This window comes from Podarcis raffonei, chromosome 2 (assembly GCF_027172205.1).
Source record: "Podarcis raffonei isolate rPodRaf1 chromosome 2, rPodRaf1.pri, whole genome shotgun sequence".
NCBI lineage: Eukaryota > Metazoa > Chordata > Lepidosauria > Squamata > Lacertidae > Podarcis > Podarcis raffonei.
In genome coordinates, this window is record NC_070603.1 from 118630389 (window position 1) to 118770253 (window position 139865).

Consider the following 139865-nt stretch of genomic DNA (forward strand, 5'->3'; position numbering starts at 1 on the left):
GTGGCTCCGTTTGTGGAAAGCTCTCCACAGAGAGCTTTGGCTGGCACCTTCATTATGCGCCTTTAGGTCCTGAGCGAAAACATTCTTCTTCAGCCAGGACTTTGGCTGAATAAAGGACAGTATAACAAATAATAAATGAAATATACAAATGTTTGTAGTAATAAAAAACACATCTTTCTGGGGAGAAACTCTCCTGCACAAAACTGCTGCATTAAAAATAAAAATAAAATTTGCTATTGCATGTACAGAAAGTGGGGAAGGGGAAGGAAGCAGCCTTTTATGCGAGTGATTCCAAATCCTTGCATGACTTGCAGGCAACACAAACATTTTTTTAAAAAGTTGACTGCCCTTTCGGGCAAATCTGGTACATCACAAAACATGTATTTCACAAATTCGTTTTCTAATATGGTGTGTTTCCAGGCTTAGAGCAGCACACATGATGTGGAAATTCATGAAGGAGTTCCTGACCAGAGATCCAAATAAAACCAGGTAACGGAATCAAAAAATATTTATTGTGCACACAGAGGATTTATTATCCTCTTCTCACAGGATTTTTCCCCACGAACAAAAATATAGCTGGGACTATAAAACAATGGTCCTGAAAGACCTACATTGACTCCTACAATTCCAAGTGTTAGTGCTGACCTTTAAAGCCCTAAACGGCCTCGGCCCAGTATACCTGAAGGAGGGTCTCCACCCCCCATCGGTCCTCCTCCAAGGGCCTTCTGGTGGTTCCCTCACTGCAAGTTAGGATACAGGGAACCAGGCAGAGGGCCTTTTCGGTAGTGGCGCCCGTCCTATGGAACGTCCTCCCTTCAGATTCCAAGGAAATAATAAATTGATGTTTTATTGTGTTTTTAATATTCTGTTGGGAGCCGTCCAGAGTGGCTGGGGAGGCCCAGCCAGATGAGTGGGGTATAAGTAATAAATTATTATTATTATTATTATTATTATTATTACTACTACTACTACTACTACTATAGGATTCTGCGGCAGTAACCAATCAGCTTCTAACATGTTAAGGCATGAGAAATACTATTTTCTTGTTACTTACTTTTGCCTATACAGTCCATCTATCTGTACGTAAGTGTATCTGCAAAAGCCTACAAGCTGTATATGTTTATTGTTTGAACCATTATGGTCATATGAAATATATACATAAATATGGCATTAAAATACAGTATCAGTCTATATTACACACACACACACACACAAATAAGATTTTATGTGTCATTCCCAATTAAATCTTTACAGTCCACCATATTCTCCTCAATGAACATTCTCAATTTTTGGGCAGCAACTGCAAGTCTCACAACTTTGTCACAGATTTCTCAAATGAGACAACAAATATGTGACTTTCAGTTGATCATCCGCATCAGGTATCTTACATAACAAATCAAGGATAAACTTGGTTCAGAATAGAGAGAGCATATTGGTAGAAATCTACCGCTTAGTTACGGCATACACAAAGATGCTGTTTTGCAATAATTTTTTATAACGTCACTCTAAATATTCTGAGCTCATAGTCTGAAGATGAAAGTCAGAAATGCTTACCGAAAAGAACAGATTGGTAAATCATATGAGAAAATTCTCAAGTTCATGTCTTATTTTAAATAAATACCAGTGTGGGGGCAGTGTTCAAAATTAGCCAGACGCCAGACACATTTTGCACCTGGCTACTGGCAACTGATCACTAGACAGATGGATATACATACTCCCAAAACTGTTTTACTGAGCCTGAACCTTTGCAACAGTAAAGTATTTGGTCCTTATGCTGCTTCCTTGCTGTACTGGAAAAGCCCTCGTGCATGGATGAAGGTGAAGAATTGCACATCGTCAAAAGAGTGAGCTACGAACTCCCTACTAGGAAACACTGGTCTGCGAGCGCTCCAACTGAAGAACAGCTTTTACCACTGTAACGGAAGCTCTTTCCACACATCAGCTTTCATAGGGTTAGTCTCCTGAATGTGTTATCATGTGTCGAGAAAGGTGGTTACGGCGGTGGTAGCCCTTTCCACAGTGCAAACATTTATATGGTTTGTCCCCTGTGTGAATTCTCCTATGTGCATGAAGGGTGCTAGGGTCACTGAAGCTCTTTCCACACTCCATGCATTTATAAGGTTTTTCACCTGTATGAGTTCGTCGATGCACATTAAGGGAGGCACTCTGATTGAAGCTCTTTCCACACTCCATGCATTTATATGGTTTGTCCCCTGTGTGAGTTCTTTGATGTTTAGTAAGGGTACTACTGTCAAAGAAACTCTTTCCACATTCCCAGCATTTATAAGGTTTCTCCCCTGTATGAGTTCTTTGATGCAAAGGAAGGTAGCAACTGGATCTGAAGCTCTTTCCACACTCCATGCATTCATAAGGTTTCTCCCCTGTATGAGTTATCTGATGCACATTAAGGTAGCCACTGTTTCTGAATCTCTTTCCACACTCCATGCATTTATATGGTTTTTCCCCTGTGTGAGTTCTTTGATGTTTAATAAGGGCTGAACGACTACAGAATCTCTTTCCGCACACAGTACATTCATGTTTTTTCTCCACCCTGTGAAGTTGATTTTCATCTTCTTGGGAAACACTGTGTTCATCCCCTGGCTTCACTGTTTCTCTCCCCTCTTGTTTGTTGGCTCCATCTTGAACCCCCAACTTCCTTTCCTTCTCTTGCTCCTCAGCTCTTTCTGGCCAGACGTCTGATGGTTCCTCCTCATCCAGGACCCCCCAAACATCTCCTGATGGAATAAAAATTTTAAAATAAAGGTTGATACAGCTGTTTCCTTATCAAAACTCAAGGCCTGGCACTATGTTAAAGGTGTTTTACATAAAAATTAATGGTGTGATACCTGGCTTTAATAAAATATCACCATTTAATCAAGGGTTATTTGTATCAGAAAAGTTCTGGTGAGCAGTCCCTAAGATTAACCAAGCCATAAATAACACAATTTAAACCAGCAAGCAATAACATCAACAGAGCCTGCCTGCCTATGGGCCTGTGTGAAGCGGCTGCCTCAGGTGTCACCCCCAAAGGGGCGTCACTTCTCAGCTTTGCTGCTAGTCTCCCTGGCCTCCAGGGGCGAAGTGGGATGGGCAGCAAAGCTCTGTGAGTCCTCTCCCCTCCAGCCAAGTCCCGAAAAGGATCCTCCCCCAACAAGGGCAAGTCCACAAGAGGGCAGACATTCCACCACTCAGCTTTGTCAGGATCTGAAAAGGCTCTTTGCCAGTGGATGGGGGGGGGGGCTCTGCACTCCTTGCAGGTCTGGTGGGGTGAGGGGGGGACATGCAACAAAAAAACCAATACATCAATAGAAACCAATAACACTAACAAGATACTCAAGTAGTCTACAAATTAGGGTCCCCCACATAGAAGATTTTTAGTATGCTTTTTCTACCATTCTCCACGCTAGATTGCCACAATGCATTATACTTCAGGCTGCTTTAGAAGACCGTTCAGAAACTATAGAGTGCTGACTGGTGCAAGATGCTCTGAGCACATAAAACCTTTTTTGGGTTGCTGTCTTCAATTCAAGGTGCTGATTTTGACCTATGTAACTCAAGGACTGAAGGGACGCAGGTGGCGCTGTGGGTTAAACCACAGAGCCTGGAACTTGCCGATCAGAAGGTTGGCGGTTCAAATCCCTGCGACGGGGTGAGCTCCCGTTGCTCGGTCCCTGCTCCTGCCAACCTAGCAGTTCGAAAGCACGTCAAAGTGCAAGTAGATAAATAGGTACCGCTCTGGCGAGAAGGTAAACGGCATTTCCGTGCACTGCTCTGGTTCGCCAGAAGCGGCTTAGTCATGCTGGCCACATGACCCGGAAGCTGTACGCCGGCTCCCTCAGCCAATAAAGCGAGATGAGCACCGCAACCCCAGAGTCGGTCACGACTGGACCTAATGGTCAGGGGTCCCTTTACCTTTACCTTTAACTCAAGGACTGCTTTTCATGAATCCACCTAGAGCCTGCACTCATCACCTGAGGTCCTTCTCACAGTGCCCTCTCCAACTGAGGTGCAAAGAGAGGCAATACGGAATGCGTCTTTCAGTGCTGGCTCCCTACCTAAAGAATGCTCTTCCACAGGGAGGCAACCCAGAAGCCATCACTGGCTAATTGTAGCAGAGAAACAAGAATATTTATTCTCAGCCAGGCTTCTGGCCTTTAACTTGGGAGAAATACAAACACTGTGACCTCCTTTAGCGGAGCTGAAGGAAGGCACTCCGAGCCACTGAGGAAGCCATACCTATTATAATATTAATGAAGGCGAAAAGGATCCTTACCCTGAGAGGTCACCATCTCACAAACCTCCACCATGACGTCCTTGTACAGAGCTCTCTGCAGGGCCCAGTTGTCGTCAGCGAAATGCAAGGACACCTGTCAAAGCTCACTGATCCCTGGAAGGACAGAACCATTCCCTTCCTTATAGACCCTCCAAGGCAAGGTGTGGAAACCATCTCCCCTCAGCTCCCCCTCCGATGATAGATGGGGCAACTGGAGATTTTACCTTCAGTGTTTGTTTGTTTTTTAATAAGATGTGAAAATCTGGATAACTAAATTTAAGACTGGGGGAAATGAGTGTTTTGTCCCACCCCATACTCCCTCTTCCTCCCCTTCCTCAGGTGTGTAAAGACCAAATATGCTGCCCAGCAGACAAAATGGGAAGTGGAGAGGGATGATTTTTTCAATGATGTCTTTATGCATAAAGGTAAAGGGACCCCTGACCATTAGGTCCAGTCGTGGCCAACTCTGGGGTTGCGGTGCTCATCTCGCTTTACTGGCCGAGGGAGCCTGCGTACAGCTTCCGGGTCATGTGGCCAGCATGACTAAGGCGCTTCTGGCGAACCAGAGCAGCGCATGGAAACGCCGTTTACCTTCTCGCCAGAGCGGTACCTATTTATCTACTTGCACTTTGACGTGCTTTCGAACTGCTAGGTTGGCAGGAGCAGGGACAGAGCAACGGGAGCTCACCCCGTCGCGGGGATTCAAACTGCCGACCTTCCGATCGGCAAGCCGAAGGCTCTGTAGTTTAACCCACAGTGCCACCCACATCCCGAGCTTTATGCATACTGGTTTCTAAACTGTTTTGTGAATTTTAGTTGTGTTCTAGCTACCATTGGATCACTGCGCCACTTGAAGGACCTTTTGGATCAGGTGTTTAGAAATCTTGAAAATAAGATAAAATTTCTACAGCTGCAGATGGCCAGTTATATCCCCAGGGGCCCACCTTTTTAAAGCCCAAAACAATCTTGGCCCAGTATACCTGAAGAAGCATCTCCACCCCCATCGTTCAGCCCGGACACTGAGATCCAGTTCCGAGGGCCTTCTTGGTAGTGGCCCCCACCCTGTGGAAAGCCCTCTCAACAGATGTCAAGGAAATAAACAACTATCTGACTTTTAGAAGACATCTGAAGACAGCCCTGTTGAGGAAAGCTTTTAAGGTTTGATCTTTTATTGTGCTTTTAATTTTCTGTTGGGAGCCACCCAGAGTGGCTGGGGAAACCCAGCTAAATGGGCGGGGTATGAATGAATAAAATAATCATAATTATTCCTCCTGCTCCTCCCTGGCTGGCAGGAGACTCTCCTGACTCCCTGTTTACTCCCTGCCATTCCTCCCCATTCCCTGCCCTGCGGCCTTTGCTGGGCGCTCCTTCTGCTTTCTCTGGACAGAGGAGCGGGAGAAAAGGCTGCAGGATGAGGCCAGAGGCCGGTCAAGGCCAGCGAGGAGCGTCGCTTCGGCCTCCCGCTTCCCCTCCCAGGAGAGGACGACCTTTCCCCGTCGACCCTTAGGTCCCCCCAGGCGGGAAGGGGCTCCCTCCCTCTCGCCCCCCAATTCCGCCCCTGCATCGGCCCACTCCCCCCAGTTACCCGCCTCCAGGAAGGACAGCATCAACTCGGGGAAGCGGAACAGGAAGCGGAAGCGCCTCCTCTCTCCCAGTCTTCCCTTCCGCTCTAGGAATAGAAGCTCTGTCGCCGCTGTTAACCCTTGCGGAGCCGCGGGGTAGGAGCCTCTTGGCTGCTCCGGGCAGAGAGGGAGCCCGGCTGGTCTGCGGCTCTGAAGCAGGAGGGGGAAGCCCTGCAGGATCAGGCCAGCGGCGCCCCCAGGACAGAATCCCTCCTCCGCAGGTGCTCCAAGCAAGATCCGAGTTCAAGAGCAGCTTTAGCCTCACCTTTAGTATTATACTTATTTATATCCCGCCTTTCTCCCAGACCGAGAGCCAAGGCGGCTTACAAAGGGGTTGCCATAGTTATAAATTCTATTTTGTGAAATCAGCTGAGAAGTCCAGCGGCTGTAAAAAGATGTGTGCTTTAAATATTTTCGAATGACAGAATACCTGACAGAATCTTGAGTTTGGATTGGCTATTTCAGATCAAACTGAGTCCTTTCCAAGTGTGCCTCCAAAATGGTGAATGTACACAGGGAAACAAACCCCCACGAGGAACCTTTGTTTCCTGGCTTAGAATAGCACACATGATGTGGAAATTCATGAAGGAGGTCCTGACCGGAGATCAAAATAAAACTAGGTAACGGAATAAAAAAAATATTTATTGTGCACACAGGTAGGGCTCGTGTCACACGATTTCCCCCCCATGCACAAAAATATAGCTGGGACTGGCCACTGAGACCACATAGCACCATTCCTGAAAGACCTACATTGGCCCCCACTACATTTCCAAGCACAATTAAAAGTGTTGGTGCTGACCTTTAAAGCCCTAAATGGTCTCGGCCCACTATACCTGAAGGAGCGTCTCCACCCCCATCGTTCAGCCCAGACACTGAGGGCCTCCTGGCTGTTCCCTCACTGCAAAAAGTGAGGATACAGCGAACCAGGCAGAGGGCCTTCTTGGTAGAATCATAGAGTTGGAAGAGGCCACAAGGGCCATCGAGTCCAACCCCCTGCCAAGCAGGAAACACCATCAGAGCACTCCTGACATATGGTTGTCAAGCCTCTGCTTAAAGACCTCCAAAGAAGGAGACTCCACCACACTCCTTGGCAGCAAATTCCACTGTCAAACAGCTCTTACTGTCAGGAAGTTCTTCCTAATGTTTAGGTGGAATCTTCTTTCTTGTAGCACCTGCCCTGCGGAACACCCTCCCACCAGATGTCAAGGAAATAAACAAATATCTGACTTTCAGAAGACACCTGAAGGCAGCAAAGTTTAAGGAAGTTTTTAACATTTGATGTTTTATTGTGTTTTTAATACTCTGTTGGGAGCCGCCCAGATTGGCTGGGGAGGCCCAGCCAGATGGGAGGTATATAAATTATTATTATTATTATTATTATTATTATTATTATTACACAAGTGTCATAGCTCCTCTGCTGTAAAAGCCTAGAAGCTGTACATGTTTATTGTTGACTGAACCATTATGGTCATATGCAATATATACATAAATACAGTGGTACCTCGGGTTACAGACGCTTCAGGTTACAGACTCCGCTAACCCAGAAATAGTACCTCGGGTTAAGAATTTTGCTTCAGGATGAGAACAGAAATCGCGTAGCAGCGGTGCTCACAACTTTGTCGCAGATTTCTCAAACCAGACAACAAATATGTGACTTTCAGTAATAATCACAATTATTTATTATTTATACCCCACCCATCTGTGTGGGTTTCCCCAGCCACTCGGCGGCTTCCAACAAAATATTAAAATACAACAGTTTGTCAGACATTAAAAGCTTCCCTAAACAGGGCTGCCTTCAGATGTCTTCTATAAGTCTGGTAGTTGTTTTTCTCTTTGACATCTGGTGGGAGGGCATTCCACAGGACAGGTGCCACTACAGTGGTGCCTCGCAAGACGAAATTAATTCGTTCCGCAAGTTTTTTCTTCTTGCGAGTTTTTCGTCTTGCAAAGCACGGTTTCCCATAGGAATGCATTGAAAATTAATCAATGCGTTCCTATGGAGACTGTCCGGGGACAGAGGGGAAGCGCCGCGCGCCTTCGCCTCTGTCCCCGGACCTGTTTAAAGCAAGGGCGGCGGGGAGAAGATCGCTTCCCCCCGTTGCCGCCCCTTGGTTCAAAAGGGGTCCGGGGACAGCGGGGAAGACGCGCTACGCTTCCCCGCTATCCCCGGAGCTTGCGGGGCAAGCTTCGTTTTGCGAAGCAAGCCCATAGGGAAATGCGTCTTGCGAAGCGGCTAAGAAAACGAAAAACTCCTTCGTCTAGCGAGTTTTCCGTCTTCCGAGGTGTTCATCTTGCGGGGTACCACTGTACCGAGAAGGCCCTCTACCTGGTTCCCTGTAATTTGGCTTCTTGCAGCAAGGGAACTGCAAAGGTCCTCAACGCTGGACCTCAGTGTCCAGGCTTAACGATGGGAGTGGAGACACTCCTTCAGGTATACAGGGCTGAGGCCATTTAGGGCTTTAAAGGTCAGCACCAACACTTTGAATTGTGCTCGGAAATGTGCTGGGAGCCAATCTAGGTCTTTCAAGACTGGTGTTATGTGGTCTTGGCAGCCACTCCCAGTCACCGGTCTAGCTGCCGCATTCTGGATTAGCACCTCTGATGAGACAGTCCCCAGGCAAGTAAGGTCTCAGCCTGTGTACCAGATGAAGTTGGTAAACAGCTGCCCTGGACACAAGTGTCATAGCTCCTCTGCTGCAAAAAACTGCAAAATCATTACAGGAGATCATGTGGCCCGTACTGGGCCCCGATGGAGCAGGTGGTTCCGCAAAATTGCGCACCACCTGAAAGTGTCTCCTGCTGCTGTTTTCTGCAGATGCAATAAAGGCGGTGGTCTTCTTCGCCGTCACTATCGCCACTTGGAAGGCTTGACACTGAGCTCTAACCCATGTGCGGTCAGATGCAGAATGAGTCATCCACCACCGGCACTCTAGCCATCTCAGTGATTGTTTCATTGCCCTTAGACCGGTGGAAAACCATGGAGCTGCCCAGGCTCCATGCAATCAGAGAGGGCGCTTCAGAGCCAAACAGTCAATAGCCCTGGTTAACTCCACATTACAGTGGGCCACCAGGGAATCAGCTAAAAGGCCATCAACATGGGATAAAGCATCCCCTACCACTCTCTGGCCCCTTCATGGATCACTGCCTTGCCGTGGCGAAGGGGCTTGAAGAACTCAGAGAAGCTATGAACTACGCCGAGCAGGGCACACAAGATGAACAGGTCATAGTGGAGAGTTTTGACCAAACGTGATCCACCTGGAGGAGGAACCGGCAAGCCACTCCAGTATCCTTGCCAAGAAAACTCCATGGACAAAGACAACAGGCATATAAAAGTTATGACGCTGGAAGATGAGCCCCTCAGGTCGGAAGGCGTCCAACATGCTACTGGGGAAGAGCGGAGGGCAAGTACAAGGAGATCCAGAGCTGATGAAGTGGCTGGGCCAAAGCCGAAAGGATGCTCAGTTGCGGATATGCCTGGAAGCGAAAGGAAAGTCCAATGCTGTAAAGAAAATATTGCATAGGAACCTGGAATGTAAGAATCATGAACCTGGGTAAGTTGGAGGTGGTCAAAAATGAGATGGCAAGAATAAATATTGACATCCTGGGCATCAGTGAACTAAAATGGACGGGAATGGGCGAATTCAGTTCGGATGACCATCACATCTACTACTGTGGGCAAGAAACCCGTAAAAGAAATGGAGTGGCCCTCATAGTCAACAAAAGAGTGGCGAAAGCTGTACTGGGATGCAATCTCAAAAATGATAGAATGATCTCGATACGAATCCAAGGCAGACCTTTTAACATCACAGTAATCCAAGTTTATGCACCAACTACTGGTGCTGAAGAAACTGAAATTGACAAATTCTATGAAGACTTACAACACCTTATAGAAGTGACACCAAAGAAGGATGTTCTTCTCATTATAGGGGATTGGAATGCTAAAGTAGGGAGGCAAGAGATAAAAGGAACAACTGGCAAGTTTGGCCTTGGAGATCAAAACGAAGCAGGGCAAAGGCTAATAAAGTTCTGTCAAGAGAACAAGCTGGTCATCACAAACACTCTTTTCCAACAACACAAGAGACGACTCTACACATGGACATCACCAGATGGGCAGCATCGAAATCAGATTGATTATATTCTCTGCAGCCAAAGATGGAGAAGCTCTATACAGTCAGCAAAAACAAGACCTGGAGCGGACTGTGGCTCAGATCATCAGCTTCTTATAGCAAAATTCAAGCTTAAACTGAAGAAAGTAGGAAAAACGACTGGGCCGGTAAGATACAATCTAAGTCAAATTCCTTATGAATACACAGTGGAAGTGAGGAACAGGTTTAAGGATTTAGATTTGGTGGACAGAGTGCCTGAAGAACTATGGATGGAGGCTTGTAACATTGTACAGGAGGCAGCAACGAAAATCATCCCAATGAAAAGGAAATGCAAGAAAGCAAAGTGGCTGTCCAATGAGGCCTTACAAATAGCGGGGGAGAGAAGGCAAGAAAAATGCGAGGGATAGTGAAAGATACTGGAAATTGAATGCAGATTTCCAAAGAATAGCAAGGAGAGATAAGAAGGCCTTCTTAAACGAGCAATGCAAAGAAATAGAGGAAAACAACAGAATGGGAAGAACCAGAGATCTGTTCAAGAAAATTGGAGATATGAAAGGAACATTTCGTACAAAGATTACCATAATAAAGGACAAAAGTGGTAAGGACCTAACAGAAGCAGAAGACATCAAGAAGAGGTGGCAAGAATACACAGAGGAATTATACCAGAAAGATACGGATGTCTCGTACATCCCAGGTAATGTGGTTGCTGACCTTGAGCCAGACATCCTGGAAAGTGAAGTCAAATGGGCCTTAGAAAGCACTGTAAATAACAAGGCCAGTGGAAGTGATGGTATTCCAACTGAACTATTTAAAATTTTAAAAGATGATGCTGTTAAGGTGCTACACTCAATATGCCAGCAAATTTGGAAAACTCAGCAGTGGCCAGAAGATTGGAGAAGATCAGTCTACATCCCAATCCCAAAGAAGGGCAGTGCCAAAGAATGCTCCAACTACCGCACAATTGCACTCATTTCACACGCTAGCAAGGTTATGCTTAAAATTCTACAAGGAAGGCTCAAGCAGTATGTGGATTGAGAACTCCCAGAAGTGCAAGCTGGATTTAGAAGAGGCAGAGGAACCAGAGACCAAATTGCAAACATGCGTTGGATTATGGAGAAAGCTAGAGAGTTCCAGAAAGACATCTACTTCTGCTTCATTGACTATGCAAAAGCCTTTGACTGTGTCGACCACAGCAAACTATGGCAAGTTCTTAAAGAAATGGGAGTGCCTGATCACCTCATCTGTCTCCTGAGAAATCTCTATGTGGGACAAGAAGCTACAGTTAGAACTGGATATGGAACAACTGATTGGTTCAAAATTGGGAAAGGAGTACGACAAGGCTGTATTTTGTCTCCCTGCTTATTTAATTTATATGCAGAATACATCATGCGAAAGGCTGGGCTGGATGAATCCCAAGCTGGAATTACGATTGCTGGAAGAAATATCAACAACCTCAGATATGCAGATGACACAACCTTGATGGCAGAAAGTGAGGAGGAATTAAAGAACCTTTTAATGAGGGTGAAAGAGGAGAGCGCAAAATATGGTCTGAAGCTCAACATCAAAAAAACGAAGATCATGGCCACTGGTCCCATCACCTCCTGGCAAATAGAAGGGGAAGAAATGGAGGCAGTGAGAGATTTTACTTTCTTGGGCTCCATGATCACTGCAGATGGTGACAGCAGCCACGAAATTAAAAGACGCCTGCTTCTTGGGAGAAGGGCAATGACAGGCCTAGACAGCATCTTGAGAAGTAGAGACGTCACCTTGCCAACAAAGGTCCGTATAGTTAAAGCCATGGTTTTCCCAGTAGTGATGTATGGAAGTGAGAGCTGGACCATAAAGAAGGCTGATCGCCGAAGAATTGATGCTTTTGAATTATGGTGCTGGAGAAGACTCTTGAGAGTCCCATGGACTGCTGGAAGATCAAACGCATTCATTCTTAAGGAAATCACCCCTGAGTGCTCACTGGAAGGACAGATCGTGAAGCTGAGGCTCCAGTACTTCGGCCACCTCATGAGAAGAGAAGACTCCTTGGAAGACACTGATGCTGGGAAAGATTGAGGGCCCAAGGAGAAGGGGACGACAGAGGACGAGATGGTTGGATAGTGTTTTCGAGGTTACCAGCACGAGTTTGACCAAACTGCGGGAGGTAGTGGAGGACAGAGGTGCCTGGCGTGCTCTGGTCCATGGGGTCACGAAGAGTCGGACACGACTAAACGACTAAACAACAGCACCACTCTCTGGAAACCATTTAGATTCATTAAGTGGCGGGGGCGGACCATCCGAATCGGTCCCACCCCCTGCAGAGGGGAAGGGTCACGGAGAAGTCCAGTTGCACTAGGAAGTGATCTGACTATGGCACTTCCTTTGTTTCGCTTTTATTAGTGTCAGATCACCAACATCCATAGAGGTCAAAGGCTATGAGCTGGGCCAGGCTTATTCAGGGGCAGTGCTATGGAGGCCATAGTTTCCACGAAGTCCCAAGAGGTCCCTTGCAAGGTTGTGTTGGCGTGGATGTTAAAATCCCCTAGGACAACCAAACTAGGTGTCTCCAAGAGAACATCCACCACAAACTGAAGCAGCTCGGGCAGGGAATCCTTGGTGCAGTGGGAAGGTCAGTACACCAAAAGGAATCCTGTACTGCCCCTATTGCCCAGCTTCTAGGACATGCACTCAGAGAACTGGGTCTTCCCAATAGGATGCCTGGTGCAGACTAATGGCTTCCTAAAAATCACTGCAACGCCCCCTCCCCACCCACATGACCTGGGTTGCTGTGCATATATGAGTTTGTCGATGCACATTAAGGGAGGCAGTCTGAATGAAGCTCTTTCCACACTCCAGGCATTTATATGGTTTTTCCCGTGTGAGTTCTTTGATGTTTAGTAAGGTAGCCACTGGATCTGAAGCTCTTTCCACACTCCATGCATTCATAAGTTTTCTCCCCTGTATGAGTTATTTTATGCACATTAAGGGAGGAACTCCGACTGAAGCTCTTTCCACACTCCAGGCATTTATATGGTTTTTCCCCTGTATGAGTTTTTTGATGTCTAATAAGGATGCTTCTGGCACTGAAGCTCTTTCCACACTCCATGCATTTATATGGATTTATATGGTTTTCCTGTGTGTGAATTATATGATGCATTTTAACAGACTTGCTGCAACTGAAGCTCTTTCCACACTCCATGCATTTATAAGGTTTTTCACCTGTATGAGATCTTCGATGCACATTAAGGGAGGCACTCTGATTGAAGCTCTTTCCACACTCCATGCATTTATATGGTTTTTCCCCTGTGTGAGTTCTTTGATGTTTAGTAAGGGTACTACTGTCAAAGAAACTCTTTCCACATTCCCAGCATTTATAAGGTTTCTCCCCTGTATGAGTTCTTTGATGCACATTAAGGTAGCAACTGGATCTGAAGCTCTTTCCACACTCCATGCATTCATAAGGTTTCTCCCCTGTATGAGTTATCTGATGCACATTAAGGTAGCCACTGTTTCTGAATCTCTTTCCACACTCCATGCATTTATATGGTTTTTCCCCTGTGTGAGTTCTTTGATGTTTAGTAAGGGCTGAACGACTACAGAATCTCTTTCCGCACACAGTACATTCATGTTTTTTCTCCACCCTGTGAAGTTGATTTTCATCTTCTTGGGAAACACTGTGTTCATCCCCTGGCTTCACTGTTTCTCTCCCCTCTTGTTTGTTGGCTCCATCTTGAACCCCCAACTTCCTTTCCTTCTCTTGCTCCTCAGCTCTTTCTGGCCAGACGTCTGATGGTTCCTCCTCATCCAGGACCCCCCAAACATCTCCTGATGGAATAAAAATTTTAAAATAAAGGTTGATACAGCTGTTTCCTTATCAAAACTCAAGGCCTGGCACTATGTTAAAGGTGTTTTACATAAAAATTAATGGTGTGATACCTGGCTTTAATAAAATATCACCATTTAATCAAGGGTTATTTGTATCAGAAATGTTCTGGTGAGCAGTCCCTAAGATTAACCAAGCCATAAATAACACAATTTAAACCAGCAGGCAATAACATCAACAGAGCCTGCCTGCCTATGGGCCTGTGTGAGGCGGCTGCCTCAGGTGTCACCCCCAAAGGGGCGTCACTTCTCAGCTTTGCTGCTAGTCTCCCCGGCCTCCAGGGGCGAAGTGGGATGGGCAGCAAAGCTCTGTGAGTCCTCTCCCCTCCAGCCAAGTCCCGAAAAGGATCCTCCCCCAACAAGGGCAAGTCCACAAGAGGGCAGACATTCCACCACTCAGCTTTGTCAGGATCTGAAAAGGCTCTTTGCCAGTGGATGGGGGGGGGGCTCTGCACTCCTTGCAGGTCTGGTGGGGTGAGGGGGGGACATGCAACAAAAAAACCAATACATCAATAGAAACCAATAACACTAACAAGATACTCAAGTAGTCTACAAATTAGGGTCCCCCACATAGAAGATTTTTAGTATGCTTTTTCTACCATTCTCCACGCTAGATTGCCACAATGCATTATACTTCAGGCTGCTTTAGAAGACCGTTCAGAAACTATAGAGTGCTGACTGGTGCAAGATGCTCTGAGCACATAAAACCTTTTTTGGGTTGCTGTCTTCAATTCAAGGTGCTGATTTTGACCTACGTAACTCAAGGACTGAAGGGACGCAGGTGGCGCTGTGGGTTAAACCACAGAGCCTGGAACTTGCCGATCAGAAGGTTGGCGGTTCGAATCCCTGCGACGGGGTGAGCTCCCGTTGCTCGGTCCCAGCTCCTGCCAACCTAGCAGTTCGAAAGCATGTCAACAGTGCAAGTAGATAAATAAGTACCGCTCCGGCGGGAAGGTAAACGGCATTTCCGTGCACTGCTCTGGTTCGCCAGAAGCGGCTTAGTCATGCTGGCCACATGACCCGGAAGCTGTATGCCGGCTCCCTCAGCCAATAAAGCGAGATTAGCGCCGCAACCCCAGAGTCGGTCACGACTGGACCTAATGGTCAGGGGTCCCTTTACCTTTACCTTTAACTCAAGGACTGCTTTTCATGAATCCACCTAGAGCCTGCACTCATCATCTGAGGTCCTTCTCACAGTGCCCTCTCCAACTGAGGTGCAAAGAGAGGCAATACGGAATGCGTCTTTCAGTGCTGGCTCCCTACCTAAAGAATGCTCTTCCACAGGGAGGCAACCCAGAAGCCATCACTGGCTAATTGTAGCAGAGAAGCAAGAATATTTATTCTCAGCCAGGCTTCTGGCCTTTAACTTGGGAGAAAAACAAACACTGTGACCTCCTTTAGCGGAGCTGAAGGAAGGCACTCCGAGCCACTGAGGAAGCCATACCTATTATAACTATTAATGAAGGCGAAAAGGATCCTTACCCTGAGAGGTCACCATCTCACGAACCTCCACCATGACGTCCTTGTACAGAGCTCTCTGCAGGGCCCAGTTGTCGTCAGCGAAATGCAAGGACACCTGTCAAAGCTCACTGATCCCTGGAAGGACAGAACCATTCCCTTCCTTATAGACCCTCCAAGGCAAGGTGTGGAAACCATCTCCCCTCAGCTCCCCCTCCGATGATAGATGGGGCAACTGGAGATTTTACCTTCAGTGTTTGTTTGTTTTTTAATAAGATGTGAAAATCTGGATAACTAAATTTAAGACTGGGGGAAATGAGTGTTTTGTCCCACCCCATACTCCCTCTTCCTCCCCTTCCTCCCGCTTCCCCTCCCAGGAGAAGACGACCTTTCCCCGTCGACCCTTAGGTCCCCCCAGGCGGGAAGGGGCTCCCTCCCTCTCGCCCCCCAATTCCGCCCCTGCATCGGCCCACTCCCCCCAGTTACCCGCCTCCAGGAAGGACAGCATCAACCCGGGGAAGCGGAACAGGAAGCGGAAGCGCCTCCTCTCTTCCAGTCTTCCCTTCCGCTCTAGGAACAGAAGCTCTGTCGCCGCTGTTAACCCTTGCGGAGCCGCGGGGTAGGAGCCTCTTGGCTGCTCCGGGCAGAGAGGGAGCCCGGCTGGTCTCCGGCTCTGAAGCAGGAGGGGGAAGCCCTGCAGGATCAGGCCAGCGGCGCCCCCAGGACAGAATCCCTCCTCCGCAGGTGCTCCAAGCAAGATCCGAGTTCAAGAGCAGCTTTAGCCTCACCTTTAGTATTATACTTATTTATATCCCGCCTTTTTCCCAGACCGAGAGCCAAGGCGGCTTACAAAGGGGTTGCCATAGTTATAAATTCTAAAAGGCAGGCAGCATTAAGAGAGAAGGAATTGCAAATGTTTCAAAGATCCTGGTTGAAATCAGAATTAGAAAAAAATTAAAGATGCACATCTTTTGTGAAATCAGCTGAGAAGAGAGGTCCAGCGGCTGTAAAAAGATGAGTGCTTTAAATATTTTCGAATGACAGAATACCTGACAGAATCTTGAGTTTGGATTGGCTATTTCAGATCAAACTGAGTCCTTTCCAAGTGTGCCTCTAAAATGGTGCATGTACACAGGGAAACAAACCCCCACGAGGGACCTTTGTTTCCTGCCTTAGAATAGCACACATGATGTGGAAATTCATGAAGGAGGTCCTGACCGGAGATCAAAATAAAACTAGGTAACGGAATAAAAAAAATATTTATTGTGCACACAGGTAGGGCTCGTGTCACATGATTTTTTCCCCACGAACCAAAATATAGTTGGGACTGGCCACTGAGACCACATAACACCTGTCCTGAAAGACCTAGATTGGCTCCCACTACGTTTCCAAGCACAATTCAAAGTGTTGGTGCTGACCTTTAAAGCCCTAAATGGCCTCAGCCCAGTATACCTGAAGGAGCGTCTCCACCCCCATTGTTCAGCCCAGACACTGAGGTCCAGCGCTGAGGGCCTTCTGGCAGTTCCCTCGCTGCAAAAAGTGAGGCTACAGGGAACCAGGCAGAGGGTCTTCTTGGTAGTAGCACCCGCCCTGTGGAACGGCCTCTCATAAGATGTCAAGTAAATAAACAACTATCTGACTTTTAGAAGACAGCTGAAGGCAGCCAAGTTTAAGGAAGTTTTTAACATTTGATGTTTTATCGTGTTTTTAATATTCTGTTGGGAGCCGCCCAGAGTGGCTGGGGAGCCCCCCAGATGGGCGGTGTATAAATTATTATTATTGCTACACAAATGTCATAGCTCCTCTGCTGTTTGGGGGTACACAGCCAAATGCAGCATTTTGTGGCAGTAAACAATCAGCTTCTAACATGTTAAGGCATGAGAAATACTATTTTCTTGTTACTGACTTTTGCCTATACAGTGCATCTATCTGAACATAACTGTATCTGCAAAAGCCTACAAGCTGTACATGTTTATTGTTGACTGAACCATTATGGCCATATGCAATATATACATAAATACAGTGGTACCTCGGGTTACAGATGCTACAGGTTACAGACTCCACTAACCCAGAAATAGTACCTTGGGTTAAGAACTTTGCTTCAGGATGAGAACAGAAATTGCGGTGCGGCGGCAGCGGGAGGCCCCATTAGCTAAAGTGGTGCTTCAGGTTAAGAACAGTTTCAGGTTAAGAACAGACCCCAAGAACGAATTAAGTTTTTAACCCGAGGTACCACTGTACAGCTTTAAAATACAGTATCAGCATATATTACTTACACACACACACACACACAGACACAAATAAGTTTTTAGATTTCATTCCCAATTAAATATTTACAGTCCACCATGTTTTCCTCAATGAACTTTCTCAGTCTGGGGGCAGCAACTCACAACTTTGTCACAGATTTCTCAAACCAGACAACAAATATGTGACTTTCAGTAATAATAATAATAATTTATTATTTATACCCCACCCATCTGTGTGGGTTTTCTCAGCCACTCAGGGCGGCTTCCAACAAAATATTAAAATACAATAGTCCATCAAACATTAAAAGCTTCCCTAAACAGGGCTGCCTTCAGATGTCTTCTATAAGTCTGGTAATAATAATAATAATAATAATTTATTATTTGTACCCCACCCTTCTGGCTGGGTTTCCCCAGCCACTCTGGGCGGCTTCCATAGAAACCAAAAAACACTAAAATATCATACATTAAAAACTTCCCTGAACAGGGCTGCCTTAAGATGTCTTCTGAATGTCAGGTAGTTGTTTATCGTTTTGACATCTGATGGGAGGGCGTTCCACAGGGCGGGCGCCACTACCAAAAAGGCCCTCTGCCTGGTTCCCTGTAGCTTTGCTTCTCGCAATGAGGGAACCGCCAGAAGGCCCTCGGCGCTGGACCTCAGCATCTGGGCAGAACGATGGGGGTGGAGACGCTCCTTCAGGTATACTGGGCCGAGGCCGTTTAGGGCTTTAAAGGTCAACACCAACACTTTGAATTGTGCTCGGAAACGTACTGGGAGCCAATGTAGGTCTTTCAGGACCGGTGTTATGTGGTCTCGGCAGCCGCCCCCAGTCACCAGTCTAGCTGCCGCATTCTGGATTAGCTGTAGTTTCCGAGTCACCTTCAAAGGTAGCCCCACGTAGAGCGCATTGCAGTAGTCCAAGCGGGAGATAACTAGAGCATGCACCACTCTGGCGAGACAGTCCGCGGGCAGGTAGGGTCTCAGCCTGCGTACCAGGTGGAGTTGGTAGACAGCTGCCCTGGATACAGAATTGACCTGCGCCTCCATGGACAGCTGTGAGTCCAAAATGGCTCCCAGGCTACGCACCTGGTCCTTCAGGGGCACAGTTACCCTATTCAGGACCAGGGAGTCCTCCACACCAGCCCGCCCCCTGTCTCCCAAAAACAGTACTTCTATCTTGTCAGGATTCAACTTCAATCCATTAGCCGCCATCCATCCTCCAAACGCCTCCAGGCACTCACACAGGACCTTCACCGCCTTCACTGGTTCTGATTTGAAAGAGAGGTAGAGCTGGGTATCATCTGCATATTGATGGACACCCAGTCCAAACCCCCTGATGATCTCTCCCAGCGGCTTCATATAGATGTTAAAAAGCATGGGGGAGAGGACAGAACCCTGAGGCACCCCACAAGTGAGGGCCCAAGGGTCTGAACACTCATCCCCCACCACCACTTTCTGAACACGGGAGGAAGGAGCGAAACCACTGTATAACAGTGCCCCCAGCTCCCAACCCCTCTAGACGGTCCAGAAGGATGTTATGGTCGATTGTATCAAAGGCCGCTGAGAGATCCAGCAGAACCAGGAAACAACTCTCACCTTTGTCCCTAGCTCGCCGGAGATCATCAACCAGTGCGACCAAGGCAGTTTCAGTCCCATGATGAGGCCTGAAACCTGATTGGAAGGGATCCAAATGGTCCGCATCCTCCAGGCGTGCCTGGAGTTGTTCAGCAACCACACGCTCAATCACCTTGCCCAAGAATGGAAGATTTGAGACTGGGCGATAGTTGGCCATACTGGCCGGGTCTAAAGATGTTTTTTTAAGAAGCGGTTTAATGACTGCCTCTTTCAGCGGATCTGGGAATGTTCCCTCACTGAGGGAAGCATTCACCACCCCACAGAGCCCATCGCCCAGCCTTTCCCGGCTTGCTTTTATTAGCCAGGATGGGCAAGGATCAAGGAGACAGGTGGTTGGTTTCACGCGTCCAAGCAGCCTGTCCACATCCTCGGGGGTAACGGATTGAAATTGATTCCATGCAACTTGACCAGACAGGGCTCTAGCACTCTCCCGCCCCAGCCCTGCTCCCACGGTGGTGTCTAGCTCCTTCCGAATATGAGTGATTTTATCTGCAAAAAACTTTGCAAAATCGTTGCAGGAGATCTTGGGGTCTTTACAAGGCCCCGGTGGTAAAGGTGGTTCCGTTAAATTGCGGACCACCTGAAAGAGTCTCCTGCTACTATTTTCTGCAGATGCAATAGAGGCGGTGAAGAAAGTCTTCTTCGCCGTCGCTATTGCCACTTGGTAGGCTCGACGTTGAGCTCTAACCTGTGTCCGGTCAGATTCGGAGTGAGTTTTCTGCCACCGACGCTCTAGCCGTCTCAGTGATTGTTTCATCGCCCTCAGCTCCGAAGAAAACCACGGGGCTGTCCGGGCTCCATGCAATCGGAGAGGGCACTTCGGAGCCAGACAGTCAATAGCCCTGGTTAACTCCGCATTCCAGCGGGCCACCAGGAAATCAGCTGAAAGGCCATCAACATGGGATAAAGCATCCCCTACCACTCTCTGGCCCCTTCATGGATCACTGCCTTGCCGTGGCGAAGGGGCTTGAAGAACTCAGAGAAGCTATGAACTACGCCGAGCAGGGCACACAAGATGAACAGGTCATAGTGGAGAGTTTTGACCAAACGTGATCCACCTGGAGGAGGAACCGGCAAGCCACTCAAGTATCCTTGCCAAGAAAACTCCATGGACAAAGTCAACAGGCATATAAAAGTTATGATGCTGGAAGATGAGCCCCTCAGGTCGGAAGGCGTCCAACATGCTACTGGGGAAGAGTGGAGTAGATCCAGAGCTGATGAAGCGGCTGGCCCAAAGCCGAAAGGATGCTCAGTTGCGGATATGCCTGGAAGCGAAAGGAAAGTCCAATGCTGTAAAGAAAATATTGCATAGGAACCTGGAATGTAAGAATCATGAACCTGGGTAAGTTGGAGGTGGTCAAAAATGAGATGGCAAGAATAAATATTGACATCCTGGGCATCAGTGAACTAAAATGGACGGGAATGGGCGCATTCAGTTCGGATGACCATCACATCTACTACTGTGGGCAAGAAACCCGTAAAAGAAATGGAGTGGCCCTCATAGTCAACAAAAGAGTGGCGAAAGCTGTACTGGGATGCAATCTCAAAAATGATAGAATGATCTCGATACGAATCCAAGGCAGACCTTTTAACATCACAGTAATCCAAGTTTATGCACCAACTACTGGTGCTGAAGAAACTGAAATTGACAAATTCTATGAAGACTTACAACACCTTATAGAAGTGACACCAAAGAAGGATGTTCTTCTCATTATAGGGGATTGGAATGCTAAAGTAGGGAGGCAAGAGATAAAAGGAACAACTGGCAAGTTTGGCCTTGGAGATCAAAACGAAGCAGGGCAAAGGCTAATAGAGTTCTGCCAAGAGAACAAGATGGTCATCACAAACACTCTTTTCCAACAACACAAGAGACGACTCTACACATGGACATCACCAGATGGGCAGCATCGAAATCAGATTGATTATATTCTCTGCAGCCAAAGATGGAGAAGCTCTATACAGTCAGCAAAAACAAGACCTGGAGCTGACTGTGGCTCAGATCATCAGCTTCTTATAGCAAAATTCAAGCTTAAACTGAAGAAAGTAGGAAAAACGACGGGGCCGGTAAGATACAATCTAAGTCAAATTCCTTATGAACACACAGTGGAAGTGAGGAACAGGTTTAAGGATTTAGATTTGGTGGACAGAGTGCCTGAAGAACTATGGATGGAGGCTCGTAACATTGTACAGGAGGCAGCAACGAAAATCATCCCAATGAAAAGGAAATGCAAGAAAGCAAAGTGGCTGTCCAATGAGGCCTTACAGATAGCGGGGGAGAGAAGGCAAGCAAAATGAGAGGGAGATAGTGAAAGATACAGGAAATTGAATGCAGATTTCCAAAAAATAGCAAGGAGACACAAGAAGGCCTTCTTAAACGAGCAATGCAAACAAATAGAGGAAAACAACAGAATGGGAAGAACCAGAGATCTGTTCAAGAAAATTGGAGATATGAAAGGAACATTTCGTACAAAGATTACCATAATAAAGGACCAAAGTGGTAAGGACCTAACAGAAGCAGAAGACATCAAGAAGAGGTGGCAAGAATACACAGAGGAATTATACCAGAAAGATATGGATGTCTCGTACATCCCAGGTAATGTGGTTGCTGACCTTGAGCCAGACATCCTGGAAAGTGAAGTCAAATGGGCCTTAGAAAGCACTGCAAATAACAAGGCCAGTGGAAGTGATGGTATTCCAACTGAACTATTTAAAATTTTAAAAGATGATGCCGTTAAGATGCTACACTCAATATGCCAGCAAATTTGGAAAACTCAGCAGTGGCCAGAAGATTGGAGAAGATCAGTCTACATCCCAATCCCAAAGAAGGGCACTGCCAAAGAATGCTCCAACTACCGCACAATTGCACTCATTTCACACGCTAGCAAGGTTATGCTTAAAATTCTACAAGGAAGGCTCAAGCAGTATGTGGATCGAGAACTCCCAGAAGTGCAAGCTGGATTTAGAAGAGGCAGAGGAACCAGAGACCAAATTGCAAACATGCGCTGGATTATGGAGAAAGCTAGAGAGTTCCAGAAAGACATCTACTTCTGCTTCATTGACTATGCAAAAGCCTTTGACTGTGTCGACCACAGCAAACTATGGCAAGTTCTTAAAGAAATGGGAGTGCCTGATCACCTCATCTGTCTCCTGAGAAATCTCTATGTGGGACAAGAAGCTACAGTTAGAACTGGATATGGAACAACTGATTGGTTCAAAATTGGGAAAGGCAGTGAGAGATTTTACTTTCTTGGGCTCCATGATCAATGCAGATGTTGACAGCAGCCACGAAATTAAAAGACGCCTGCTTCTTGGGAGAAGGGCAATGACAGGCCTAGACAGCATCTTGAGAAGTAGAGACGTCACCTTGCCTACAAAGGTCCGTATAGTTAAAGCCATGGTTTTCCCAGTAGTGATGTATGGAAGTGAGAGCTGGACCATAAAGAAGGCTGATCGCCGAAGAATTGATGCTTTTGAATTATGGTGCTGGAGAAGACTCTTGAGAGTCCCATGGACTGCAAGAAGATCAAACGCATCCATTCTTAAGGAAATCAGCCCTGAGTGCTCACTGGAAGGACAGATCGTGAAGCTGAGGCTCCAGTACTTTGGCCACCTCATGAGAAGAGAAGACTCCTTGGAAGACACTGATGCTGGGAAAGATGGAGGGCACAAGGAGAAGGGGACGACAGAGGACGAGATGGTTGGATAGTATTTTCGAGGTTACCAGCATGAGTTTGACCAAACTGCGGGAGGTAGTGGAGGACAGAGGTGCCTGGCGTGCTCTGGTCCATGGGGTCACGAAGAGTCGGACACGACTAAACGACTAAACAACAGCACCACTCTCTGGAAACCATTTAGATTCATTAAGTGGCGGGGACGGACCATCCGAATCGGTCCCACCCCCTGCAGAGGGGAAGGGTCACGGAGAAGTCCAGTTGCACTAGGAAGTGATCTGACTATGGCACTTCGTTTGTTTCGCTTTTATTAGTGTCAGATCACTAACATCCATAGAGGTCAAAGGCTATGAGCTGGGCCAGGCTTATTCAGGGGCAGTGCTATGGAGGCCACAGTTTCCACGAAGTCCCGAGAGGTCCCTTGCAAGGTTGTGTTGGCGTGGATGTTAAAATCCCCTAGGACAACCAAACTAGGTGTCTCCAAGAGAACATCCACCACAAACTGAAGCAGCTCGGGCAGGGAATCCTTGGTGCAGTGGGTAGGTCAGTACACCAAAAGGAATCCTGTACTGCCCCTATTGCCCAGCTTCTAGGACATGCACTCAGAGAACTGGGTCTTCCCAATAGGATGCCTGGTACAGACTAATGGCTTCCTAAAAATCACTGCAACGCCCCCTCCCCACCCACATGACCTGGGTTGCTGTGCATAAGAGAAGTCAAGTGGACAAGCAGCGGCAAGGACAGGCCCATCTGCTTCATCCAACCATGTCTCTGTTACATATGCTAGGTCAAGCCCTCCATCCACGATCAAGTCATGGATGGCAGTGGTCTTACGAATCATTGACCTGGCATTGCACAGCAGCACCTTCAGGTCATGTAGGTATCCCTTGCTGATTCCAGTATCTGTCCAATCAAGACCAGACCCGAAGGCAGTGATAGTCCTCAAACAATGACTAAACCTGCCTCCTCGGTAATGACATGGTCTGGTATTAGCGTAACTGCTCCTACCCGTGATCACTAAGATCGGTTGTCCCAGTGCATCCCTCTCTGTGGAACTTGCCCCAGCCATTTTGTTGGCTGGGACCCACACCCAGGCAGCCCTGACCTCCTCCCCTTAAGAACAAAATAAAACCTATTAAAAAAACAATAAAGCAATAAAAACCAAAAACAGTAAGTTACGAACATACCATAATTAGACAAATTTCCAAACACGACTAAACGTCCATCCCCCACGCCAGAAATAATTTTAAAGGTAAAAAATAAAAATTTAAAATGTTTTAAAAATAACTGTGTGCTGTTCTGAGTTCTCCTGGGGAGAGACAGCAGCAGCCTCAGCTGTCCTTATGAGGCCTGCCAGGCCCTGCCCTGGCCAGGTGGTGAGTGGCAGGAACGGGACCCTCAGGCAAGGGAGTCCTCGTGGGCAGTTGATTACATGCATCGGGTATCTTACATAACAAGGATAAACTTGGTTCAGAATAGAGCATATTGGTAGCGATCTACTGCTTAGTTACAGCATATACAAAGAAGCTCTTCTGGAAGAATTTTTTATAGCGTCCCTTTAAATATTCTGAGCACATAGTCTGAAAACAAAAGTCAGAAATGCTTGCCTAAAGGAACAGATTGGTAAATCAGAGGGGAAATTCTCAAGTTCATGTCTTATTTTAATTAAATACCAATGTGGGGCAGTGTTCAAAATTAGCCAGGCGCCAGACACATTTTGCACCTGGCTACTGGCAACTTATCATTAGACAGCTGTTGCAACTAAAGCTCTTTCCACACCCCAAAAATGTATGTTGTTTGTCCCCTGTACGAGTTCTTTCATGCACAGTAAAGAAACTACTATAACTGAAGCTCTTTCCACACATAGGGTTAGTCCCCTGAAGGAGTTCTCCAGTGTCGAGAAAGGTGGTTACTGCAGCGGTAGCTCTTTCCACATTCCAAATATTTGTATGGTTTGTCCCCTGTGTGCATGAAGGATGTTAGAGTCACTGAAGCTTTTTCTACATTTCAAACATTTATACGGTTTCTCCCCTATATGAGTTTGTCGATGCACATTAAGGGAGGCAGTCTGAATGAAGCTCTTTCCACACTCCAGGCATTTATATGGTTTTTCCCATGTGAGTTCTTTGATGTTTAGTAAGGTAGCCACTGGATCTGAAGCTCTTTCCACACTCCATGCATTCATAAGTTTTCTCCCCTGTATGAGTTATTTTATGCACATTAAGGGAGGAACTCCGACTGAAGCTCTTTCCACACTCCAGGCATTTATATGGTTTTTCCCCTGTATGAGTTTTTTGATGTCTAATAAGGATGCTTCTGGCACTGAAGCTCTTTCCACACTCTATGCATTTATATGGATTTATATGGTTTTCCTGTGTGTGAATTATATGATGCATTTTAACAGACTTGCTGCAACTGAAGCTCTTTCCACACTCCATGCATTTATAAGGTTTTTCACCTGTATGAGATCTTCGATGCACATTAAGGGAGGCACTCTGATTGAAGCTCTTTCCACACTCCATGCATTTATATGGTTTTTCCCGTGTGAGTTCTTTGATGTTTAGTAAGGGTACTACTGTCAAAGAAACTCTTTCCACATTCCCAGCATTTATAAGGTTTCTCCCCTGTATGAGTTCTTTGATGTACATTAAGGTGGCCACTGTTTCTGAATCTCTTTCCACACTCCATGCATTCATAAGGCTTCTCCCCTGTATGAGTTATTTGATGTACATTAAGGTGGCCACTGTTTCTGAAGCTCTTTCCACACTCCATGCATTCATAAGGCTTCTCCCCTGTATGAGTTTTTTGATGTCTAATAAGGATGCTTCTGGCACTGAAGCTCTTTCCACACTCCATGCATTCATAAGGCTTCTCCCCTGTATGAGTTTTTTGATGTCTAATAAGGATGCTTCTGGCACTGAAGCTCTTTCCACACTCCATGCATTCATAAGGCTTCTCCCCTGTATGAGTTATCTGATGCACATTAAGTTGGCTACTGGATTTGAAGCCCTTTCCACACTCCATGCATTCATAAGGTTTTTCACCTGAGTGTACTCTTTGATGTATAGTAAGGGCTGCGCGACTACAGAATCTCTTTCCGCACACAGTACATTCATGTTTTTTCTCCACTCTGTTAATCTGATTTTCATCTTCTTGGGAAACACTGTGTTCATGCCTTGGCTTCACTGTTTCTCTCCCCTCTTGTTTGTTGTCTCCATCTTGAACCCCCAATTTCCTTTCCTTCTCTTGCTCCTCACCTCTTTCTGGCCAGACTTCTGATGGCTCCTCCTCATCCAGGACCCCCCAAACATCTCCTGATGGAATAAAAATTTTAAAAGAAAGGTTGATACAGCTGCTTCCTTATCAAAACTCAAGGCCTGGCACTATGTTAAAGGCGTTTTACATAAAAACAAATGGTGTGATACCTGGCTTTAATAAAATATCACCATTTAATCAAGGGTTATTTGTATCAGAAAAGTTCTGGTGAGCAGTCCCTAAGATTAACCAAGCCATAAATAACACAATTTAAATCAGCAGGCAATAACATCAACAGAGCCTGCCTGCCTATGGGCCTGTGTGGGGCGGCTGCCTCAGGTGTCACCCCCAAAGGGGCGTCACTGCTCAGCTTTGCTGCTAGTCTCCCCGGCCTCTCAACTTTGTCCGGATCTGAAAAGGCTCTTTCCAAGTGGGTTGTCACGGCTAAAAATTGGCCGCTGTTTCTTTAATGCTTAAAAAGCTGGGTCAGCATGAGTCAGCGGCCTGCACCGGGTTGTATATATGGAGTGAGAAATGTTAGTTTGTGGTTGGGTTTGGTTGGTTGGTTAGTGAAAGCTGGTAGTGTTGATGTGTGTACAGTTGGTCAGCCGCTTTTGCAGAAAGACTTTTAAGAATAAAAGCAGAAAGTACTCTGCAAGGATACTTTTCTCGTGGACTCTTTTATGCCAACAAGAGTCCGAGGACCAGGCTGAGGCGACAAAGGGAGGTCAGAACTTTTTATATATATACAAACAATGACATGGATGGGGGGAGGCGTCTGCACCCCTTGGAGGTCTGGTGGGGTGAGGGGGGACCACCCGACCCAACTTGCAGGGGTACGCTCCTTATGGATTTTGAGCCCCCATTGTGGAGGCAGAAGTAAGGCCGCCCCTGAGCATTGATAATACAGCACTGCATCTCAGAGCAGCTTGAAACGTCTAGCTCTGCAGAGCTTGTTGAAAAACCAAAATGAATAATAACAATAATAGCATTTATTTTTTTATATCCCAAGCGTCTGGCTGGGTTTCCCAAGCCACTCTGGGTGGCTTACAGCATATATAAAAATGCAATCAAACCTCATATATTAAGAAACAGAATATTCTATATATGCAACAAACAAACCAATACATCAATAGAAACCAATAACAAGATACTCGAGTATTCTACAAATTAGGGTCCCCCACATAGAAGATTTTTAGTATGCTTTTTCTACCATTATCCACGCTAGATTGCCACAATGCATTATACTTCAGGCTGCTTTAGAAGACCGTTCAGAAACTACAGAGTGCTGACCAGTGCAAGAGGCTCTGAGCACATAAAACCGTTTCTGGGTTGCTGTCTTCAAGTCAAGGTGCTGATTTTGACCTATGTAGCTCAATGGCTGCTTCTCATGAATCCACCTAGAGCCTGCACTCATCATCTGAGGTCCTTCTCACAGTGCCCTCTCCAATTGAGGTGCAAAGGGATGCAAGCTCCACGCCCCAGTCGTTCTTAGACTTCTTATTGGGTGAGCAACACAGCCAAGCAACACAGTTGGAGCCTCCCTCCTCCCTGGCCGGCAGGGAGGGAGGGAGAGGAGCTGCTTCCTTTGAAATTTAAGGGACATCATTTAAGGGACATTTAAGGGACATCCATCAATAAGGGACAGCAGCGGGACATTGTGCTGGAATAAGGGGGCTGTCCCTTCAAATAAGGGACACTTGACAGCTATGCCCGGAAGCTGTACGCTGGCTCCCTCGGCCAATAAAGCGAGATGAGCGCCGCAACCCCAGAGTCGGTCACGATTGGACCTAATGGTCAGGGGTCCCTTTACCTTTACCTTTAACTCAAGGACTGCTTCTCATGAATCCACCTAGAGCCTGCACTCATCGTCTGAGGTCCTTCTCACAGTGCCCTCTCCAATTGAGGTGCAAAGAGAGGCAATACGGAATGCGTCTTTCAGTGCTGGCTCCCTACCTAAAGAATGCTCTTCCACAGGGAGGCAACCCAGAAGCCATCACTGGCTAATTGTAGCAGAGAAACAAGAATATTTATTCTCAGCCAGGCTTCTGGCCTTTAACTTGGGAGAAAAACAAACACTGTGACCTCCTTTAGCGGAGCTGAAGGAAGGCACTCTGAGCCACTGAGGAACCCATACCTATTATAACTATTATTGAAGGCGAAAAGGATCCTTACCCTGAGAGGTCACCATCTCACAAACCTCCACCATGACGTCCTTGTACAGAGCTCTCTGTAGGGCCCAGTTGTCGTCAGCGAAATGCAAGGACACCTGTCAAAGCTCACTGATCCCTGGAAGGACAGAACAATTCCCTTCCTTATAGACACTCCAAGGCAAGGTGTGGAAACCATCTCCCCTCAGATCCCCCTCCGATGATAGATGGTGAAACTGGAGATTTTACCTTCAATGTGTGTTTGTGAAAATCTGGATAACTAAATTTAAGACTGGGTGAAATGAGTGTTTTTCCCCACCCCATACTCCCTCCTTCCTCCCCTTCCTCAGGTGTGTAAAGTCCAAACAAGTGGAGAGGGATGATTTTTTCAATGATGGCTTTATGCATACTGGTTTCTAAATTGGTTTGTGAATTTTAGTTGTGTTCTAGCTACCATTGGATCACTGCGCCACTTGAAGGACCTTTTGGATCAGGTGTTTAGAAATCTTGAAAATAAGATAAAATTACTACAGCTGCAGATGGCCAGTTATATCCCCAGGGGCCCACCTTTTTAAAGCCTTAAACAATCTTGGCCCAGTATACCTGAAGAAGCATCTCCACCCCCATCCTTCAGCCGGACACTGAGATCCAGTTCCGAGGGCCTTCTGGTGGCTCCCTCACTGCAAAATGTGAGGTTACAGGGAACCGGGCAGAGGGCCTTCTTGGTAGTGGCACCCGCCCTGTGGAACACCCTCGAATCAGATGTCAAGGAAATAAACAACTATCTGACTTTTAGAAGACACCTGAAGGCAGCCCTGTTGAGGAAAGCTTTTAAGGTTTGATCTTTTATTGTGCTTTTAATGTTCTGTTGGGAGCCGCCCAGAGTAGCTGGGGAAGCCCAGCTAAATGGGCGGGGTATGAATGAATAAAATAATAATAATTATTCCTCCTGCTCCTCTCTGGCTGGCAGGAGACTCTCCTGACTCCCTGTTTACTCCCTGCCATTCCTCCCCATTTCCTGCCCTGCGGCCTTTGCTGGGCGCTCCTTCTGCTTTCTCTGGACAGAGGAGCGGGAGAAAAGGCTGCAGGATGAGGCCAGAGGCCGGTCAAGGCCAGCGAGGAGCGTCGCTTCGGCCTCCCGCTTCCCCTCCCAGGAGAGGACGACCTTTCCCCGTCGCCCCTTAGTTCCCCCCAGGAGGGACGCGGCTCCCTCCCTCTCGCCCCCCAATTCCGCCCCGGGATCGGCCCACTCCCCCCACTTACCCGCCTCCTGGGCGGACAGCCTCCGCCCCGCCCAGCATCTCCCCGGGGAAGCGGAACAGGAAGCGGAAGCGCCTCCTTTCTCGCCAGTCTTCCCTTCCGCTCTAGGAATCGAAGCTCTGTCGCCGCTGTTAACCCTTGCGGAGCCGCGGGGTAGGAGCCTCTTGGCTGCTCTGGGCAGAGAGGGAGGAGGGGCGCCCGGCTGGTCTCCGGCTCTGAAGCAGGAAGGGGAAACCCGGCTGCAGGATCAGGCCAGCGATGCCCCCAGTTGCTCCAAGCAGGATCTGAGTACAAAAGCAGCTTTGTCCTCACCGTTAGTATTATATTATGTTATATATTGTATATAACATATATTGTATTGTATATGCCCCTGTAATCTCACTGTATAAAAGTTGTACAAGTGACAATAATGTATTTCAATTTCAATATTTATTTATATCCCGCCTTTCTCCCAGACCGAGAGCCAAGGCGGCTTACAAAGGGGTTGCCATAGTTATAAATTCTAAAAGGCAGGCGGCATTAAGAGGCAAGGAACTGCAAATGTTTCAAAGATCCTGGTTGAAATCAGAATTAGGAAAAAATTAAAGATGCACTTTTTTGTGAAATCAGCTGAGAAGAGAGGTCCAGCGGCTGTAAAAAGATGTGTGCTTTAAATATTTTCAAATGACATAATACCTGACAGAATCTCGAGTTTGGATTGGCTATTTCGGATCAAACCGAGTCCTTTCCAAGTGTGCATTTTTGACCTCTCAAGAGGCATGGGGAACATGTGACTCTCTCATCAGCTGCAGCCAGTATAGTCAAGACATAGATAATTTTTTATTGATTTTACTCGATAGACAGACGTTTATCTATGAAATCACAAGATAACAAAGGAATACACATATTTGAATCGTCCAAATTAATCAGGGAAGGAAGAAGAAGGGGATACACAGATATCGGAGTCCATTCTAACTGTTGTTATTTTTCACAGAGTTCATCTAAAGCGGCTGGTAGTTCCAAAAGTATTGCAGCCTCTTTCAGTTACATATTGCTCCATGTACTTGGACCCGGACCTTGCAACAGTCATCTAAGGCCCAAAGCGGGGCCCTGAACTCGAAGCATGGGAAGCCCCAACAACAAATTTATAATTTGGCAGAATATTTAGATTATTTCATATGTATATGTATAATTTGGAATATTTAATGTGATTTGATTGGATTGTTAAAATGGAAAATTTAATAAAGAATTATTAAAAAAATCAAATCAAGTGGTGCTTGTGGAATCCTCTCCCCAGGGACGCTTGCCTGGGACCACCTTTACCTATTTTAGGCGCCCATTTTACCTAGGGTTATGACCCTCAATCTGAAGGGCTTTTAAGTACTTGTGGCCTCTTCTAGCGAGGCAGGTTCCTTGTATTCGTACAGATATCTTTCGTACGTTCAGCATCGGTTTGATTGTCGTAACTGGTATTGATGTTTATGCAGTGTTCTAAGTCGCCTTGGAAATCATTCTTAAGGAAATCAGCCCTGAGTGCTCACTGGAAGGACAGATCGTGAAGCTGAGGCTCCAATACTTTGGCCACCTCATGAGAAGAGAAGACTCCCTGGAAAAGACCCTGATGTTGGGAAAGATGGAGGGCACAAGGAGAAGGGGACGACAGAGGACGAGATGGTTGGATGGTGTTCTTGAAGCTACAAACATGAGTCTGACCAAACTGCGGGAGGCAGTGGAAGACAGGAGTGCCTGGCGTGCTCTGGTCCAGGGGGTCACGAAGAGTTGGACACGACTAAACGACTAAACAACAACAACAAGTCGCCTTGGATCGCTTTTATGAGTGAAGTGACTAATTAATATGAATAATGATGATGGTGATAATCCCTCGCTGGGGTTGCTGAGGGAAGATTACGGGAGCAACAACCGGAGGGCCGTTGTTTCCCCATCCCTGAATTAGGAGAAGAAGTGAAAGGCCTCTGGACCAGGGATGATGAACCTGTGGCTCTCCAGATATTCTTGGACTGCAGCTTCCACCATCCCTGACCCATTCCCCACACTGGCTGAGGCTGATGTGGGTTGAAGTCCAAGAACCCTGGTGGGCCATGGGCTACCCAGACCTGCTGCAGCCCACAGACAACCCCCCTTTCCTAGGCCCCCATGTCTTCCTTGCCCAGCTGCTGCCTCTTTCCCCCTAGTTCACCTCCTCTTTCTCCCTAGATGTTTCTTCCTTCGTCTCTCTCTTCCACCCCTCAGCAGAGTGACTTAATCGCATTTATACTGGGTAAAACCTCAGCACCTAGGACTTGCCGATCGTATGGTCGGCGGTTCGAATCCCCGCGGCGGGGTGAGCTCCCGTCTTTCGGTCCCAGCGCCTGCCCACCTAGCAGTTCGAAAGCACCCCTAAGTGCAAGTAGATAAATAGGTGCCGCTTTATAGCGGGAAGGTAAACAGCGTTTCCGTGTGCTGCGCTGATGCTGGCTCACCAGAGCAGCTTCGTCACGCTGGCCACGTGACCCGGAAGTGTCTCCGGACAGCGCTGGCCCCTGGCCTCTTAAGTGAGATGGGCGCACAACCCTAGAGTTGGACACGACTGGCCCGTACGGGCAGGGGTACCTTTACCTTTTCCCACCCTATCACGCAATAAGCACCCATCTGTAACACGTGCACCAATCAAGTGAAATCTAACAAGGAGCATCTTCAGAACAGAGGCTTTCCCATGCTTGGGCCAACATTACAACTTTTCCCTTTTCCCTTCCGGGGGTTGGGCCCTTCTACGTTTCCTCAGAGCCTGAAGGGGGGCCGTTCCCCCGATAGGAACCCTATAGGGTCTCTCGCTTTTACGGGCTCCTTCGTGAGCAGCGACACAGGAGCTGCCGCCCAGGTTCGTTGCGCGGGCTGCCCGGTTGTGCGCCGTCTTCTCCCCTGTGTGAGTTCTCTCGTGCTCCGTCCGGTTGTAGCTCTGGCTGAAGCTCCGCCAGCAGTACGAACACTGGTACGGCCTCTCCCCGGTATGCAGCCGCCGGTGCCTGGTGAGCTTTGACTTGCTGAGGAATTTCTTCCCGCAGTCGGGGCACTCGTAGAGCTTCTCTCCGGTGTGGAGCCTCTGGTGGGTGTTGAGGTTTCGCTGGTGTATGAAGCTCTTCCCGCACTCGGCGCAGTGGAAGGGCATCTCCGCCGTGTGTAGCCGCTCATGCCTGCAGCGGCCTGGCGCACCAAGCTTGAAAGCTCTCTCAGGAAGCGCGGCAAACGTCTTTCGTTTGGGCCGTGGCAGAGTTTTGCCGGGTGCCTTTTCCTCTGCCCCACAGGTAGTGGATTGGCCTGTCCTTCTCTTCAGGGCATTTCCTTCCTGACACTTCCTGTGCTGACCCTCAGAGACCTCCCCACTTTTTTCAGCCCGAGCCACGGTGTTCTCCGTCGCCATTCTTGAAATGACTGCTATCGCTTCAGGTTGCTCCAAAACGCCTCGGTGATTCTCTTCGTTCTCGCTCTCGGGCCAGTAACCTGTTAAGGTTGAAAGAAAGGGGTGGAGTCAGATGGCGCTGCTAAACACATGGAAAGGGAGATGAGGAGAGCCCTGCAGGGCCAGACCAAAGTCCTATCTAGCCCAGCTTCCTGTTTCCCATGATGCTCAGCTCACAAGGAGGGCATGAGGAAAACAGCCCTTCCTCCTGCTGTATGTCCCCAAGAGCTGGTTGTTAAGTTGTGGGTGAACATATCAGACGACACAGCGATTCTTCAAACAGCTCTTGTTTATTCAGAGGCCAGAACATAACTGAACTGAAGGGCTCAGTCAGCCTGCTTATATAGAGCTCCAGTACGACGTTACTGTAGGAACTTTCTAAAACTATCCAATAACTGAACGTCACTTTCGATCCTTCATTTGCATAACTATCTACAGTATCCCCCTGCTGGCCCAGGGTGAGAACTTGAGTACATAACACTGGTATTTAGAGGTATACTGACTCTGAGACTGGAGGTTCTACTGCACTGTTGTGGCTAATAGATACTGAGAGACCTCTCACTGGTAATTTTATCTCACCCTCTGGACCCGGAGGTGAGGAACCCTTGTCAACCCAAGGTCTACAATCTCCTCTGGGCAACCTTCCATGTCCCACATGCCATTGGTGGGTGGGGCCAAAGGCAGAAGTGGGTGGAGCAATGGATGCAAAATTTATTTTTTATGGGAGGCGAAGTTTCTACGTGCGCTCTCACACACCCCTGTCCTCCGTCCAGACAAGCAAGCGGGCATCCTTATCAGGGTTCGAGGGCCCATCTACGCAAAAATGTCTGAGTGTATAAAACAAGGCTGGAAAGGGGTGAGGCCTGTGGAAGGTCCCAAGGGCGAGACAGAGGTGCTTGCAGGGCTGCATTTGCCCTCCAACCCTGAGTCACAGGGAGGGGTGTGTATGTGGCCTGTCTAGTTCAGCATTCTGATCCACAGAAGTATAGTGTCCAGGTAGAATCATAGAATCATAGAATCATAGAGTTGGAAGAGACCACAAGGGCCATCGAGTCCAACCCCCTGCCAAGCAGGAAACACCATCAGAGCACTCCTGACATATGGTTGTCAAGCCTCTGCTTAAAGACCTCCAAAGAAGGAGACTCCACCACACTCCTTGGCAGCAAATTCCACTGTCGAACAGCTCTTACTGTCAGGAAGTTCTTCCTAATGTTTAGGTGGAATCTTCTTTCTTGTAGTTTGGATCCATTGCTCCGTGTCCGCTTCTCTGGAGCAGCAGAAAACAACCTTTCTCCCTCCTCTATGTGACATCCTTTTATATATTTGAACATGGCTATCATATCACCCCTTAACCTCCTCTTCTCCAGGCTAAACATGCCCAGCTCCCTTAGCCGTTCCTCATAAGGCATCGTTTCCAGGCCTTTGACCATTTTGGTTGCCCTCCTCTGGACACGTTCCAGTTTGTCAGTGTCCTTCTTGAACTGTGGTGCCCAGAACTGGACACAGTACTCCAGGTGAGGTCTGACCAGAGCAGAATACAGTGGCACTATTACTTCCCTTGATCTAGATGCTATACTCCTATTTATGCAGCCCAGAATTGCATTGGCTTTTTTAGCTGCCGCGTCACACTGTTGGCTCATGTCAAGTTTGTGGTCAACCAAGACTCCTAGATCCTTTTCACATGTACTGCTCTCAAGCCAGGTGTCACCCATCTTGTATTTGTGCCTCTCATTTTTTTTGCCCAAGTGCAATACTTTACATTTCTCCCTGTTAAAGTTCATCTTGTTTGTTTTGGCCCAGTTCTCTAATCTGTCAAGGTCGTTTTGAAGTGTGATCCTGTCCTCTGGGGTGTTAGCCACCCCTCCCAGTTTGGTGTCATCTGCAAATTTGATCAGGATGCCCTTGAGTCCATCATCCAAGTCGTTGATAAAGATGTTGAATAAGACCGGGCCCAAGACAGAACCCTGTGGCACCCCACTAGTCACTCTTCTCCAGGATGAAGAGGAACCATTGATGAGCACCCTTTGGGTTCGGTCAGTCAGCCAGTTACAAATCCACTGAGTGGTAGCATAGTCAAGACCGCATTTTACCAGCTTCTTTACAAGAATATCATGGGGCACCTTGTCAAATGCCTTGCTGAAATCAAGGTAGGCTACATCCACTGCGTTCCCTTCATCTACCAGGCTTGTAATTCTGTCAAAAAACGAGATCAGGTTCGTCTGACATGACTTATTTTTCAGAAATCCATGCTGACTATTGGTGATCACAGCATTCCTTTCTAGGTGCTCACAGACTCACAGGTAAAGGGACATAATAGTACCACTCTATTCTGTCTTGGTCAGACCACACCTGGAATACTGTGTCCAGTTCTGGGCACCACCATTTACGAAGGAAGTTGACAAGCTGCAACGTGTGCAGAGGAGGGGAACCAAGATGATCAAGGGTCTGGAAACCAAGCCTTACGAGGAGCACTTGAAGGAATTGGGTATGTTTAGCCTGGAAAAGAGGAGACTGAGAGGAGATGTGATAGCCATCTTCAAATACCTTAAGGGCTGTCACATGGAATATGGTGCAAGCTTGTTTTCTCCTGCTCCAGAGGGCAGGACTTGAACCAATGGCTTCAAGTTACAAGAAAGGAGATTCCAACTAAACATATGGAAAAACTTTCTGACGGTAAGAGCTGTTCAACAGTGGAATCGTCTCTCTCGGGAGGTTGTGGACTCTCCTTCTATGTGGATTCTCTGATGACAGTTGAGATTCGACCTGCGGCCGAACCTCTGCCTGTAATGCAAGCAGCTGTACGGCTTTTCTCCTGTGTGTATTCTCTAATGTTCAGTGAAGTTAGACCCGTGACTGAAGCTTCTCCAGCAAACTCTGCAGGCATTTTGTCTCTTACCGGTCTGCGTCGCCTGGTGGTCTGGGGCTTGGAGGAGCTCCTTGTAGCCTTCTGCACATGGAATGGATCCGACTGCTCCTGCTCCAGGGAGGCTGTTCTGCTGCCACCAAGGCCTACGCTGACTCTCTGAGGCCTTTTCGCGAAGCGGAGGAACGTCTTCTCCTCTCCCGGCAGACTCTCTCTCGCGTGGCCTTATTTGGGTGGAATTTTCTGGTCCACATTTCTCCACCTCCTTGATAGACACCCCTCTTTCACCTGTGGAGAAATGAAAAAATGAAATAGAGAAACTCATTCCCTGGGCACATGGGATGCTTTCCCCCAAAATATTTTCCACCATGAACCTGAGTTTTATTTCCTGGAAGGGTCCAGGAGTTTTGAAAAAAAACTACAAGAAGCAGCCTTACACCTTTCGGCCCAACTAGGCTAGAATTACTTAGGCAACTAGCAGCTGCCCAGGGGCCAAATTCAGCTTTCCAGGCCTCTCTGTCTAGAACTCTCCCAAGGCCACAACCTCTCACTAGCCTGGCATGGCCCCCTGGATAAGGTTCATGAAGTGCTTTGAACCCTAGAAGTGGCTATAAACATGTTGAGAACATGAGGAGAGCCTACAGCCAGATGAAGTCAAAGCCATTTAGTCTAGCATCCTGTCATCACCATGGCCAACCAGATAGATGTCCCAACAGAAAACCCAGAAGTATGTTTACATATTTCCTTTCATTTGCAAAGACAAGAAGTCAGTTGTTATTGGATCAACCAAAAGATACAGGGGATAGGAGGAGATAGAGAGAAAAACAGCGGAAATAATATTTGCTGTTCTTTTTTTGGTTATACTGCCATTTATACGGCCTCCACTGAGGGCCGGCAGGAGTCGGGCTGCCCACTCTTCCTTGGGCCACCGGCAGGCTTCCGCCACTTTCTCAAAGGAGGCCAGGAATGATTTTGTGTCATCCCATGGGGCCGGCTCCTCCGGCAATGGTGCCTTTCCCCATTGAGATTGTTCGGACTCCACCATCTTCAAGAAGTCCTGCCACTGAGATTCCCACTGCTGGTGCAGCACATCTCCTGGCTCCTGTTTAACCTGTGGCGCTGGTGCCCTTTGAAGAAATCCCCTGATTCTCCCTTCAGAGAGCACTGTCGAGGACTTTCCTGCTCCTCCTCCCTCCTTGTCCCCTGCTTTGGGGATTGCTGGGCCATGCTCCTGAATTTCAAACCCCGGCTGCATCCACTTCTCCAGGGCTGCCCCGTGTCCCAGTGCAGAGATGGGCTCCTGTTTGCAGCAAATGGCGCTTCTTGGATTGCGAAGTGGCTTTCTGCTCTTTTGTCGGTCTCCAGGAGAGGGCTAGAGTGCTCGAGACTGGCGTTAAGGGGCTTCAAAAGAGAAAACAGGGTTTCAGGAACCGAGAAAGAAAATGCACTGTGGTTGGGAACCTGTGGCCATCCTGATGCCACTAGGCCACAAGTGCCATCACCATGCTCATAGCTGCCCACTTTCAGATTTGAAAATAAGGGATCAGCAGCCTCACCTGTCCCGGGGACAGTCTACGGGATATCTAACAATCCGGGATAGCAGCAGGAGGCAGCGGGAAACGGCACTGGAATAAGGGAATTCCCCGCAAAAAAAGGGAAGGTTGACAGCTATGGCCATGCTGGCTGGAGCTGATGGGAGTTCGACTCTCCCAAAACACATGGCCACACACAGCAGGTTCCCCATCCCGGAAATACACAAATCCAAAGGCCCTACCATTGGGTTTCTTAATTCATTTGTGATCATATTGTTTGGACGGTAACAAATCCTGTAAGCGGCTTGAATATTCCAAAAATAAAAGCAAACATGCGGGATTTGAACTCGCTTCTCTGACACCAGATACCCAGAGCAGGGAAAGCGCAGAGCCTTGCGTGGGGAGTGGCCATCCTGAGATTTAAATCCTTTCCCTGGAGAGCCAGTGTGGTGTGTGGTGTGGTTAAATGTCTGGACTAGGACCTCATTAACCCGGGTTTGAATTTCCACTCTGCCATGAAGCTCACTATGGTGACCTTGGGTCAGTCACTGCCTCACAGGGTTGTTGTGAGGATAAAATGGGGAGGAGGATAAAATTAGGTGTGGCACCTTCAGCTCCTTGGGGAAATATAACTAATCAACAACAACAATATAGTAAGTCAAACATGAAACCTGGTAAACATTTCTCTCTCTGCACTTTTTCCAAATCAGGAAAACGACAACAACCCAGGCTCTTATGATGCCCCATTCCCGACACTCATACACGCATTTACTGGGGGAAAGACGCTGGGATTGCAGTCAATGGGCTTACTCCCATCCCATGCAAGCATACAAGGGAATTGAAAGCTATGGGGTCTCCCCCCCCACCCAAAAAAACCTGATCTCCCTCCCAGCAACCTGACATTCACCTGAACTGCCCAGGAGGACTCTGCAGCTGCAAAACGACCACTTTTTGTCCAGGAGAGAGGATGCATGCATACATATATATTTATACTGTATATATTGAAAGCTGTCTCCGTGGGCGGGATCAGAGCAGGAAGGGGCTTGCCTACATTATTTGCATAAGCATTAAAAAAAAAAAAAAAAACCCGAACACCCCCTCGTCTCTGAGATTACTTGTGCTCTGTTTTGTTTGTTTTACCTTTCTGACGTTCAGATTCACCTGTGCAAAAAGGGCTTTTCTTTTTCTCCGCCCGCCCCCGATTCCTATTTTCTACATACCGGTAAATTTGCATGCGCAGGTGGTGCTTAGATCCGTTATCATCTTCTTCTTTTTTAGTCTCGCAAAGGCTCCTGGGAAATGTAGTCCTCTTCTAAGAAGAAACTTCCTGGCAGTGATGGGATGGGGATGGGGAAATAGTTTTTAGGGGTGGGGGGAATGCACACACACACGCACAGCTGTGATCTAGCTTCCCTTCCCGAGAAATGGCAGGAGCTCTTCAACGCTTGCCTTACTCAGAGTAGACCCATTGAAGTGAAAGGGCACACCACTAACTTAGGTCCGTTGATTTCAATGGGTCTACCCTGCTCTGGACTTTTTGATGAATGCCAACCCAGTGTGCTTCTGGGAGCATATTTTTATTTGTTTCTTGGAATACTGTGTACTGTTCTGGTCGCCTCAAGTCAAAAAGGATATTGCACAGCTGAGAAAAAACAGGCAGCTCCCATGTGAGGAAAAGGCTGCAACGTTTGGGGCTTTTTAGTTTAGAGAAAAGGCAAGCAAAGGAGGACACAATAAGAGGCTTGGCAGTGGCCACGGCGCGGATAAGAAAAGCTCTGCTGTTGTAGCATTAATGGCAAAGTAGGATGAACTGCAAACATGAAAGTTCTGTGTTCAAATCTTGCCATGAACTCGCCAGGCAGCCTTGGGCAAGCCACTCTCCTTCAAGCCTCAGGCCCCGCATCTCTTAACATGGGGATAGCCACGCTGCCCCACCTTTCAGGGTTATTGCCAAGGGCTGCAACAAACATTATGTGCCTGGAAGCCCATACAGAGTGAGTGTTGACAGGCAAAGGGCCTTCTCGGTAGTGGCACCCACCCTGTGCAACGCCCTCCCATCAGATGCCAAGATGAGTACCGTATTTTTTGCTCTATAAGACTCACTTTTCCCCTCCTAAAAGGTAAGGGGAAATGTGTGTGCGTCTTATGGAGCAAATGCAGGCTGCACAGCTATCCCAGAAGCCAGAACAGCAAGAGGGATTGCTGTTTTCACTGCGCAGCGATCCCTCTTGCTGTTCTGGCTTCTGAGATTCAGAATATTTTTCTTCTTGTTTTCCTCCTCTGAAAACTAGGTGCGTCTTGTGGTCTGGTGCGTCTTATAGAGCGAAAAATACGGTAACTACATAACCTTTAGAAGACATCTGAAGGCAGCCCTGTATAGCGAAGACTTTTAATGTGTAATGCTTCATCATGTTTTTATGGATGTTGGAAGCTGGCCAGAGCGGCTGGGGCAACCCAGACAGGTAAGCCGGGTAATAAAATCATTATTGTTATTGTTATTAGTAAAGCGACAACGCCTGTAACTGCTTGGGGGTGGGAATGATAAGCAGAAAAGCAAACTTTTCTTCTTTCCAGAGTCCTTTCTGAGAACTTACCTATAAATCATATTTTTCTCCCCTCAGGTGTTCCTTCCTTCCTGCTTCTTGTTTTGTATTCATGCTGTTTAACCACATTACTCTTTGTCATGGCCAAATGTATTCCTGCTCTCAGAATGGTTTTGTATGCTAAGTTCTTTTATTCTTTCAAGCAGCAGTCTTGCCAGGCTATTTGCTTCTGCACTCCACTCTATATATATTGCATATATATATGCAAGCACCCATGTGCCATCCATTTTGAAGTAGACAAAATCATGTGAGGACAGCATGGAGCAGGTAATCTGCTTTAGGGCTCTATAGATAAACACTTTACTTACCGGTAGCTGTGCTGCCCCGGGTTCATCTGGAAGCAGGGGCAGGATATAAATTCAATAAAAATAACATTTGCATGTTGGATTTTCAAATTTATCTGCTGCATTTATATTCCAGATCACTTCCAAGGGAGACAATCCTGCATGCTGAGTTTTCCTCTTCCTCATTTTATCAGAACAACCCTGTGAGGTAGGCTAGGCTGAGAGGCTAGGCTGAGAGGCAGCGACAGGCCCAAGGTCGCCATTGTGAGCTTCGTGGATGTGAACCCTGGTCTCCCAGGTCCCAGCCCAATGCTCTCAACCACTAACCCAGATTGCCTTGAGATGCATAGAGAATCATAAAACCATAGAATTGTTGAGCTGAAAGTGATTCACAAATTGACAGAAGTACTGTTTTTGGGGGACAGGAGGCGGGCAGGTGTGGAGGATTCCCTGGTCCTGAATGGGGTAATTGTGCCCCTGAAGGACCAGGTGCGCAGCCTGGGAGTCATTTTGGACTCACAGCTGTCCATGGAGGCACAGGTCAATTCTGTGTCCAGGGCAGCTGTTTACCAGCTCCATCTGGTACGTAGACTGAGACCCTATCTGCCTGCGGACTGTCTCGCCAGAGTGGTGCATGCTCTGGTTATCTCCCGCTTGGACTACTGCAATGCACTCTACGTGGGGCTACCTTTGAAGGTGACTCGGAAACTACAACTAATCCAGAATGCGGCAGCTAGACTGGTGACTGGGAGTGGCCGCCAGGACCACATAACACCGGTCCTGAGAGCTCCCAGTACGTTTCCGAGCACAATTCAAAGTGTTGGTGCTGACCTTTAAAGCCCTAAACGGCCTCGGTCCAGTATACCTGAAGGAGCGTCTCCACCCCCATCATTCTGCCCGGACGCTGAGGTCCAGCGCCGAGGGCCTTCTGGCGGTTCCCTCATTGCAAGAAGCAAAGCTACAGGGAACCAGGCAGAGGGCCTTCTCGGTAGTGGTGCCCGCCCTGTGGAACGCCCTTCCAGCAGATGTCAAAGCGATAAACAACTACCTGACATTCAGAAGACATCTTAAGGCAGCCCTGTTCAGGGAAGTTTTTAACGTGTGATATTTTACTGTATTTTTGGTTTTTATGGAAGCCGCCCAGAGTGGCTGGGGAGGCCCAGCCAGATGGGCGGGGTATAAATAATAAATTATTAGTAGTAGTAGTATTATGGTGCTGGTCAAATTTATTTGGTTCACAGATTATTAAATCACCAGCCCTTTTGGAATTGTACCAAGTACACCACGTGCCGAAGAGCACCTACACATTGGCACCTATAATAATAAAAAAATTGCGGTGCAGTGTGGGGATGGTTTGCCAGCCAGCCACCCCCTTTCCCAGGAGACTCCATTCCGCCCTATACTGCATCCCGGTTTCCATTCCACACACCCCTGCCCATTTGTTCAACAGCGTTTCGTGTGCGCTGCCCTTGCTGACTCGTTGATGTTTGAGGTTTCCCCTCAGACTTTAACCTTTCCACCCTACAGATTTCTTTTTCTATTTTTGGAACTTCAGTAAATAATTTTCCACATCTACCTTCTTGAACACACATCTTTGTGGCCATCTCCTGAACCAACTTCAGGTTTTTGAGACTGTTCAAAGGTAGAGTGCTTTACATGTCATGAATGAAGCAAAGACCAGGGTCTGGACCTCATCATCCATGAATTTGGCTAATTCCTTTCAACGCTGCTGAGGTTGGTATTCTATCAAGGCTTTTAGCTTTGCCTTTCCCCCCCCCCCAAACAAACTTTGTGTGGAATTTATGCCATAACTGAGAAGTGATCTACTGTGATTGTAGGCAAAGGCAGATTTTTGAAATCCACAGTGGCTTTCCTCCCATCGAAGTATAAAAAAGGAGTACAGTGGTACCTCGGGTTACATACGGTTCAGGTTACAGACTCCGCTAACCCAGAAATATTACCTCGGGTAAAGATCTTTGCTTCAGGATGAGAACAGCAATCCTGCAGCGGCAGCAGGAGGCCCCATTAGCTAAAGTGGTGCTTCAGGTTAAGAACAGTTTCAGGTTAAGAACAGACCTCCAGAACGAATTAAGTTCTTAACCCGAGGTACCACTGTATCTGTGGCCTGCCATAAGAGGCTAGCTTGACAGTTTTATACTTTCAATTTTATTTATTTATTTATTTATTTAAAATATGCTCAGTTCTGCAGCTGATATACGATCCCAGGTTCCCTTGCTTGTATGGAATTGTGGCCTGTATGCATGCACAACCCAGTCTGTAGCTTGAGCAAACTGTGCTTGTAGCTTGCGCACCTACAGTGGCTGGTTCAGGCACACATGGAAGAGCTTGGACGCTTTGCTTCCGGTTTTCATTAGCCATAGTTTGTCCAAACGCAAGACAGGTTGTGCTGCAACTGAACTCTGGTTCGTAGGAACAGGTCAGCTCTGAGACACAGTTTAAGAATCTGACTTGCTTTCCCTATCAAACCACAATTTTAGGGTTCAGATGACACACTTAAGCGGCAGTTAATCTGAAATATAAATGGAAGTTTCTGATCAGAAGCGGGCTTGTTTCCCGAGTTAAGATTTAACCACAGTTTAGGGCTCAGGTGACACACTAAACTGTGGTTAGGTTGAAATGGAAATGGAAGCACACCAGAGGAGGAGAGTGAAGGGGGTTACTCCATGAGCCTAGGGGGGTGATAGATTCATTCACACGACACTATAGTTTAGGCTTGTGTCAAATGAAGTCACTATGGCTCTCTTCTGTGTTCTTCTGCAAAGCTAGCAAGGAGAATGGCTACTATTTGGCTCCAGAGTGGCTGCTCTGTAGCCCGAGTTGGAATGTGTCCTGACTGAAGATTTCACCATGGTCCGCATATTTGTCTAGTCTCTCTAGTAAGTGACCACTGTGGGGCTCTTTAATCATAGAATCATAGAGTTGGAAGAGACCACAAGGGCCATCGAATCCAACCCCCTGCCAAGCAGGAAACACCATCAGAGCACTCCTGACATATGGTTGTCAAGCCTCTGCTTAAAAACCTCCAAAGAAGGAGACTCCACCACACTCCTTGGCAGCAAATTCCACTGTCAAACAGCTGTTACTGTCAGGAAGTTCTTCCTAATGTTTAGGTGGAATCTTCTTTCTTGTAGTTTGGATCCATTGCTCCGTGTCCGCTTCTCTGGAGCAGCAGAAAACAACCTTTCTCCCTCCTCTATGTGACATCCTTTTATATATTTGAACATGGCTATCATATCACCCCTTAACCTCCTTTTCTCCAGGCTAAACATGCCCAGCTCCCTTAGCCGTTCCTCATAAGGCATCGTTTCCAGGCCTTTGACCATTTTGGTTGCCCTCCTCTGGACACGTTCCAGTTTGTCAGTGTCCTTCTTGAACTGTGGCGCCCAGAACTGGACACAGTACTCCAGGTGAGGTCTGACCAGAGCAGAATACAGTGGCACTATTACATCCCTTGATCTAGATGCTATACTCCTATTGATGCAGCCCAGAATTGCATTGGCTTTTTTAGCTGCCACGTCACACTGTTGGCTCATGTCAAGTTTGTGGTCAACCAAGACTCCTAGATCCTTTTCACATGTAGTGCTCTCAAGCCAGGTGTCACCCATCTTGTATTTGTGCCTCTCATTTTTTTTGCCCAAGTGCAATACTTTACATTTTTCCCTGTTAAAATTCATCTTGTTTGTTTTGGCCCAGTTCTCCAATCTGTCAAGGTCGTTTTGAAGTGTGATCCTGTCCTCTGGGGTGTTAGCCACCCCTCCCAGTTTGGTGTCATCTGCAAATTTGATCAGGATGCCCTTGAGTCCCTTTAATGTTTGATTTATCATGGAAACTCCCCCTATGGTCTGAGCACGGGTACAGTATCTCTCCTGTATGCATTTTCCGATGTCTAGTAAGACTCGAGCTCTGACTAAAGCTTTCCCCGCAGTCTAGACATTTGTACGGCTTCTCCCCTGTGTGGATCCTCTGATGCCGAATACGGCTGGACTTATCGCGAAAGCTGACACCACAGTCTGAGCATTTGTACCGTTTCTCCCCGGTGTGGATCCTCTGGTGCCTGATTAGGGTGGAGTTCACACTGAAGCTCTTCCCGCATGTGAAACATTTGTAGAATTTCTCCCCTGTGTGGATTCTCTGATGAACAATGAGGCTCGCTCTCTGAGTGAATCTCTCCCCACAGTGCGAGCATTTATGTGGGTTCTCCCCTGTGTGGGTTATCTGATGTCGAGTAAGGCTAGATTTGCAAGGAAAACTTTTGAGACACACACTGCATGGATACCCGCCCTTTCCTTCATGTAGCCTCTGCTTGGCTGTAAATTCAGGGCCTTCCCCCCTGGGACATACAACAGACCTCTCCTTCCACTTCTCAGTGCCGTTTCCACGTTTCTTCCTCGGTCCTTCTTTGCCCCCGACATTTTCTTCCATATCCCCGATTCTTTCCAGCAACACCACACACGGCTCCCCACCATTTTCTCTCTGCCAGCCATCATCTAACAGAACAAAAGATGAACAATCCTGATTAGAGCATCACAGACAAAAAACAATAAACGAAAAACAGTGAACCAAAATGATCAAGGGGATAGAGCAAGTGTCCCATGAGGAAATGTTACATTTACAGAATTTGTTCTACTTAGGAGAAAAGGCAAGTAAGAGGGAAGAAGAAGAAGAAGAAGAAGAAGAAGAAGAAGAAGAAGAAGAAGAAGAAGAAGAGGTGTTTGGATTTGATATCCCGCTTTATCACTACCCAAAGGAGTCTCAAAGTGGTTAACAATCTCCTTTCCCTTCCTCCCCCACAACAAACACTCTGTGAGGTGAGTGGGGCTGAGAGACTTCAGTGAAGTGTGACTGGCCCAAGGTCACCCAGCAGCTGCATGTGGAGGAGCGGGGAAGCGAACCCGGTTCCCCAGATTACGAGTCCACCGCTCTTAACCGCTACACCACACTGGGAGGACATGATAAAAAGGTAAAGGGACCCCTGACCATTAGGTCCAGTCGTGACCGACTCTGGGGTTGCGGCACTCATCTCTCTTTATTGGCTGAGGGAGCCAGCGTACAGCTTCCGGGTCATGTGGCCAGCATGACTAAGCTGCTTCTGGCAAACCAGAGCAGCACACGGAAACGCCGTTTCCCTTCCCGCCAGAGCAGTACCTATTTATCTACATGCACTTTGACGTGCTTTCGAACTGCTAGGTTGGCAGGAGCAGGGACCGAGCAACGGGTGCTCACCCCGTTGCAGGGATTCGAACCGCCGACCTTCTGATTGGCAAGTCCTAGGCTCTGTGGTTTAACCTACAGCGCTACCCGCATCCCTCGGGAGGACATGATAGAGGTGTCTAAAAGTACACATGGGATGCCCCTCATCTAGGAAAAGGGAAACTCTGATCCTAAACCTCTGCTGCCTTGTGGGATATCTTCAGGAGAAGAAAAGAGTAAACCCTACACAAATCCGGATCAGAGTTCCTAAGACTGTTGGATGGCATAATGTACGCCTCCTTCTGGCAACTCCTGCAGCCAAGCTAGCACCAAATGTCTCGGCTTTCCTTTGGAGCACATCAGCGAGGCCAAGAGGGGGGTGAGTCTTGTCTTCTGGGCTGCCCAGAACCTTTGGGCTAGGTTTGAACCCAAAGGAGGTCACTTCAGTGCTGCAAACACATCATCATCATCATCATTTATTATTTATACCCCACCCATCTGGCTGGGTTTCTCCAGCCACTCTGGGCGGCTTCCAACAAAATATTAAAATACAGTAGTCCGTCAAACGTTAAAAACTTCCCTAAACAGGGCTGCCTTCAGATGTCTTCTAAAAGTCTGGTATTTTAATATTTTGTTGGAAGCCACCCAGAGTGGCTGGGAAAGCCCAGCCAGATGGGCAGGCTATAAATAATAAATAATAATTATTATAGTAGTTGTTCTCTTTGACATCTGGTGGGAGGGTGTTCCTCAGGGCGGGCACCACTACTGAGAAGGCCCTCTGCCTGGTTCCCTGTAACCTCACTTTTCACAGGGAGGGAACCGCCAGAAGGCCCTCGGAACTGGACCTCAGTGTCTGGGCTGAATGATGGGGGTGGAGACGCTCCTTCAGGTATACTGGGACAAGGCTGTTTAGGGCTTTAAAGGTCAGCACCAACACTTTGAATTGTGCTCAGAAATGTACTGGCTTCACCCCTGGAAGCGTACACTACTGTCTTTCGATTGACCAAATGCTTATTGAAAAGTTAACGTGAACTCTGAGTCCTATGAGGTGTTTCTAGGTCTGGTGAATTCAGTGTAACCCTTCGTAATGAGAGTAGATAAACTGTGGCTCTCCAGCTGCTAAAAACTAAAGCTTCCCTCATTCCCAGAACACCAGGAGGGCCACAGGTTCCCCGTCCCTGGGATCGGCAAAAGGAAACTTTTGGCACCCAACACAGAGGCATCCCCATCGCTCTCCCGTTTGATATCTCCACCAGCGCTCCTCTCCCCAGCATCTGGCGAAGCCTGGTCCGCTTCAGAGAAACTTGCAGCGGCCTCTGCAAGAGATCCCGGCACCTGGAACAACAACCAAAGTCCCATTCAGCATAGGAGGAAGTAAGGAGATCCAGCTCTGAGGGCCTTCTGGCAGTTCCCTCACTGCGAAATGGAAGGTACAGGGAACTAGGCAGAGGGCCTTCTTGGTAGTGGCACCCACCCTGTGGAAAACTCTCCCTTCAGATGTCTAGGAGATGAGTAACCTTTATAAGACATCTGAAGGTAGCCTGGTACAGTTGTACCTTGGTTGACAAACAGAGTGTGTTCCGGGAGTCTGTTTGACTCCCGGAACCATTAAAAAACCAAGGTGTAGCTTCTGATTGGCTGCAGCAGCTTCCTGCAGCCAATCAGAAGACGTGGAAAACGTGCTGGGCATTCGGCTTCCAAAAATAGTTCAAAAACCGGAACATTCACTTCCGGGTTTCGATTGTTTGGGAACCAAAGTGTATGGCAACTAAGCCGTTTGTCAACCAAGGTACAACTGTATAGGGAACCCTTTAAATGTGTAATGTTTTATTATATTTTTATATATGTTGGAAGCCGGTTAATAAAATTTATTTTTTTAAAAAAAGAAACTGTAAAAAGCAGAGACATCACCTTGTCAACAAAGGTCCGTATAGTTAAAGCTATGGTTTTCCCAGTAGTGATGTATGGAAGTGAGAGCTGGACCATAAAGAAGGCTGATCACCGAAGAATTGATGCTTTTGAATTATGGTGCTGGAGGAGACTCTTGAGAGTCCCATGGACTGCAAGAAGATCAAACGCATCCATTCTTAAGGAAATCAGCAGTGAGTGTTCACTGGAAGGACAGATCCTGAAGCTGAGGCTCCATGACTTTGGCCACCTTATGAGAAGAGAAGACTCCCTGGAAAAGACCCTGATGTTGGGAAAGATGGAGGGCACAAGGAGAAGGGGACGACAGAGGATGAGATGGTTGGATGGTGTTCTTGAAGCTACCAGCATGAGTTTGATCAAACTGCGGGAGGCAGTGGAGGACAGAAGTGCCTGGCGTGCTCTGGTCCATGGGGTCACGAAGAGTCGGACACAACTAAACAACAACATCCCGCTGATAATATGGGTGACAAGGAAAGAAGACACTTCCCTACCTCCCACGTGGCTTCCCCAGCCTCTCGCTGCCTCCGCAGGAAATCCTCGGCCAGGGCCACCGCCTGGGTGCAGGTCTCGGCCCCTCGGCCCCTGACCCAGTCCTGGATTTCCGGTGGCAGGACAGCCATGAACTGCTCCAGAGTCACCAGCTCCAGGATCTGCTCCTTGGTGTGCCTCTCCGGCTTCAGCCACTGGTGGCAAAGGAACCACAGCTGGCTGCAAACCTCCCGGGGCCCCTTGGCTTCCAAGTAGGGGAACTGCCGGAAGTGCCGCCGTTGTGCCTCTGACCCGGAAGCTTCCTCGCTGGGATTCTCCCGCTTTGCCCCTCCGCAAGTTCTGGTTTCGGGGGATCCCAGGGCTTGGAGCCCTCTGGACCCAGGGCTCGGGGGCAGCCCTGCCTGCCCTTTTGGCTGCTCAGGGACCTCCGCTGCCCCCTCAGGGTTGGTCCTGCCCTCTTGGTTATCCTCCATCACCGCTGACTATGCCCAGTCAGCCTGAGGCATCTGCACGGCCTTCAAGAACGCCTGCCACTGGCCTTCCCAGGCTGCCTCATCCGGCTCCACACCCTCCAGCCTCTCTTGCCTTGGCAAAGCATCGCCCCAAACCAGGAGTCCCGACTGTGAACAACGGAGAGCCCCTTTCCGGGTCTTTCCATCCCCTCACTCCCAAGGACTGTGGGCTCCTGCTCCTCCATTTTGATTACAGGACACATAGGGTTATTGGCAGCAGCCTCAAGATGGAGACCCTTGGTTGCCTCAGCATCCCTGGCACCAGCCATGTCGGGGGAGACCGACGGCAGCAACCCAGTTGTGTACAGTTGCTCCTCTTTCCGGAGTTGGGAAAAATCTCTGCCACCCTTCCACTGATCGGAGATAAGAGTGGGATCTTCAGTCGACGGAGTAAACCTCAGGAGATTCAGAAATGGAGCAGGAATCTCTTCAGTGATGAAAGGGCTTCTCCTGGAAGGAAGGAAGGAAGGAAGGAAGGAAGGAAGGAAGGAAGGAAGGGAGGAAGGGAGGGAGGGAGGGAGGGAAAGGCACACAAGAGGCAGGTGGTCTCTGAGGATACATTCAAAGAAGCCCCAAGGGTGATTTTTCCTACATTTCAGAATTCAGCAGCTTGTGAATTAACCACAGAAGAAAATACAGTGGTACCTCGGGTTACAGACGCTTCAGATTACAGACGCTTCAGGTTACAGACTCCGCTAACCTAGAAATAGTACCTTGGGTTAAATAAGGATGAGGAGAACCATGTTGAGCTCCTTGGAGAAAAAAGGTGGGATACAAAATAAAATAAACCATAAAAGTGAAACACAAATATAGTCAGTTTAAAAAGAGTATATTATTAATATAACAGAGAGAGCGTGGACCTATTATTTGGTCCTGGTCCCCTGGAAATCAAAGGTTCACTGCCTCTGCCCCTATGTTTTGCAACTCTCATTATGCTTTTCCTGTTTTTGTTTGTTTGCTTTCACACTAACTATAAAAAGGGGGGGGGTGATGCAATGCAAAAATTCCCCTTTCTTAATCGTCTTCCCTGATTTAAGCCTCTCCAGCATACACCAAGCCGCACTCTTTCTTTCGAATGTGTGCCTTGGTTATTTTTGTTGTATCGATTCGTTTGATTTGCTTCAAGTAATTTTTAAAAAAATTATTTTAAAATTAAAAAGGAGGGGATGGTAGACTGCCTTGGGAAGGGGAGTCTCTGTTTTCACTTAGCATGCCTAGAAGCCACTGATGCCTGAAATGAGGCTGCATTTTAATGTTGTATTTTAATCTTGTTTTTAAGACGTATTTCAACCAATGGTTTTTATACCTGGTGTTAGCTGCCCTGAGCCCAATCTTGGCTGGGGAGGGCAGGGTATAAATAAAAATTATTATTATTATTATTATTATTATTATTATTATTATTATTATTATTATTATTCCAACTTCTCCCTCCTTTAGGTGCGAGCTTCTTGGATCAGACCCCAAAGCCAGCAGAAGTGGGGCACAAAGGGGGAGGGGCTTGCCACCCCCATTTCCCTCTTTTTGACCCACCCCCCAGTAATTCCCCCCTCCCATTTTCCATATTACCCTGCTGCCCACTACTTGGGCAATTTTTTTAAAAAGGAACTTACTGCTACTTCCACGTGCTGCCTCCACCAGCAGAAGTTGAGTCTGCAAAAAACCAAGTTAAGGCATTCAAAAGGAACCCCTCCTCTCCCCCATTCCCCCTCCTCTTCCTCCTCCAGACCTTCACCCATTCATTCCCAGGCCTTTCCAGGCATCGCTTAACCCCTTAAGCGGCCAGTTTCCTAACTCCCAGTTTCAAGTTGTTGTTGTTTAGTCGTTTAGTCGTGTCCGACTCTTCGTGACCCCATGGACCAGAGCACACCAGGCACTTCTGTCCTCCACTGCCTCCCGCAGTTTGGTCAGACTCATGCTGGTAGCTTCGAAAACACTGTCCAACCATCTTGCCCTCTGTCGTCCCCTTCTCCTTGTGCCCTCCATCTTTCCCAACATCAGGGTCTTTTCCAGGGAGTCTTCTCTTCTCATGAGGTGGCCAAAGTCTTGGAGCCTCAGCTTCAGGATCTGTCCTTCCAGTGAGCACTCAGGGCTGATTTCCTTCAGAATGGAGAGGTTTGATCTTCTTGCAGTCCATGGGACTCTCAAGAGTCTCCTCCAGCACCATAATTCAAAAGCATCAATTCTTCAGCGATCAGCCTTCTTGATGGTCCAGCTCTCACTTCCATACATCACTACTGGGAAAACCATAGCTTTTACCATAGGGACCTTTGTTGGCAAGGTGATGTCTCTTCTTTTTACAGTTTCAAGTACACCCGGGCTTTGCGTTTTGCAAAGGCGGGTCTGGCTAAGCTCCGTAGTGCCGACACGGGCTGGCAGCGGCTGTCCCAAGTTTCAAGTGGAGGGTGGGCATTCCCAGGACTTCTGAAACTTTTATTTTAAATTTTATTTATGCTTTTCAGATATATACATTTCACTGATTTTACAATCATTTTGACATTTTAAAGCTTTATTTCCTTCCCCCTCTTTCTGAGGTTCCTCAAATTTATTTTCAATATCCTCTGCATATCCATATTAACTAAAATTACTCATTTATTTATCTTCTTTAAATATATACTCTTATGCAGCCGCAGGTTGTTACAGTAATCCTGCCAGAGTTTTTATCTGTTTACAATTTATCTGTAAATATTCAATAAACCATTTCCATTCTTTTATAAAAAGTTTGTTATCTTGATTTCTTACTCTTCCGGTAAGTTTTGCCATTCCTGCATATTCCATAAATTTTTGTATCCACTCTTTCCTTTGCTGGGACTTCTGCTTGTTTGCCGCTGTAGTCACATACATACATACATACATACATGAATAAAGTTCTATACAATTTAGGTAGCTCTATCCCTATAATTAGGGGACGCGGGTGGCGCTGTGGGTTAAACCACAGAGCCTAGGACTTGCCGATCAGAAGGTCAGTGGTTCGAATCCCCATGGTGGGGTGAGCTCCCATTGTTAGGTCCCTGCTCCTGCCAACCTAGCAGTTCAAAAACACGTCAAAGTACAAGTAGATAAATAGGTACCGCTCCGGCGGGAAGGTAAACGCCGTTTCCATGCGCTGCTCTGGTTTGCCAGAAGCGGCTCAGTCATTCTGGCCACATGACCCAGAAGCTGTACGCCGGCTCCCTCAGCCAATAAAGCAAGATGAGTGCCGCAACCCCAAGAGTCGGTCACGACTGGACCTAATGGTCAGGGGTCCCTTTACCTTTATCCCTATAATTTCCAAGAGAAAGGCTTCTGGGTTGTTGTTTTTTACAAACATTATTTTAAACAAGTTTTTCAATTCATTGTATATCATTTCCCAGTAAGCCTTAACCTTATTACAAGACGACCACATATGATAAAAAGAACCTTCTTTCTCTTTGCATTTCCAACGCTTATTTGATTTAGTTTTATAAGACTTCTGAAACTTTTATGGGGGTGTCTCTCCTGAAATAAAAAAAAAAGGTCTTATGTATAAGGAAATCAGCCCTGAGTGCTCACTGGAAGGACAGATCGTGAAGCTGAGGCTCCAATACTTTGGCCACCTCATGAGAAGAGAAGACTCCCTGGAAAAGACCCTGATGTTGGGAAAGATGGAGGGCACAAGGAGAAGGGGACGACAGAGGATGAGAGGGTTAGACAGTGTTCTCGAAGCTACCAGCATCAGTCTGACCAAACTGCGGGAGGCAGTGGAAGACAGGAGTGCCTGGCGTGCTCTGGTCCATGGGGTCACGAAGAGTCGGACACGACTAAACAACAACAACAACAATATAATAAAGGTTCATAAATGTACCAAGCAAACATGTACATAGATATATAAACCACATGTCTGAAGCAGAACAGGAGAACAGCCATGAAGCCATTTTGACTCTCAAACTGACCAGGTGTTTTCTCTGCAAAGTCAAATGGAAACGCCTCCCCATTGTCTTTTCGTTCACAAATCCTGTCTGAAGGGTATGTCTGTGTATGAATAGGGTGAGCCCGTGACCTGGCTCAGGAACTACGTATTTATTATTACAAAAGACTGGCCAGGCTCCCCAGGTAATCCAGTCAGGTGACCATTAACAGGTAACCTGCCAGACAGGAGATAAACAACGCACTCAGATTTCTGTTGTAGACCGCCTTTTCTGTGATGTATGGATGATGTTTCTGGGAGTGGGCTTGGACTCCAGGGCTGGCAATTTAAAATGTCTATTTAAGGGCGGGCACACCTTTGTTCAGGGTCCTCCTCCTTCTCCTGCGTGTGAAGGGGGCACCCTGTTGCAACAGTGCTGCTTTGCTTCTCAATATTCTCTAGTTGGCCTCTGTACATTGCCCTTCATCTGAAGATCTCTGGGTGGTTCACAGAATAAAGCCCCAAAGCTCAGCTTATGCCTTGCAGAGAACCGCATTCCCTTTGGTGCATCCTTTTGGGGGCTGCATGCCAGCAGTGGGCGGTGCCAAATGGGGGGGGGAATGCAGGTAATGTTTGCTCTTGCCCAGTAGAATCTTCAACGCAGATTCACAGACTCCGCTCTCCATCCAGGCCAGCGGCAAGCAAAAAGTGTGGTCGGAGTTCAGGGGTGCATTTGAGACAGGCGGAAACCACACAAGGAGGGTGCGAAGCCAGGCCACTGACAGGGAGAGTTTTGGGGGCCAGACCAAAAAAAAAGAGGATTAAATGTAAGGTATTGGTTGGGTTTAGAATAGATTTATGAAAGATTTAGAAAACATTGATTAGAATATTTGTGTGAGATTGAATGGGAAAAATACAGAATAACAGATACAATCTTGCTTAAAATGTATATAGGAAGTGCAGTGTAAGCGATGAAAGTCCATCAATGAAGTTTTATTATTGAGATATTTGTAGAATAAACTTGGAAGAAATTCTTCCAACTTTTCTTCTTTTCTCTTTATTTTTTCTTCTTTCTTCCTCTTTTGTTGCTTTTGCATATACATGTGCTTATTTGAAATATGTATGTATGTATTTGCAATATTTTGCTTATACTGTATTTTGTAACAATTATGTTAAATAAATTAAAAATTGTTTTTTAAAAAAAGAAAAGGGCCAGAAGGCTGCTTTCAAATCGCAGCCCTTAGGGACCCCACTATCCTGACCCAGGTTTTCTCAGCTTGGCTGGTACAAACCAGGGTTTGAAGCTGCCAACCTGGACAGCTTCGAGAGAGGACCGGGCAAGTTCACGGAGGGGGCAGCGGTTTCAGTGGCTACTAGCCAGGACAGCCCTGCCCTGCCACCATTCTTCTAAATACCAGTTGCTGGGAACCAAAGGAGGGGAAAGGGCTATTGTGCCAGACCAAATGAGCCTTTGGTCTGATCCAGAAGACTTCTCTTATGTTCTTAAGTGATGACATAATCAAAATAAAATAAAATAAAAATTTCATACCCTGCCCATCTGGCCAGGCCTCCCCAGCCACTCTGGGCAGCTACGAACATGATATTAAAAACACGATAAATCATCAAACATTAAAAACTTCCCTAAACAGGGCTGCCTTCAGATGTCTTCTAAAAGTCAGGTACAGTGGACGCTCGGGTTGCGAATGTGATCTGTGCAGGAAGCATGTTCACAACACACAGCGTTCGCAACCTGCAATGCTGCGTCTGCGCACACGCAAGTCGTGATTTGGCACTTCTGCGCAAGAGCCGGAACCTGGAAGTAACCCCTCCCGGGTTTGGCGTGGTGCACAACCCAAAGTGTCTGTAACCCGAGGTATGACTGTAGTTGTTTATTTCCTTGACATCTGATAGGAGGGAGTTTCACAGGGCGGGTGCCACTATCGAGAAGGCCCTCTGCCTGGTTCCCTGTAACCTCACTTTTCGCAGGGAGGGAACCGCCAGAAGGCCCTCAGCCCTTATGTGTGGGCTCAGCAAATAAGCTATACGGTATTTGCCCAGTATACCCGAAGGAGCGTCTCCATCCCCATCGTTCAGCCTGGACACTGGCTCCGAGGGCTTTCTGGTGGTTCCCTCAACACCAGGAGTGAAGTTGTAGGAAGCCAGCTGGAAGGCCTTCTCGGTAGTGGCACCCACCCTGTGGGATGCCCTCCCGTCCATCTAGCTACCAATCTTGCCAATGGTGTGGTGGTTCATGGCGGGCGGCAGCTGTGGAAGCTCAGCCTCCATGGCCTGAATCTGGACAAAGAGACAGCCAAGATGGCCTCTGGCCTCTTCATCCTCAGCCTTTGTAGCTGGAGTCAGTCAGGGCCCTGCTCTCCTAAGCCAGGTGGGGAAAGTATTGCAAGGCAGGCAGCAGGTCTTCCAAGACTCACAGCAGAGTCCTTTCCAAATTCACTATTCTGTGATTCTCTGAAAATGTTTTGTACTAAAATGCTTTGTTTGTCTTCATATGCCTCCACAAGAGCCCTGGAGGGTGGCGACAAAAAAACAGGTCCTTTTCTGCAGTGGCTCCCCGTTTGTGGACTGCTCTGCCAAGGGAGGTTCTCCTGGCGTTTCATTAGCTATCTTTAGGCGCCAGGCAAAAAGATTCCTCTTCTCCCAGGCTTTTTAAACCATGGTGGTGGGGATTATTGGTTTATTACTATGTTTTGTATTCTTATATGTAAAACACCCTGTGATCCTGAGATGAAATTTGATGAAGTAATAGATATGCAATAATGCCTGCTACAAAAACAAACCATTTTCCTTACAAAAGAGCAATTTATTTAAATCTATCACTATATGTTGCAGAAACATGCTGGTCATTGAGGTAGTCCCTAAGGTGGTTACATTCTCCATTTGTGGGATTTGTGACAACCATTGCGGGTTTGCTTTTATCTTATTTATAAAAAATATATTTTATTAAAATGCCCTCTAGATCTGATATTCAAGTGTGTACGTGCCAATGCCTTCATAGCCCAAATGGAACGGCAAACCCTCAAGATGAAAGAAGTATCAGCAGGCCTGGAAGGAAATTCAAAAATACAGAAAAAAAGTTTGGAGAAAAACTGCAGAGCCCAATGAGGACTATTGGGGAATGGTGGGGGGGGGAGAGATAATTGGTTGGAGGGCCTTGAATCTTGAACAGCTACTCTTCACTCTGTAACAATTTGTTACACACAAAACACGGCACTTTCCATATGCTATTGGACTCCAATTCCCATCAGCACCCGAGGGCCAGCATGCCCAATAGTCATAGGGGATGATGGGAATTGGAGTCCAGCAACTTCCAGAAGACCCCCCCCCAAGTTCCCCCTATACCTGCTCTAAAGTTGGGTGGGGGGACACACACATCCTTGCTTAACATTTTCCATGCTGACATTTCAGCTTCCACACAAACCCTGTAAATATGGCCACACATGTTACTAGTCAACAAACACAGCCCGATCCTGTGCACAATGGCTTCCAATTTCTCATTGAAATACCAGGTTTATATACCTTCAATTTCCCACTCAGTCAGAAGAGAAAGAGAGAAATTACTAAACTGGTCATGAGGGAATACTCCAAATCCACGATTGCAAAGAATCAAGGGCAGGCGAAACGATCCCCATTCCAGCTCAAAGCTTTTCATTATCGTATCCTAACTGAAACTGATTAGAGATGCTTAATGCGGCTTTCACCTTGCCAAAAAAGGTCCGTATAGTTTAAAGCTATGGTTTTCCCAGTAGTGATGTATGGAAGTGAGAGCTGGACCATAAAGAAGGCTGATCGCCAAAGATGCTTTTGAATTATGGTGCTGGAGGAGACTCTTGAGAGTCCCATGGACTGCAAGAAGATCAAACCTATCCATTCTTAAGGAAATCAGCCCTGAGTGCTCACTGGAAGGACAGATCCTGAAGATGAGACTCCAATACTTTGGCCACCTTGTGAGAAGAGAAGACTCCCTGGAAAAGACCCTGATGTTGGGAAAGATGGAGGGCACAAGGAGAAGGGGACGACAGAGGGCGAGATGGTTGGACAGTGTTCTTGTAGCTACCAGTATGAGTTTGACCAAACTGCGGGAGGCAGTGGAAGACAAGAGTGCCTGGCGTACTCTGGTCCAGGGGGTCACGAAGAGTCGGACACGACTAAACAACTAAACAACAACAATGTGGCTTTGAACTGGGCTGAAAATACTTTTGTTTGCTTGCTTTCAAAATACTGATAATCTCTGGAACATTTATAGCCTGAAAAACAGGGGGCGGAGAGAGCGCATGCTATCTGTTGCTGTTCTTTATCGCTCTCTTACCTGAGTGCCTGAAAAATGGTCTCCCTCGCCACAGGTGATCAGTCTTAGCTGGCACATTCAGCTTCAGGGATGGGGAACAGATATTAATAGACTACAACCCCCACCATCCTTGACTTTGGGTCACATTGGCTGATGGCAGCTGGAGTCCAGCAATAATATAGCAAGAACCAAGCGTTTGGCACTCCTGCTTCATGGCTCTGAAAATACAAAGCTATCTTCAAATGCCCCAGACTGTTGTTTCATTGAGCTCGCCAGCGTTGTCTTCTCCCAGAGAATCCTGGGAAGTGTAGTTTGTTAAAGGTGCTGAGCATTGTTAGGTGACCCCATATTCTCCCGCCCGGAGCGACAGTTCTCAGTGTGGTTAAACAATCAATCCATCCATCTTCACAGGGGAACTCTGGGAACTGCAGCTCTGTGAGGGGAACAGGGGCCTCCTAACAGCCCTCAGCACACTTAACAAACTACATTTCCCAGGATTCTTCGGAAGGTGAAACCACGAGTGTTCCAAGCAGTATGATAACACAGCCCGGATGAGTCCAGAACTTTCATTACAGTCGTACCTTGAAAGTCAAACGGAATCCGTTCTGCAAGTCCGTTCGGTTTCCAAAACATTCGAGAACCAAATCACGGCTTCTGATTGGCTGCAGGAAGCTCCTACAGCCAATCAGAAGCCGTGGAAGCCCCATCAGATGTTTGGCTTCCAAAAACATTTCGCAAAGTGGAACAATTGCTTCCAGGTTTGTGGCATTTGGGAGCCAAGACGTTTGACTTGCAAGGCGTTTGGGATCCAAGGTACAACTGTACTACGTACGATCCAGACCACGACACGCCTTGTGCTGATGTGAATCACGTTTGCCATTTTATCCATCACACAGAGCAACTGATGGATGCACAGCTTGTCGTCTAAAACCCCTGGAACGTCCTCATGTGGATGTGAAACCCATTTTTAGCTGGGGACTTTTACTGTGGAGCACACACAAGCGGTGTGGCTTCAAGCTTTGGGATCTTCTGTTTTATTAACACACAGCACACACAACCTCTCTTGTGTCTCCTGCCATTTAGACACACACAGTTCTGAAGATCCTCCCGGCCCTCAGAAATGTGGCGTCTTCTCTCCATGCGTCTTCTCGTGCCTGACGAGATGCGCGGACTGGCGGAACTTCCTCCCGCAGATGGGGCACAGATATGGTTTCTCTCCCGTGTGGATTCTCTGGTGTCTAAGAAGGAGCGACGGAGAGATGGATTTGTGGCTGCACTCCAAACCCCTGAACCGTTTTGTCCTCTCGCAGACGCTCTTGCCGCCATTAAGGCTCAGCTTGGGACGGCTGCCCCCCTCACACTTCACACACTCATACGTTTTCCTCCCTGCGTCTGCCATCTTTGCCTTGGGCTTCCAACGTTCCGACACCGCCGGGCTGAACTTCTTCCCACAATCCGAACACTTGTGAAGCCTCTCTCCCGTGTGGGCTTTCATGTGTCTAGTAAGGGTGGTTCTGCGAGTGAAGCTTTTCCCGCAGACGGAACACACTGCCCTTCCCGCCGCTCCTTGCTGTCCCGCTTGTGGGATTGTGACTTTGAAGTAAAGCTATTCTGCACCGGGCTTTCCCCGCTGCATGCCTGACCACGCTGTGGATTCCAGATCTTGCCTTGAACCGGTGAAACCAGCCTCTGCTTGCCTTGAAGACTTCTGGCTCGCCTGAGGTTCCCGGCTGTTGCCGGACGAGGTCTGCGTGCAAGGCCATGGCCATCTCACAAATGACGGCCTCAGTCACTGTGTCCCCTGCACGCTGCTTCTCTTCTAACCAGATGAGCAGCAACTTCTCCACCTCCTCCAGAACAGCTGGGCGGTTCTTCACGATCCTGGTGACTCCCTTGGCTACATCAGTCGCAAGGATCTTCTCCCTCATCTTCAGGATGGTCCCGATGGTCGATGGATTCCTCCCGTACTCCCTGGCGAGGTCTGTCACACGCATTCCACCGTCGTGCTTCCGGATGATCTCCTTCTTCAATTCCAGCGTAACCTTCTCCTTCTTCCTCTCACCGGCCTCTGCAGCAGCAGTCTTCTTGGGCCCCATGGCAGCGTCAACCAATGGTTGCAGAGCAACTCCAACTGGCAAAAGAAAACAAAAAAAATGTTTTAAAGTGTAACTTACCAAAAGGCTGCAGTTTTTATACAGCACAGTCCCCCAAAGTCTGCAGACTAACTGCAAAGAAATCCAAGAAAACACACCAAACCTTCAAAAACAATTCCCTGACCCCCCCAGCCACCCATCACACAGAAATCCAAACCCAGAAATCTTTTTTTTTAACAACAGCAGAGTGCCCCAAAGGTCACAAAAAATCATAAAAATGCAGAAAAAAACACACAAGCTTCCAGATTCTTGCAAACCCCTCCCCAACACCAAGTCCTTGAATTCCAAACACCCCAACCCAAAATCCAAAAACCCCCAAAAAAGTTTTAAAAGTTTAACTTACCAAATGGCTGCAAAAGAAGTTTTGGAAAAGCTTCAAAAATCACCAAAGGAATTAAGAGAGAGAGGTTCCAGAAGGAGACAGGATTAACACTAGTTAAGTGAAATACTTAGGGGTCAATATGACAGCCAAGAATGTGAATTTATTTAAGGATAATTATGAAAAATGTTGGATGGAAGTGAAAAAGGACTTAGAAATATGGTCAAATTTGAAGTTATCAATGCTAGGCCGAATTGCTGCGATAAAAATGAACGTATCGCCCAGGATGCTGTTTTTGTTTCAAGCATTGCAAATTCTTGACAAAATGGATTGCTTCAAGAAGTGGCAGAGAGATATTTTCAGATTTGTCTGGCAGGGCAAGAAACCTCGAATAAAATTTAAGATATTAACAGATGCTAAAGAAAGAGGTGGATTTGCCCTGCCAGACCTTAAACTTTATTATGAATCAGCCGCCTTTTGCTGGCTGAGAGAATGGTTGCTTCTTGAAAACACTGACGTGCTGAATCTAGGAGGTTTCAATAATGTATTTGGGTGGCATGCATATCTGTGGTATGATAAGGTCAAAGCACATAAAGCATTTAAAAACCATATTGTCAGAAAAGCATTGTTTAATGTTTGGATAAAAGGATTTGCTCGAAAATAAAACCCCAAGGTGGTTGTCTCCAATGGAAGCGAAGGCTCAGAAAAAGCTCAATATGGAGGCCAAATGGCCGAAATATTGGGAAATCAACGATATGGTTAACTGTTTGTCATCTCCGGACTTCCACGCCCCCAAACTGGCTGACAAAGCAATATCAGTGCTTTTGTACGCTGACGATGCGATACTCCTATCCCGAACAAGAATAGGCTTAAATAGGCTCATAGGTGAATTCTCAGCATACTGCAGGAGAGAGCAACTTGCAATAAACTATCAGAAAACCAAAACTATGGTTTTTGCAAGGAAACACAGACAGTATAGCTGGAGGATGGATAACCAGACAATTGAACAAGTCAAAGCCTTCAAATATCTGGGTATCGTTTTCCAGTCGACTGGGTCCTGGGATGTCCATCAAAAATGTGCCAAAGAAAAAGCAGCTCAAAGTATCAAGATGCTGTCCCGCTTCTTCTACACGAAGGGGGGCAGATACATCCCAGCAGCCCTTGAAGTTTATCAAGCAAAACCTCTGGCGCAGTTACTGTATGGGGCCCAAATCTGGACGGGGAACCACTGCTCCAGTCTTGAGTCTGTCCAGTCTAAATTTCTAAGGCAGATTCTCGGTGTCCCCCCCTGTGTTCCCAACGCAGCATTAAGACTCGAGGCCTGCCTTCCATCTGTGGAAACTCGGACTTGGCAGAGAACATTCAACTATTGGCTTCGTCTTAATCTGAATCCACCTGGTCTACTGCCTTTAGTAATGCAAGACTCTCACAAAAGCAAGTGGTTCAAAACCGTGCATCAAAAACTCCTTACATGCGGTCTGCACTCACAGTCCCTATTATCAATGGGCCTCATCAAAGCAAAGAGTCTAATAGGCCAGCGCCTGAAAGACATCGAACGACAAAACAACCTGACCATCTTAAAGAAACTGTGCCCATGGTATACCTACTTTCCCCCTTCTCATTTTGACTCTCCAGCTTCATACTTGTCTAAACTAACCATCCCGAAATACAGACGTGCCTTTACATTGGCTAGATGGGATGTTCTTCCCTCTGCTGTACTCGAAGGTCGTTACCAAAAGACTCCATTTGAAAAACGACTCTGCCCATGTGGAGATGGTAACACGGAAACAGTGTCTCACGTCCTTCTTTCTTGCCCCCTCTACAAAGACCTAAGGAATGAGATTATTACTCCACTCATTCTCTCCAACCCCGGCCGTTCATCAGACATTACACTGTATTTTCTATTATCTGATACGGAAAGTCAGATAACAGAGAAGGTCGCGAGGTACATCGAGAGAGCTGCGAAATTGAGGGCCACCATCTGAGTGACAGACTTGTTCATCCGACGGACCATCTTTTGCCTGTTCTTTTCCTCCTTTTATCTCTATTTTTATTTTTAACTCTTGTACAGCTGTGGCCTGTTGGCTTTGCTAATAAAGTTTTGTTGTTGTTTGGAACAAGAGGGAGATAGATTGAAACTACAGAGTTTTGAAAAACTAAAAAATAAAGTGTGTGATTGGCTCCATTATCAAATAATGGAGGCATATAATTTGGACAAAAAAATTGGCTTCCAGGTGGAAAAATCAAAATTGGAAACACAGCTGCTAGACTCCAAGAGTAAGAATTTGTCAAGAATGTATAACTTGCTGTTGAAATGGAACACTCAGGATGAAACGGTGAAATCAGCCATGATTAAATGGGCACAAGATGTTGGACATAATATTATGATGGCTGACTGGGAACAGTTATGGACCACAGGTATCAAATTCACGGCATGTAATGCCTTAGGAGAGAATATAATGAAAATGATTTATAGGTGGTACATGACACCAGTCAAGCTTGCAAAAATTTACCATTTGCCTGATAATAAATGTTGGAAATGTAAAGAGACTGAAGGTACATTCTTTCAGCTTTGGTGGACATGCCCAAGGATCAAGACCTTCTGGGAAATGATCTATAATGAAATAAAACAGGTATTTAAATATACTTTTCTGAAGAAACCAGAGGCCTTCCTCCTGGGCATGGTCGGCCAATTGGTGCCAAAGAAGGATAGAACTTTCTTTATGTACACTACAACAGCAGCAAGAATACTTATTGCAAAGTATTGGAAGACACAAGATCTACCCACCCGGGAAGAATGGCAGATGAAGGTGATGGACCTCATGGAATTGGCGAAAATGACTGGCAGAATCCGAGACCAGGGAGAAGAGTCGGTGGAAGAAGATTGGAAGAAATTTAAAGTTTATTTACAGAAATATTGTAAAATTAAGGAATGTTAGAAGGAGGCTGGAATGAAGCTATGTGGCTTTAGCAGAACTAGTATAAAGGATTAAGTAAAATTAGAATGTTAATGGAGGAAAGGAGGAAAGGTAAAGCTATATTACGTTAAGATAAATTAATGGATAAAAATTGGGAAAGATGGAAAGGATTTGCTGAAATAGCTAATTGAAGTAGAATACAAAAAAGGGAGGTGTGAGGAGGTCAAGGAAACAAGTAAATGAAAGTTAAGTTATGGAAGGTTCATTGTATTTTTTGTTTAATTGTTTCTATTTTTCTGTTTATTATTTGTTTTTTCTTTTGTCTTTTTTGTTGTATTGTTTAAAACTTCAATAAATATTATTTTTTTTAAAAAATCACCAAAGTCTTCAAAAACCTCAAAAAAGGCTACCACACCGCGTGCTATGAGTTGCTCCTCGAAGTCAAGTCGCAACCGCACCTCTTCAAGCAATGCACCCTGGGTATTAATGGTTTTAAGAAAAAGGAAACAGACTTGCAAGACGTTTTCATCTTGCGAAGCAAGCCCATAGGGTAATTCATCTTGTGAAGCAACTCAAAAAACGAAAAACTCTTTCGTCTTGTGAGGTACCACTGTAACCTGAAGCGTATGTAACCTGAGGTACCACTGTATATCATTTGGTTTGATTGGAACTTTTTAAATAAATATTATTTAAAAACAGAAAGAGAAAAGAAAGACAGATGATCACAGAATTACCTCCTGCAATGCAGGAATTTTTAACCCAACACGGGGCTCAAACCCACGACCCTGGGATTAAGAGCCTCATGATCTGAGATGAGGAATTATGCAGACAATTACGCAGACAATCCCCATGCATAGCTGTCAACTTTTCCCTTTTCTTGCGAGGAATCCTATTTGGAATAAGAGAATATCGCTTTTAAAAAATGGAAAAGTTGACAGCTATGTTCCCACGCTTAGACGAAATTAATGGCTTTTTAGGTCTCCTCCACTTGAATAGGAGTTCACTTTTTGAATAATAGGAATTATATGTCATTGGGGGGGTGGGCATCAGGATTTTAGAGATGCTTAGGTGGGGCATGGCCAAAAAAAGGTTGGGAACCACTGACTTAAAAAAAGAAAAGTCACTTGAGCCAGGGACAGTCCACATATATATTGGCCTATTCTGACCTGTTTTTCTTAAAACAGACTGCACAGAAAAAGCAATTTGGTTCCACAAAATTCATTTCAATTGCACAGATAGAAGATAACAGATAGAATTCTACAGGATGGGGTGCTGGCGTGTGAAAACGGTCCAGATCCAAGGATCTCCAGACGGCGCCATCCTGGCTTCCAGGCCTCTTCGCTTTGGTCACAAGTGGTTGAAAGCAAAATACACCTGGCTAATTTTGAACACTGTTGCAAACTGACCAGTGGCAGGGCAGAAAGGGTTCAGTATTACTAGGCTCACATTTGCGATCCAGTTCTCCACACCTGCTTCAAATTTACACACCTGCTGTTGTGATTCCGGGAGACTTTGCGGCTATTTCCCCCGCTTGGCCTCTTCGTCCAGCCGTCACCCTCTCTTTGTGAACTTTCTGGTGACTCACGAGCTTCTCCTTCCGAGCGAACCTCTGCCCGCAAACCGGACACCAGTGGCACTTCTGTCCCGTGTGGATCTTCTGATGCCAGAAGAGATTCAATCTCCGCGTGAAGCTACGTCCGCAGACTGTGCAGATGTAGAGCTCGGGCTCCGTGGGTGTTCTCTGGTTCTCAACGCCTTGCCACCAGGTCCCGCTCCTCCTGGAGAATGCGCTCCTCCTCTCCTGTGTCCCCACAGGTGGGACTGAGAGCTCAGGGAGCTGTTCACAAGCCTCCGCCGCCACGGATCTCTCCTGCCAGCTTTCGTCATGCTGTTCCGCTATACCTAGAACCCTGACGTTGACCTCCATCTCCTCTCTTCCCACATTGTTCTCGCTCGTCAGCTCATTGGTTCCTGGAACGGAGAGGGATTGGGGTAAGCAGGGGAAATGGGTGGGGGAAACCGCGCCCCAAATGTTGTTGTCATCTGTCTGTCTCGAGACAATGGAGTGCGTCTCCGGGGGTGAAGTAAAACGTTTCCGAGCACAATTCAAAGTGTTGGTGCTGACCTTTAAAGCCCTAAACAGCCACGGTCCAGTCTACCTGAAGGAGCGTCTCCACCCCCATCATTCTGCCCGGACACTGAGGTCCAGCGCCGAGGGCCTTCTGGCGGTTCCCTCACTGTGAGAGGCAAAGCTACAGGGAACCAGGCAGAGGGCCTTCTCGGTAGTGGCACCCGCCCTGTGGAACACCCGTCAGATATAAAGGAAATGCGTATCTGACTTTTAGAAGACATCTGAAGGCAGCCATGTTTAGGGAAGCTTTTAATGTTTGATGGACGATTGTATTTTAATATTTTGTTGGAAGCCACCCAGTGGCTGGGGAAACCCAGCCAGATGGGTGACGTATAAATAATAAATTATTATTATTATTACTGAAAGTCACATATTTGTTGTCTGGTTTGAGAAATTTGGGACAAAGTTGTGAAATCTGCAGTTGCACATTTTTAATGTTGTTAATGTTTGATGTTTTATCACATTATTATTAATATTAATATTCTGTTTGGAGCCGCCCAGATTGGCTGGGGAAACACAGCCAGATGGGCGGGGTATAAATAATAAATTATTATTATTACTTTGCACCAGCAGCACTGAAGTGACCCCCTCGGGGTGCAAGCCTGGGCAGTGTGTACGGGGGTCCGGAGCTGCCCAGAGAACAAGCCTCGCTGAGGATAGCAGAGCAATACTTTTGGCACCACACCAGCCTGACTGCAGAAGTGGCTGGAAGGAAGCATAGAAGGCGCCACCCAACCATCTTAGAGAATCCACTCTGGATTTGTGTAGGATTTACTCCATAGCCTTTTATTATCCTTGGTCTCATCTGCTGAAATCACTGGAGCCTGTCTTCGTATTCAGGAGAAGTCCCTGTTGGGATACTGCCAGGGAGATAAAGTCCATCTGAGCCCCCAAGCTCGTTGCCGGACGATCCATCGACCTCCCGTAGTCACGCAGTACCAGCAATTTAGCGACACGAAGCCTCAGGCTTGTGCACACTCTATCAGCAGAATTCACACAGCAAAAGTTGCACAGCAGGACAGCATATTTACAGTTTATTCAGCGTAGGTCAGAACAAAAGAAGACATGACCGTCTGCTCCGACTGCTCAGGCAAACAGCAGAAAAACGAAAGGAACAGACAACAGAAACATCCTGTGAGACAGGAAATGCGCAGGCTGTGACACAAACATCCTGCTCCCTTTTAAGGTGGAACGGAAATATCCTGAGTCCCTAACTCAACGAGGGTTTGAGACCCATCGGCTCCCCATACCTGGTTTAGCCAGCCAGTCGAATCCATTTCCTGGGATTGTGGCCGCTGTCACATGGTGACAGCTTCTAGGAGCAACAGGTGAGATTGAGCCGAGTGCAGGTAGGGAACAAAGGGGGGCAAACTACCCCAGATGGAGCCGGTTATCTAATGGAGCTCAACGCTGCTCATTTCAAGAGCTCTTGCTACGGGATTGCTCCCTTGATCTCTGCTGCTCCAATTGGCAGACTACTAGGAATGGTGGAAATTGCAAGGAGGCAGCTTTAGGCTCAATGTTTTCTGCTTGAAGGTGGAGCAGAAAGCTATGGTGGTGTGCAGGTGGGGCCCTCCTTCTCTGGAGGTCTAGATGCTGGGCTAGGATTTGTCAGGGATGCTGTGGCCGCATCCTGCATTACACAGGCAGGGGGTTAGACTGGATGGGCTCCGTGAGCTCCCACTCCCTGCTCTTATTCTGCCACTTGACAAAACCTTTCTACTGAAGCAAGCATTTTAAGGCAGCTTTTGCTTTTTGGATGAAGTTCCGTTGCTTCAATCAAACTAATTTCTAACCATTGCATAAATATATACAGTGGTACCTCTGGTTAAGTACTTAATTCGTTCCGGAGGTCCGTTCTTAACCTGAAACTGTTCTTAACCTGAAGCACCACTTTAGCTAATGGGGCCTCCTGCTGCTGCCACGCCGCCGGAGCACGATTTCTGTTCTTATGCTGAAGCAAAGTTCTTAACCTGAAGCACTATTTCTGGGTTAACGGAGTCTGTAACCTGAAGCATATGTAACCTGAGGTACCACTGTATACAGATTTTTAAAAATAGCTGGCACAATTGCATACAGTACAGTCATACCTCGGGTTGAAGTAGCTTCAAGTTACCGTATTTTTCGCACCATAACACTCACTTTTTTCCTCCTAGAAAGTAAGGGGAAATGTCTGTGCGTGTTATGGAGCGAATGCCTACGGATGGCGGGGGGATCTGCTGCAGCCGTGAGCAGAGGATCCATGGTTCCCCTTCCTTCCCTCCTCCGTGGCTCATTTTGAAACAGCAAAGCGGGAGAAGAGCCGCTGAGTGGGGAGGAGAGAGAGACAGAGAGCCTGCTTGCTTTAAAGGAGCAAAGCAGGAGAGGAGAGGAGCCGCTTACACGAGTGTAAGCAGCTCCTGTCCGGTTGGCTCCTTTAAAGCAAGCAGGCTCTCTGTCCCTCTCTGCTCCCCACTCGCTAAATAACAGCAAAGATTTTTCAAGCAGGCTCTCTGTCTCTCTCTCCTCCCCACTCCTCTTGTAAGAGCCTTCTCCTCTTATACCCCTCTTCTGCATTATTAACAGCATCCTTCTCCACCCACCCCACGCGTGTTCCTTGTCCTTTGAGTGCTTTTCCTTCCCTCCCCACTTAAAACATGGTTACAAAGCACAGATCCACACGGATCCTCAGGATTTTTGCACTGGGTCACCCCAAATTCACCATCAGATCACATAGCATGTCCATGGCTACAGCTTGCACCAAAAAAATCACGCACCCACTGTTGCCTGGGGCTGCAGTGGTGCAAAAACGTGGTTACAAAGCACAGATCCACATGGATCCTCAGGATTTTTGCATTGGGCTACCCCAAACTCACCGTCAGATCACATGTCTGTGGCCACAGCATGAACCACAAAAATCATACATCCACTGTTTTGTTTAGAATATTTTTTTTTCTTGTTTTCCTCCTCTAAAAATTATGTGCGTGTTATGGTTGGGAGCGTGTTATAGAGCGAAAAATACGGGTAAGTATTTTTGGGTTGCGCTCTGCGGCGACCCGGAAGTAACGGAGGTGTTACTTCCGGGTTTTGCCGCTCGCGCATGCGCAGACGCTCAAAATGACATCACGCGCATGTGCAGAAGCGACGAAACGCAACCCGCGCATGCGCGTCTTACATTTACTTCAGGATGTGAATGGGACTCCAAAATGGATCCTGTTCGTATCCAGAGGTACCACTGTATATGAAAACCAGTCGTAAGGTAAGGAACGGCACCCACTGCCTCAGCATTGGAAATAGAGGGAGCTATTACATACCTAGAAAGCCAGCATCCTGGCTGCTCTCTTGCTTCATCTCCTTGCAGAATTCTGGAGCAGCCTCATCCCCTTCAGAGAGGCTCACAACCACTTCTGCCAAAGTTCCTAGAGCCTAGAACAGAGTGGAAAGAGAGTAGAGGCGAGGAGCTCAAAGGATGTGTTCCAGGATCTCGTTCCTCCATCCATGTACTATTGCTGATTCTGCATCCTGCCAAACCTTTTAGGAGAGAGGTGGGGAGCCTTCCATGCCTGGTGGGCCTGATCTTTAACTGCCCATGCCGGGCAGGCGAAACCTGGAGGGTCAATCCCCTGCCATCACTGTGCACAGCCCCACACCGCTCTTTTAACCTCAAAAATCCAGAAGCCTAACAGCCCTGCATGGCTCTTTGCAAAAGGGCTTTTAAACAGCCCTGTGTGAATTTTTGAACCTCCCATTTTCAATGGCTCAAAAAGTAGCACAGGGACGGAGGAGCGTTTTCCACGGAAATGAGAATAACCCCCTCCATTCTAACACACGTCCTACCACCCATCATGGGAGCACTTCTTGCTCCAGCAAATGAACAATTGGGTGTTTGCCTTAAAGTTTCCAATTGTTCCTTTGAAGCCCCTCCATTATACATGGCATCAAGTAGAGGGTGGGTGGGTTTGGCTCGCCCAAAATGGCCTTGCAGGCCAAATGGGGATGACCAGTGGTTCCCCAGCTCCTTTGCCTCACCTGTCCTCCCCATCCTTCAGCCTTTTGCTGTCTCATCAGGAAATCCTCAGCCAGGACCACAGCCTGGAAGCAGGTTGCCGGACTCCCATCTCGGACCCAGCTCTGCATTGCCGGTGGCAAGACCGCCAAGAACTGCTCCAGGATCACCAGCTCCAGCATCTGCTCCTTGGTGCGCCTCTCTGGCTTCAGCCACTCACGGCACAGCGCATGCAGTCGGTTGCAGGCCTCTCGGGGCCCCTCAGCCTCCTGGTAGCAGAAAAGCCGGAAGCGCTGGCGCTCTGTCTCTGTCACAGCGGCACCCTTGCTTGAGATCTCTTTGCCCACTTTGACGCCGTCTCCCCTTTCACCAGAGTCCAGATCAGCTGAGGTTTGGGGAGCTCCTCCTTTGAGGCCTGGCGAAAGACCGGTTGCCACCTCTCCGCAAGGTCCCAAATCATCTACCGTTTCGGAAGGGACCAGGGAGGATTTGGTCACTTCCCAGCGCATGGTCTTTGGAGACTCTGGGCTCTCCCGGTCAGGGCTGTGCACCGCCTTCAGGAACTCCTGCCATTGGACTTCCCAGCTGTGGGCCAATCCCTCCTCAGCTTCCAGCCGCCCTGGTCTCGGCATGGCCCAGCTCGCAAACTCTCCAATCGTCCCAACCTGGGCAATGCAGGGAGTCTTTGCTTCTCTCTTCATTGCTTCCAGATCCCCAGGATTGACCATGTCCACCTCAGCTGCTGCCCATTCTCCTGACATCTTTACCGCAGACAAATCTTGAAAACAGTTCCTAAGCGAATAATAATTATTTTTTTTAAAAAAGGAAAAAACTGAAGGCAAGAAGCAAGCAAGGGATGCCTAGGCTTTGTGCTGGACTTCGTCCATTTCAGCTGGCCGATCTAGAAAGAAAAAGGTGTGCAGAAAAATTAGGGGTTTGCACAGGAGCTACTAATAGTTTGCTCCTCTTGCAAACTTTACTTCTCCCTAAAGGAAAACAACAACAACAACAACAACAACAACAACAACAACAACAACAACAATAATGATTTATACCCCGCCCTCCCCAGCCAAGACCGGGCTCAGGGCAGCTAACAACCAATAATTAAAAACAAGTTGCCTAAAATACAATTTAAAAAACAAGATTAAAATATATTAAAACATTAGGATGCAGCCCCTTCAGAGGAGGAGAAAGGAAAAAGAAAGAGGGGGAGGGAATCAAACTGATTCTAAGCCAAAGGCCAGGTGGAACAGCTCTGTCTTACAGGCCCTGTGGAAAAAAATCAGATCCCGCAGGCCTCTGGTCTCATGAGGCAGAGCGTTCCACCAGGCCAGAGCCAGTGTTGAGAAGGCCCTGGCTCTGGTTGAGGCTAATCTGACTTCCTTAGGAAGTTGAACTGTGAATCTGATCACATGCTTTCTGAACTATCCCCCTGAAGAATCCTGAAAACTATAGTGTGTTAAGGGTGCTGGGAACTTTACTTCTCTGGGGTGGGGTATACTAAGTTGCCACAATTCTTTGACGGGGTGTGTGTGTTATTTTAAAGGTATGGTGCGCATGCAGCCACTGAATCACAGCTGGTAAGGCAATCTTCCTGCTCCTCTTGTAAAGAACTGGAGGAGGCTGGAGTTAATAGATACTTAGATCCATAAAAGCCCACCTAGTAAATTCAGAGCAGAGGTAGCATTCGAACTCGGGACCTTCCGGGATTCCACCCCCATCCCCACGTGCCCTCCTAGTTCATCACCTCCGATTCACAGGCTGTTAAACCTGTTTAAAATAAAATAAAAATAAAAGACAAACACCCCCGACAGAAGCTGGGATTAGCAGCTTCTTGCAAACAAATGGTGTGTGTCTAAACGCTGAATTAAATAAATAAGTTACAGATAGGTAGCCGTGTTGGTCTGCCATAGTCAAAACAAAAAAATTTTTTCCTTCCAGTAGCACCTTAAAGACCAACTAAATGGGAGTGCCTGATCACCTCATCTGTCTCCTGAGAAATCTCTATGTGGGACAAGAAGCTAAAGTTAGAACTGGATATGGAACAACTGATTGGTTCAAAATTGGAAAAGGAGTACGACAAGGCTGTATTTTGTCTCCCTGCTTATTTAACTTATATGCAGAATTCATCATGCGAAAGGCTGGGCTGCATGAATCCCTAGCCGGAATTAAGATTGCCGGAAGAAATATCAACAACCTCAGATATGCAGATGACACAACCTTGATGGCAGAAAGTGAGGAGGAATTAAAGAACCTTTTAATGAGGGTGAAAGAGGAGAGCGCAAAATATGGTCTGAAGCTCAACATCAAAAAAACGAAGATCATGGCCACTGGTCCCATCACCTCCTGGCAAATAGAAGGGGAAGAAATGGAGGCAGTGAGAGATTTTACTTTCTTGGGCTCCATGATCACTGCAGATGGTGACAGCAGTCACGAAATTAAAAGACGCCTGCTTCTTGGGAGAAGGGCAATGACAGGCCTAGACAGCATCTTGAGAAGTAGAGACATCACCTTGCCAACAAAGGTCCGTATATTTAAAGCCATGCTTTTCCCAGTAGTGATGTATGGAAGTGAGAGCTGGACCATAAAGAAGGCTGATCGCCGAAGAATTGATGCTTTTGAATTATGGTGCTGGAGGAGACTCTTGAGAGTCCCATGGACTGCAAGAAGATCAAACCTCTCCATTCTGAAGGAAATCAGCCCTGAGTGCTCACTGGAAGGACAGATTGTGAAGCTGAGGCTCCAGTACTTTGGCCAACTCATGAGAAGAGAAGACTCCCTGGAAAAGACCCTGATGTTGGGAAAGATGGAGGGCCCAAGGAGAAGGGGGCGACAGAGGACAAGATGGTTGGATAGTGTTTTTGAGGTTACCAGCATGAGTTTGACCAAACTGCGGGAGGCAGTGGAGGACAGAGGTGCCTGGCGTGCTCTGGTCCATGGGGTCACGAAGAGACGGACACGACTAAACGACTAAACAACAACAACAACAAGTTAGTTCTTGGTATGAGCTTTCGTGTGCATGCACACTTCTTCAGATACACTGAAACAGAAGTTGCCAGATCCTTCTCATACCAAGAACTAACTTAGTTGGTCTTTAAGGTGCTACTGGAAGGAAAAAAAATTTAAATAAATAAGTAAGTCTTACAAATTCCACCCGCTTTTTCGCTCCAAGAACACAAAACACACACACATCCCAAGATATTTCCCCTCCGGCTTCTCAATACCTGCTCACCTTCTCCTTCCACAAAATCTGATTTCCCTGCAAAGGAGCCTCTTCTTTGCACTTACTCGCTTCCCACGTGGCTGATGCCGACCAAAACAATGATGAAGAAACAGTCCATGCGGCAGGGAAAGGGGCGGAGCCTGCGGGGGGCGTGTCACGTCTGCGCGCGCGCGCCCGGAACCTGGGAGGACCGGTGACGTACTTGCAAAAATCATCAGCCCCGCCCACCCAACCCCGCGCGGCCTCTCTAGGAATCCAAGGCTCTCGCAGCTTAACCCCTGGGTGCCCGGAACGTGAGCTACGCTTTGCGGAAACGAGGGGGGGGTGGATTTTCCGCCCCCTTTCCTGCAAGGCGAGGGGCGGAGATCTAAAACAGGAGTGGAATTTTTTTTTTGGGGGGGGGGTTACTGCAGCCCTCCATGTTGGCCAATGGGGGTGGGGTAGTGGGACCTGGAGATCTGCAACGTCTGGAATCAAAGCCCCATCAAGAGTTGCTAAATGGTCAGAAGACTTAAATCTAGGAAAAGCTGCTTTCGGCAGCTGGCGCCAAGAGGAGAAATATTTGGAATTGTTTGCATGAAGTGCATGTGCAGCGGGCTCTGTCGGAACCCATTCCCTTCCCCCTCCAGCTCCCCCCCCCCTTTAAGTTTTGAATGTACAGTATTTATTTTCACTGCAAAAAAATGAATGTAAAAAAAAATTGTAAAAATAAAAACCACATCTGGAGAGCTACAAGTTCCCCCATCCCTGTGATCAAGGGACTTGATCTATTCCCCTATGAGGATTATATTATTATTATTATTATTATTATTATTATTATCTGTAGGGTTAGAAGGGACCGCTATGGTCAGCTAGTCCAGCCCCATGCAATGCAGGAATTGCAGCAAAATGATCCCTAGCAGATGCCCTGTTTAGGGAAGTTTTGAATGTTTGATGTTTTATTGTGGACGGGGTATAAGTAATAAATTTAATAATAATGATGATGATGTTGCTTTTGTTGTTTATTAAGTTTATAAACCACCCTTCATGAAAAGATCTCAGGGCGGTTCACAGAATAAAATGCAATGTAAAAACACAGGTAAATAATTAAAACGAAAACAGCAAAACAGTAAACCCTCCCCCTTCCCACATTTAAAAGGCTGTAGAATATTAATATTCTTACCCTATTGTTTTTACAAAACGTCTTGATCCCACTGAGGTCACAGTTGTTACCGGAAAAATCCGAGGGCTCCCTTGGACAAAAACAAAGACACTAACCAGGATAAATTGGAGCAAAACAGCAGCCTGTAGGCTTGGCCTTTATTGAACTGTTGCAACAGGGTATTCCCCTCACTTGCAGGCGAGAGGAAAGACACAGAAAAATGGTGTGCAAGGTCTTATAAAAACTTTCGAAATTCCCATCCTCTAGGTCAAGCCCACCCCCAGAAACATCATGCATACATTACAGAAAGGAGGGGTTGAGGGAGGAGTTGGTGGTAACCTGAGTGTCTTGTCACCTGGCTGGTTCCCTTCTCCCCCCCCCCCCAGTCATTTTCTGAAGACAAAAGGTAGTCACAGTTTCCTACCCCCTGAGGGAAGATCTGATCATTGTCCTTTGTTCCACTCCATGCTGAATCCACTCCCATATGGAAGGTCTTTGTGATCTTGATGGTCTTCTGTCTAGGACCATCAGGGTTGGCATAGCAACTGGGCAGGGCTCTTGTGGATTTGCTGGGATGATGAAGGGATTATGGGGCCCTGTATCAAACATTCCCCATTTTGTAGCCTTTCCTTCATGGAGTAAAATAAAAGTGGAACAGTGCAAATCCGATGTATGGTTGATTTTTCTATAAATTTATCACAGAAGCGTGGCATATGTAGTGTGTGAGTGTGTGTGAAGTTTGTACAAACTGACTGATTGGGGTGGGGGATTCCTGCTACACAGTCATCAATGCCATGATTTAAAGCATACTTTAATAGTCATGGAGAATCCTGGGAACTGCAATTTGTTGAAGGTGCTAGGAATTGTTTCTTTGTGAAGCCAGCAGACCATTTAATGATTTATCAATTATATTCTCATTATGACTTTAGTTTCTTACACAGTATTTTATTGCATTGCAATTTTGAATTCAAAAATCCTAATACAAGACAAGAAATAAAGGGATAAAAGTAGAATTAAAAACCTGTAGGAATATTTAATACAATGCTGGAGACTGCCTAAAGGAAGCTTGTGGCTTGCACTATGGGACGCGGGTGGCGCTGTGGGTTAAACCACAGAGCCTAGGACTTGCCAATCAGAAGGTCGGCAGTTCAAATCCCCGCGACGGGGTGAGCTCCCGTTGTTCGGTCCCTGCTCCTGCCAACCTAGCAGTTCGAAAGCAACTCAAAGTGCAAGTAGATAAATAGGTACCGCTCCAGAGGGAAGGTAAATGGCGTTTCCGTGTGCTGCTCTGGTTTGCCAGAAGCGGCTTAGTCATGCTGGCCACATGACCCGGAAGCTGTACGCCGGCTCCCTCGGCCAGTAAAGCGAGATGAGCGCCGCAACCCCAGAGTCGGCCATGACTGGACCTAATGGTCAGGGGTCCCTTTACCTTTTACTTCTGAGTAGACATGGTTAGGCTTGCACACTGCAAGCATGCGCAGTGGGCGAGGAATTGAACCCCTGTGGACAATGGAAACCCAGAGGCGGGGAATGGAATGGATATCTTGGAACAATGGGTGCGGTATAAATAATAAAATTATTATTATTATTATTATTATTCTTAGATGCCTGACACCCTGAGCAGGAGCAGTCCACGCACGGCCACATTCTGTCTCCATTATAATCACATCTCTGGGCGTGTTTTAATAATAAGCCCTCTTGGGAGCTAAAGAGGATAAAATCAAACCTCTGGAGATCTGGAACCCAATTAGGAGGCTGATGTTACGTTTCACTGTTTATTTCATGAGAATTTCACAGGCTGTCTCTCCTACATAGAAATCCCTCAAGGTGTTTCGCACCTTCCCAGGCAGAGAGAGAGAGAAAACACTAGCAAACATTGTGACAGAAAACTTCTGATAAGATCCAAGTGAAGCAATTTGTGAACACTTTCCAGTAAGTCATTTTCATGTGCCTCCTAATGCATTCTTTTTTTTAACAAGCACTCCATAAATTAAGCAATTTTGCTTCAGGCTGCAATCAGCCCCATTGAACTCAGTGAGACTTACATCTCTGTAAACCTGCCCTGTAAATTGTAATCTCTGCGCCATAACTGTTTGAAAGCACAACACCAACAATATACGGATGGCTATTTATCCATCTGCTTTCACCATGGACAAAGACGTGAAATTTACTGCAGGGTGGCACTGTGAAGATCTGCACCATCCATTTAAAGCACATGGCTTTCCCAACAGAATTGTGGGAACTGTAGTTCCCCACCACCAGGGAGCTACAATTCCCTGCACCTTTAACAAGCTACAAAGGACGCGGGTGGCGCTGTGGGTTAAACCACAGAGCCTAGGACTTGCCGATCAGAAGGTCGGCGGTTCGAATCCCCGCGACGGGGTGAGCTCCCGTTGCTCGGTCCCTGCTCCTGCCAACCTAGCAGTTCGAAAGCACATCAAAGTGCAAGTAGATATATAGGTACCGCTCTGGCGGGAAGGTAAACGGCATTTCCGTGCGCTGCTCTGGTTCGCCAGAAGCGGCTTAGTCATGCTGGCCACATGACCCGGAAGCTGTCTGCGGACAAACGCCTGCTCCCTCGGCCTATAGAGCGAGATGAGCGCACAACCCCAGAGTCGGTCACGACTGGACCTAATGGTCAGGGGTCCCTTTACCTTTACCTTAACAAGCTACAGTTTGAGGGATCATTTGGGGGAAGTGATGTGCTCTAAATGTGCGTCGGTTGTGCTTTAAATGGGTGGCGCGGCTCTGCCCAGTATATAACATACCCTTCCCCAACCAGGTGCCTCCCCCGATGTTTTGAACTACGACTCCCACCGGCGCCAGCCGCAAGAATCAAAACATCTGGAAGTCCACCAAGAACAGGAAAGACTAACCCCAGAGGGGATTTTTGGAAAGCTGCCCTAACTTGTCCTCAAAGGGAACACACGAAGTTTGCTTCACACCAAGTCAGCTAGCCGATCTAGTGATATCTTTAAAGGGACAGTTCTTTTACTGCTTGAAAGGTGTACAATTTTGCAAGGTATGGTTAAAAATTATTTCCCAGCCTATATTATTTTTTACATAAATTGCAAACCGCTTTAATTATTGTAGTAGAAAAGCGGGATGCAGATAATAAACTAACTAAAGTATTACTTTGATACAAAATACTATTTTATTCTTTAAAAAAAATGCTCCAAGGCTTATTGTTGCACCCGAGATACTTCTTTAAGGGGCGACGCTGGGGGTGGGGGACTGAACTGCCTGCCTGCCTGCATACATTTCATACACGAGTTAAACTTTAATAAAAAATTCTACACAGCACCCTCGCTACCCAAAAGACTAGGGCTGCAATCCTAGAACTACTTAAGGGGAGTAATGGTCAGTGGCTGTGGTGGGGCGGAAGGAAGGGAGCCCAACAGCAGGTGGCGCCAGAGCCAACGAGAGAATCATAGAGTTGGACTAGGTGGAGCCAACTAATTCTGCTTTTGTCCCCACCCTCCTGCTGAGTTCTACAAGGGCAGAAACGGACTGAGGGCTGCGTGGGACACTCCTCTGAGCTATCTGTAAGATGGCAGTGTTCTCCTTGCAGAGCAGGGAGAATAGGGGGAAACTAGAACTAGGCTGGCTCTGCCTGTCGTCGGCTCTCCGCCTCCCAGCCTTCTGCCCTGCCAGACCCAATAAGCAGCTGCCCTAATGAATCAACCACCCACTGCTACGTACACCCAGAGGTGAGCCCCACCTGCGAGGCTCAAAGCCCCAGTTACCAAAACTTTGCAGCGGAGACATATTCCGACGTCAGGTTACTAAAACACACAGAAACTATATAGGACTAGTTGCATGTTGCAAGTTGTCCATGACCAGTTAACGCAGAGAAAACTGTCACCATATTCCTCGTGCCCCATCCATTCCGAATATAGAGAAATCATTGATGGGGGTGGAGGATGGAATTGCAACAAGTTCTTCATAGCCCAAAGAGCTATATTCCCTCTGCGCATCCCCAGATGTCCACCAACCAACATTTATTGGCACAGCAGCAACCTAACCATATACAGAGGTGGATGTCTAGCAACCGAAAAGCTTCGGTGTTAATTATCGCTGCAGTTCCCATACTGGGCATCAGGGTACGCTAGTGAGCAGGGGCAGGACTCGCAAGCGATTTGCTGCAGAGGTTTTCCCTCTTTCCGATCGGCCTCCACGAGACGGCAACAAATGCTGCCCATCCGGACGCTAAGCGCGATTGCTCAAATCACCTCCGATATAGCGGCACAGTCAAATTCCCTCAGAGGAGTGTGCCTGTTGTGACTCTGCTTGAGTACACTGGCCTGGGATTTTTCTCTTTCCAAGAAAGAGGCATGTCCAGTCCCAAAAAGTAAGGAGCGGATCCTGAACGGGCGGGGATTCTTACACCTAAACAAACTACGCTAAGACTGCAGTCTGCTCTTGTATCTTAGTCCGGGAGGCTGGAGGGGACGTGCGCCTCAGCTCTCGGACGGCTGAGAGACGTAGGACGAGGGTTTCTCCCCCTTGTGCTTCCTCACAATGTGCTTGATCACGTGTGCCCGCTGGCTGAAGCTCTTGCGGCAGACCAGGCAGGTGTACGGCTTCTCTCCCGTGTGCATCCTCTGGTGCACCTGGAGGCCCGACGAGTGCCGGAAGCTCTTCCCGCAGTCGGAACACTGGTACGGCTTCTCCTCGGTGTGGATAACCTCGTGGGTGAGCAGGCTGGTCTTCTGGTTGAAGCTCTTCCCGCAGTAGGAACACTTGTAGGGCTTCTCCCCCGTGTGGATCCTCTGGTGCCGGTTGACGCTCGACTGGGTGGCGAAGACCTTGCCGCACACGGGGCAGGGGCTCATCCGCTTCCCCTTGTACAGCTTCGCCGGGGTCTTGATGAAGCAAAGGTCGCCGCCCGGAACGATCACCGACTCGATCGTCCCCACGGACACGTCCTTCCCCAGATCGATCTCGGGTTCGTTCTGGTGCTCGGGGATGTTCTCCTCCTTCTCGGGGCCTGGCGCGTCCGAGGGCTGCGCCTGGATCTCCTTCCCTTGCTCGTTCAGCAGCCGCCAGCTCATCACGCTGCCCGTCTGCCGGAGGTTCTTCTTGCACGACAAGCACTTGTAGACCTTCTCCCCCGTGGGATCCACCTGGTAGGGGGCAATGCCCCATTTCGGCTTGAAGCTCTCCCCGCACTCCGAGCACTGGTAGGACTTCTCTTCGGTGTGGACGGCCTCGTGAGCCATCAGGTTGGTCCTGCGGTTGAAGCCCTTCCCGCAGTCGAGGCATCTGTAGGGCTTCTCTCCCGAGTGGATTATCAGGTGTCGGTTGAGGCTCGATTTGCGAGTGAACGCTCTCTCGCAAACGGGGCACACGTGTCTGCCCATGCCCTCCTGCAAGCTCTGGGGCCCCGTGATCTTCCAGACTTGGATTTCGTTTGCCATGTGCCCCTCTGCTCCACCCAGATCGCCAAAGCTCCCTTCTTCCATCTCACATTCTTCCTCTTCCATATCGGACTCCGATTCTTCGGCGGACACAAGCCGCGCTTCCTTTCCGCTTTCATCCAACAATATTTCACGTCCTGGAGCAGAAGAGAACAGCGTTTTATTGCGGCAGTCCACGTCAGAACGGAACACCGTGCAAGCCGGCACAAACTTCTATAAAGGTGCAGAAACTGCAATAGAACTTAGTACATGGAAATGAATTGCGTATAGAGCAGGATTCAACGTGGAATTAAATTGCTTGCGGAGCACCATGTTCCCCCGTCTCCTGCCCTGCAAATCCCCTACACCTGTTCTAGGCACAGGGCCTTCTCGGTAGTGGCGCCCACCCTCCCATCAGATGTCAGAGAAATAAACAACTATCTGACTTTTAGAAAACATCTGAAGGCAGCCCTATTTATGGAAGTTTTTAATACAGTATCTGTTGTTTTATCACTTAAAAAATAATAATATTATCATTAATTCTGTGGAGAGCTGCCCAGAGTGGCTGGGGAACCCGGGCCAAATGGACGGGGTAGAAATAATAAATTATTATTGTTATTATAGGGGTTCCCCCAGCCCTCCAGAGCAGAATTGGAGTGGGGGTAGAAGGAGGGAAAGTCCCATTGCTTCCACTTGTGCAACACCCTAAGTGAATCCCACCCGATGTATAACACCTTCCAAGATAACAATGCTTTGCTTATTGAACACCACTAAAACAACAAGATGGTTTGTAGCAAAGGAGGGGGCTTAGGGCCCTCGTATTTACGGGACCACCTCTCCTGGTCTGCCCCGCAGAGGACCTTAAGGTCCATGAATAATCATAGTTTAGAGGTCCTGGGCCCTAAGGAAGCCAGACTATCCTCCACCAGGGCCAGGGCCTTCTCAGTGATGGCTCCGACCTGCTGGAATGCTCTATCCCATGAGACCAGGGCCCTGCAGAATTTAACTTCCTTCCACAGGGCCTGTAAGACAGCTATTCCGCCTGGCTTTCAATTTGAACTTAGCTTGATCTTTTATTCCCCTTCCTTCCCTCCCCCTCCCCTTACCCACTCTGGGATTCCACAGCTAATTCTCCCCTGGTCTCCTTGCTGGCCCAAATAGGACTAATTTAGCCAGCTAGCCCTGGGGATTATCTAATGTTTATTGGATGGATTTCCTCCTAAATTGATTTTTGAATTCTGAATTTATTGTTATTCACGTTTTATACTGTATTTTATGCTGTTTTTTGTTGCATCCATTAAGAATTTGTTGTTGGCCGCCCTGAGCCCGGTTTTCTGAACCAGGAAGGGCAGGGTATAAATAAAAAATTATTTATATGATTTATTTATTATTTCAGATCATTTAGGACTTTAAACACTAATATTTCCATTATGCGTTATGTCCTTCCGACAGCCATGAGCAAAAATAATGAAGAGAGGAGGACGGCCCATGCTCAAGGGATTTCTGCAGGGATACCATGAACCCAAGTCACAATGGTTACATTCTCCTGCCACAGTCAGAGATGGGAAATGCCTTTGGATACAACCTTTGCTGTCCCTTGAGGCTCAGGTGACCTCAGTGGCCCGGAGTGCCTTCCATCAGCTTCGGCTGGTGGCCCAGCTATGCCCCTATCTGGACAAGGATAGCCTAACTACCATTGTCTATGCTCTGGTAACCTCAAGGTTAGATTACTGCAATGCATTATACGTAGGGCTGCCTCTGAAGACAGTTCGGAAACTTCAGCTAGTGCAGAATTCAGCGGCCAGGTTGCTCACCAAAGCAAGACGCTTTGAGCATATTATACCGATCCTGATCCGATTGCACTGGCTACCAATTAGTTTCTGGGCCCAATTATTATTATTTCTTTTGATAACATTTTATTAATTTTCCAAAAGTAACAACAAAAATAAAAACAAAAATAGCAACAATAATGCAGAAAGAGAAAGAAAACACCATAAACAAATTTTTAAACCATACTTTTTGCTTGACTTCCCTCCACTCCCCCCCTCTTGGTTCCATTGTTTAGTATTCGTTCACGCACATCCTTTAAACCTCATATTCTTAATAATCCAATTTTAAACCTAAAACAATTTTAAACTTGTTACAAGTGACTTTTAGAACTTAGACTAATGTAAAAATCTATACACAATGCTTAAAAGATATGCATTAAACAATTGCCCCTTTTTATAAAATTCAAAGTCCTCTTTATTTTCTTGGGGTTCAAGTTAACTGACTTGTCCTGCATAGTTCAAGAGTTTATTTTGCCAATCGTCTTCATCTTCTCTGGCAGAGGAGTCTTCCTTGTGTAGGAGCTGGCTGGTCTTGGCCTGGCGTCCACTCTTAAGTACAGGAACAAAGTATTTCGTTCAATAAGTCCATCAAGACCTGTACATCTCAATATCTTTAATTTTTTTTTAACAACAATCGTTTTCCACATTCCTTTCCAATCTTTATATGTCTTTTCCCAGGCCTTTTAAATTTTACATTGCCACCAACTTTTATCCTTTTTACCCTCCCTTCCTGTTTCCTCCTTATCACAGTCAAAGCCTCCCAGATCATTTCACACAGGGGATCATTTGTATCTGTCAAAGCCTCCCATTTCCGGGCCCAATTCAAAGTGCTGGCTTTGGCTTATAAAGCCTTAAATGGCTCAGGACCGCAATGCCTCTTTCCATATGAACCTTCCCAGACCCTGAGAACATCCTCTGAGGACCTTATTTGTGTGCCTCCTCCATGAGAGGTCCAGAGGGTGGCAAGGCAAGAACAGGGCCTTCTCTGCAGTGGCTCCCTGTCTGTGGAATGCTCTCCCCAGGGACGTTCGCCTGGCTCCTTCATTATACACCTTTAGGCGCTGTCAAAAATGTTCCTTTTTAACCAGGCCTTTGGTTGACCTGATGACATCCTATACTCTTTTAAAATGTGCCTCTTTTGGGGAGGGGGTATTATTGGGTTGTTGTTTTTATTTTGAATATATATATTGTGGTTTTTATTCAATAAAACAACAACAACAGATGTAAACCACAGAGGAAGAGTTCTGTTGCCTTTGGGTGCTGCTTGTGGGCTCCCCTGCTTGACCAGTGGGAGATGAGGATCCTGAACAGGGTGGGGCTGTCAAAGGACCTGTTGATGGCATTCTACCATTGTACTGTGGAGAGTGTATTAACTTATGGTCTGTGTGTGGTTTGGAAGCTGCACGGTCAGGGGAAAAACAATGCTGTCCAGGGTTGTAAAGACTGCGGAGAGAATAATTGGGTGCACTCTTCCCACCTTGGATCAAATCTATGCTTCCAGGTGCCATAAGAAAGCTGCAGAGATAGTGCAGGATAGTGCGCACCCTGGAAATGATCTCTTTCAGCTTCTGCCTTCTGGAAGAAGGTACAGAGTTAGAAAGACTAGGACTAGCCGCCTGAGAAACAGTTTCTACCCAAATGCGATTTTGGTTTTAAACGCATTGTAAGGTGTCTGTAGGGACGCGGGTGGCGCTGTGGGTTAAACCACAGAGCCTAGGACTTGCCGATCAGAAGGTCGGCGGTTCGAATCCCCGCGACGGGGTGAGCTCCCGTTGCTCGGTCCCTGCTCCTGCCAACCTAGCAGTTTGAAAGCACCTCAAAGTGCAAGTAGATAAATAGGTACCGCTCCGGTGGGAAGGTAAACAGCGTTTCCATGCACTGCTCTGGTTCGCCAGAAGCGGCTTAGTCATGCTGGCCACATGACCCGGAAGCTGTACGCCGGCTTCCTCGGCCAATAAAGCAAGATGAGCGCCGCAACCCCAGAGTCGGTCACAACTGGACCTAATGGTCAGGGGTCCCTTTACCTTTACGGAGTCTGTAGGGGAGTATATTGTATTCAATTATGGGGTATCAGAGTTTTTAGGGGGCTAACCAGGTTGGGATACCTGGGATAGCAGGCTTATTGGGTTTTGAATGTCTTATGTAGATTTTTTCAAATTTCAAGATTATCGTATCCTATCTGGCCTGACATAGCAGCCAGGCTCTTTTCAACCAAAGCTACCTTCGGAAAGCACAGAACTGAAGAGGCAAAAAAGCCTTACCTGGTGAGGTGGGGCTGTCGACCTCTTCCTTCACCTCGGTCTCCATCAAAGCCTGGTCTCCATCCGACAGGCCCACAACCACTTCGTCGTACGTGTCCAGATCCTAAAACAGCCAAATGCGACCCCCGTTATTAAGACACAACAGCAGGCTGTCCATTTCAAACTCTGGCCTATGCCCCCCGCAGACCACAACTGTCGTATTGAGTACCAGGTGCCACCAGAATAGGACCCGGCAGACCAGAGTTCAAATGGAAGCTCACTGGGTGACCTCAGGCCAGTCACTGCCTCTAGGGCTAACCTACCTCGCAGGGTTGTTGTGGAGATGAAATGAGGAGGGGAAGATGCCATGTGCAGCACCCCGAGCTCCTTGGAGAAGGTGGTGGGATATACCGTATTTTTTGCTCTATAGGACGCACCCGACCATAGGACGCACCTTGTTTTAGAGGGGGAGAACAAGAAAAAAAAATCTTCCCCTCTCTGCTCAGCGTCCCTTCAGCGAAGCGGCAGGAGAAACGGAGACCCTTCTATTTCTCCTCCCGCTTCGCTGAAGGGGCGCTGCGCAGCTCTCCCTCTCTGCTGAAGCCGGGAGAGTCTTGCTCTCCCGGCTTCAGCAAAAGGAACCCAAAGCCTTCGGAGCGCAGCGCGAGTTCCTGTTGCGCTCCAGAGGCTTCAGGCGGCTATCCCTGAAGCCTGGAGAGTGAGAGGGGTCGGTGCGCACCGACCCCTCTCGCTCTCCAGGCTTCAGCGAAAGCAACGCGAAGCCTCCAGAGCGCGGGGGGAGTTCTCCCTCTGCGCTCCGTAGGCTTCGCGTTGCTATCGCTGAAGCCAAGGAGCCTGCATTCGCTCCACAGGACGCACACACATTTCCCCTTAATTTTTGGAGGGGAAAAAGTGTGTCCTATAGAGCGAAAAATACAGTAAATGGAGAAAAAACAAATCCCTCCACAGTCCAAGGCAGGGGTGAGCAACTCCCCTCGTAGCCTCCGCTTCTCTCTCCTTCCATGATGTGTTCTTGAACTCTGATCATGTCTGGATTAGAGAGGGTGGGGGTGAGTTTGCGCGGAAACTAGGCCACCATCCTATATAAAAATAAATTTCGAATCCATTGTTCCTCTCACTTCTGCCTCTGGCACGTGGCCCTCAGAAGGGCATGTGGCCCTCAAGAAGGAAAACACAGCCCCACCCCCTAGCTTCAGGTAGAAGCATAGCTGCCAACTTTTCCCTTTTCTTGTGAGGAATTCTATTCGGAATAAGGGAATTTCCCTTAAAAAAAGGGAAACGTTGACAGCTATGGGTAGAAGTCTTGACCAACCGTTTCAGTCAAGAATGAGATGTGGGTTTGTGGATCCTGCCTCAGAATTGGGAGCCTGAATGAATCAAAAGAGAGACCGGCCGTGCTCACTTTTTGTCTAAATTTAAAAAGCCCTCAAATGCTGCGGCTCTCTTCAGATATTGTTGTTCCCTCGACCCTGCCTGCCTGCCAACATCTAGCAGGCCAGGATTATGACAAGAGAAAAAACTTCTCTCTATCCACTTTCCTCTCACAACACACCATTGTTTTTTTCCCCGCCAGTAAGAATGAATGGGTGTTTTGTGAGGAATGGAGAGCAGGTCTAAACAAAGACTTCCCTAAAAGTATCATGGGGAGTGTACTTGCCCTGCCCCCCCCCCACAACTACAATTCCCAGCACCCTCAACAGCCAACAAGCCTCAGGATTATTTGGGGAGAAGCCGGGTGCTTTTAAATGTGAGCTGGATGCGTTTTGATTTTATTGTGTGGATCTGACCAGAAAGGGAGAGAGACTGAGCAATTGATGAATGGGTTCTCAAACCTTCATCCTAAGGTCCCAGGGCAGATCACAACAATTTAAAACCCAGTACAGCGTAACTGTTGAGAGAGTCTTGAAAGACACCCGTCTTGAAAGACCTACACTGGCTCCCAGTACGTTTCCGAGCACAATTCAAAGTGTTGGTGCTCATCTTTAAAGCCCTAAACGGCCTCGGCCCAGTATACCTGAAGGAGCATCTCCACCCCCATCGTTCTGCCCGGACACTGAGGTCCAGCGCTGAGGGCCTTCTGGTGGTTCCCTCACTGCAAGAAGCCAAGTTACAGGGAACCAGGCAGAGAGCCTTCTCAGTAGTGGCGCTTGCCCTGTGGAATGCCCTCCCACCAGATGTCAAGGAGAATAACTACCAGACTTTTAGAAGACATCTGAAGGCATCCCTGTTTAAAGGTAAAGGTAAAGGGACCCCTGACCATTAGGTCAAGTCATGACCAACTCTGGGGTTGTGGCGCTCATCTCGCTTTATTGGCCGAGGGAACCGGCGTACAGCTTCCGGGTCATGTGCAGCGCACGGAAACGCCGTTTACCTTCCCGCCGGAGCGGTACCTATTTATCTACTTGCACTCTGACGTGCTTTCAAACTGCTAGGTTGGCAGGAACAGGGACTGAGCAATGGGAGCTCACACCGTTGCGGGGATTCGCAATGCCAACCTTCTGATCGGCAAGTCCTAGGCTCTGTGGTTTAACTCACAGTGCCACCCGCGTCCCTAGCCCTGTTTAGGGAAGCTTTTAATGTTTAATAGATTATTGTATCTTAATATTCTGTTGGAAGCCGCCCAGAGTGGCTGGGGAAACCCAGTCAGATGGGCGGGGTATAAATATATTATTATTATTACTACTATTGAGACCCGGGTTCGAATCCCCACTCACTGGGTGACCTTGGGTCCTTGCCCATGTGGGTCTAGGCTCCCAGCTCCTTGCACCCACACTACCACCACCCTGTCATATTCCCCCAAGGAAGTTTCCCCATCCCCCCAAAAACCCCTCACCTGCCCTTCCCACCCGCTCCCTACCTCTTGAGGCCTCAGCAGGAAGGCTTCTGCCAGGTCCACCGCCTGGTCGCAGGTCTCGGGGCGACCATCCCTCACCCAGCTCTGGATCTCTGGCGGCAAGACGGCCAGGAACTGCTCCAGGACCACCAGCTCCAAGATCTGCTCCTTGGTGTGCCTCTTCGGTTTCAGCCAGCCGTAGCACAGCTCCTGGAGTCGGTCGCAGGCCGTGCGAGGCCCCTCGGCCTCCCAGTAGCGGAAACCCCGGAAACGCTGGCGCTTGGCCTCCGTGTCGATGTTGCCTCCGCTGGGGACATCGCCCTTCCCGTTTGGGTCTCCTGGTTTCAGGGTCCTGGAGATCTTCCAGTCTCCGTCTCGGAAGGCTGGGACGTGCTTCGCCCTCCCCTTCCCGGCAGGCTCCCGGCGGACGTCCGGGACAACTGGAGGGCTCTCGTCCTCCGACGGCCGAGCGGCGTCCCACGTGGAATGAGAGGGTTCATCTCCTGGCGGGCAGCCCTGCCACTGAGCATCCCAGGAGTGGAGAGGCCTTTCCTCGGGCTCCACCTTGATCTCCTGGGGCTCCAGGTGAGGTGGGCTATGGTGAGGAAGACCCTCTTCAAACACCTCTGTCTTGAAATCTTCCGAGCCTGCGGCAAGCCCCTCTTTCATTGTGGTCCCTGGGCAGCTTAGCGGCCTCGCGTACCAAACTTGATGAGGCCTGGGCGAGAAAGGGTGAGACAGGATTCAAGGCTAAGTGTGACGTGATAAAACATAAATAAAATTTATAGGGGGGTATTGTTTTTATTTTGATTACAGTGGCACCTTGGTTCTCAAACACCTTGGGACCCAAACACTGCAAACCTAGAAGTAAGTGATCTGGTGTGCAAACTTTTTTCGGAAGCTGAACATGCTCTGTTTTGAGTGTTATGCTTCTGATCTGAGTGCCACACTGCCGTTTTGAGTGTTACGCTGATGTCTGTCTGTCTTTGCTATGCAGTCATACTTTGGGTTGAAGTAGCTTCAGGTTAAAGCATTTTCGGGTTGCGCTCCGTGGCGACCCAGAAGTAATGGAGCACGTTACTTCCGGGTTTCGCCACTCGCGCAGACACTCAAAATTATGTCACTCACATGCGTGGAAGCGGCGAATGGCGACCCGCGCACGGATGCAGGTTGCGTTCACTTCAGGATGCAAACGGGGCTCTGGAACGGATCCTGTTCGCATCCAGAGGTACCACTGTACAGTGGTGCCCCGCAAGACGAAATTAATCCGTTCTGCGGGTGCCTTTGTCTTGCAGGGATTTTCGTCTTGCGGAGCACCGCTATCAGCGGATCAGCTGATAAGCGGTAATTGACAGATAAGCGGCTTAGCAGCTTTTAGCGGCTTAGCGGCAATTTGCAGATAAGCGGCTTAGCGCCTTTCAGAAAAGGCAAAAAAAAGGGAGACCACGAAAAAATTTTCGTTTTGCGAGACAGCCCCATAGAAAAATTCGTCTTGCGAAGCGGAAAAAATATCGGAAAGCCCTTTCGTCTTGTGCGTTTTTTGTTTAGCGGGGCATTCGTCTAGCGGGGTACCACTGTATATTTTTCGTTTTTGTCGCTTTTGTTTTTGTGACTGTGTGGAACCCAGTTCAAATACTGACTGAATGATTGTGTAACTGCAGTACATTGTTTATTGCTATCATTTTATGGAGCAATGGTCTCATTAGATAGTAAAATTCATGTTAAATTGCTGTTTTAGGGGTTGTTTTTAAAAGATTAATCCCTTTTGCATTACTTTCTACGGGAAAGCACACCTTGGTTTTGGAACGTTTTGGTTTTGGAACCAACTTCCGGAACAGATTAAGTTCGAGAACCAAAGTACTAATGTATATATTTTGTGCTTTTATGCTTTGATTTTGTTCTGTGAACCGCCCTGAGACCTCTGGGTATAGGGTGATATATAAGTTCAATAAATAATAATAAAAATTTTTAAAAATTATTATTTTATTACTTTTAAGGCTGTGTGACACGTGGCTTAGACAGGGTACAGCAAGCTGCATTATCCAGAGCCAGACCATTACTCCACCTAGCTCTGCGCTGCCTGCTCTGACTGGCAGCAGCTCAGACAGGTGCTTCTTCATTACATTCATTATTCAATAAATTATCTTTCCACGGATATTTAATTTTATGGTATTACTCCAAAAAAGTGGCGCTATGAGCCATCATTGCCAAAACAAGATGACACCTGATTGGCTCTCTAAACACTCCTTTTTCTGGTTATTTGGCTATAACTTTTGATATAATACAGATAACTGAACAAACTTTGTTGCATTACATTCTTCATTAAATTATATTTCCACTGGTATATGATTTTATGCAGTGCTTTTTTTCCTGAAAAAAACATTTAGGGGTACTCTCATTTTGGCTGAAGAAAATCACCATATTATAGTTCAAATTGGGAAAAATAAATGCAGTAAATGGAGAAAAGTACAAAGATTCACAAAATGTTTAGGGGTATGCGTACCCCTGCGTACACCCCCCCGCAGAAAAAAAACACTGATTTTATGGTATTACTCCCCCCAAAAGTGGTGTTATGAGCCATCAAACCTTGGAAATAGACTTTCCCCAAAAGGTTTCAACAATTTTGGCCACTAGTGTAAAAACAGTACTGTAGATGATAAAAGCGGAAATGTCATTTTTCCTTACCTGCAAAGATGGTGATAGTCCCCTTCAATAATCACAAAAGGTGACTGCTGTTCAAGTGTCCTGTAGCCCTCTTCCAGAATCCCTCTAGCTGACTCCCGTCCTGCCATGCCTTCCCTTTTTACATCACTGACACCTGGTTCAGATTCAGCGGATCTTTTCCGTTGTTTTAAAATTTGTCTAAAGTGAGACATAGCGCTATCATTGAACGTGTTGGTGGCATGACTGACTGCAGCGGCATCGGGGTGATATTTTTCAACAAAGCTTTGCAGTTGAGCCCATTTCGCACACATTTCTTCGATCAGGGCAGTAGGAACGCTTTCTCTTCTCTCCTCCTCCTCCTCCTCAGACAATTCCACAGTTGCCGCCTGTTGCTGCTCCATCAGAATGTTCTGGAGTTCTTCGGTGGTGAGCTCCGTCTTGTGGTCCTCCACTAACACCTCCACGTCCTCTCTGCTCACTTCTAAGCCCAGGGACTTTCCCAGAGACAAAATATCCTCAACAACAGGAGCATCTTCTCCAACATCCTCAAATACACCTTCAGGAACAGCTGCCGGCCACAATTCCTTCCACGCCGACGTCAGTGTTCTCTGAGACACATCGCCCCATGCTTTGTCTATGAGATGCAAGCAATGTAGGATATTGAAACGGTTCTTCCAGAACTCTCTGAGGGTTAGCTCTGGGTCTGAGGTCACCTCAGAGCACATTTGGAACAGTGCTTTGGTGTAAAGCTTCTTAAAATTAGACATGACCTGCTGGTCCATGGGCTGAACGAGGGGAGTCGTGTTGGGGGGCAAAAACTTGACACTGATAAAACCAAACTCTTCCATCAACTCGTCCGCCAGTCCTGGAGGGTGGGCTGGAGCGTTATCCATAACAAGCAGACACTTCAGTGGAAGATTTTGGTCCTGGAGGTATTTTTTCACGCTTGGCCCAAACACTTCGTGAACCCACTCAACGAAAAATCGCCTGGTCAGCCAAGCTCTGCTGTTGGCCCTCCACATCACAGGCAATTCGCTTTTGATGACATTGTTTTTCTTAAATACCCTGGGGGTCTCCGAAAGGTAGACCAGCAAAGGCTTCAACTTGAAATCTCCGCTTGCGTTCGCACATAATAAAAGGGTCAGCCTGTCTTTCATGGGCTTGTGTCCTGGCAATGATTTCTCCTCCTCTGTTATGTAGGTCCTCTTGGGCATTTTCTTCCAAAAGAGGCCTGTCTCGTCACAGTTGAACACTTGTTGGGGAAGGAAACCCTCAGCCGCTACGTAATCTTGAAATTCCAAAACAAATTGGTCGGCGTCTTCTCTGTTGGCGCTGGCAACTTCACCGTGTCTCGCCGCAATGTGTATCCCACTTCTCCTCTTAAAATTATCAAACCAGCCTCTGCTTGCTTTGAAAATCTCACCCTCACTTGCTCCAGGGATGTTTCTGACGAGGTCGGCATGCAAACGTAAAGCTTTTTCACAAATCATGCTCTCAGAAATGCTGTCTCCGGCCAGCTGTTTTTCAGTTATCCATATGAAAAGCAACTTTTCCACTTCCTCAATGGTCTGCGTTCTTTGTTTTGTCAGTGTTTTAACACCTCTTGCAACGTTGGCTCCTTTAATGGCTTTTTTATTTTTTAAGATGGTACAAATTGTCGATTTGGCTATACCAAACTGCCTTGCCAGGTCACGTACGCGGGCACCACTTTCATGTTTGGAAATAATTTCCTTCTTCACCTCTATGGTTGTTCTGTTAATGGTTCTCTTGGCTTTGCAGCTGTTATCCATTTCTCACAGCAAGGGGTGATTGGCAGAGGGATCCTGAGATGAGATGAGCAGAGATTTGATTGCACACAGTCACAAAAACAAATCGGTTGCAAGAGAGTCACCAAATAAGCCCAAATATCACCTCCGTGCTCAGGACTCAACAGCTGGCAGCTAGGCCTCAGGATCTTGCACTCAGCAGAAGCCACGCGGCACGTTCGACTTCTGAGGCGTGTTCAAAAACCGAAGCATTTACTTCCGGGTTTACGGCGTTTGTAAACGGAGACGTTCAAAAACCGAGGTACCACTGTATACCGCTCAGTTGTGAAACAAACAAACAAACAAACAAACCCTCACACCTTTGTCCTAAGGTCCCAGGGCGGATCACAACAATTTAAAACCCTTTGAGGTGTAACGGTTAAGAGCGTTGGACTAGGACCTGGGAGACCCGGGTTCGAATCCCCACTCAGCCATGTGACCTTGGGCCAGTCCTCATCTCTTAGCCTAACCCACCTCACAGGGTTGTTGAGAGAGTTGAATGGGCAAGAAGAGAAGCAGGCAAACCAACTTGAGTCCCTTTAAAAATAAAGGTGGCCATCAATGTAATAATAATTTAAAAACCCAACATTAAAAGGAAAATGAGCCAGTGGAAGTTCCACAAACGTGCCTAAGGCCAAAATAGACCCTTTAGTCTTCAAAGGGCTCCACACAAGACTCACTACTGTTGTGTGAGTCTTACAGACCCTCCAAGCGTCCATATTTTCCAGGGACAGTCCTGGATTTGCAGAAGCTGCCCCCCGTTTCTGATTTGATCCTACTTTTCATTGGGACGCCCCTATTTTCAATGTTGGAGAGTAACGGAGTTTTGCGACCTCCCCCAGAAGATCAGTAACTATATACAACCTTTAGAAGACATTTGAAGGCAGCCCAGCACGGGGAAGTTTTAAAATGTTTTTTTTATGTATGCTGGAAGCCGCCCAGTGTGGCTGGGGAAACCCATAAATCATAAAATGATGATGATGGAGGGATATTTCCATTGGAGAAATGTTGGGAGGGTATGAGTGTTGGGGGTTTGTTCCTGCGCCGGATTAACCCTGCATTAACCGCATCGCGGCTGCTTCAAGTTGTGCTCCCGGCCATCTCGACCGCCCTTTCCGCCTCTGCTTTGCGCCTGAGCCGAGCTGGAGAGGCGAGGGCGCCCCATTGCACCGCCCCGACCCGGGGACCCCATTTCCAGCCTCGCGCCCCTTCCCAGCCCCGCCAGACCCCTCCTCCGCCCCCCCGGCCCTCCTTCCGGAGACCCTCACCTGGGACACCACCGGCGATCGGGCTTGGGAAAGCGCTGCTTCTCCGGCGGAGGCAGCCCCCTGCGTTGGGAAATTCAAAATCCAGTTTCTCGAGGAAGAGGTGGAGCCTGGCCGGCCGTGCGAGCAGAAAGGAAATGGCTCTCCAGCCGCCGCCGCCACCCCGCCCACCCTCGCCTGCTGGAAGCGCACCCAAAGAACCCTGGGAACTGTAGTTTGCAGAGGGTGCCGGGAACTGTAGCTCCGCCAGGGGGAGAACTACAGTTCCCGGGATCCCAGCTGCCGGGGGTGGGGAGAGCCATGCGCTTGGGACGCCTGCGCTGCTGCGCGCAGCTGCGCTCTCTGAACTTAACTCGTGTCTGGCCAAGAATTGGATGGAGAGGGGGAGGAAGATGCCGTGGACCGGGTCAGATCGCTAGTCGGAGAACGATCGAGTCTGAAGGGATCCCACCGGGTCATCTAGTCCGACCCCCTGCAGTGCAGGAATCTGTCACCCAACGTACGGCTCGAACGCACAGCCCTGGGCATCAGAGCCAACTTCTTTTTAAAATTAATTTATTTGGTTTTTCGGATTAAAGTTTTACAGTCACATATCCCACATGCAGCATAAAAACAAGATTCCTAGGAATCTCTTAGATTTCCCTCCTCCCCTTTCTGGGTCCTATTGTTTATCATTTCCTCCTGCATCTTTTATGATAATACAAATCTTTTAACCTCTCCATTGTATCTAAAATTCACCATTAAACTACAAGCGATATTCCAATCCTACTAACCATTTTAACTGTTTAACTGTCTTTTAAGGTAAGTTATAAATTTTTCCCATCCCTTATTAAACATTTCGGTCAAATCTTTTTTATTAAGTTTTGCATTGCAAATTTACATTCAAATAGTAAACATCAACATCATCATTTAGGATTCCCTGAATCCTTCGACTCTCCTCCGTCCTTCCATGGTTACCACTGTCAATCTTTTTTAAACTGCTTCTGTTATTTTCTCTATTTTTCTTAAGTAATCTATAATTTTTTGTACATTCCAAGTGTTACTCAAATCCTGCCAAAGTTTTTAGTTGTTTACAATGTTCTCTTAAAAACATTTTTTAAAATTTTCCCACTCCTTAAAGTTCTTCTCTTCCTGGTTTCTGATTTTCCCTGTCAATTTCAGCATAGTTCCAGTTACAGATAGGTAGCCGTGTTGGTCTGCCATAGTCAAAACAAAAAATTTTTTTTTCTTCCAGTAGCACCTTAAAGACCAACTAAGTTAGTTCTTGGTATGAGCTTTCGTTGTGCATGCACACTTCGGTGTATCTGAAGAAGTGTGCATGCACACGAAAGCTCATACCAAGAACTAACTTAGTTGGTCTTTAAGGTGCTACTGGAAGAAAAAAAATTTCAGCATAGTCCATCATCTGGCCTCCCCCACCAGCCCCCCCAGCAATAAAATATTTGAGGGCCCTGGGGCCCCCAAAAATATATCCTCCAATATTTCTCTGAGGAAAATAGGGACGTCATAGTCTATTATTATTATTATTATTATTATTATTATTATTATTATTATTATTTAAAAAACCCCGCCTATCTAACTGGGTTGCCCCATTCACCCCGGGCAGATTCCAGCATACTGTATATAAAAACATACAGTAATAAAACATCAAACATTAAAAAGCTGCCCTCTTCTGGGCTGCCTTTAGATGGCTTCCAAAACTTGTCTAGTTACTTATCTCCTTGGCTCAGGGGTTCGCATAACTCCATACTCTCCAACATTTCTCTGATGTCTGAATAGGGACGTCCGAAGGAAAAGTGGGACTTCATCTTCCATGGAGTACAAAAACCATGCTTCCCCCCCCACCCATATTTTACAGTATCCTTTGCTGGAGTGCTGGTGAAACTAGGTTTTTTGGGGCTTTTTATTTGCATTTTATTTATTTGTTAACATTCTTATATTACATTGGTAAACGTTGTCATATTACATTACAGGACTTACTATAATATAATTTCCAACATGTATGCATAAATTATATACAAATTTTATATACCTAGAAAGAAAATGAAACAAAAAGAAAGAAAGAACAAAGAGAAAAAACAAAAACAATTTCCTCCCCAAAGTCATATACATACCAACACACTAGACTTCCTGTCCTTCTCGTTGTATATTCCTTTTTTACAAATGAATGTACTCTTATTATTGTATATTTATTTACATATTATCTAATACATTCCTATATCAATATGTGCTCTTAGTCTTATTTCTCAACTCAGTCTCACTCCAACGTCGATCAAATGCTAGCATAGATAGCAAACCTTTACTGTATTTTTGAACATATGTTTTATATCTATCCCACTTTTCCATAATTTTTTTGTTTTGAATTGCCTCTCAGGGTATTTGTTAACTGTGCCATTTCAGCAAATTCTTGTAGCTTGTAATGCCAGTCCGTTATTGTCGGGGCTTCTTGGTTTAAACTGTAGTTTTACAGCATTCGACTACTCCTGAATATGGAGGCTCTACATAACCAACATGTCTTAAGAGCGTAGGACTGCTGTACTCTGTTCCTGCTTTCAAGCTTCTCACATGCACCTGGTTGGGCTCTTCGAGAACTACATAGGTCATTGGCCTGATCCAGCAGCCGGGCTTTTTTTGATGTTCTGGGTTTGTTTGTTTTTAATGTTATGGAAATATTTTGACATAAAATACAATCAGAATCAAAGTAGCCTACAAAACAAGAATTTTAAAAAGGACCAAAAGATATAAAAGCAAGAAGAAAAAAAGGGGGGAGAGACAGAAGGGGGAAACCCGCTACAAGGCCCTTCACCATATTTACGTATATGCTATACAGTGGTACCTCAGGTTAAGTACTTAATTCGTTCCGGAGGTCTGTACTTAACCTGAAACTGTTCTTAACCTGAAGCACCACTTTAGCTAATGGGGCCTCCTGCTGATGCCGCGTTGCCGGAGCACAATTTCTGTTCTCATCCTGAAGCAAAGTTCTTAACCTGAAGCACTATTTCTGGGTTAGTGGAGTCTGTAACCTGAAGCGTATGTAACCTGAAGCGTATGTAACCTGAAGCGTATGTAACCAGAGGTACCACTGTACTGTATTTCCTTAAATAAGTTGGAGTTCTTGTTATTAAATATACCAAGAAAAAAGCACACCAAGAACTCAGGCCAATATAAGTTTCAAAAGTGGAAATGGTCCCTACTCGCAAATCAATAGTCAATTGTAACAAAAACTAATCCGTTCAAAAGTATGTACAGTGGTGCCCTGCAGGTTTTTTCGTCTTGCGAAGCACGGCTATTAGCGGATAAGCGGCAATTAGCGGCTTAGCGGATTTAAGAAAAAGGAAAAAACTCGCAAGAACTCGAAAAAAATTTCGTCTTGCAAAGCAAGCCCATAGGGAAATTCGTCTTGCGAAGCGACAAAAAAATCGGAAAACCCTTTCGTCTTGCACGTTTTTCGTTTAGCGAGGCATTCGTCTTGCAGGGTACCACTGTATTCTGACAAGGATTACAAACTCAAATAGAGATTACAAACTCTTAACAGAGATTACAAACTCATAAAGATATGTATAACACAATAATTCATTACAGTATTTATGAGTAGAGATAAGTTCATGTTAGTCCACAGTCAGATTCGACTGGGAGGTCTTGGTTTCAATCACTGAGTAGAAGTCAGAAGTCAGTTATGGATCAGAAACCAGGACAGGGCCCCGTTTCAATGTATTCACCTTTATCAGCTAAGTTTTAAAGGGTCATGTAAGTTTGAAGATTTTCGGATAAAGATATCCTGTTATTTTCTACGTTTCTCAGGGATAACAACGGAAAATAATCAATATTAATAATAATTACATGTGTAGAATCAAATTAAAAACTCTTAAGGCAGCATATAATCCTACTGTACTTCCTGCCATTTATCCACATACAGAGATGTTCATGCAGGGCGGGAGGGATAACAACCTGTAAAGAGCTACCATATTTTTTGTGATTGCATTTTTTAAAATGCTGTTTTCAGTGTTGTTGTTGTTTAGTCGTTTAGTCGTGTCTGACTCTTTGTGACCCCATGGACCAGAGCACGCCAGGCACTCCTGTCTTCCACTGCCTCACGCAGTTTGGTCAGACTCATGCTGGTAACTTCGAGATCACTGTCCAGCCATCTCGTCCTCTGTTGTCCCCTTCTCCTTGTGCCCTCCATCTTTCCCAACATCTGGGTCTTTTCCAGGGAGTCTTCTCTTCTCATGAGGTGGCCAAAGTATTGGAGCCTCAGCTTCAGGATCTGTCCTTCCAGTGAGCACTCAGGGCTGATTTCCTTAAGAATGGAGAGGTTTGATCTTCTTGCAGTCCATGGGACTCTCAAGAGTCTCCTCCAGCACCATAATTCAAAAGCATCAATTCTTCAACGATCAGCCTTCTTTATGGTCCAGCTCAGTGTAATAAATTAAAATAACAATAGCAGCAGAAATCAGTATTGGAACTCCCTGCCTATTGACATCAGGCAAATGCCTTCACTGTAGAACCTTTACTTTTACAAGCCTATCCAGATATGAAGGATGTCGACATGTATTTGAATCTTTTTTTTAACTTTTCACTGTTTTTAATTATTTCTGAACCTTTTAAATAGCTGTTTTTCCTGATTTTTTAAGAAAATAATAATAATTTGTATTCTTTCTGTAAAACCACTTTGAGGGTGTCTTTTAAATTGTAGTTAAGCGGCACACAGATTTTGGTGACCTGAAATAAATGGTGATGGAGTGTGGGATACATCAATAACAAGTGAGGCCACTGTAACAAAATGTTGCAGTGCTCCTGTTGAGGGATGGAAGCCATTCCGTTCCCATCACCCCATCTCTCTTTCTTTCTCACACACCCTTAGCATGTTTTGGATGTGGATCCGGCTTTTTTGATTGTTGCCTGGAAAAGGGGAAATTATCCTTAATTTGCAGTGCGGCTGGGAAAGGGTTAAAGGCAGCGAGCCGCGGCTCCTAGAGAGGCGTGGGAACTGGGGTGGGCTGCTGGGGGTGGGGAAGAAAAGGAGGGACTTCCTTTTCCTCTTCTTTTTTTGCACTCAGAGGCAGCACTTTGAGGGTGAGGAGGGGTGAGAGCAAAGCTGGGGGGCATTTGGGTTGCAGGGGTAGGGGGTTGAGGTGGTCCTAAGGCAGGCAGGCAGGGGGGAAAGAGGCAGGCAGGCTGGTGTTGCCTGCACGGGCTGGCAGCAGCTCTCCAAGGTTTCAGGCAGGGGGGCATCCATTCCCAGGCTGGCCTGGGGATTCCATTGGGAATTGACATTCTGCATGCCAAGCAGATGCTCTGCCACTGAGCCACACTGCTTGGGCAGAAAAAGGGATCTGGGCAGAACTGGGACGCCCTTGGCTGCAGCTTAAGGTGGGTGGTTTGTTCTTTCAGCTGGTGAAATTCCCCCCTTAAGAGGAAGCCCCTATCCTCCTGCTTGCTTGCCTTAAAAAAAAATATATTAACTCAAACAATGCCTGAGCATGTTCCTGGTTCCCACCTCTAGAAAGTATAACTCTATGGTGAGATTCATAGAACCATACATTTGGAGGGAACCCTGAGGATCATCTAGTCCAGCCCCCTGCAATGCAGGAAGGTGTAGCTGTCCCCATACAGGGATTGAATCTGCAACCTTGGCATTATCAGCACCACGCTCTAGCCAACTGATCCCGAGTTAGAATTGTGCATCTGATTTGAACATTTGGGGTCAGGTCCGAGCAAAAGCATGCCTTGCTTTCTGCTGTGTGGCGAGAGTCTGTTTTTTAAAAAATGTTTTATTTTATATTTAATACAGTGGTACCTCGGGTTAAGTACTTAATTCGTTCCAGAGGTCCGTTCTTAACCTGAAACTGTTCTTAACCTGAAGCACCACTTTAGCTAATGGGGCTTCCCGCTGCTGCCGCACCGCCAGAGCACAATTTCTGTTCTCATCCTGAAGCAAAGTTCTTAACCCGAGGTAATATTTCTGTGTTAGCGGAGTCTGTAACCTGAAGCGCATGTAACCTGAGGTACCACTCTATTCTGTTGGAAGTCACCCAGAGTGGCTGAGTAGGGTATAAATAATAATAAAAAAAAATTAATAATATTATTATTGTATGTTCTCATTGTACGAAAGGATCTAAGCAAACGTTTCCATGTTCAGAGGTAGTGTACATCCGAATACCAGTTGCTGGGGGCAGGGCACTGCTGCCTTCTGGGTCCTGCATGTTGGTTTTCAAGGTTGGTCCCTGTTGGGCAAGGTGTGATGGATATTTGGCCTGATCTTCTGTTGATAATAACAACAACAATAATAAATTTTTATTTACATCCCGCCCTTCCCAGTTCAGAAAACCGGGCTCAGGGCGGCTAACAACAAATTTAAAACACTTAATTGTAGAAGCAGCATAAAATACAGTATAAAAACATGAATAACAATAAAATTCAAAGTTCAAAAATCAATTTGGGGGGAATCCATCCAATAAACATTAGATAGTCACCAGGGCTAGCTGGCTGAATTAGTCCTACTTGGGCCAGCGAGGAGGCCAGGGGAGAATTAGCTGTGGGGTCTCAGAGCGGGTGATCTTCATAAAAGGGGAGGGGGAGGGAAGAGAAGGGAAATAAAAGATCAGGCTGAATTCAAATTAAAGGCCAGGCGGAATAGCTCTGTCTTACAGGCCCGGTGGAAGGAGGTTAAATCCTGCAGAGCCCTAGTCTCATGGGACAGAGCATTCCACCAGGTAGGAGCCATCACTGAAAAGGCCCTGGCCCTGGTGGAGGATAGTCTGACTTCCTTAGGGCCTGGGATCTCTAAACTATGGTTATTCATGGACCTTAAGGTCCTCTGCGGGGCAGACCAGGAGAGGTGGTCCCGTAAATACGAGGACCCTAGGCTAGAATTACTGTAATGTTGCCTCTTACACCTCCTTTTTCTATACAGTGGTACCTTGGTTGTCAAACGCCTTGCTACTTGAACGTTTTGGCTCCTGGACGCCGCAAACCTGGAAGTGAGTGTTCCGGTTTGCGAACGTTCATTGGAAGCCGAATGTGTGACGCGGTTTCTGCGACTTCCAATTGCATGCAGGAAGCTACTGCAGCCAATCGGAAGCCATGCCTTGGTTGTTGAACGTTTTTGGAAGTCAAACAGACTTCCGGAATGGATTCCGTTTGAAAACCAAGGTACAACAGTACTGAAAAGCCTCAAGCGCAGTAACCTTTCCTTTCTGTCCTTCAGGAAAAAACAAATCTTCCACTGTGGGGAGACAGCCCTACGGCCGGCTGTGTAGCTGAGGGGTTTTGAAACATCGCCACCTCCGTCTGGTCCGCTTCTCGAAATCGCCCAAGGCTTGATGGTTGGCATGTAGGCCGAGAGTGATGCAAAAGCGGAACTGGTTGAACCAAGCCCAAAGACAAAATGGCCGCTGAGCAAAGGACGGTGTTCTGTTTGGCTCCCCACCCGTATGAGGCTGTGGCGGAGAAGGCAGTGAAAATGGAAGAGCTGGACCCGGCGGGATCCACCCCACCAGAGGGGCCAAAACGATTCAGAAAGACCCCCCAAGGTGGGACCATTGGGGAATGCCTCAGCCGGGCCATTGCGAAGCAAGCCGAGTGTGAGCTGGATGATGGCTTGTTGTCCCACTGCTGGGAGGCCCAGTGGCAGGAGTTCCTGAAGAACGTACAGTCTCCATTTTCCGGGTGGACCAGCTCTCCGCAGCTCCCCGTTCCATTGGCTCTCTCGGAAACATCGGCCAGGGTTTGCCAGCAAGAAGCGGCGAGCGGTCTTCCTTCAGGCATCCGAGAGGGGTCCCCCAGGACCGATGCGCAGCCCATAGAGAAAGCGGGTTGCGGGGCTGTGAAGGGGGAGACCCCGCACGAGGGAGAGGCTCCCGGTGCCGAAACACGGCGCCAACGTTTCCGCTGGTTCTGCTACCAGGAGGTCGAGGGGCCCCGGGAAGTCTGGGCCCGGCTGCGGGAGCTCTGCTGTGAGTGGCTGACGCCCGAGCTCAACTCCAAGGCACGGATCGTGGATTTGGTGATCCTGGAGCAGTTCCTGGCCATCTTGCCGGAGGAGATCCAGAGCTGGGTGGGCGAGGGCGGGCCGGAGACCTGTGCCCAGGCGGTGGCCCTGGCTGAAGACTTCCTGCTGAGGCAGCAGGAGGCAGAGAGGTGGAAACAGGAGGTGAGGATAGTTCCCACCATCCCACACTCTGAAGGGGTCTCAATTGAGGTTGGCAGCAAGCGCTTTGGTCCTGTCGCATCCCAAGTCGGGTAGAAAAAAGCCCCAGTAGATCTGCAGATGCTACAGAAAAGAGGGTACAGACTTGGATGATGATTACTTCATTGTTGTTTATTTCATTTGCACCTCCAAGGAGCTCAAGGTGGCAGGCATGGTTCTCTCCCCTCCCCGTATTATCCTCACAAAACCCTGTGAGGTACAGTAGGCTGAGAAGCAGCGACTGACGGGTCCAAGGTCACCCAGAAAGTTTCATGGCCAATGGGGATTTGAACCCGGGTCTCCTGGGGTCTAGTCCAACTCTCACCGCTGTAGTGAATGGTTTAGTTGAGATGTTCCTGCCAGAAGGTGATAATGATTGTCATAATAATAATAATAATAATAATAATAATAATAATAATAATAATAATTATTATTATTATTATTATTATTATTATTATTATTATTACTCGTGGAATCCATAATAATTGGCCATAATAAAGCAATAGGCAAGTACAGTGCTACCTCTGGTTGCGAACGGGATCCGTTCTGGAGGCCCATTCGCAACATGAATAGAACACTACCCACAGCGGCGCATCTGTGCACACGCAGGTTGCAATTTGCTGCTTCTGTGTATGCACATGGCGTCATTTTGCGCGTCTGAGCATGCACAAGCGGCGAAACCCAGAAGTAACCCTTTCCGGTACTTACGGGTCGCCACGGGACGCAACCTGAAAGAACGTAACATGAAGCGGACGTAACATGAGGTATGACTGTATTGCTATAAAAATTAATGATAATACAATAGTAGTAATTAAAGGTAATATCTAACTTATTATTTCATTATTGTGTCATGATAATAGTACAGTTGTGAAGAACCATAATGATGCTAAATAAATTTTGAATTTGTTATTTAGTAATAAATATACTATAATAATAAAAATCAGACACTAGTAGTACAGTGTAATTGTTGATTTGTTGTTTTAAAAATAGATTAATGACATGCTAAGTTATTACGGAAGTGGGACCTGCAACAAAGTGTGAGTTGCTTCTGTTCACGGTGCCAAACTGCCATGCTATCTGTCTTGGATGCTTTCATTGAGATTCCTGTAATGTAGGTGGTTGTATTAGATGACCTCAGGGCCACTTCCAAGCTTTTATGATTCTATGCCCCCCTTTTCCAGGATACTCCATTTCATTATTTGCATCTCCTCCTGCACCCTCCAGTTTCCAAGTGGAATTATTATTATTATTATTATTATTATTATTATTATTATTATTACTATCCCACCCATCTGTCTGGGTTTCCCCAGCCAATCTGGGTGGCCAACAGCATATCTAAAAACATAATACAGTGGTACCTCAGGTTAAGAACTTAATTCGTTCTGGAGATCCGTTCTTAACCTGAAACTGTTCTTATCCTGAAGCACCACTTTAGCTAATGGGGCCTCCCGCTGCCGCCACACAATTTCTGTTCTCATCCTGAAGCAAAGTTCTTAACCTGAGGTCCTATTTCTGGGCTAGCAGAGTCTGTAACCTGAAGTGTCTGTAACCTGAGGCACCACTGTAAAAACATCAAATTCCCAGTTCCCTGCCTCCTCAGCCTGTTTATAAATATACGGTATATTACTTAGTTATTTAAACCAATAATTATGAGTTAATTCTTTAAAAAGGAAAAGTATCCTATGTGAACTGACCACTCGGGTCACACTGCGACGCTTAACCTCCAAACCTCTGGCTTATTGCGTTTCAGTTCCTGGGAGAATTTGAGGAGGTGGCGATGAGTTTCTCTCGAGAAGAGGATACTGGAAAGAGTCCCCACCCCAGGGAGATCAAGCAAGAAGGCCAGGAGGGGGCCACGTTGCTGGGTAAGCATCTTTCGCTGTAGCATATTGTCCCCATATTGTCTTGCTATTGTTTACCGCCCTGGCTTCTTTGGGAGGAATTTTTCAAAATTTCAGAAGCAATTTTCCTGCATTGCAGGGGGTTGGACTAGATGACCTTTGGGTCCTTTCCAACCTTACAATTCTATGATGATGGTGATGCAGTAAGATTTTCCAATAAAATGCTGCCCCTAACAGAATTGAGAAAAGTCTAGAGATGCAAAAATGAGGGGAAGCAGGGAATTCCCCCTCCCCAGTTGTTTCTCAGTCCTTCGCATCTTCTTGTCTCCTTGGGTGAATGACTCCTGGGTCTCCACAACAAGAAACGTGAGGTTTTGTTCTGTTGTTTGTTTCTCCAGCAACTGGTGTTCAGAGATAGACTACTTTTTTTTTTTTAAGAAATCATAGAATCATAGAATCATAGAGTTGGAAGAGACCACAAGGGCCATCGAGTCCAACCCCCTGCCAAGCAGGAAACACCATCAGAGCACTCCTGACATATGGTTGTCAAGCCTCTGCTTAAAGACCTCCAAAGAAGGAGACTCCACCACACTCCTTGGCAGCAAATTCCACTGTCAAACAGCTCTTACTGTCAGGAAGTTCTTCCTAATGTTTAGGTGGAATCTTCTTTCTTGTAATTTGGATCCATTGCTCCGTGTCCGCTTCTCTGGAGCAGCAGAAAACAACCTTTCTCCCTCCTCTATGTGACATCCTTTTATATATTTGAACATGGCTATCATATCACCCCTTAACCTCCTCTTCTCCAGGCTAAACATGCCCAGCTCCCTTAGCCGTTCCTCATAAGGCATCGTTTCCAGGCCTTTGACCATTTTGGTTGCCCTCCTCTGGACACGTTCCAGTTTGTCAATGTCCTTCTTGAACTGTGGTGCCCAGAACTGGACACAGTACTCCAGGTGAGGTCTGACCAGAGCAGAATACAGTGGCACTATTACTTCCCTTGATCTAGATGCTATACTCCTATTGATGCAGCCCAGAATTGCATTGGCTTTTTTAGCTGCCGCGTCACACTGTTGGCTCATGTCAAGTTTGTGGTCAACCAAGACTCCTAGATCCTTTTCACATGTAGTGCTCTCAAGCCAGGTGTTTAATGTTTATTAAAGTTTTACAAAACCACATATAGCAAAACAAGAACAAAAACAACAGACAAAAAATACACAGTTAACAAGAAAAAGAAGAAAAAGAAAGAAAAATTCCACTTTTAGGTTTCAAAATTCCATATCCCTCTTTCCTGACCTCCTCACATCTCCCTTTTTTGTATTCCTCTTTATTCCGTCAAATTCAGCAAATTCTATCCCTTTTTCCAACCTCATTTATAATTGTATATTTCCACTTATTATGTCTCTAATTCCCTTATCTTAATCCTTTACTCCACCTTATATACTTTGACATAATATTATTCTGGTCATACCCCCTCCTTTTTTTTAAAAAAAAATTCTTCTTTTCATAACTCTTTTAACCATATCCCAAATGCCATGTTACCTTCACTTCCCACATCATTTTAACACTCAAACATTTTGCAATATTTTTGTAGATAGTTCTTGAACTTTTTCCAATCCTCTTCCATCAATTCTTCTCCCTGGTCACGGATTCTGCCAGTCATTTCTGCCATCTCCATGTAGTCAATCACTTGCATCTGCCACTCTTCCACGGTGGGTAGATCTTGTGTCTTCCAATACTTAGCGAGAAGTATTCTTGCTGCTGTTGTTGCGTACATAAAAAATGTTCTATCTTTCTTTGGCACCAATTGGCCGACTATGCCCAAAAGGAAGGCCTCTGGTTTCTTAGGAAAGGTAAATTTAAATACCTTCTTCAGTTCATTAGAGAGATAGACTACTTTTGAACATGAAGGTTCAATTTAGCCTTTCTAAGAAAAGCCCTGCTGGTCAGGGCAGCATAGTGTCTTTTCCAGGTTCCATTTTTAACAAGCTTCTGTTTTTTATTCCAGCAGGCGATGGCTGGGAGAGCGAGGAAGAAAGGCCCTCATTTGAGGTGCCGTTGGAAAGAATAAAGCCTCGAGACCCAGAAGAGCGCTTTGGGGATCAAGACGGGATGAGGCAGGAAGAGAGAATACAAACAGACAAGAGTCAGAGTGATAAATCCATCCTTTGCCGGAGTGCTGCATCTGGTGAAACTGTAGCACAACGAAGAGTTTCCACGGGAAAGCGACAGTTTGTGTGCAATATTTGTGGGAAAACTTTTACTCAGAAATCAAACCTCAACAGGCACCAGAGAATCCACACGGGAGGAAAGAAGTATCAGTGCTTTAAGTGTGGGAAAACCTTTAATTGGGAGACTAGCTTTACTAGACATCAGAGATTCCATACGGGTGAAAAGCCTTACCCGTGCTTAGAATGCGGGAAGAGCTTCAGTCGGAGTGCAAACCTTAACATCCATCAGAGAATTCACACAGGAGAGAAACCGCACCAGTGCGTAGACTGTGGTCAGAGCTTTAGTCATATCTCCAACCTCGTCAGGCACCACAGAGTTCATACTGGAGAGAAGCCTTATAAATGCCTGGAGTGCGGGAAGGGTTTCACTCAAAAATCAAACCTTATCAAACATCAGAGCGTGCACTCGGACGACAAACCACACAGGCACTCTTCTTATGGGAAGCGATTCAGTCAGAGGCCAAACCACAACAGACTCGAACGGATTCCGTTTGGAGAAAACGCATGCAAATGCTTCAAGTGTGGGAAGGTCTTTTCCCGGAGAGGGAACCTCCTCAGGCATCAGAGCATCCACACAAAAGATAAGCCGCATAAGTGTCCGGAATGCGGGAAACGTTTCAACCAGAGGACAAACCTTAATGCTCACCAGAGAATTCACACCGGAGAGAAGCCTTACAAATGTCCGGACTGTGAGAAAAGTTTTCGATGGAGAGCACACCTCCTCATACACAAGAGACTGCACACAGGGGAGAAACCGCACAAGTGTGGTGATTGTGGGCAGAGCTTTAGCCAGAGATCCAACCTTGTGAGGCATCACCGAATCCACACTGGAGAGAAGCCCTACCGATGCTCAGACTGTGGGAAGAGCTTTGGTCAGAAATCGAACCTGATCAAACATCAAAAGATTCACACTGAAGACAATGCTCTCAATCCAAAACCAAACCATATTCGGCGCGAAAGAATTATCACAGGAGAAAACCTGTATAAGTGTTTCAGATGTGGGAAAACATTTTCCCGGAGAGGGAACCTTCTTCGACATCAGAGCATCCACAGCAGGGAGAAACCACACAAATGCGCTGACTGTGGGAAGAGGTTCAATCAGAGAACGAACCTCATCAGCCACCAGAGGATTCACACAGGTGAGAAACCTTTCAAATGTTCGGATTGTGGGAAGAGTTTTCGTCAGAGCCCGCACCTTATCAATCATCAGAAAGTCCATACAGAAGAGGAGGCATCATACAGAAGTTCAGGTTGTCCGGAAAGTGTAGATCCAGGATTGAACCCTAGCAGACATGAGAGAATTGAGGTGGGAGAAACCCCGTATGAATGCCTTAAGTGTGGGAAAATCTTTAATTGGCAATCAAACTTCATCAGGCATCAGAAAATCCATGCTGGTGAAGAGCCTCACAAATGCTCTGACTGTGGGGGGAAATTCAACCGAAGGAAAAACCTCATTGCCCACCAGAGAATCCACATGAGAGACAAGCCCTACAAATGTCCAGATTGTGAACAGAGCTTCACGTGGGAAGCTCACCTTATCATCCATCAAAGAATCCACACGGGAGAGAAACCCCATCAATGCACAGAGTGCGGGCAGAGCTTCAGCCAGAGGTCCAACCTTATCCGGCATCAGAGAATCCACACAGGTGAGAAGCCCTACAAATGTACAGACTGTGGCCAGAGTTTCAGTCAGAGAACGCACCTTGTTGTACATCAGAGAACGCACACGGGAGAGAAACCGCACAAATGCCTGGACTGTGGGCAAGGCTTCAGTCAAAGGGCGCACCTTACAGTGCATCGGAGAATCCACACAGGGGAGAAGCCCCACAGGTGCGTGGACTGTGGGCAAGGCTTCTGTCAAAGATCTAATCTTATCAGGCATCAGAAGACCCATGCCTGCGAGAAGAACAAATAAGAGATGCTTCCATTGAAGCCCGTGCTGAGGACAGGGCCAAAACCATTATATAGCACAAGCTGAGAGAGTGACACTTTTACAAAAACTCCAGTCTTGCTAGGCATCTTGGCAGGAACAGAGACTAGGAGGTACTGCCTGTACCCAGAAAGTTGGGTGGGGACACAAGACCTCTCTTCTAGCTCCCCTTCCTTTTTCTGAGCCTTGCAAAATAGCGACAGCAGCCGGTGGCTCGCGATGGGCCAACTACACTTGAAGACAAAAGCATCTGGAACCCATTCCGACTTGGGGAAACACCCGAGGCAAGGACTGGGGAACCCGTGGCCCTCCCAGATCCTGCCAGCCTCCAACTCCCATCAGCCCCAGCCAGCATGACCAAAGTTCTTGGGGAATGATGGGAGTTGTAGTATTGATGGCATCTGAAGGGCCAAAGGTTCCTTATTCCTGGCCTAGGCAAGGTGGGGGGTTCTCTGAATTGGGTTCTTCATTCTGTTCTACCTGCCGCCTCTGTCTGTCGTCTCATCTTTCAGTTCAGCTTTCTGGTTCTATTAAACCCCTTGTGAAGCTGAAGATCTCAGTCTCCTGTTCTCTTTTTTGCTTCCTCTTCCTGGAATTCTAGGGATGCGGGTGGCGCTGTGGGTTAAACCACAGAGCCTCTTGGGCTTGCCGATCAGAAGGTTGGCGGTTTGAATCCCCATGACGGAGTGAGCTCCCGTTGCTCGGTCCCTGCTCCTGCCAACCTAGCAGTTCGAAAGCACCTCAAAGTGCAAGTAGATAAATAGGTACTGCTCCGGTGGGAAGGTAAACGGCGTTTCCGTGCGCTGCTCTGGTTTGCCAGAAGCGGCTTAGTCATGCTGGCCACATGACCCAGAAGCTGTACGCCGGCTCCCTCGGCCAACAAAGTGAGATGAGCGCTGCAACCCCAGAGTCGGCCACGACTGGACCTAATGGTCAGGGGTCCCTTTACCTGGAATTCTGCATCTCCTCCCAATCCAGCCTTCTCAGATACCCAGTGTTAGCTTTCCCAGACAGGACCCGTCTTTGCCTCCTGTCCAATCCTCCCCAACATGCCCTTCTTTCTCTTAGAAGGTAAGGCTGCGGGCAGGAGATCGGCTTCTCTCTTTTGCATGATTGTACAGCACCTGGCACAGAGGCCCCTTTACAAAACAGCAGCCCTAAGAATAAATGCGTCGTGCTTAGAAGGCTGGAGATTGTTCAGTTACTCAAGCGAAGGGAATTGAAAGACATTGGACTGTGCAGGTGAGCTCGCTGCTAAAAGTGACAAAGTTTTAGGGATGATATTGATATTGAAATACTTTATTGTCACTTGTACAACTTGTATACAGTGAGATTACACGAGAACCCCCCACTCAGCTCTCGGAGGTGGACCTCGGTGTCCAGGCTGAACGATTGTTTATCCTCTACTGATCAGGACACATTTGGATATCACAGCCAAATTTTGCACAAAATTCCTGAAAGGACAGAGCAGGGTGTTGTGTATGGATACCACTGGACGCCATTTTGAATCAAGATGGTGGGCTGAACCTTTCAAAAATGAAGGCGCTCCTTCAAGTATACTGAGCTGAGGCCGTTTAGGGCTTTATAGATGAGCACCAACACTTTGAATTGTGCTCGGAAGTGTACTGGGAGCCAATGAAGATCCTTTAGGACCAGTGTTATATGGTCCCAGTGGTCGCTCCCAGTCACCAGTCTGGCTGCCACATTCTGGATTAGTTGTAGTTTCTGGGTGACCTTCAAAGGCAGCCCCACATAGAGCGCACTGTAGTAGTCCAAGGGGGAGATAACCAGAGCATGCACCACTCTGGTGAGACAGTCTGCAGGTAGGTAGGGTCTCAGTTTCAAACCAGACAACAAATACGTGACTTTCAGTAATAATAATTTATCATTTATACCCCGCCCATCTGGCTGGGTTTCCCCATCCACTCTGGGCGGCTTCCAACAAAAGATTAAAATACAGTGGTACCTCTGGTTACATACTTAATTCGTTCTGGAGGTCTGTTCTTAACCTGAAACTGTTCTTAACCTGAAGCACCACTTTAGGTAATGGGGCCTCCCGCTGCTGCCGTGCCACCGCACAATTTCTATTCTCATCCTGAAGCAAAGTTCTTAACCTGAGGTACCATTTCTGGATTAGCGGAGTCTGTAACCTGAAGCGTATGTAACCTGAAGCGTATGTAACCCGAGGTACCACTGTACAATAGTCTGTCAAACATTAAAAGCTTCCCTAAACATGGCTGCCTTCAGATGTCTTCTAGGTCTGGTAGTTGTTTTTCTCTTTGACATCTGGTGGGAGGGCGTTCCATAGGGCAGGCACCACTACCAAGAAGGCCCTCTGCCTGGTTCCCTGTAACTTGACTTCTTGCAGCGAGGGAACCACCAGTAGGCCCTCAACGCTGGACCTCATTGTCTGGGCAGAACGATGGGGGTGGAGACGCTCCTTCAGGTATACTGGGCCGAGGCGGTTTAGGGCTTTAAAGGTCAGCACCAACACTTTGAATTGTGCTCAGAAACGTACTGGGAGCCAATGTAGGTCTTTCAAGACCAGTGTTATGTGGTCTCGGCAGCCGCTCCCAGTCTCCAGTCTGGCTGCCGCATTCTGGATTAGCACCACTGTGGCGAGACAGTCTGTGGGCAGGGAGGGTCTCAGCCTGTGTGCCAGATGGAGCTGGTAAACAGCTGCCCTGGACACACAACTGACCTGCGCCTCCATGGACAGCTGTGAGTCCAAAACAACTCCCAGGCTGCACACCTGGTCCTTCAGGGGCACAGTTCCTTCAGGACCAAGGAGTGCCCCACACTATATATGACACACTATAACCAAAGACTCTCGAGTGCGCAGGGCAGGTTACAAGAAGTTACCCCCAAAATAGCATTTACACCAATGATGCCAATCTGCCTTGCTCCTTAACATTACACCTCTCCAAAAAAGATGCTCTTTAGGGTTTTGTAGAATTGTTGAACTGGAAGGGACCCTAAGGGTCATCCAGTCCAACCCCCTCAGACAGGGTCATCCCAGCTCAGCCTGGAGATGCCAAGGATTGAACCTGGAACCATCTCAAATTGGGGAGAAGGGTCTGCTTCATCCTCAGGAAACATGTTGGCAAAAAAGTGCAGGCAGGTTTGAACGATCCCCGGCTGATGGGCAGAGACTTCAATCCTGCTCTTGGGGGATTAGGTCTGGGTAGCATTTCGCCGCCACCCTGATCGTTGTTGTTGTTTAGTCGTTTAGTCGTGTCTGACTCTTCGTGACCCCCTGGACCAGAGCACGCCAGGCACTTCTGTCTTCCACTGCCTCCCGCAGTTTGGTCAAACTCATGCTGGTAGCTTCGAGAACACTGTCCCACCATCTCGTCCTCTGTCGTCCCCTTCTCCTTGTGCCCTCCATCCTTCCCAACATCAGGGTCTTCTCCAGGGAGTTAAATCCTGCTGCTCTGGCATTTGGGCCATGGAAATGCAGGTCAAATCCAACCCACTGGTGGTTCAAATTTTCCCCCACTTGTGTCATAGGGAGACTTGGGAGCCCTGAGAGATCACTAGGGAAAAAAACACTCTGGTGGAGAAAGGGGGAGGTAGAGTGGGCTTAGTTTTATTATATTTACATCGCGCTTCTAGCTACAAATAACCCCAAACTATTTACAACCAAAGTAAAAATGCAATTATAAAAACCACATAAACATTGATATTCTAGGAGACAGTATTGTGAGTTCTTGACGTAATTTGCCCCACCCAGCCGAAGGCCCTATTGCCACCGTAGATCTAAAGCATCACACAGCTTTAAACAGTTGTGGCTACCCCCAAAGAATCCTGGGAAATGTAGTTTGTTGAGAGTGCTGAGAATTGTTAAGAGACCCCATTCCCCTCATAGAGGCCAGAGCTATTTAACCATCAATCCCTCTTCCCAGGTTTTAACACCTACCCTGGGTGTTAAAATTATTGGACTCAGCTGAGATGGCAAAGACGACATGTTTAATCAGAGAAAAATCGTCGACAAAATTTACGAAAGATTGGAAACTTGTAACAGACATTTTATGTGGGGGGAAAAATGAACTTATGAAATCTAGGTTTGAGCATTGAAGGAAATATTGTTTTATAGAAAGTGGAATTGATGGGTGTTGGGCTTGGGGTGGATGTTTATAATTTTCGGTATATAGTTGACAGACGAAGAATAGGAAGGTCTCCTTTTTTGTTTGTGCTTTTATTTAGTTTTTTAAAAATATTTTGATAAAAGATATGTGATAGTAACCTTTGTATATTTTCTTTCAAACTTTAAATAACATTTATTGGGGAAATAAATCACTCTTCTTGGGGAACTCCGGGAACTGTAGCACTGAGGGGGAAACTTTCGGCGCCCTTAGCAAACTACAATTCCCAGGATTCTTTGGGGGAACCATGACCGTTTCAAGTGGTGCGATACGGCTTTACGTGTGTCATGCAGATGGGGCCTAAGTTGAACACTAAAAAACAAGACAAACATATCACTAGTGCTGCCCAGGAAAACAAAGACGCCTTGCTGAAACAATGACACTGTTGGTGGGCCTCCCTAGGCAAAGCATTCCAGAAGGGGCCAATACAGAAAAGGCCCCGTTCTCTTGCCCCCACCCTCTGGGGCCTGGTGAGCAAAGAAGAAACCTCAGAAGACAAACTGACCGTCCTGGCAGGTCTGCAGAGCTACCCACATGTGGAGAACATTGGAAAGTGGGGGGGAAATGGATTATTATTGCAAGAAAATGATTGGAACGGAACGGCTAGGCAACAGGGAGACCTTTGTGGTTGGAAGACAGTCTTGCATGGCCTAAGAAATTATCGGCCTGTTAGTTGAGAAGAATGTATGGAGTTCTACTTCTTGGGCAAGGGAGGAACCTTTCTTCAACTCGAGGGCCACATTCCTTTCTAGGCGACCTGCCAGGGGCCACATACAAGTGCTGGGTGGGGCCAGAGTCAAAAGTGGGCAAAGCAACAAATGTCCATTTTTCTTCTATAGAACAGGCCAGCTCCTACAGCCAGCCACCCCTCGATCCTGCCTCCAGGCAAGTAAGAGGTGCAGTCACGAGTTCGAGGATGTGCCCAGGCCTGACCGGCACACTTGATGCTGCTGCAAATAGCCAATGAGGGAGAAAAGGAGGTTAAGGGGTGATATGATAGCCATGTTCAAATATATAAAAGGATGCCACATAGAGGAGGGAGAAAGGTTGTTTTCTGCTGCTCCAGAGAAGCGGACACGGAGCAATGGATCCAAACTACAAGAAAGAAGATTCCACCTAAACATTAGGAAGAACTTCCTGACAGTAAGAGCTGTTTGACAGTGGAATTTGCTGCCAAGGAGTGTGGTGGAGTCTCCTTCTTTGGAGGTCTTTAAGCAGAGGCTTGACAACCATATGTCAGGAGTGCTCTGATGGTGTTTCCTGCTTGGCAGGGGGTTGGACTCGATGGCCCTTGTGGTCTCTTCCAACTCTCCTGTTCTCACATGAGCAAGCCTGCAAGCAGAAACTTAGCCCCACAGCAACTTCCCCGCATCCTGCTGTTTCTAGCAACCGATATTCAGAGACGTTACTGCATGGAAACGAGCAAAATTGAAGAATTTAGGACAGCGTTTCCCCAACTTGGGGCTCCAGCTGATTCTTGGACTACAACTCCTAGCATCCCTAGCTAGCAGGACCAGTGGTCAGGGACGATGGGGATTGTAGTCCACAAACAGCTGGAGACCCAAGTTTGGGAAACACTGGTTTAGGAGAACGTTCCAACAAAATATTTATCTAACCACGTTGTTGGGGGGAGCAGCTAAGGCACAGAGGCCAAACTCTCCTTGAGTGTTTTTGCCTGGCTGGAATATGTCCTCGAGCTCTGATCATCCCAGAGGATGCTGGTCCGTTTGGGTGGACGGGGCCACTGCCCCAACTTTACTCTGCCCGCAGCCTGCTGCCTTCTTACCTGCAACCCGTCCAGAGGGTGGCACTGCCCGCCCACTTCCTCCGCCTGAGTCTCGGGGTCGCCCCTTGGGCAAAACCAGAATCGGTTGGCTCTCCGGCGCCACCTACTGCCAGGCTCCCTTCAGTCCACCCCACCAGCCCCAAGGGGCAGCACCTCCCTCTGTCAAGGGCACTTTCCAGCCCAGGAATGCATACGGCGATAGTTAAGTATTTATTGTCAATGATAACACAGTCGCTTCTACAGCTCTGGACACCTGTGCACCCCAGTCTAATGGTTAGGCAGCTATTTCAAGGAGCAGTTGCAAAACCAGTTCCCCTCCACCAGTTTATGTTGTTGTTGTTGTTTAGTCGTTTAGTCGTGTCCGACTCTTTGTGACCCCCTGGACCAGAGCTCGCCAGGCACTCCTGTCTTCCACTGCCTCCCGCAGTTTGGTCAAACTCATGCTGGTAGCTTCGAAGACACTATCCAGCCATCTCGTCCTCTGTCGTCCCCTTCTCCTTGTGCCCTCCATCTTTCCCAACATCAGGGTCTTTTCCAGGGAGTCTTCTCTTCTCATGAGGTGGCCAAAGTATTGGAGCCTCAGCCTCACGATCTGTCCTTCCAGTGAGCACTCAGGGCTGATTTCCTTAAGAATGGATAGGTTTGATCTTCTTGCAGTCCATGGGACTCTCAAGAGTCTCCTCCAGCACCATAATTCAAAAGCATCAATTCTTCGACGATCAGCCTTCTTTATGGTCCAGCTCTCACTTCCATATATCACTACTGGGAAAACCATGGCTTTAACTATACGGACCTTTGTTGGCAAGGTGATGTCTCTACTACTTCCCCCAATTGCTTGCATGCACGCAGCTGGAGACTATGCCTGCAATTTCCTCTGCTCCTCTCCTTTCAATCCCCTCCTGGTTCTGGGGGACAGTGACGCAGGAGAGGGTGTGGAAGTTCCCAGCCCCCCGCTTCTTTCTCCTCCCGAAACATCCCGTGCTCCAACTCCCAACACTTCCCCTTCCTCCGACTCTTGCCTCCTGGCTGGTGCAGATCCCCACAAACCACTGTCCCCCCTCTCCCGAGTCAGACTCCAGCCCCCACATTCCCCAGTCGTCATTGTCCTGTGGGTCCCTGACGCCCTCTGACTTTTCTGGAAGGAGCACAGAGGGCTGTGCTATCGAAACCACCCCACTGTACAATGGAGAATTTTCACATTCCTCCCTCCAGCCGCTGTTGCAAAAACGAGGGGGGAAGTATTTTGCCACCTTAAAGGCTCAATCAAGTTATTGTGGGGGTTTTTTCTGGGTGGATTCCAGTCTCACAAAAGCTTACACTGCAGTAAATGCATTACTCCTCATGGTGGTGCCGTAAGGCGTACTAGGCTTCAGTGCCTCTCTAGTCCAACATCTTGTCTGCCACAGTGGCCAACCAATGGGAAGCCCATAAATGGGATACGGGCCGCCTCCCTAGCAGGGTATAGCGTCGTCATCACTAGTAACCAAATATATTCTCTGATTTCCAGGGATGCTGGCTTCTTTCCTGAAGCCTTCCCCACCGTCGGAGCCTTGGGACGATCTCCGCTCCGTGTGGATTTTCTCGTGGTTCGTTAGGATTACTCTCTGGTTAAAGGTCTTCCCGCAATAGGAGCATTTATACGGCCTCTCCCCTGTGTGGATTCTCAGGTGTCTCTTGACGCTGGATTGTGTCGTGAAAACTTTCCCGCACAGAGGGCACTGTCTGCTTCCCGCTCCTTTGTGCAGTCTTTGTGGAGCCAGTGTTTGGCAAAGGTCGCCGGCTGGAATAGCCGTTGGGTTCATCTTCCACCCCTGCGCCGAGTCTTTGGCCCACCTCTCCGCTCCCTCTTGTGGGCTGCAGATTCCTTCTTCGTTCCAACGTCCCGATTTTGTCGGGGGAGCCCCCAAAAGTTCCCCGCCCTGCTCGTGCACCAGCCTAGCACCTCCTGGAACAGAGAGGAAATCTTTGTCAAATGGGAATCTCGGAAATAGCGAAAAGATAAAAGACAAAGATAAAGGGGGGTCCTGCTGGTAGAGGTGTCAAAAAAGGTTATTTGTATATGCCGCTACTGCGGCCCGTGTTTCGTTAGCACCAAAATGGAAAACGAGCAAAGAAGAAGAATGGCAACTTAGACTGATGGAATATGCACAGCTTGCAGACCTAACTTAGGGAATAAGAGAACAAGAAGAACATGCGTTTGGAGATCGGAAAATGTTTATTGAATATATGGGAGGAAATTACGTGCACTTGAAAACATTGGCAGCATTAAGATAAATTCAACAGTGTAAATAAGTTCTGATGGAATCTGCGCCCCACAAGAGGGAGCGGTAATAATAGAATACTGAATGGTTTAGCTGATATAAAATATGCAGGGATTTATGGTATGCAAAATGAACCATGGAAAGGGAAAAAAGGAAGTCATTGATATTTTAAGGTTATTTAAATGAATATTCTAAATTGTAAAAAAGAAATATTTATACATGAGAAGAGGTGCCATCAGTATTGGCATTCCACCGGCTCTTGAGGACATACCTGTGTAGACAAATGTTTCCTCAATCTCCTGATCCAAGTTTCCTTCTTTAACAGCTGCTTCTAGCTGCTGTACTGTTTTGATGAGGGTGTTTATTTTAATATTTTGATGGAACTGCTTTAGCACTTACAGGTCTTCCTGCTTTCTACCCTACCAGGCCTAATGAAACTCACCAGCCACTGCTCTGCGTGTCACCGGACTACAACTCCCATCATCCTTGGCCATCAGGCCATGCTAGCAGGGGCTGATGGGAGCAGGAGTCCGCCAGCATGTTCCCCATCCCTGCTGTGGCCCTTTCATCATTACAACGTCCCCCTTGCGCCAAACGCATTCTCCTGTAAGGTTCCCCCCAGATCTATGGCAAATCAGTCTCAAGGTTCCCCCTTCTCACCAATCTCCGCTGGGAAGGAGAGGCTCTCTCGGGATCCTCCTGGCGAGATCTGAAGCACGTCTTCTGAGCGAGGACCTCCTAGCTGAAAACACTTGATGGTGCTGTTCTCTTCTGGAGACAAAGGGAGACGATACTGAACGTAAGAAAAGCCTGCTGGATCAGGCCAATGGCCCATCTAGCTCAGCATCCTGCTCCCACAGTGGCCAACCAGAAGCCTGTGGAAAACCCACAAGCAGGATTCGACCACAAGAGCCATCTCCCCTCCTCTGGTTTCCAGGAACTGGTGCTCAGAAGTGCCTCCAGCCGTGGAGGCAGACCAGTCGTTGTGGCTAGTAGCAACTGATTGACAGTCCTGAACTTGTCTCATCCTCTTTCACAGCTATCTAGGTTGGTCATCACTGACTCTGGTGGGAGAGAGTTCCATAGTCTAACTAGACACTTCAAAAAAATGTTTGCTGGGAGGTCAACCACTGGGCTTCACCAGCAGAAGTCTCACTTGAGAAGGAGGAGAAACAGGTGGAGGTTTGGGGAAAGCACTCTATAATGATTATGTTGTCAACGTTTACCCCCTGAAAAACACAAGAAATTTGCAGCCGAGAACTGGTGCCTGCTTTCGCCATCGCTTTCCCCTCCTCCTGCCCCATCTCTTTTCCTTTTGTGTCGTGACTTTTGGATTCCTAAACCTGACGGGCAGGGACCATGTTAATATCGGTCACCGTAAGCTCCTCTAGGAACTTGCTTCCGGTAATAATACAGTGGTTAAGAAATTAATTCGTTCTGAAGGTTCGTTCTTAACCTGAAACTGTTCTTAACCTGAGGTACCACTTTAGCTAATGGGGCCTCCCACTGCCGCCGTGCTTCCACCACACGATTTCTATTCTCATCCTGAAGCAAAGTTCTTAACCTGATGTACTATTTCTGAGTTAGTGGAGTCTGTAACCTGAAGTATCTGTAACCCGAGGTACCACTGTACATCGAACAAATCGTACTGGACCAACCGCGTTTTCCTGTCCAAGATGCCAGGCTTTCTGTGAGTGGAAGAAGCCCTAGGCAAAACCAAGGACTGAGGAAGTCTTACCCAGTTGGCTGGCGTCTCGGTCCATGAGGGAGCCAACTGCTCCACCATCAAGTTCCTGCTTGGGCCTCCTCAACTCCTTGGCACCAGACAGAGCCTGTTCTTCTGCTGGAAGTGGGGCGACCACTTCTGCCACAGCCTGGAAAAACAGCAAGGATGGAGCCTTTTAGGAAATAAGGAGAAAAGGCATGCTGTGGTTTTTTAGGGGTGGGGGAGTTTTTCCTATTCACATCTCACCAATTTCAAATTTCTTCCTGAAGAGTGGCATGTGGTTGAGGACCTGTGGCAGGAGCCTGGGAAATGTCCTCTGATTTTACATTAAGAGGCTGTCTCTGGTGTCAGGACTGGTTGTTGTCCTCTTCAGATCACCACACAAATGCTTCTTGTTCTTTTATAAAACTTTTTATTGCGTATTAACAAAACCTTCTCATAAACGCTTCTTAAATATTCTTCCTCAGAGTCACTTCTTTCAGATACCTTCTGAGCTCTGCTTCTCCATGACCAGCCACTCTCAAAATGGCGAAGGCGCCCTTCCCTTCGCTTTCCCGCTCTTTTTTCTAACCTCCTGGCTAGAGCTGGCTTGTATCTCCCCTCCTCCCAATCTGAGCTAGAACTGAACCCTTGCCTTTCCTGGGAACAGCCAGTCCCTCCCTGTTGTTCCTGTTGCTCCCTTCTCTTCAATTCACTGCTCTCCTCCCCCCCTTGGGGAATGCTTTCTCCCTCTGGGAAACTGGAATCTTCTAACTCTAACTCTTCCCTGACAGCACCCCCTCCCCTAAGCCCCCCTTCCTCCTCCTCGCTCTCCTCTGTTTCTGAAGGACCGAACCCTATGAACTCCTCTTGCTCGCTATCTGTCTCTTCAAAAATTTCTTGAAGATGCCAGTTATGGGGTTTTGGCTTGTGGGGATATTTTCTATGAAATTCTCTCTGCAATTCCGGAACGTTAATTTTTTCTGTTGGTTCCCATGAGTTCTCAGACTCATCTAACCCTTTCCATGCAACCAAATACTGTAATTTCCTCCTACTTATTCTCGAGTCTAATATCTCTTCCACTTCAGCCTCCTCTTCCCCCATCATGGTGGGGAAAGGAGGTGGTTCCCTTGAAATTTGATACTTATGCGCTGGTACAAACACTGACAATAAAGATCTATGAAATACAGGGTGTATTCTCATATTTTCAGGTAAATGAAGCTTGAAAGCAACTGGGTTAATTTGAGCCTTTACTTGGAAAGGTCCCAATCTCCTTGGTTCTAGCTTTTTACACCTCCCTCGTACTGGTAGTCCCTTGGTAGACAGCCATACCCAGCTCCCTACTTGGATTTCTTCCCCAACTCGCCGGTGCTTGTCTGCAGCTTTCTTGTAAGCCTCTTTAGCTTCTTCCAAATCCTCTTTCAATATCTCATGAATGCACCTCAACTCCTCTATCATTTGTTCTGCTGCTGGTACTGCTAACTGCTCCTCTTGACCTGGGAATGCCCTTGGGTGCAAGCCATAGTTTGCCACAAATGGGGCTCTGCCCGTAGACACATGCAGTGCATTATTATACGCAAACTCTGCTAGACTCAACTTCTCTAACCACCCGCTTTGCTGATAACCAGCATAACACCTCAGATATTGTTGTAGTGTTGCATTCGTTCTTTCAGCTTCCCCATTGGTTTGCGGGTGTCTCGCCGACGTGAGGCTTAGCTCCACATCTAGTAACTGCATTAACCTTCTCCAAAATTGTGATGTAAATTGGGCCCCTCTATCTGAAATGATTTGTGATGGCATACCATGCAACCTAAAAATATTATCTAAAAACATCTTTGCAGTTTCCTGCGCGGTCAGAATTTTGGCACATGGTATGAAATGCGCCATCTTGGTTAGCATGTCAACCACCACAAAGATCACTGTTTGCCTATGTGATGATGGTAGATCCGTTATAAAATCCATAGACACCACATCCCAAGGCCTTCCCGGCGTGGGCATAGGTTGCAACAACCCTGCGGGAGCTGCTCTAGGTGCCTTAGCTCGTTGACATACTTCACAACCTCTTACATATTGCGTTACCTCCTCCCTCAACTTTGGCCACCAGAACTGCCGTGTTATCTGATACAGGGTTTTTTCTCTACCAAAATGTCCTGCAGTCGGGTTATCATGATGTTGCCTCAACACTTTACCTCTTAATTCACCTGCAGGTACATACAGCATCCCTCTCCTGTACAACAATCCACCTTTTTCCTTGAAACCTTCCTCTTCCCCTCTACCTTTTCTCAGTTCCTCCATTTTCTTTTGTGCAAACTCATCTGTTACTGTCAACTGCTGGAATTCCCTGCCATCCACTACTACGGCTGCACACCCCCACTGATCCGATCTCAGCATTTCTCACAACTTGGGAGGTGCTTCCCCTTCCATATACTCAGGTTTGCGCGATAGCGCGTCTGCACGAACATTTTGATGCCCAGATATGTACTCAATCCTAAAATTAAACCCAGCAAAAAACTCCGCCCACCTAATTTGCCTTTGGTTTAGCTGTCTAGCAGTTCTCCAATACTCTAAATTCTTATGATCTGTTTGTACCACCACCTGATGTGACACCCCTTCCAAAAAATGTCTCCACACTTTAAAGGCAGCATGCACAGCTAAAAGTTCCTTATCAAATATGGTGTAGTTTTGTTCTGATTGATTTAATTTTCTAGAGTAGAATGCACAGGGTCTCCAGTCCCCTTCCTTGTCCTGTTGCAGCAGAATGGCCCCAATAGCCCTATCAGAGGCATCAGTTTCTACCTTCATACGTTTACTTGGATCTAGGTGCATAAGATATTTTTCTGAAGCAAACACCGCCTTTAATTTATCAAAGGCCTTCTGTGCTTCCTCAGACCATCTGAATGGGCCCTTCCCTCTTAGACAATCAGTCAGTGGTGTTGTGATTTTGGAGTAATTACCTATGAATTTACGATAGAAATTAGCAAATCCTAAAAACCTCTGTAGATCTTTCTTAGTTTTAGGTGCCTCCCATTCCACCACTGCCTGAACTTTACTGGGGTCCATGTGCACCCCTTTGTGGGAAATGCAATATCCCAGGAACTCCACCTTTTGTGTGTGGAACTTACACTTCTCTAACTTCACATATAACCTGTTGGTCCTCAATCTCTCTAACACCTGCGTGACATGTTTTACGTGTTCCTCCATACTTTCACTATATATTAAGAGGTCATCTAAATAAGAGACACAGAACTGATCCAGTATACCTGCTAAGACGTGATTGATGAAGGTTTGAAATACCCCTGAGCCATTTTGTAAGCCAAAAGGCATTACCAAGAATTCAAATGCACCATACTTAGTACAAAAACTGGTTTTCCACTCATCCCCTTCTCTGACCCTTATCAGATTATATGCTCCTCGTAGATCAAGCTTGGTAAAGACTTTGGCTGACCTTACTCTTTCTAAGAGGTCATCTATACGTGGCAGTGGGCACACGCGAGGCTTCATTTGGCTGTTAAGGATTCTGAAGTCACATACTAATCTCGGTGCCCCTTCCTCCCCTTTCTTTTTGACAAAAAAGACAGGAGCACCCCCCCGAGGCCGTGGACTCTCTAATAAAACCTCTCTGCAAATTCTTTTGCAGGAACTCCCTCAGTGCTGCAGATTCTACTTCCGACATGACATATATCTTGTTTGGTGGCAACTGTGCCCCAGGGACCAGATCTATCTTGCAATCATAGGGCCTATGTGGCGGAAGTTTATCCGCTTCTTTTTCACAAAAAACATCCCGATAAGCAATATATTGTGACGGAATCTCACTTTCATTCCCCATCAACTTCCCTTCCACCTCTGTTCCCATTACTTCCACTGAGATTTTTCCCTTTTCCCCCAAACAATGTGTCATACAATAGATTGAACCAAAAACCAAAGACCTTTGATGCCAGGTAATCACCGGATTGTGACGATTGAGCCAACTCATGCCCAGCACCATTGGGTGCCCAGCTAGTTTGGTCACATGAAATGCCCTGGTCTCTGAGTGATGACCCATATCCATTCTCATTGGTGGAGTCTCGTAAGTCACTTCTCCTGACAGTAGCGGTCTGCCGTCGATTGTTTTCACTCGCAGTGGGAAATTCAAAGGTAACAAAGCGATTTTGTGTTCCTGTACCAATTTCTGATCTATGAAATCTGCTGACGCTCCTGAGTCTAACAGCGCCTCTACCTGGACCCTATGTCCATTGGGTAGTTGTAGTTGCACCTTCACCGTTAGTCCTGGGATAGGTGGTTCCGCGTGAGAGCCTTCTATTGCTTCTCCACCCGGCTGCAAGCTCCCATTTCCAGCCGGGGACATTCGTTTCCCTGATGCAGTTCCTTCGGGCAATTTTCTTCTCTCATGTCTGCTCCAGATAGAGACTCCCATCCTTTACGATTGCGACATTGTCGTGCTAGATGCCCTGGTTTTCCACAGATGAAGCAACGTCTTGTGTCTCTTCCTGCATTTCCTCTTACTATGGAAGTGGTAGTCACTGGGAGGGGTCTGGCTGCTCCTAATTCCATGGACTTTGGCCACTCTCGTCCTGTCATGTTGCCCGCTCTGCTCTCTGTACTTTCAATAATCTTGTTTTCCCGCCACCGTGCTCGCCATTGTTCCTTCTTTTCACTAGCCCTCCGTTCCACGCGTAGGCTCAATTGCAGGCATGTTCGGACCAGAGAGTCCAAGGAACTAGGTTCTGGCATTTGGGCCAATTGGTCTAAAATCTCATTATTCAGTCCTTCCCTAAAAAGGGCTGCAACTGCTGGGGAATTCAGATCCCATTTTAATTTCTGCACCAGCAAACTAAAGTTGGACCAATAAACTCCCACAGTGTCCTTTCCTTGTCTCATTCTCAACAGCTGCCTAGCTGTGGTTGTTTCATGTGCTGGGTCTAAGAAAATCGTGTCTAGATACTGCAGAAAAATTTGTAGATTTCCTAGGGCGGCATCCCTCCTAGATATTAGGGGTATAACACAGTCCTTAGCCCTCCCTTCCAATAAATTAATCACATAAGCAACCTTCTCTTGCTCAGATTGAAATTCTTTATCCTTTATCTCTATTATGTAAGAAATTTCTGTCTTGAAAGCCATGTATTCAGAGCTTTCTCCCTTGAAGCTACGCGGACGTACAGTAAATGTTTTACTCACTCTATCTCCCTGCGTCGCTTGCAACATGGCTCTATGTTCTCCCAATGCTGCTGATAGTACGTCGACTTGACTTTTCAACTGTAAGTTCTGTTGCCATAAGTCCTGTAATGTTAGCTGGAGCGCTGGGGTTTCTCCTTGCCCAACTGGCGCCACAGCTCCCTCCATTTTGGCTTCTTCTTTACTTACAGTGAAGAGGCGCAGAGCAGAAGGTATTCTGTCAGGACTGGTCGTTGTCCTCTTCAGATCACCACACAAATGCTTCTTGTTCTTTTATAAAACTTTTTATTGCGTATTAACAAAACCTTCTTATAAACGGTTCTTAAATATTATTCCTCAGAGTCACTTCTTTCAGATACCTTCTGAGCTCTGCTTCTCCGTGACCAGCCACCCTCAAAATGGCGAAGGCGCCCTTCCCTTCGCTTTCCCGCTCTTTTTTCTAACCTCCTGGCTAGAGCTGGCTTGTATCTCCCCTCCTCCGAATCTGAGCTAGAACTTAAGCCTTGCCTTTCCTGGGAACAGCCGGTCCCTCCCTGTTGTTCCTGTTGCTCTCTTCTATTAGATTCACTGCTCTCCTCCCCCCCTTGGGGAATGCTTTCTCCCTCTGGGAAACTGGAATCTTCTAACTCTAACTCTTCCCTGACATCTGGCACGTGGCCCAGTCTCAGAAGCTGACCAAGGGCCACAGAGAGCCCGATACAGTTTGCCCCGGTACACTGCCTCTTCCTTCCCTTCGTCCGTGACTCAGAGGAAGTTGCAAAACTTAACGTCTACTCTGACAAACTTCTGGAGGGCCTCGTTGCACTTAAGGACACAAGAAGAGGCCAACCAGATCAAGCCGGCTGCCCATCGAGTCCAGCATCCTATTCTCAGTGGCCAACCAGACGCCCATGAGACATTTGTGGGCAGGATCCGAGTGCAATGGCACCTTCCCCTCCTGCGGTAGCTGTTCATAGCCTTGTTCTCCATGAAGCTGCCTGCTTTCGAACCTAGACCACAACACCCCCCTCCAGAAACCCTTTCTCCTCTTCCTTTTCCCAATTCATTTACAGTGGTACCTCAGGTTAAGAACTTAATTCGTTCTGGAGGTCCGTTCTTAACCTAAAACTGTTCTTAACCTGAGGTACCACTTTAGCTAATGGGGCCTCCCGCCACCGCCACGAGATTTCTGTTCTCACCCTGAGGTAAAGTTCTTAACCTGAGGTACTACTTCCGGGTTAGCGGAATCTATAACCTGAAGCGTTTGTAACCCGAATTGTTTGTAACCCGAGGCACCACTGTATTTTATATGGTTCATTTAAATTTTGCCCCATAAAAAATTCACATCAACAGACAGCAACGGCATGCGTGCTTTTCCTTGTGACGCAAATCACTTTTGCCGTTTCTCTGATTTTTATTTTTTTTAAATGATGAAAATGGTGGCAGAATTTAACATTCTGTCCTTTTTCTCAGTCTAACTTCCCAGGCAGCAGGAGTTTTGGAATTGCTGGGTCCCAGCTCCATTTGTGTCTACCTAGCAAACCAAATGAGACCCATTCTGCTTTATTTGACTGTGTTACAATTAATTTGGCTTGCATTTCTGTGTTTCTGATTCATCACTTGCATTATGTTATGCAAAAAATTAATAGAAACAAAATTTGTTTGTTTTTTAAAAAAGAAGAGTATCCAATAGTGAAAAGGAGTGAGTGTGTGCTCAAATACCCCTAATATTTAATAATAATAATGATAATAATTTTTATTATTTATACCCTGCCCATCTGGCTGGGTTTCCCCAACCACTCTGGGTGGCTTACAGAATAGGGCTCAAGACAGTTCAGATGGTAGAGCACAACTCTTAATCTCAGGGTCGCGGGTTCGAGAAATATTCCTGCATTGCAGGGGGTTGGACTAGATGACCCTTGTGGTCCCTTCCAACTCTACAGTTCTAATAGCAAACTCGGTTTCTGTGGGCTGATCCTCACCCAGGCAAAACAGTACTACTCAAGCACAAGAGGAAGACACCAGCAGATTCAAGGGTTTTAGCATTTTGCCTGCCCCATGTACAAACCCTCCCCTCTTAGCATCTTCTGAAATTCACACAATGGTGTGAAGGTCGTAAGAAGCAGAGTGTCTCCTCCATCATCCTGTTCTTGCAGTGGCCAACCAGATGCGCCATGCGAAGGCCACAAGCGGGAACCTGAGCATAATAGCACATACCCCCCACTGGCTCCAACATGCGCTCGGTTCCTCTCCTACCCCAAGATTGCCATGGGCCACATGCCACGCCTCACCTGCTGCTCCTGGCTCCGAGAGGCCGCTTGCTGCATCTGCAGGAACTCCTCGGCCAGGGCCACCGCCTGCGAGCAGCTTTCTGGGTCCTGTCCCCTGACCCACCTCTGCATCTCCGGCGGCAGGATGGTCAGGAACTGCTCCAGGATCAGCAGCTCCAGGATCTGCTCCTTCGAGCGCCTCTTGACCTTCAGCCACCCCTGGCAAAGTTTTTGGAGCTGGCCGTAGGCCCCTCGCGGCCCCTCGGCCTCTTGGTAGCAGAAGCGCCGGAAGCGCTGGCGCTGCTCCTCCCTGCTCATGGTGTCCCCGCGCAAGATGGCTGCCTTCACTTTCCCATAATCCTCTCTGTCTCCGGCCTCCAGGCTTCGAAAGGCCCACTCGGCTTCTCCGCTGAGGGCCGGCTGGAGGCGGGCCACCCACTCGTCCCGGGGCCACCGGCAGGCTTCGGCCACTTGCTCAAAGGAGGCCAAAAACCCCTCCGTGTCCTCCCAGGGCGTGGGCTCCACTGGTAACTGTGGGAGCCCCCAGGCTGAGGAAGGATGAGACTCGATTTTCCTCAGGAACTCCTGCCACTGGGTTTCCCAGCGCTGAAGGGTGGCCTCTCCTGGTTCTGGTTTCACCTGGTCCACTGGGATTTTGTGGAGGAAGCCCCAGATGCTTCCAGCCTGAAGCACACGTGGTGGCTTCCCGATTCCTGCTCCGGGGCAGGCCGGATCCTGACCCCCTGCTTTGTTCTTGGGGAGTTCCAGAGCAGGTGCGAGCCGGAAGCCAAATCCCGACTTGGGTCCCTGGTCGGCAGCCATGTTGTTCTCTCTCTTGCAAGGAACTAAATTCACCTAGCTCTGAGATGCAATCTCCCAAGGGCCGGTCGCAAATGATGCTGGGCCGATGGACCGCTCAGCATCCAACATCTGACTTTCTTTAGTCACAGTTTGGCCAGGCTGAGCTGCAGAGCTCAGGAGATTTCTCCCTGCGGGGAAATAAAAAGAGGGTGATTTCAGGATTGGAAGAGACTATGCACTTCCGACGAAAGAAGAATGGCAGACGAAATTAATGGACTATGCAGAATTGGACAAAATGACAGGAAGGATTTGAAACCTGCGGGACCAGAGATTTACAGAAGATTGGAAGAAGTATATGAATTATTTGAAGAGCAACTGTAATCAACAAATTACGCTAGTAGGACTACAAGAAGTTTTGTAAGGAGAAATATACAAAGTGTTACAAAGTAGAAAAAGAGATATTGGTTATGAGTTTGAAATGTAACAGGGAAGATAAGAAATGCATACTGAGAGATTAGGTTGGAAAATTTTCAGACAGGATTGATGGAAGTCAAAAATTTGAATAAGATGTAAAAGTATGTTTAATTACTGTTGAAAATGATATGTTAAAAATAAAAATAAAAATTATATGTATATATATAAAAAAGGAAGAGACTATGCACAATATGAAGCAAGTCGCCCCTGTGCCCATACAACGCTGATATGGTGCTAGAGGATTGGGGGAGGCCTGTAGCTCAACGGTCCTGCTTCAAAGGGTCCCAGGTTCAAATCCTGTCAACTCCAGGCAGATCTGGGACAGGCTCCCTGCCTGAAACAACAGAGAACTGATGCCAGTCCGTGTTGCCAATATTGAGCCAGATGTGCTCAGTAGTAGACAGCTTCCTAGGTTTTTACTAGAGAGCAGAATCCATTGAACACGGTGGGGCTTCGCTCCCAGCAAATATAGAACCATAGAATTGCGAGGGACATCTAGTTCAATCCCCTGCTATTCAGGAATCTTTTGCTCAACAAGGGACTCGAACACAGGACCCTTGAGATCAAGAGTCCCGTGCTCTACCTGCTACAGTTTGGTTGTTTGTTTACACAGCTCCTAGCTGACTTTTCCTCTGGGGTTTGCAACCTTTTTACGTCCACAGCTCCCTTGACCAACAACGGTGGCACCTCTGGTTGTGAACGGGATCTGTTCCAGAGGCCCGTTCGCAACATGAATAGAACGCAACCTGTAGTGGCACGTCTGCGCATGCGCAGGTTGTGATTTGCCGCTTCTGCGCATGCACGTGATGTCAATTTGCACATCTGTGCATGCGGCGAAACCTGGAACTTTCTGGTACTTCCGGGTTGCCGTGGTGAGCTGCCCCCACTGCCCCAAAGAGAGGTGCCTCCTCACACTGCCCCACAGAGGCCTGGGAAGCACCCCCTGGCCAGCCCCAGAGGCACCATTTGCCTGCAGAGCTTGTGCCAGGGCTGCTGCAGGAAAAAACTGTGCAAGCTTTTGGGAGGCAGAGATGCGAGAGGGCATCAGACGAGGGAGAGGAAGGAAGGAAGGAAGAGGGATGGAAGCCAGTGTCGCCCACAGCACCAGAACCATCATTCAAGGCACCCCAGCGACTGGCCCAAGGTAACTTAGGTAGCTTCGCGGCTGAGTAGGGATTCGAACTCTGGTCCTCTCCTCCAGTTCTGCCACCCTGGGATTTCAGCTTCGAGACACAGCGAAGCCCGTGTGGTGTAATGGTTAGAGTGCTGGACTAGGACCTGGGAGAGCTGGGTTCGAATCCCCACTCAGCCATGCGGCTCACTGGGTGACCTTGGGCCAGTCGCTGCATCTCAGCCTAACCTACCTCACAGGGTTGTTGTGAAGATGAAATGGGGAAGAGGAGAACCACGGAGACCACCTTGAGCTGTTTGGAAGATAAAAGGTGGTTTATAAATTATATATATATATATATATATATATATATATATATATATATATATGGGATATCCCATATTGCCCTTCAGCCATCCCACCCCCACCCCCGCCTGTTCCTGGTTCTCCTAGACGTGCAGGATCGACCCCTTCTGGACTCACTCAGATCCAAAGCCACGTGCTCCTTCCTCCCCGCAAGGAGAGATCCCCAGACCCCAAAACAACAACGTGTCTTGGGGGAGGAAAGTGAATATAAATTCCTTCTTTCTCCCGGCACAGACCCCGGAGATGCGTCTCGCTGCCCTTCCAGAGCAAAGCCAGCAGCCGATCTCCTGGCGGCCCGATCCTTTGTGGCTTTACGCGGAAGAAAACGCCCTGCAAAAACTGCTGCTCGGCGTGCGTGACTTTCTGCAGCCCGAGCGAGGCGCCTGCTCAGCTCCTCTCTTCCAAATCCCGGGTCTGCACCCTCCTCTCTCTTTCCCTTGCCTTGTGCATTGGCTTAAAAAAATAAATGAATAACAATTATCATTATTAAAATAGCCGCGGCTGCTTTAAAAGGGGACGTCCGAGGCAGGCACTTTGCAAAAGCTTCCTTGGGAATGGTAGTTCACAGCAACAAGGAACTATAATACAAGTCCCAGGATGCATTGCGGGCCTGGCAGGAAATGACATCACATCTCCCGCCCTGCTGCAAAGCTTGGAGCAAATCGAATAGGTAGGGCGGGGGGGGGGGTTGAAATAGGGGTTAGGAAGGGGGAAGAGGGCAAAAATAGAAATTCCCTTTGTTTGAAGGAGATCAGGCCCCAGGAGCTCTGTGCTGAGACAGGTTGGAGGGAGACTGGGGGCTCACCTCCGGTATATATATATATATATAATATGAGAAAATATAAATATATAGTGCTTTATTTTCTAAAAAAAAAAAGTTTAGGGGTACTCTCATTCCGTCTGAGACTGAGGAAGCACCGTGACTGGAAATGAGCCCCCCATCGGGGATAGCAATGAAACTGATGGTTCACCATGCTAGAGAAAAAACTAAATTTTTGAAATTTTTAAGTTTCTTCTCCCATTAGATTCACAAAATGTTTAGGGGTGTGAGTACCCGTGTCCCCGCAGAAAAAGCACTGAATATAATATAATTGTTATGTACTGAGTTGAATAGGATCCAAACTGCAGCAGTCTGATTGGTCCTAGAACAATAGGATCCAAAAGGCAGCAGTCTGATTGGTCCTAGAACAATAGGATTCAGAATGCAGCAGTCTGATTGGTCCTAGAACAATAGGATCCAAAAGGCAGCAGTCTGATTGGTCCTAGAACAATAGGATTCAGAATGCAGCAGTCTGATTGGTCCTAGAACAATAGGATCCAAAAGGCAGCAGAAAACCAGGAGGAGGAAAGGGCAGAGGAGTCCCAAGGGAACAGAGGGGCAGTGAGGCCCATAGAGCAGGAGGGGCCAGCAGGAGAGGCAGAAACAGTAAATACAGAGAGGACCTGCGAGGCCGAAAGGACACCGGAACCAGAACCACGACTGAGCGAGCCGGTTGCGCCAGACCAAACAGCCCCATCACAGCCAGCATCCTTGGAACACGAGCCAGAACCTGAACCAGGGAACACCCCAGGCCGCAACGCACACGTAGGCCGCCGGCGTACCTCGAGGACTATGAATGCGACCTCCCGGGCAGGACTGGAACTTAGAGGGGAGGGGTGTTATGTACTGGGTTGAATAGGATCCAAACTGCAGCAGTCTGATTGGTCCTAGAACAATAGGATCCAAAAGGCAGCAGTCTGATTGGTCCTAGAACAATAGGATTCAGAATGCAGCGGTCTGATTGGTCCTAGAACAATGCAGCAGTATGATTGGTTGGCAGGAACTACCCAATCATGCTTCAGATAGAAGTGAATCCACAACCTGATTGGCTTACAGTAGAATTCCGGAATTAGCCAATCATGTGCAGCCCATTGTGTAAATAATGTATATAAAGCAGATACTTTGAGGGGACTTTCATTCATTCCTCCTCACCACTATGAGCTGAATAAAGAGCATGAAATCACTTTGCAACTCTGAGTATATTTCAATAATATAATAGGAAAATATATATACAGTTATGCCTCGGGATAAATGTGCTTCAAGTTAAGTATTTTCAGGTTGCGCTCCATGGCGACCTGGAAGTAACGGAGCGCGTTACTTCCAGGTTTCGCTGCGCGCGCATGTGCAGTAAAAATGACATCACACACATGCACGGAAGCGGCGGAATGCGGCCCATGCATGCGTGGACGTGGGTTGTGTTCGCTTCAGGATGCAATGGGGCTCCGGAATGGATCCCGTTTGCATCCCTAGGTACCACTGTATATTCTCCAAATATTTCTATTAGTTTTCAGTATAGCAAAATACAGATTCGACCAACATAACTTCTTAGAAACAATGGATAAGGAAAGTATGCACATTTTCAATAAATATACCCTGCACTACATATTTAAAGCAGCATCATACTGTTTTAAGCAGCCATGTAGCTCCAGGAAGGGAACAGAGGTTTGCTAACAGCTCCCTTAGCAAACCACAGCTCCCATACTTTTTGGGGAAGAAGCTGCAATATGGAATCATAGTATTGTTGGAAGGGAACCCCGAGGGTCATCTATTCCAACCCCCTGCAATGCGGGACAGTTTAAAACAGTATCATGTAACCAAGATGATGGACTATGCCGAAATGGCAAAGATGACCGTCAGGATCAGGCATCAAGATGACAAGAAATCCAGTCAAAAGTGGAAAAAGTTTGTAGAATATCTTAAAGACCACTGTGTATACTTAAAAATGTTACAGAAAGGTAGCCGTGTTGGTCTGCCATACTCAAAACAAACAAACAAACAAATGTATCTAGTGTAAACTAGTGTATCTGAAGAAGTGTGCATGCACACGAAAGCTCATACCAAGAACTAACTTAGTTGGTCTTTAAGGTGCTACTGGAAAGAAATTTGTTTGTTTGTTTTAAAAATGTTAGTGGGATTGTTGCAACACAGATAATGTGAGTTAAGGTAAAAAATGAGATAAAATGGATTAGAAAAACGGAAAAATTGGAAACCAATGGGGGGAGTCCGATGTGAATATATAAGAATATTGTTTTAAAAATGGAAATAAAATATTTCTTTTAAAAAATCCGTATCAAGGTGTTTTAAAGGTATGCAGTCAATGCCTAAAATGTCAATGGCACTGGGTCAGTCTGCAGCCAAAAAAAGTTGGCAACTGTACTGGGTGGCAGCCAACTAACTTCTACTTAAGAGTAGACCCATTGGAATTAGTGTGCCTAAGTTAGTCCTACAACCTTCCGAACTGATTTTCCTGCCCTTTCTGTCTCCTTTATTTCTGCTTTATAGCATTGCTATCATTATTAACTCCTGAGTTCGAGTGGCACGCTGACAAACAGAATTTAAACGGATGGTACATATGGTGTGTTACATCTGCCACTGCCTTACACAGAGCCAGGCCATTGCTCCATCTAGCCTAGTGATGCCAACTCTGACTGACAGCTGCTCCCCAGGGTCTCATCAGAGGTATTCCACAACACATCTTATGCCACTCTTTTAAGTCAGGGACAGAGAATTGTTGCTCACCAGATGTTACCAGACAACACCAAGACAGAAACAGGATTCTGGGTGGTGGCGGGGAGTGAAAATGTAGGAATGAAGGTAAGAGAAATAACTTTTGTTTGGGAGAAAACTCCAAAATCCACAACTGAGCGATACTTTTTTATTAGGACCAATCAAAAATGTCACGAAGCATTAAGGAAGCTTTCGAGTTCTCCAGACTCCTCAAGGAAAATGTTAGGAGAGATTGTGGCTCCCGAGGAATTCTCTCCAGGAGTCTTTTCCTACCTCGATATTCCAAGGATTGGTAAAGGTAAAGGACCCCTGGACGGCTAAGTCCAGTCAAAGGCGACTATGGGGTTGCGGCGCTCATCTCGCTTTCAGGCCAAGGGAGCCGGCGTTTGTCCACAGACAGCTTTCCAGGTCATTTGGCCAGCATGACTAAACCGCTTCTGGCTTAATGGAACACCGAGACAGAAACCAGAGTACATGAAAATGCCGTTTACTTCCCGCCGCAGTGGTACCTATTTATCTGCTTGCACTGGTGTGCTTTCAAACTGCTAGCTTGGCAGGAGCTGGGACAGAGCAATGGGAGCTCACCTTTATGAGCCTCCCAAACTTGTAGACTCTTCAGATCACCACACTAACAGCTATCAACAAGAACAAGGCTAATCGTACTTCGTTAAAACCTGTTTAATGTGCCGTACTTGCAAAGCTCTTTCACAAAGATACCTGAACTTTGTAATATTGGTCCCCGCCCACCCTACCCTCAGTAACTGTCGATATGCCTCCTTGTTCCATGACAGTGTTCTCAGTTTCCAGGACAGAAGGCCCAAATCTAGTTTGGACAGTCAACTGAAGGCTTGCCCCCCAACTAAGGATTTCAGATGACCCAATTCAAATCACTTTAGGCCGCAATATAGTGTCTCTTTGGCTTCCAAGAGACCTTGGGAAAGGCAAAAACTAGTCCTGTCTCTCTCTGTACCAGAGCTTTCCAAACTGTGTGTTGCGATATTTCAGTGAGTCAGCTGTGGTGTGTAGTTGTGTTGCACAAACGTTCCCCACACGCCTCCCGGGGCTGGAAAGGGGTTAGTTTAACCTCCAGTTTGCTAACAAAACTGAATTACTGTGTCACGAAAGGATGCATGTCTAAAAAGTGTGTCACCAACGTGAAAAGTCTGGAAAGCTCTGCTCAACACTATAATAAAGGTTATATCCGTTGATAAACCTTTTCTAATTTTATTCACTATGTATGTTTCAGTGGAGCAAATGAGAACAAGCAGATGGTTTTCAGAGTTGTGCATTCTTTGTGGTGTAGCAAGAGTTGTCTTTTTTCCCAGTTCCAAGCGTTGACGGCACAGCATTTTTCCTGCGGTTCCTCCCTCGCCTGTGAATTTTCTTGTGTGAAATAAGGTGCGTGCTTTTGGCAAAAAGCTCTTTCCACACTCTGGGCACTTATATGGTTTCTGCCACGTGGGTTTTTTGATGGGAAATAAGAGAGTCACCCCGGCCAAAGCTCTTGTCACACACTGAGCATTTATAAGGCTTCTCCCCTGTGTGGATTCTCTGGTGGGAAGTAAGGTTGCTGCTCTGACTGAAGCTCTTTCCGCACTCCAGGCAGCTGTATGGCTTCTCCCCCGTGTGGGTTCTCTGATGTAAGGTGAGGTGGGCACTTCGACTGAAAGTCTTCCCGCACTCGGAGCATTCAAATGGTTTCTCTCCTGTATGCATTCTCAGGTGTGAAGTAAGGTTCCCGCTGAAATTAAAGCTCTTCCCACACGCTGGGCATTTATGCGGCTTCTCTCCAGTGTGGATTCTTTGGTGTGAAATAAGATGCTTGCTACAACTGAAGCTCCTGTCACACTCTAAGCATTTGTATAGTACCTTGCCTGTGTGGATTCTTTGATGTCTAGTAAGGTGTGCTTTCCGAATGAAGCTCTTTCCGCACTCTGAACATTTATACGGCCTCTCGCTTGAGTGCTGCGTCCTCTTATGTTGCATAAGTCTGGACTGGTCACAGAAGCTCTTGCTGCAGCCGGAGCATTTATACAGCTTCTCTGCTAGGTGGATTCTCTTATGTGAAATAAGGCGCGTGCTTCGATAGAAGCCCTTCCCGCACTCTGAGCACTTATAGGGTTTCTCCCCTCTGTGAAGCCTTTGGTGCAAAATAAGGTAGTCGCCCCGACTGAAGCTCTTCCCGCACTCAAAGCATCGAAATGGTTTCTCTCCTGTGTGGGTTCTCTGATGTCTGTTAAGGTCCGATTTGCAGCTGAAGTTTTTCCCACACACGGGGCACGTATTCCCGGCATCCTCAAATCTTTCCAAAGACGCTTTTCTTGGTTCCTCCTCATTTTCAGTCTTGCACATATCTACTGGTGGGAGAAAGAGAGAAATCTTACCCAATGGAAGTACTGGTTATCTGGAACAGTTATTGGACCCATTATTTCCCTTTTGGCTATACTGGGTTGATGAGAGGCAAAGCCCAACCATTTCTCGAAGGCCACAAATTTCCCACCCTTAACAACTTTTATTGGCTGGAACCAGAGGTGGGTAATGCTCAGCACAGGGGCCTAACCTGCCCCCTGAACCCACCAGTTTGGCTTGCAGTGGTGAAAATATCAAATGGGACATGGCACTGGGATGGGTGAAGAAGTTTAAATCTTTTCCCAGCCTGGAAGGAAGTGGGAAAGAGGGTGGCAGGTGAGCGGCGGCTCGAAGGTGCCGTGTGCCCAGTAAACACAACAATGGAGATCCCTACATAACCTGCTTAGATATTTTTATTCTGCTAAGCGGTATCATTGCTTTTAGAAATATATAAACAAATAAACAACTCTCAGCCAGCTCTTGAAATTCTCCTGGAGAACACCTCAGACTGCCTTCCACCTTGAGGCCTTCATCCACCACGATTCCTCTCACAGCCCAGTCTTCTTCGGAGGAAGAGAAATGCCTTCATTTTATTAATTTAAAACTTTTGTATCTCATCTTTTCTTCTGCCAAGAGAGCTCAAGGCAGAAAGCAGTGGTAAAACATGAAATACAATGAAGCACACAGGAAGTGTAGTTTGTGAAGGGTGCTGGGCATTGTAGCTCTGCGAGAGATATAAACTACAGTTCCCAGGATGATTTGGAGAGGGGGAAACGAGTTTTAAATGTATGGTGTGCACACAGCCCGAGAAACAACAACAAACAACAATGGAATAAAAAGCTGAGAGTATTCAAGTAGTGCCTAAAACCAAATTAAGGGTGCAGTCTTGTACATGTCTACTCAGCGCGGGGACCTGTTGCGTTCAGTAGGATAAGTGGGCAGAGAAGTGCAGATGAGGAAAAGATGGCGCTCCCCCAATTCCATGTAACACAGGCTGACTGGATTGGCAGTTTAATCTTATTTTATTTTTCTTTACTAGAAGCATGTGTACCCGGCATTGCTCAGGAATGCAAAAGGTTCCGTTTTGAAAAGTTCAGCCCGCCATCTTGATTCAAGATGGCGTCCAGGCACAACACCCTGCTCTGTCCTTGTAGGAATTTTGTGCAAAATTTGGCTGTGATATCCAAATGTGTCCAGATCGGTAGAGGATAAACAACTTTCCAAAATATATAGTAGAAATAAAATATATAGTAGAAATAAAATCATTCAGCCCGGACACTGAGATCCAGCACCGAGGGCCTCCTGGCGGTTCCCTCACTGTGAGAAGTGAAGCCACAAGGAACCAGGCAGAGGGCCTTCTCGGTAGTGGCACCCACCCTGTGGAACGCCCTCCTGTCAGATGTCAAGGAAATAAACAACTATCTTGACTTTTAGAAGACATCTGAAGGCAGCCCTGTTTAGGGAAGTTTTTAATGTTTGAAGTTTTATCGTGTTTTTAATATTCTGTTGGGAGTGGCTGGGGAAACCAAGCCAGATGGGTGGAGTATAAATAATAAATTGTTGTTGTTGTTGTATATTTTCCCACTATTCTTGAAAGAATAACATTGACTAGACCACCTCTCTCCCTACAGACCCTCTTGTGTGCTGTGATCAGAAAACGGAGCCCTGCTCATAGTGCTAACACCCTCAGACTCTAATAATAATAATAATAACAATAATAGTGATAATAAGAATAATGATAGGATATTCTATATGGGCAGTTGAATCTTAGCCATTCAGAACTGGCAACGGGAAAAGGATGTTAGAAAAGGGCTGGATCAGACCAGAGGCCCATCATAATTCAGCATCGTGTTCTCACAGTGGCCAAGCAGATACCTAAGGGAAGCCTACAAACAGGGACCTGGGAGTATGGAGGAGCAAGGACTCAAGCTCAAAGAAAGGCATATGTCTCCTCACCACACGGACTGGCCTCTCCATCCTCAACTTCCTGCTTGATTACCACACACAGGTGCCCCTCTTCAGAGTCCCACGGAGACTGCCCTGCATCCGAGAAATTTGCATCTTCCTCCTCCTCCTCCTCCAGCGCCACCTGAAACAGCAGAGAGCAATCCTTTTTTTTACATTATGGAGCCAGTTTTTAATTTTTAATTATTTTATTTTATTTTGACAAAGTAATAATCTTAAATAAATAAGAATAAAAATGTGCACCCCACCCCCGAGACCATTCCATTGGAACTATCCAATCTCCCAAAATTTCAGCACCTCCTGTGGTGGTTTGACCCCTTTCTGTTTTAACAGTACAAATTCTACAAACACCTTCCATATCTCCTCAGAATCATTTCTCCTGTGTATTCCCCTCTTACCTTAATGGCACATGTTAATTTATCATTAATAGCTTTATCCCACACCTCTTTATACCATTCTTCCATTTTATATTCTGCTTGCCCCTTCCACTTCCTGCCTATCATAACTTGTAAGCTGTCAATAAATTTGTGAGCAAGCCCTTCATGGTCTGCGAACCTTCCACCCCATCGCAAATTGATGATAATGCTACCTCAGGACTTTCGGTCAGCTTTAACCCAGTGATTTCTGTTATCTCCTTAAACACCCTTTGGCAAAAATTTTTTGCATATTTACACCCCCACCACATGTGAACGTAATTCCCGGTTTCCTGGCATCCCCTCCAAAATAAAACCGAATATTACTTGTTTATTTGATTTAATCTGACTGGCGTTAAATAGCAACTCCAAACTAATTTATAATAATTTTTTTCTATTCTTATTTATTCTTAAGAGTAAGAGTAAGAGCAATCCTTTCAGACTTGGGTGCTTCTGCAAAAAACATTGGGTGCTTCCACAAGAAATGTTGGACCTAGCTTGGCCTTCGGGGATGGCGGCTAACAGATTGAGGTTGAATCCTGACAAGACAGAAGTACTGTTTTTGGGGGACAGGAGGTGGGCGGGTGTGGAGGACTCCCTGGTCCTGAATGGGGTAACTGTGCCCCTGAAGGACCAGGTGGGCAGGCTGGGAGTCATTCTGGACTCACAGCTGTCCATGGAGGCACAGGTCAATTCTGTGTCCAGGGCAGCTGTTTACCTGCCCACAGACTGTCTCACCAGAGTGGTGCATGCTCTGGTTATCTCCTGCTTGGACTACTGCAATGCGCTCTACGTGGGGCTACCTTTGAAGGTGACCTGGAAACTACAATTAATCCAGAATGTGGCAGCTAGACTGGTGACTGGGAGCGGCCGCCAAGACCACATAACACCGGTCTTGAAAGACCTACATTGACTCCCTGTACGTTTCCAAGCAAAATTCAAAGTGTTGGTGCTGACCTTTAAAGCCCTAAATGGCCTCTAAGGCCCAGTATACCTGAAGGAGCGTCTCCATCCCCATCGTTCTGCCCGGACACTGAGGTCCAGCGCCGAGGGCCTTCTGGCGGTTCCCTCACTGCGAGAAGCCAAGTTACAGGGAACCAGGCAGAGGGCCTTCTCAGTAGTGGCGCCCGCCCTGTGGAACGCCCTCCCACCAGATGTCAAAGAGAACAACAACTATCAGATTTTTAGAAGACATCTGAAGGCAGCCCTGTTTAGGGAAACTTTTAATGTTTGATGTATTACGGTATTTTAAAATTTTGTTGGAAGCCGCCCAGAGTGGCTGGGGAAGCCCATCCAGATGGGCGGGGTATAAATAATAATAATTATTATTATTATTATTATTATTATTATTATTATTATTATTATTACTACTACTACTATTATAACAGCCAAGGAAAACGAGGCACAAGGTGCAGTCCATCAACAACCTCAAGCTATACTTCTCTCTCCTTCACATCCCTCGCCCTGTGCCACACATAGGGAAATAGTTTCACCTGTTTCTCCTCTGTCTTGGACTCTTGCCGTCTCAGCAGGAACTCCTCGGCCAGGGCCACTGCCTGGGAGCAGGTCTCCGGGTCCTGTCCCCCAACCCAGCTCTGCATCTCCGGCGGCAGGACAGCCAGAAACTGCTCCAGGACCAGCAGATCCAGGATCTGCTCCTTGGTGTGTCCTTCGACCGCCAGCCACCCTCTACAAAGTTTCTGGAGTCTACAGTAAGCCCCTCTCGGCCCCTCGGCCTCCTGGTAGCAGAAGTGCCTGAAGTGTTGGCGGTTCTTCTCCCTCCTGATGGCGTCCTGTTGCAAAATGGCTGCCTTCACCTTCCCATAATCCCCTTTGTCTCCGGCCTCCAGGCTGCTAAAGGTCCTCTCGGCTTCTCCTCTGAAGACAGGCAGGAGCCGGGCTGCCCATTCTTCCGGGGGCCACCGGCAGGCTTGGGCCACTTGCTCAAAGGAGGCCAGGAAGACCTTCATGTCATCCCATGGCGCGGGCTCCTCCGACCACTGTGGCATTTTCCAGCCTGAGTGAGGAGACTCAACCATCTTCAGGGACTTCTGTCAATCAAAACAGATATTTCAAGCCATGGGGCTCCATATCGATGAAAAAGGAAATTCACCTAAGGGTCAAAGCCATCGTTGCTTGGCGGTGTTTTCCAAACTTGGGGCTCCAGCTGTTTTTGGACTACAACTCCCATCGTCCCTAGCTAGCAAGACCAGTGGCAAGGAACGATGGGAATTGTAGTCCAAAAACAGCTGGAGAGTCAAGTTTGGAAAACACTGGGTTAGAGTGATGGACTAGGACCAGAGTTCAAATCGTCACTCAGTGACGAAGCTCACTGGGTGACCTTGGGGCAATGCAATTAAACGTAATTAAGAAACCCTTCTGAGTAAGGTGAGGATGTCAGTAACCCCTCTAGTCCATCATCCTTAAATAGCTCAGTCAGTAGAGCATGAGACTCTTAATCCCAGGGATGCGGGTTCGAGTCCTCACATCGGGCATACGATTCCTGTATTTCAGGGGTCTGGACTAGATGACCCGTGTACAGTGGTACCTCGGGTTACATACGCTTCAGGTTACAGACTCCGCTAACCCAGAAATAGTGCTTCAGGTTAAGAACTTTGCTTCAGGATGAGAACAGAAATAGTGCTCTGGCCGCGTGGCGGCAGCAGGAGGCCCCATTAGCTAAAGTGCTTCAGGTTAAGAACCGTTTCAGGTTAAGAACGGACCTCTGGAACGAATTAAGTACTTAACCTGAGGTACCACTGTAGTCACTTCCAGCTCTAAAATTCTGCGGTTCTTTGATTCTATCCTGTTATCACAATGGCTAGCCAGACAACCCCAAGGAAAGCCCACAAACATGACTTTTGGCTTCAAGCAACTGGTATTCAGAAACATACTGCCTTCGACTATGGCAGTAGTAATGTAGTAGTAAGAAATATTTTAAAAATAGCTCTATGCCGCACACAAACATTGCAACCCATGGGTGTCACCTGTTTCTCCTGCCCCTTGGCCTCTCGTGGCCTCAGCAGGAAATCCTCTGCGAGCAACACCGCCTGGGGACAAGCCTCTGGAACTTGTTCTTTGACCCAGGTCTGCATCTCAGGCGGCAGGATGGCCAGGAACTGCTCCAGGATCAGCAGCTCCAGGATCTGCTCCTTCGAGAGCCTCTCCACCTTCAGCCACCCATAGCAAAGTCCCCGGAGCCGTAGGTACGTCCCTCTGGGCCCCTCGGCCTCCTGGTAGCAGAAGCATCTGAAACGTTGACGTTGCTCTTCCCTGTTCTTGGCCTCCGCTCTCAAGATGGCCGCCTTCACTTTCCCATAATCCTCTTTGTCTTTGCCTTCCAGCCCACTGAAGTCCTGCTCAGCATCTCGAATGAGGGCTGGCAGGATTCGGGCTGCCCACTCTTTCCTGGGCCACCGGCAGGTTTTGGCCACTCGTTCGAAAGAGGCCAGGAAACACTTCGCATCGTCCCACAGCTCCTCGGGAAACTGTGGCTTCTCCCACTCGGACCGAGGCAACTCCATTTTCTTCAGGAGCTCCTGCCACGGGGCTTCTGTCGCCTCCTCGCCTGGCTCCTGCTTCACTTGCCCTCCTGGAAACCTATGTAAGAGTTCCTTGATGCTCCCATCCTGGAGGAAACCTGTGCTTTTCCCTTTTCTCCCTGGCGCCTCCTGCAACGTGTCGCCTGTGGTGTCCTGATTCCCCATTTTCATTCTCGAGGGTCTTCACAAACGTAAGGGCATGTTACGGACAATTCTAGAATAAATCGATAGGCATCCTGAGTTTCTGCCTAGAGAATGAAAAGGGTAGAAACAAAAGAGAAAATGAATTCCCAAGAGAACAGAGAGCTCTAATATTGCAGCCTCTTGCGTATGCTAAAAAAATGGTAACTGCATGCAAGTTATACTGAAAAAAATCTGCATTTGTTTTTACTCTTTTGTAGTTTTAATACTATCACCTACTAATAAGGGAAAGGCTAAGTCCACACCATACATTTAAAGCACCTGTCTTCCCCTCAAGAATCCTGGGAACTGTAGTTTGTTAGGAGTGCTGGGAACTGTAGCTATGCAGGGATGCCAACTACATTTCCCAGGATTATTTTTTTGTGGGGGGGGGGATAAACAGTGTCCTTTAAATGTGTGGTGTGCACGAAGCCTTTGCAACTGTACCCCAGTGAAAATGTCCTGGTCCCTGGCCCTTTTTCTTCTTTGTATGTATTAAATTTCCGCCTTTCCTTTCAAAGGAGCCTGGGGGCCACAAACAGCAGCAAACAATCTAAGATAACAATCAAAACGTTTTGAGCATCTAAAAAAACCAACCTAAGCACACCTAAAATACTATTAAAGAGTCACATGTGAGCCACCCTCACAGATTTTACACACACACACACACACATATCAGATAATAATTTCAAGGCTGTGAGGAGCAGCTTCTTTTCAGCCATCAAATGCCTGGGTGAACAGGCACGTTTGGTGTACACACACACACACACACACACAGAGTGCTTTTTTTCTGGAGGGATGCAGGCATACCCCTAAACATTTTGTGAATCTATGTACTTTTGTCCATTTAGTGTATTTTTCCTGATTTGAACTATAAAATGGTGATTTTCTGGAGTCAAAATGAGATTATCCCTTAACATTTTTAAAGGAAAAAAGCACTGTATACCATATTCAAGAGGATCTATCTATCTACCTATCTATCTATCTCCTGAATGTTGATAGTGAATGGGAATTCCCCCTGCCGGAAACCCTGGAGAGCTGCTGCCAGCCAGTGTGGACAATACAATGCTAGATGACCCACTTTACCTAGGTATGTATAGATCTGCATCTGTACCTATATATTTCCTTCCTTCCATAGAGGGGCCCTGCCTCCTTTTCCAGATCTAGACGGAGCTGAGTGGGAAGGATCCTGCTGTGCCAGGATCCAAAGGGCGGGGAGGGGGGAGCTATGGGGTGCCCCATTCTTCCTCCGCCCCCTCTCCCTGCAGCCGCTCCCTGCTCACCCCTCCATGGTGCACACACTTTCTTCTTCTTGCAGGGAAAAAGGATCTTGCCAGGAGCCCCCTCCTCCCACGACAGGAAAAGACCCTTTGCCTGCTCCCCCCGCCCCATAAATCCTCATCTCTCCCCCCCTCCCTCTCTCTCTGCTGTCTTTTCTAGGAAGGAAAGCTCGGTTGGTTTAACCCCTTTTGAGCTCTTGCTCCGGGAAACGTCATTCCCCCCCCTCCCCCATGGCTGGGAGGGACGTCGCGAAGGGGCCTCTTGCGCAGAATCAGAGAATCGTAAGGCTTGGGAGGGATCCCCAGGGGTCATCTAGTCCAGCCCCCCGCAGTACAGAAGTGGGAGCAATGGGGTCGGACTAGATGACCCTCGGGGGTCCCTTTCTACAGTTCTATAATTCCGAGAGCAGGCTGGCTTCCTTCGGCTCAGCTGCAGCAAGGCTGGAGCCCAATGGGTGGGAATCGCGGGGAAAGGGCAGATTGCCGTGTAAAAAAAAAACCGGGGAGGAGCTGTCCTCCCTTGGAAGTGTTTCACTGGGAGCCGGAGCAGCAGAGGAACCTGCCTTCTTCCGAGTCAGATCAGGACGTCTGCACTGACTGGCAGTGCTGTCCTGGGTTTCAGGCGGGGTGGCGCTTTCAGCCCTATGGAGATGCTGAGTAGAGAAACGTCTGCATTAAAATATTATGCTCTTCCACTGAGTTGTTCGGCGTTTCCATCCTAGGTTTTACATCTATCTGTCTAGGATCCTTATGGAAGCGAGAGCTGGACCACAAAGAAAGCTGATCTCCGAAGAATTGATGCTTTTGAATTCTGGTGCTGGAGGAGACTCTGGAGAGTCCCATGGACTGCAAGAAGATCAAACGTATCCATTCTGAAGGAAATGAGCCCTGAGTGCTCACTGGAAGGACAGATCCTGAAGCTGAGGCTCCAATACTTTGGCCACCTCATGAGAAGAGAAGACTCCCTGGAAAAGACCCTGATGTTGGGAAAGATGGAGGGCACAAGGAGAAGGGGACGACAGAGGACCAGATGGTTGGACAGTGTTCTCGAAGCTCCGAACATGAGTTTGACCAAGCTGTGGGAGGCAGTGGAAGACAGGAGTGCCTGGCGTGCTCTGGTCCAGGGGGCCACAAAGAGTCGGACATGACTAAACGACTAAACAACAACAGTCTAGGATCCTGCACTGAGCAAGGATTGGGCTTAATGACCACCAAAACCTAGAATTAATGCTGTACAGTATAGGGAAGTTTTTTATGTACAATGCTTTACTGTGATTTTATAAATTGCTGGAAGCCACCCAGAATCACTGGGGCACCCCAGTCAGATGGGCAGCATAGAAATATTACTACTATTACCACTACTACTATTACCTGGGACACTTTACAACTTTTTTTGCCCAGATCTTGTATTTAGGTGTGTAGGTTTTGCCTGTTTTTTTCAGGCACTGAGGTCGTCAATTTTTCTTCTGGCTATTTTGTGGTACCCACAAGTGTCTTAGAGTTCCTTTTGCATGCAGATGAGTCCATCCCTAACCAGTTAGCTGCCTGATAACATTTGCATCAGTTTGCTTATGAATACGTCCCACCCCCTAAGGATGCTGAAGCAAAAGACAAGCTTTCTTCTTGTCTGTTTTTTGATGATGCAGGCAGGTTTTCCATCATGTGCAAGAGAGGAAAGTGCCTCTTTGGGATTAAGCTTGCTGCTGCAGTTTTTGTATTTTTTTAAAAAAATGCATTTTAAAATTGATCAAGAGGATGGAGCAGCTCTGCTATCAGGAAGCGTTAGAAAAGTTGGGGCTTTTTAATTCAGAGAAAAGGCAAGTAAGAGGGGACAT

General features: G+C 47.3%; 7 protein-coding genes, 1 long non-coding RNA gene and 2 pseudogenes across 18 annotated transcripts; 1 reads left to right on the forward strand and 9 right to left on the reverse strand.

Annotated features, from left to right (window-relative positions):
- Positions 1 to 490: 490 nt before the first annotated feature.
- LOC128408798 (zinc finger protein 721-like) lies at positions 491 to 16751 on the reverse strand (annotated as a pseudogene).
- Positions 3000 to 5312, reverse strand: LOC128409313 (uncharacterized). The gene is made up of 3 exons (XR_008329214.1): positions 5254 to 5312; positions 4274 to 4387; positions 3000 to 4001 (listed from the first exon to the last, which is right to left on the reverse strand). It is a non-coding gene; the product is annotated as an uncharacterized LOC128409313 (long non-coding RNA).
- Positions 16752 to 24141: 7390 nt separating the features above from the next.
- Positions 24142 to 48481, reverse strand: LOC128408799 (zinc finger protein 850-like; annotated as a pseudogene).
- On the reverse strand, positions 32151 to 36329 carry LOC128409280 (zinc finger protein 135-like). Its single transcript, XM_053379624.1, has 2 exons — positions 35877 to 36329; positions 32151 to 33021 (listed from the first exon to the last, which is right to left on the reverse strand). The coding sequence occupies exons 1-2, from the start codon at positions 36211 to 36213 to the stop codon at positions 32252 to 32254; spliced, it is 1107 nt and encodes a 368-aa protein (XP_053235599.1). The 5' UTR covers positions 36214 to 36329; the 3' UTR covers positions 32151 to 32251.
- Positions 48482 to 63082: 14601 nt separating the features above from the next.
- On the reverse strand, positions 63083 to 71450 carry LOC128409272 (zinc finger protein 263-like). 2 transcript variants are annotated; one of them, XM_053379616.1, is made up of 4 exons: positions 71302 to 71450; positions 68101 to 68869; positions 67386 to 67497; positions 63083 to 63932 (listed from the first exon to the last, which is right to left on the reverse strand). In XM_053379616.1, exons 2-4 carry the CDS (start codon positions 68836 to 68838, stop codon positions 63442 to 63444), a joined length of 1341 nt encoding a protein of 446 aa, XP_053235591.1. In that variant the 5' UTR covers positions 68839 to 68869; positions 71302 to 71450; the 3' UTR covers positions 63083 to 63441. The 2 variants fall into 2 exon arrangements, with proteins under 2 accessions (XP_053235591.1, XP_053235590.1); XM_053379615.1 differs by having other exon boundaries at positions 63084 to 63932; positions 71310 to 71450.
- A 5451-nt stretch (positions 71451 to 76901) lies between these two features.
- Positions 76902 to 77927, reverse strand: LOC128408800 (zinc finger protein 135-like). The gene is made up of 2 exons (XM_053378821.1): positions 77250 to 77927; positions 76902 to 77165 (listed from the first exon to the last, which is right to left on the reverse strand). The coding sequence occupies exons 1-2, from the start codon at positions 77925 to 77927 to the stop codon at positions 76902 to 76904; spliced, it is 942 nt and encodes a 313-aa protein (XP_053234796.1).
- A 1256-nt stretch (positions 77928 to 79183) lies between these two features.
- On the reverse strand, positions 79184 to 90660 carry LOC128409202 (tigger transposable element-derived protein 1-like). Its single transcript, XM_053379449.1, has 5 exons — positions 90501 to 90660; positions 87449 to 89250; positions 84788 to 85481; positions 81931 to 82033; positions 79184 to 80218 (listed from the first exon to the last, which is right to left on the reverse strand). Exons 2-5 carry the CDS (start codon positions 89215 to 89217, stop codon positions 80154 to 80156), a joined length of 2631 nt encoding a protein of 876 aa, XP_053235424.1. The 5' UTR covers positions 89218 to 89250; positions 90501 to 90660; the 3' UTR covers positions 79184 to 80153.
- Positions 90661 to 97711: 7051 nt separating this feature from the next.
- Positions 97712 to 105236, forward strand: LOC128409200 (zinc finger protein 271-like). 2 transcript variants are annotated; one of them, XM_053379445.1, is made up of 3 exons: positions 97712 to 98649; positions 100436 to 100550; positions 102532 to 105236. In XM_053379445.1, the coding sequence occupies exons 1-3, from the start codon at positions 97885 to 97887 to the stop codon at positions 104667 to 104669; spliced, it is 3018 nt and encodes a 1005-aa protein (XP_053235420.1). In that variant the 5' UTR covers positions 97712 to 97884; the 3' UTR covers positions 104670 to 105236. The 2 variants fall into 2 exon arrangements, with proteins under 2 accessions (XP_053235420.1, XP_053235421.1); XM_053379446.1 differs by having other exon boundaries at positions 102535 to 105236.
- Positions 105237 to 111442: 6206 nt separating this feature from the next.
- Positions 111443 to 125339, reverse strand: LOC128409245 (zinc finger and SCAN domain-containing protein 31-like). Of its 4 annotated transcripts, none has more exons than XM_053379564.1 (5): positions 124872 to 125338; positions 122024 to 122991; positions 114615 to 114774; positions 113537 to 113647; positions 111443 to 112560 (listed from the first exon to the last, which is right to left on the reverse strand). In XM_053379564.1, the coding sequence occupies exons 2-5, from the start codon at positions 122822 to 122824 to the stop codon at positions 112067 to 112069; spliced, it is 1566 nt and encodes a 521-aa protein (XP_053235539.1). In that variant the 5' UTR covers positions 122825 to 122991; positions 124872 to 125338; the 3' UTR covers positions 111443 to 112066. The 4 variants fall into 4 exon arrangements, with proteins under 4 accessions (XP_053235539.1, XP_053235541.1, XP_053235540.1 ...); XM_053379566.1 differs by having other exon boundaries at positions 114615 to 114750; positions 124872 to 125337; XM_053379565.1 differs by lacking the exon at positions 124872 to 125338 and adding an exon at positions 124642 to 124693.
- Positions 125340 to 129623: 4284 nt separating this feature from the next.
- On the reverse strand, positions 129624 to 138129 carry LOC128409206 (zinc finger protein 397-like). 6 transcript variants are annotated; one of them, XM_053379469.1, is made up of 6 exons: positions 138034 to 138129; positions 136016 to 136818; positions 134522 to 135079; positions 132607 to 132739; positions 131118 to 131210; positions 129624 to 130658 (listed from the first exon to the last, which is right to left on the reverse strand). In XM_053379469.1, the coding sequence occupies exons 2-6, from the start codon at positions 136739 to 136741 to the stop codon at positions 129742 to 129744; spliced, it is 2427 nt and encodes an 808-aa protein (XP_053235444.1). In that variant the 5' UTR covers positions 136742 to 136818; positions 138034 to 138129; the 3' UTR covers positions 129624 to 129741. The 6 variants fall into 6 exon arrangements, with proteins under 6 accessions (XP_053235444.1, XP_053235441.1, XP_053235443.1 ...); XM_053379466.1 differs by having other exon boundaries at positions 131118 to 131213; XM_053379468.1 differs by lacking the exon at positions 138034 to 138129 and adding an exon at positions 137865 to 138027 and having other exon boundaries at positions 131118 to 131213.
- Positions 138130 to 139865: the final 1736 nt, after the last annotated feature.

Coding starts and splice junctions, on each gene's coding strand:
- LOC128409280 (XM_053379624.1), bottom strand. CDS start 36,213: ATGGTGGAAAATATTTTGGGGGAAAGCATCCCATGTGCCCAGGGAATG. Junction 33,022..35,876: donor CCACCAGGCGACGCAGACCG/GTAAGAGACAAA, acceptor CAACCTTAACAG/GTTACTGGCCCGAGAGCGAG.
- LOC128409272 (XM_053379616.1), bottom strand. CDS start 68,838: ATGTCAGGAGAATGGGCAGCAGCTGAGGTGGACATGGTCAATCCTGGG. Junction 67,498..68,100: donor CTGAAGGATGGGGAGGACAG/GTGAGGCAAAGG, acceptor ACTCTGTTCTAG/GCTCTAGGAACTTTGGCAGA. Junction 63,933..67,385: donor CCAGGATGCTGGCTTTCTAG/GTATGTAATAGC, acceptor TCTCCGTTCCAG/GAACCAATGAGCTGACGAGC.
- LOC128408800 (XM_053378821.1), bottom strand. CDS start 77,927: ATGGAAGAGGAAGAATGTGAGATGGAAGAAGGGAGCTTTGGCGATCTG. Junction 77,166..77,249: donor CCTGCCCCGTGTGCGGCAAG/GTCTTCGCCACC, acceptor TACTGCGGGAAG/AGCTTCAACCAGAAGACCAG.
- LOC128409202 (XM_053379449.1), bottom strand. CDS start 89,217: ATGGATAACAGCTGCAAAGCCAAGAGAACCATTAACAGAACAACCATA. Junction 85,482..87,448: donor GACTATCACCATCTTTGCAG/GTAAGGAAAAAT, acceptor TTTCTCGCCCAG/GCCTCATCAAGTTTGGTACG. Junction 80,219..81,930: donor CGACAGCCCCACCTCACCAG/GTAAGGCTTTTT, acceptor CCTGTACTTAAG/AGTGGACGCCAGGCCAAGAC.
- LOC128409200 (XM_053379445.1), top strand. CDS start 97,885: ATGGCCGCTGAGCAAAGGACGGTGTTCTGTTTGGCTCCCCACCCGTAT. Junction 98,650..100,435: donor CAGAGAGGTGGAAACAGGAG/GTGAGGATAGTT, acceptor ATTGCGTTTCAG/TTCCTGGGAGAATTTGAGGA. Junction 100,551..102,531: donor GGAGGGGGCCACGTTGCTGG/GTAAGCATCTTT, acceptor TTTTTATTCCAG/CAGGCGATGGCTGGGAGAGC.
- LOC128409245 (XM_053379564.1), bottom strand. CDS start 122,824: ATGGCTGCCGACCAGGGACCCAAGTCGGGATTTGGCTTCCGGCTCGCA. Junction 114,775..122,023: donor CTCGGAGCCAGGAGCAGCAG/GTGAGGCGTGGC, acceptor ATTTCCTAAAAG/GCTCCATCCTTGCTGTTTTT. Junction 112,561..113,536: donor CTCCTTCCCAGCGGAGATTG/GTGAGAAGGGGG, acceptor TCTCTGTTCCAG/GAGGTGCTAGGCTGGTGCAC.
- LOC128409206 (XM_053379466.1), bottom strand. CDS start 136,741: ATGAAAATGGGGAATCAGGACACCACAGGCGACACGTTGCAGGAGGCG. Junction 135,080..136,015: donor CCAAGGGGCAGGAGAAACAG/GTGACACCCATG, acceptor TTTGATTGACAG/AAGTCCCTGAAGATGGTTGA. Junction 130,659..131,117: donor ATTTCAAGAGCTGGCTGAGA/GTTGTTTATTTG, acceptor TTCTCCCACCAG/TAGATATGTGCAAGACTGAA.